General features: G+C 39.6%; 2 protein-coding genes across 2 annotated transcripts; one reads left to right on the top strand and one right to left on the bottom strand.

Moving 5' to 3' along the window:
• Nucleotides 1–38,648: 38,648 nt before the first annotated feature.
• On the top strand, nt 38,649–78,728 carry LOC114650881 (uncharacterized). Its single transcript, XM_028800788.2, has 5 exons — nt 38,649–38,738; nt 41,898–42,227; nt 59,626–59,740; nt 74,595–74,637; nt 77,851–78,728. Exons 1-5 carry the CDS (start codon nt 38,657–38,659, stop codon nt 77,944–77,946), a joined length of 666 nt encoding a protein of 221 aa, XP_028656621.1. The 5' UTR covers nt 38,649–38,656; the 3' UTR covers nt 77,947–78,728.
• Nucleotides 78,729–78,751: 23 nt separating this feature from the next.
• LOC114650880 (nectin-1-like) lies at nt 78,752–117,178 on the bottom strand. The gene is made up of 10 exons (XM_051926663.1): nt 117,124–117,178; nt 114,966–115,031; nt 107,132–107,179; nt 100,868–101,176; nt 88,170–88,469; nt 87,725–87,830; nt 84,128–84,264; nt 82,830–82,918; nt 82,489–82,592; nt 78,752–79,591 (listed from the first exon to the last, which is right to left on the bottom strand). The coding sequence occupies exons 1-10, from the start codon at nt 117,176–117,178 to the stop codon at nt 79,495–79,497; spliced, it is 1,311 nt and encodes a 436-aa protein (XP_051782623.1). The 3' UTR covers nt 78,752–79,494.
• Between the last annotated feature and the right edge of the window lie 27,001 nt (nt 117,179–144,179).

The raw sequence follows: 144,179 nt of genomic DNA, 5'->3' as shown, positions 1-144,179 counted from the left end.
ATGAACTTAGTGGTCAAGGATAAAGTGAGGATATGTGCTTTTTGGACAATCATACACATTAACACTCCTTTACTTCTAAAGATACTAGACACAAATAAAGGCAATTTGTGTGAAAATTGTGCCAACCTGCCTGAAGCGAGAGAATGGCCATTAAATGGACTATTTTGTTTTTTTACTTTTACTGCAGCTGATTTACCTGGAGATCTCATCCACTGGAGCACTGTAAGACAGAAAAAATGGACTTATAATTTTAAGAAATACATTTCCTGTGTCACTTTTTTATATTTATAAGAATTTGAGAAGGATAAGTGAAATAAAGAGGTATTTTATTTAAAAGGAATTCTTCACCCCTTGAATGTGTTTAAAATCAGTAAATGAATGTAAAGATGAACTCTGGCTGTACATTTAGAGTAATCTTAAATAATTTAGTTATAAAAAATCGGGACACCAGGGGCCTCTTGTATAAACGGTGCATACGCACAGAAATGTTGCGTACGAACGTTTCCACACTCAAATCGCGATGTATAAAACCTAAACTTGGAGTAAAGCCATGCACATTTCCATGGTAACTCATACCTTGGCGTACGCAATTTATCCGCCTGGTTTTGCAGACTGGCGCCACCCAGCGTCAAAGCAGTGCTACTGTTCCTGTGTGATCACCCTTTCTTTCTTAGATCCACATTCCTGGCGCGGCTTTATAAATACACTGAAATTAACTGCATATTGTTTATTAGTGTAATGCATCTGATTGCAATTAACCTGCAACAATATAATGGTCCAGGGAATAGCCATAGTATTCTAAATACCATAACTGCTTTAGCGTTGTAACTCTCACTGCATCTTCTTCTTCTTTCAGCTGCTCCCATTAAGGGTTGCCACAGCAGATCATCTTTTTCCATATTACTCTCACTGCACCACTCGGAGTATTTATATCACTGTATCTGAGTGGGGAATCACAGCCACAGCTGATCGGAAAGAGAATTATCGGTACACAGCATGAAGCAGACGCTGCCTGAGCCACAGCAAAACGCTTTAGAGACTTCCCAGTACGGACTTCGCGGTTTAGAAACAGTTTCATCCCAAGAACTATAAACGCACTAAATCAGTCCATCAAGTGCTCCTTGTAGAACTGTTTGTACTTATAAGTACAATCACCTCACTGTAAACTTGGGATACAGTTATAATATTGCACAACCTGCGCCACTTTATAAAGCGCGTATTTACATGTGATAACGGTATTCATTTTTAAGATGAAATGCAGCAAAATATGTTGATTATATTATACAGATAAAACTTTAACTTAATTTAATAATCTGTATTGTTAATAATTAAACATGTGAGGACACGGTGCCGCAGCATATAGCTAGTTCAGTAATTGTTCCTGCATTGCGTTGTATTCTTGCTGGTGCTGACGCGACACTGGAACGATAGACGGATATAATAATCAAACATGTACTATGAAGATATTTCAATGTTCCTTAAAAGTTTTGAAGAATCGGCGTTCTAATCTTACAGATGGCTTCACGTCTATTACATAGCTGATTGTGTGGCGATTGGGTTTTTGGAGAAGGACAGGAATTGGAGGTTAGTACCTTTGAAAGAGACAGTGCTGCTGTGATAAATTATTTCATTGAAGGTCGCACATGGCGCAGCAAGTCTCTTGCGTGAGATATGAACAATCACTGCGCCACCGTGTTCCCATATTTAATAACATGCTTTCATTCTTATCATCATGAAAAAGATATCACATATACATCTCAGTATTTTAATTATTCAGAGAGCTGTAATATCACGAATGTAATGGATTATGTGTCCTGTCGGAGAAAGAGAAAGAACGGAAGCACATAGTGATTCACACACACAGAGCAAGAAGATCAAACACAGAACAAAGCATTTAATGTGCTACTTGAGAAACTAGTAAAATAAACGATTTTAAGATGAAGTTTATGATGTTCTACTTTAATGGCAAAATAAACTACGTGATTAAAGTGGAAATTTCGAGATTAAAGTTGACATTTCGTGCTTTTTTCCCACTGTGTGCCTATTTTTTTGTCTGTACCTTAATAAGCTTTCATATGACACTCAGACGGTGGGCTACGACTTGCCTTTTCACAGCGACTTTGATATGTGATTTCTTTTTTATTTTGGGCACTGTGCAACTTTGTGAACTTGATCTTTCGAGTTTCTCTAACACTCTGTCACTCTATCAACTTTCTTCTGTGGATTATACCACTGTTTAAACCAACAAATAGTACGTTTTTCCTTTGCCTCCACTTGGTATTCGCTGAAATTCTTATATTTTCCCATTGTCTTTTCACACAAGGCTATTTATATTGATTTGCATATTCAAAGAAGCGTAATTCTGGGAGGAGTTGGGGCGGGACAGAAGGTGCGTGCACGTGCGTTACTTTTCACGCTGATCGGGATTTATGTAGTGGAAGAACGTGAAAGTTTGTGTGCGCACAGATTCCTGCATCTGGATTTTTCTGTGCGTATGCACAATCCCGCTTTTGTGCTTACGCCATGTTATAGTGTGAGTTCTACGTACGGCGTTATACATGAGGCCCCAGGACTTTCTTATATACTTAGATGGATATTTGAGGAGTAAACCACAAGACAAGGATTATATTTTTACTGTATATTATCTATATATATAATTCACTAAGGCAAGACAACCATGGAAAGCACGCCGGAAGGGGCGTGGATTTACTAAACCGCCGACAAGTAAGACGCCAATGGCGCACGCAGGAAGGAGCCACGCCCACCAACTCTTAGACCATTGGATACGACGAAAGAATCACAGAGCCACGCCCACCAACTCGGACGCGACGCCAAGGGAAACATGCCGTCATTTCTGTTTGTCTGTGCCACAGTACACTTGCAGCTCTGAGCCACGTTGACTTTTCATTAGTCAACCTCAGTGGAACCTTGGTTCACACAGAGGCAGCGCCAGAGAGAGACAGAGGCACACACAGGCAGCGCGATAGAGAGTGCCGCGCACACACAGGCAGCGCCAGAGAGACAGAGGGGCGCACACACACACACACAGAGAGAGGCAACGCCAGAGACAGACAGAGGCACACACAGGCAGCGCAAGAGAGAGCCTGTATGCGTGTGTGTGTCGCTCTCTCTCTCTCGCTCGCTGCACGTGTTCCTGCAGGCATACCAGTAAGTGAATGAAAAGATGGAACTCTGGAGAGAGCAACATACAACTGTCCGTGACTGAAAACTGGTTTTGGCAGATACATGCACATCTTTTTGAAAGTTTGGCCCTGTGCCTTATCAATTGTCATCGCAAAGGCAAATCTAACAGGAAATTGTCTTCGTGTTAAAGTAAAAGGCAAATTATCCGCGACAAACTGTTTTACACGCTGCATACCAACCCGCGGCGTAGTATACGCCGCATAATCACGCCGCTTTTTTAATGTTTTTTAAGCAGAGGGAAAAAATTAACATTTGCAAAATCCGTAACGCCGCTTTCAGTAAGTATAATGCACACGCGTTTAATTTGTCAGCCACTTTTTGCCAGCAGTCTTTTCTGGTTTGGGCTGCTTTTGCAGTGTTACCGCTTGTGCATATTAAATCTTGAAATCCTTTGAGTAACTAATTAACTAACTAACACCCACCCAGCTTGTGAGAAAAAAATGTGCCCGTTCTTTCATCATTTTGTTGCAGCCTATCAAAGACTTGCTGATCATGTTTTCTAGACTCAATATACAGTGGAACCTCGGTTCACAACCATAATTCGTTCTAAACCTCTGGTCGTAAACCGATTTGGTCGTGAACCGAAGCAATTTCCCCCATAGGATTGCATGTAAATACAATTAATCCATTCCAGACCATACGAACTGTATGTAAATATATATTTTTAAAAGATTTTTAAGCACAAATATAGTTAATTATTACACCATAGAATGCACAGTGTAATAGTAAAAACATTGAATAACACTGACATAAACACCCAGGCTCCCTGCTCAGCTGCATGGCATGTGCAGTGCATGCGCAGGCTCTCTCTCTCAGCAGCACGCGAGCCTCCCTCCCCCTCTCTCAGCAGCACGCGAGCCTCCCCAGCCCCCCCTCTCTCTCACTCTCTCTCTCAGCAGCACGCAAGCCTCCCCAGCCCCCCCCCTCTCTCTCTCAGCAGCAGGTGAGCCTCCCCAGCCCCTCCCCTCTCTCTCTCTCTCTGTCTCTCAGCAGCACTCGAGCCTCCCCAGCCCCCCCTCTCTCAGCAGCACGCGAGCCTCCCCAGCCCCCCCCTCTCCCTCTCTCTCTCAGCAGCCTGCGAGCCCCCTCCCCCTCTCTCAGCAGCACGGGAGCCTCCCCAGCCCCCCCCTCTCTCTCTCTCTCTCTCAGCAGCACACGAGCCTCCCCAGCCCCCCCTCTCTCTCTCAGCAGCACCTGAGCCTCCCCAGCCCCCCCCTCTCTCTCTCTCTCTGTCTCTCAGCAGCACACGAGCCTCCCCAGCCCCCCTCTCTCAGCAGCACGTGAGCCTCCCCAGCCCCCCCTCTCCCTCTCTCTCTCAGCAGCACACGAGCCTCCCCAGTCCCCCTCACTCACTCTCTCTCTCTCTCTCTCAGCAGCACACAAGCCTCCCCAGCACCCCCCCTCTCTCTCAGCAGCACGCGAGCCCCCTCCCCCTCTATCAGCTGCACGTGAGCCTCCCCAGCATCTCTCTCTCTCAATAGCACGTGAGCCCCCACCCCCTCTGTCTCTCTGCTTCGGGCATTTCTCCCCTGTGTAGTGTGTGAGCGAGTGAGGAGAGAGAGAGAGAGCAAGCCAGTACGTTACAGTGAGCGAGAGCAGGCTCGAAGGCAATGTGTTCCTGTGGTATAGCGGGTCCATAGCTCCCCTTCAAAAGGCCATTTTTAATCAGGCGACTGACAGTAGTGGAGTCAGGCACAGAGAAGGTCAGCTGCAGAGAGAGCGTCTCGACTGTTGCAGGGCCTGAAGCAGGTGAGACGCTAATGAAAAAGAGGCACAGGGCTTATTGGTTTTTAAAGACTGCTTCCTTCATTGTGTTTTAACTTCAGTTTTAAAGGATTGCGCGGCTCTCTCTTGCGCTGCCTGTGTGTGCCTCTGTCTGTCTCTGGCGTTGCCTCTCTGTGTGTGTGTGTGTGTGTGTGTGCGCCCCTCTGTCTCTCTGGCGCTGCCTGTGTGTGCGCGGCACTCTCTATCGCGCTGCCTGTGTGTGCCTCTGTCTCTCTCTGGCGCTGCCTCTGTGTGAACCAAGGTTCCACTGAGGTTGACTAATGAAAAGTCAACGTGGCTCAGAGCTGCAAGTGTACTGTGGCACAGACAAACAGAAATGACGGCATGTTTCCCTTGGCGTCGCGTCCGAGTTGGTGGGCGTGGCTCTGTGATTCTTTCGTCGTATCCAATGGTCTAAGAGTTGGTGGGCGTGGCTCCTTCCTGCGTGCGCCATTGCCGTCTTACTTGTCGGCGGTTTAGTGAATCCACGCCCCTTCCGGCGTGCTTTCCATGGTTGTCTTGCCTTAGTGAATTATATATATAGATTTTTGCACGGCAGGAGATGCCACTTCTCGCAGACGCGTTCTCGTCATCGCATGGTTGTAGAGGGATGATGTAGGACAGCTTAATTGGTCGTCACAAGGGCGACGAATATAAAAGGGAATCATAGCCCCTAGAGTTGGTTCTTTTCTGACTAGATCATCTTAAAGAAAGGTACTCGGTAGAACAGCTTTTGAGTTTACCAAGCATTACGGCTTGTGCCTTGCTTTTTGTAAATATTTCTTCTTGTATATATATATATTGTCACGCACGCGCACTTGGGGAGCCGCAGAACGACTCAGGGAGTAGCGGAAACCCGAAAGCCATAAGGGATTGGTGGGCAACTAACCATTCTCTCCTTATTTCCCTAGAAAGAAGGAAACGCCGACACCCTGAGCAAGCTCCCGTTCATCCACTTCCTCCTCCTCCTCCTCACTGATGACATCATGATTACTGGATCCACCTGCAACTCATTACCCACTCTCCCTCTGCTTATTCCGGCCCTCCCTATAAAGGTTCCCCCATCACACCAGCATGTGTTCAGTGATACTCGGTTGTAATACTCTGGACTGTTGTAACAATTTGCATACTGTACAGTATACGGGGCCTAGACTCCCCTGACGTGGTAAGACCGGAGCCGGCACGGCCTCCGCCTCCGCCTACTGTGCCGTTGTCGGAGGCGGACGATATTGAGTCTTATTTGGGCATATTTGAGAGGACTGCCTCTCGAAACCAGTGGCCGCGAGCGGAGTGGGCGGCCATCCTGGCGCCGTATCTGAAGGGAGCCGCGCAGCGGGCTTATTATGACCTCCCCGAGGAGGAGGCCGCGAGCTATGACAATTTAAAAACGGAGATCCTTAGTCGCTACGGCGTTACACCGGACCAGCAGGCGAGTGAGTGGCGGCTGTGGCGCTTTGATCCAAAAGCCCCAGCCCGAGCGCAAGCGTTCGAGTTTTGGGGCAAAATGGGCCGATGGCTACGGCCAGAAGGCCCCCATGCACGGAAAGTCGTGGAGCAGGTGGCCTGTGAAGGCCTCATAAACGCCATGCCGGAGTATCTCGCCCAGCAGGTCCGGCGGCACCCATATAAGGACATGAAGGGCCTCCTGGAGGTCTTGGAGCGTCAGCTCGCGGTTCACCGATCCGGGGGGTCAGAACAGCCGGCTCGCGGAGCCCGACAGGGACGCGCTAGCCACCCCGAGCCCTCCCGTCGCGCGGCAGAAGCACCAGCAAAGCCCCGAGAAAGGCCAGCCCAGCCGCGCTGTTTCAAGTGCGGTGAGCTCGGCCACATCCTACCAGCCTGTCCGCTGCACGTAGAGGCCATGGATTGTACCGTATCACTAGCTGAGAGGTATGGTGCTTTGTCAAATCCCTTGGCTGTTCCAAATGTGGGAGTGGTGTTGGTGAATGGGCACTCGGTGATGGCATTATTCGACTCCGGGAGTAACATATCCATTGTTGCTCACCGTTTTGTTTTACCGCGACAGTGGACAAGTCAGCGTAAAAGAGTCACATGTGTGCATGGAGAGACCAGGGCGTATAGGGCTGCCAATTGCTTTATTACATGGAAGGGAGACGTGATACAACTCTCGGTCGCTGTTCTTCCTGAGCCTCCCTTCCCAGTGATATTAGGGCATGACTGGTCAAACATAAAAAGCGGTAACACAAAAACCACTCCTTACCTTAACCTGAGTCCAGCCGTGAGTAAACAGGAGACACTTGCTGCGGCTCCCACACCGTGCCATGCGGCAAGCAATGATGACGTAAGTCGCCGGGGGGAAGATTCCCAGGCGCCGGACCCTGTCCCGGAACCACCTGGTGAGGGCCCGAGCCAGGGCGTCGACCCCTATACAGTAACGGACGATCCCTTAGGCCGGGTGGAATGCCAATACAGGGCTACCCCGGCCTCCTTTAAACGTGAACAGTCCCTGAAGTTTGCTAGGAATGCTGTTGTTGCAGTAAATGGCCATATGTCAAACGATCCCAGACCAGCAGAGCCCTACTTTGTACTTGATAACGATCTGTTGTACCGAGTCGCGACTCACGAAGGCGAGATACGGAAGTTGTTGTTAGTCCCACGGACCTACCGGCGGGAGGTCTGCGAGCTAGCGCATGCCCATCTCCTAGGCGCCCATCTCGGGGCCGAGAAAACGTTGGAGAGGATAAAGCTCCGGTTCTATTGGCCCGGTATTAACGAGGAGGTCCGGCGTTTCTGCCAGTCCTGTCCAGACTGTCAGATTCGCCAGATCCCCAGGAGGGCTTGAGCTCCTCTCGTGCCAATCCCGCTAGTCGATATTCCCTTCGAACGACTCGGAGTCGACATTGTGGGACCCCTAGAGCCTTCGAGCCGAGGCCACAAATATATAATGGTCACGGTAGATTACGCGACTCGATACCCGGAGGCGGTTCCGTTGCGCTCCGCTAACACCAAAACCATCGCACAGGAACTTGTAAACCTTTTTTCAAGAGTGGGAATACCCAAAGAACTCCTCACAGACCAGGGTACTCCTTTTACATCGGATACGTTCAGGGAGGTGGCCAAGTTACTCTGTATAAAGCATCTGAAGACGTCTGTCTATCATCCACAAACGGACGGGCTGGTCGAACGATTTAACCAGACGCTTAAACAGATGCTGCGCAAAGTAGTCAGCGCGGACGGTAGGAATTGGGATCAGCTACTGCCCCTAGTGCTTTTTGCATACTGGGAGGTACCCCAAGCTTCCACTGGATTTTCCCCTTTTGAATTATTATATGGGCGCCAGCCCCGGGGGCTTTTGGATATAGTCAAAGAAGGGTGGGAGGAGGAAGCCCTCCCCTCTACCAATGTCGTCGAGTATATCGCGCAACTGCAGGATAGACTGTCACACATCAGGCCCCTTCTCAAAGACCACCTGATGTGTGCTCAAGCAGCGCAGGCGCGGTGTTACAATAAAAACACCACCCTCAGGGAATTCCAGCCTGGGGACCGAGTGATGGTGTTGGTGCCCTCCTCTCACTCCAAATTACTGGCCCATTGGCTGGGGCCCTACAAGGTTATTGAGAGAAAGGGGCTGGTCGACTATTTGGTCCGACAACCGAATCGCCGTCCACGCGAAAGGGTGTACCATGTGAACTTGCTAAAGCCGTGGAGAGTTTGGGATGAAGCCCCGATCTCCGGTGCATCCCTCTCCCTTTTCTCAAACAAAATACAGCTTAACCTCAGTCCAGACTTGTCACCTTCCCAACGGCAGGAACTGGAACAAACCGTCCTAGCCGTCCCCGAGGTGGTGAGCGAGACACCTGGCCGCACCTCGCTGATTGAGCATGACATCAGCACGGACCCCGGGGTGGTAGTCAGGGAAAGAGCCTACCGCCTCCCGGAGGCAAAACGCGCGGAGGTTGAACTTGAGATCCAATGGATGTTGGACTTGGACGTTATCGAGGAAAGTCACAGCTCGTGGTCCAGTCCTATCGTCCTCGTTTCTAAGCCTGACGGCTCGTGGAGATTCTGCAATGACTTCCAACGTCTGAATCAGGTCTCCAAGTTTGATGCCTACCCTATGCCTAGGATAGACGACCTCATTGAACGGCTAGGGAAGGCCCACTATCTGACTACTCTTGACATGACCAAAGGGTACTGGCAAATTCCCTTAACAGAATCCGCAAAAGAGAAAACCGCCTTCAGTACCCCTAGTGGGCATTGGCACTATAAGGTCCTCCCATTTGGGCTGCACGGGGCACCAGCAACCTTCCAACATCTGGTAGATAGAGTGCTACGGCCCCACCAGTCCTATTGTGCCGCCTACCTGGATGACGTAGTCATCCATTCCGGCACCTGGGAGGAACATATTGTGCAGGTGTATGCTGTCCTGGCCACCCTGGCAAAGGTCAGCCTCCGTATTAACCCCCGTAAATGTTTTTTCGGGTTAAAAGAGGCCAAATATTTAGGCTACCTGGTCGGGCGGGGGCAGGTGAAGCCGCAATGCTCTAAGATTAAAGACATCCTGGAATGGCCCCGTCCGAGTACCAAGAGACAGGTGCAGGCTTTCTTGGGGTTGGCAGGGTACTACCGCCGGTTCGTACCTCGCTTCTCCGAAAGGGCAGCACCCTTGACAAACCTGACAAGGAAAGGCGCTCCGTTGTGCGTGGTGTGGGATCCTACTGCAGAACAGGCATTCGGTGACCTAAAGGTGGCCCTAACCTCGGCACCAATATTAAAAACACCTGACTTTTCTCTCCCATTTATTCTCCAGACCGACGCTTCGGACACAGGCCTGGGGGCAGTGCTGAGCCAAAGCGTCGACGGTGTCGAACACCCCATCTTTCACCTGAGCCGGAAACTGCTGGATTGGGAGACCAGGTATGCGGCAGTGGAGAGGGAAGCCTTGGCCATCAAGTGGGTGGTGACACACCTGAGGTACTACCTGCTGGGCCGGGAGTTCACCCTGGTGACAGATCATGCCGCCCTACAGTGGATGGCGTTGCACAGGGAATCGAACCCTCGGGTCACCAGGTGGTTTTTGGACCTTCAGCCGTACAAGTTTACCGTCACTTATCGCCGTGGTAACCTTCAGGCCAATGCCGACGCCCTCTCCTGGGTTCACGACCTCTCGGTCCGGTACGCCCGTCCCGGTGGGGCTGGGCTGAGGGGGGGGGCCATGTCACGCACGCGCGCTTGGGGAGCCGCAGAACGACTCAGGGAGTAGCGGAAACCCGAAAGCCATAAGGGATTGGCGGGCAACTAACCATTCTCTCCTTATTTCCCTAGAAAGAAGGAAACGCCGACACCCTGAGCAAGCTCCCGTTCATCAACTTCCTCCTCCTCCTCCTCTCTGATGACATCATGATTACTGGATCCACCTGCAACTCATTACCCACTCTCCCTCTGCTTATTCCAGCCCTCCCTATAAAGGTTCCCCCATCACACCAGCATGTGTTCAGTGATACTCGGTTGTAATACTCTGGACTGTTGTAACAATTTGCATACTGTACAGTATACGGGGCCGGAAAACCCCAAACCTTTCTGTGCTGTATTCTCTTTATTTTTACAATATATATATATATATATCTGGAGTAGTTTTGGTGGGTTGTGCTTATTGGTGCACTGTTTATTTTTGTATATACACTTTCTGTATTTTGAATATGTTTTGTTTTGGTGAATCCTGTATAAACTGAAGGAGCAGCTTCCTGACTTGGAGCACTGTGGAGGAAGACAGCTTCATTTTGGTTCGTGTATATATGGTTTTCACTAGTTTGTATGCAGTATTCTTTTTCATTTGGGACTTTCATTCAATACTATAAATACTGTATATAGTCACTATTTTTGGGCTTCATTTACTTACTGTTTTTTTGTGTCCTTTGTGGTATTGGACTGTGTATTAATATATAAATTCCGCAGGACATTATTTTTGTTTAAGTGCACCTAGAGAAAAGCCAAGCAAAATGACACCTTTTACTGGCTAACTAAAAAGATTACAATATGCAAGCTTTCGAGGCAACTCAGGCCCCTTCTTCGGGCAAGAATCTTTTTAGTTAGCCAATAAAAGGTGTCATTTTGCTTGGCTTTTCTCTACATTCATAATGGCTAACACGGTACAACACCCGAGTAGTTAAGTGCACCTGTAAATAAAACCTCACTTTATTTTTCAAAAACCCAACCCTTTTTGTGTCCATTTCTCCCTGTCTTACACTATCATCCTGGGGCCTCATGTATAACGTCGTGCGTAGAACTCATACTTTAACATGGCGTAAGCACAAAAGCGGGAATGTGCATACGCACAGAAAAATACAGATGTAGGAATCTGTGCGTATGCAAAATTTCACGTTCTTCCACTACATAAATCCAGATCAGCGTGAAAAGTAACACACGTGCACGCGCCTTCTGTCCCGCCCCAACTCCTCCCAGAATTATGCCTCTTTGAATATGCAAATCAATATAAATAGCCTTCTGTGAAAAGACAATGGGGAAAGCACGGGGGAAAATATAAGAATTTCAGTGAATACCAAGTGGAGGCAAAGGAAAAACGTTCTATTTGTTAGTTTAAATAGTGGTATCGAGTGACATAGTGTCGGAGAAACTCGAAAGCTCAAGTTCATAAAGTCGCACAGTGCTGAAATAAAAAAGAAGTTGTCACATATCAAAGTCGGCATGAAAAGGCGACTCGTAGCGGACCGTCTGAGTGTCATATGAAAGCTTATTAGGGTACAGAGAAAAAAAATAGGCACACAGTGGGGAAAAAAGCACGAAATGTCAACTTTAATCTCAAAATTTCCACTTTAATCACGTAGTTTATTTTGTCATTAAAGTAGAACATCATAAACTTCATCTTAAAATCGTTTATTTTACTAGTTTCTCAAGTAGCACGTTAAATGCTTTGTTCTGTGTTTGATCTTCTATGTGCTCTGTGTGTGTGAATCACTACGTGCTTCCGTTCTTTCTCTATCTCCGACAGAACACAGAATCCATTACATTCGTGATATTACAGCTCTCTGAATAATTAAAATACTGAGATGTATACGTGATCTTTTCATGATGATAGGAATGAAAGCATGTTATTAAACATGGGAACACGGTGGTGCAGTGATTGTTCATATCTCACGCAAGAGGCTTGCTGCGCTATGTGCGACCTTCGATGAAATAATTTATTACAGAAGTACTGTCTCTTTCAAACGTACTAACCTCCAATTCCTGTCCTTACTTTTCTTTCTCCAAATACCCAATCGCTACACAATCAGCTCTGTAATAGACGTTAAGCCATCTGTAAGCTTAGAACGCTGATTCTTCAAAACTTTTAAGGAACATTGAAATATCTTCGTAGTACATGTTTAATTATTCTATCTGTCTATTCTACCAGTGTCGCATCAGCACCAGCAATAATACAGCGCAAGGCAGGAGCTATCTGTAAACTAGCTAGTGCTGCAGTACCGTGTCCTCACATGTTTAATTATTAACAATAAAGATTATTTAAATGAAGTTAAAGTTTTATCTGTATACTATAAGCAACATATTTTGCTGCATTTCATCTTAAAAATGATATCGTCATCATATGCACTTTATAAAGTGGCGCAGGTTGTGCAATATTATAACTGTCGTGCAAGTTTACAGTGAGGTAATTGTACTTATAAGTACAAACAGTTCTACAAGGAGCACTTGATGGACTGATTGAGTGCATTTATAGTTCTTGGGATGAAACTGTTTCTGAAACGCGAGGTCCGTACAGGAAAAGCTTTGACGCGTTTTGCCGTGGCTGAGGTAGTGTGTGCTTGAAACTGTATAACGATAATTCTCTTTCCGATCAGCTGCTGCTGTGATTCCCGACTCAGATACAGTGATATAAATACTCCGAGCAGTGCAGTGAGAGTAATATGGAAAAAGGTGATCCTCTGTGGCAACCCTTACCGGGAGCAGCTGAAAGAAGAAGAAAATGCAGTGAGCGTAACAACGCTAAAGCAGTTATGGTATTTGGAATACTATGGCTATTCCCTGGACCATTATATTGCTACAGGTTAATTACAATCAGATGCATTACACTAATAAACAATATGCAGTTAATTTCAGTGTATTTATAAAGCCGCGTCAGGAATGTGGGTCTAAGAAAGAAAGGGTGACCACACAGGAACAGTAGCACTGCTTTGACACTGGGTGCCTCCAGTGTGCAAAACCGAGCGGAGAAATTGCGTACGCCAGGGTATGAGGTACCGTGGAAATGTGCGTGGCTTTACACCAAGTTTAGGTTTTATACATTGCGATTTGAGCGTGGAAACGTTTGTACGCAACATTTCTGTGCGTACGCACCATTTATACAAGAGGCCCCTGGTCACACTCGGTCCCACATACTAGACACCTAGAGTGTAGGCTGGTGTTCCTAATTCCCACTACACGGGGTGTCACATGGCCTGCCTCCATGCTGTCTCCACAGCTATTTCTGTCACAGCCCTCTCACCTACCCCGCAGGTAAGTGCTCTTTTTAATAACTCATTATTAAAGAAAAGAAGAGCTATAATTAGTTACTTTTATCTTACACAATGATTTCTGTGGTATGGCCTATCATAAGCAGGTGAGAAAAGTTACCAGCGGTGAATGGATGAAAATCAACACTGTGAAAAAATGAGTTGAGTGAGAGCAACAGTCCTGACACAGGTAAAACTTTGCAGCTAAAGGAAAGTACATCCATTTATGCCTGCTCTAACATATGTCAAAATTAGATGGCCCTTGACCAAATTAAAAAAATAAGTATAATCTACACTGCTAGTGAATCACACAGTCCATATTAGAAGCTGGTCAAAAACATTTGGTGACCACAGTTCATACGGCTGAAAAGGCAAATACGTTTACTATCCACATACAACAATCAAGTCAGTGGAAAAAGCACAAAATTCGAGTAAGGCAAAGTCAGCTGCCCACACCTGTCAAGCTTTACAAAGTGAGTGCAACTACATGTGTGAAGTTACACTACCATCTTTTTCATGATGTCATCATACTAAAACACTACCATCTTTTCACTTTTCCTTGTTGAGTCATTACGAGCAGCCAGTTTACATACAGATTAATAGCTCCAGTGTGTGCAGAGATAAACACAAGCAAACACTAGGTGTAAATGAATATTACATACAAATACCATCTACAATGCATCTGGAAAGTATTCACAGCGCATCACTTTTTCCACATTTTGTTATGTTACAGCCTTATTCCAAAGTGGATTAAATTCATTTTTTTCTTTCAGAATTCTACACACAACACCCCATAATGACAACGTGAAAAAAGTTTATTTGATGTTTTTGCAAATTTATTAAAAATAAAAAAACTGAGAAAGCACATATACATAAGTATTCACAGCCTTTGCTCAATACTTTGTCGATGCACCTTTGGCAGCAATTACAGCCACAAGTCTTTTTGAATATGATGCCACAAGCTTGCCACACCTATCCTTGGCCAGTTTCGCCCATTCCTCTTTGCAGCACCTCTCAAGCTCCATCAGGTTGGATGGGAAGCATCGGTGCACAGCCATTTTAAGATCTCTCCAGAGATGTTCAATCAGATTCAAGTCTGGGCTCTGGCTGGGCCACTCAAGGACATTCACAGAGTTGTCCTGAAGCCACTCCTTTGATATCTTGGCTGTGTGCTTAGGGTTGTTGTCCTGCTGAAAGATGAACTGTCGCCCCAGTCTGAGGTCAAGAGCGCTCTGGAGCAGGTTTTCATCCAGGATGTCTCTGTACATTGCTGCAGTCATCTTTCCCTTTATCCTGACTAGCCTTCCAGTCCCTGCCGCTGAAAAACATCCCCACAGCATGATGCTGCCACCACCAAGCTTCACTGTAGGGATGGTATTGGCCTGGTGATGAGCGGTGCCTGGTTTCCTCCAAACGTGACGCCTGGCATTCACACCAAAGAGTTCAATCTTTGTCTCATCAGACCAGAGAATTTTCTTTCTCGTGGTCTGAGAGTCCTTCAGGTGCCTTTTGGCAAACTCCAGGTGGGCTGCCATGTGCCTTTTACTAAGGAGTGGCTTCCGTCTGGCCACTTTACCATACAGGCCTGATTGGTGGATTGCTGCAGAGATGGTTGTCCTTCTGGAAGGTTCTCCTCTCTCCACAGAGGACCTCTGGAGCTCTGATAGAGTGACCATCGGGTTCTTGGCCACCTCCTTGACTAAGGCCCTTCTCCCCCGATTGCTCAGTTTAGATGACCGGCCAGCTCTAGGAAGAGTCCTGGTAGTTTCAAACTTCTTCAACTTACGGATGATGAAGGCCACTGTGCTCATTGGGACCTTCAAAGCAGCAGAAATTGTTCTGTAACTTTTCCCCAGATTTGTGCCTCGAGACAATCCTGTCTCGGAGGTCTACAGACAGTTCCTTTGACTTCATGCTTGGTTTGTGCTCTGACATGAACTGTCAATTGTGGGACCTTATATAGACAGGTGTGTGCCTTTCCAAATCATGTCCAACCAACTGAATTTACCACAGGTGGACTCCAATTAAGCTGCAGAAACATCTCCAGGATGATCAGGGGAAACAGGATGCACCTGAGCTCAACTTTGAGCTTCATGGCAAAGGCTGTGAATACTTATGTACATGTGCTTTCTCAATTTTTTTATTTTTAATAAATTTGCAAAAATCTCAAACTTTTTTCATGTTGTCAATATGGGGTGTTGTGTGTAGAATTCTGAGAAAAAAAATGAATTTAATCCATTTTGGAATAAGGCTGTAACATAACAAAATGTGGAAAAAGTGATGCGCTGTGAATACTTTCCAGATGCACTGTATATACTGTATGAAACACAGGTTTAAAGACGGTCATTGAGAAAAGCAGCGGTCATTGTGCGCTGTATGCAACACGTGTTAAATATTGAGGAAATTGGCTGAATTAAAAAGGTCCAAGGAGTACATCTGGCCCATGGACCTTGTGTTTGACACCTTTCATCTACAGTGTTCACAAAATTTTTACCACAGACACATGGATATTTTTCAAAAAATGTTGATAATATATTCTAGGGATATCAAAATATGTTTTTTTCTGCTAAAAATTGAAAGTCAATTTTGATGGAAACAATACATGTTTCAATATGGAGAAAATTAAAAAAATAGAGCTGAAGGTCAAACACTATATCTATTATATAATCAAGACCTTGGCATAACTTTCTAGCTACAGGGATGAAACAGGAGAAGGAGGTGTGTCTGTGATAACTAAATCATTTATTGAATTATTTTTTTGTAAGCAATAATTAAATAAAATGAGTGAAGGGTGGCTACAACACCTCACTGCTCACTTGAGATTCTGTCATAATATGTAATATGTAAGGGGTGTACTGTTGAAATCCTTTGAAGGAAGCCACCTGGGAGCAACTGAAGAGCCAAGGGCTCAGCAGCAGGCAGGAAACTTACCCATGATCCTATTGTGTCAGAGAGCATTATTCTAATGATGACAATGAATATATCCCCCCATTGCTAGAGCTGCATATACTGTATGTAGAGCATTAAACCAACATTGAGCAAATAGTCCAGTGCTGTTACTCTGTTATGTTTGAGAGTTGTGTTCTTAGCCATCTACTCGTATTTTAAAAGTGCATGCATCTGTGGACTTGTCATTGGGTATGAAATACAACAACCTGTTTTTTTTTCAGAAAATGAATGATCCCTGCAAAAATACTAGTTGATTGAAGGAATCAGAGACAATGTAATTTATTAATAGTCTTTACTTATGTTTTCTTCACACACAGATGCCATTTCTCAAGTCATTTTTTTCTCCAAGTGTATGCAGCTTTTTCTTGGTCATATATGCTCACTTTTTGTGTTTGCATGCAGCAAGGTAATGGCTCATAGTGTTTGGTTCCTGCCTTGTGTCCAGTGCTGCTGGAATAGTTCTTGGTCCTTGTAACCCCAAAACTGGTTTAAGAAGGTCCTGGATGGATGTATAGATGGAATGATTCTTTTAAGAGAAGCAATTCTTTTGGATGGGAGCAATACATGTTAGATTTACATTTTTAAAAACACAAGATAAAACACAATGAAACAGCAATGTGTTGACGTAATAATACCACAATGTAATATTTTCACTTAGACCACTAGGTAGCACTATTTTACTTGGAGAATTAAAAACAAAATCTTATTTTGATTATCCTTGTTTTACTGAATTTACCAAACATCAACTTACTTCTTTCATTGAATTATTAAAATATTATAATATAATTTCAAAGTGCCATTTCTTGCATTTATATTACCTTCTAACTTTATGGTTTAGTATTGATTTCCTGGGGTGACATGTTGTCATTGTAGCTAGTGCTGTCATTTCTTGGATTCAGCATCCTGGTTTCATATTCTGCACTTTGTCATTTTTGATGTGAAGTCTTAAAATTTTGTGTGTACTCTGACTTTTCTCTGGTTATGTTATAATATTTGCTGCATTTATATATTTAAAACATCATTCAAAGTTGAGTGGAATATCAGTGCTTTGACTGACTGATGAAACAAATTGGCTGGGTGGATATGTGTGTGTGTTTGGGGACTTGGGAGGATTTGGTGCCTGTAAAAAACTGTTTAAGACTCTTATCTGCCATGCCCCTGGCGCTGCTTGGTTAGAGTTTGTGCCCCTACAACTTTGAATTAGATCAGCAGTCTGCAAAGTAAGTTCTGGAGAGCCTAACCAATCCTTACCAATAACAGATCTTTCTTAATGTTACGGCATGTTAGTTTTTTTCATTCTGCCATGTTAGGTCATTCTTACACTGCAGACTTTTTATTTTCCTTTCCAAGGATGTCACCCAAATGAGGTGAAGCCTGAAGTGGATGAATAATTCCTAATCCTTGTTTTTTCTCTTCAGTTTCCTCCTACTGCAAATATTTTATTAAACAAGATAGTTCATGATGAATACACAGGTGCAAATGGAAGCACATTAGATGTAGAACTGCTGGTTCCTTCATTAGCATATTATTTCTAATGAGGAGCCATTAAAATCATGTGAATGCAGTTGTTTAAGGCTAAAATCAGCAATTTAGTGTGTGCAATTGTAACAAGTGAGACCACTAAAATGAAGCATAAATATGCTGTTTAATCATTAATTGTTTCAAAAGCAATAATTGACTTCTTGTTAATAAATTGGATTTGAACAAATACTTGCAGCCATAATGGTGCTCCAGGCTGAACTTTGCAGACCCCTGAAATAGATTTAACTCTAACAACGTCTTCAGGTTAAATTTGACCCTTTAAATTTGTCCTTAAAATCAATAAAAGCATTTTATCCCCTAATTAGCCAGAACTTTGTGCTACCTCCCTTAAAAAAGCTAAATTAACCCATTCTTTCCACTTAGGAATCTTGTGCTGCTACTTAATGTCACATAGGCTTACACCTGCCTATCTATAGTACTAGGTTGTTGTACCGTGTTAACCATTATGAATGTAGAGAAAAGCCAAGCAAAATGACACCTTTTATTGGCTAACTAAAAAGATTACAATATGCAAGCTTTCAAGGCTACTCAGGCCCCTTCTTCAGGCAAGATGTATGGTAAAAGGGCAACATGGTTCTAATTTGTATGATTTGGGAATATCTGCTGCCCTCTTTTGGCCAAAATGTAAACTTCTTTTATTGTAGAGAGTTAGGCACTCCACTGTTTGTTGTTCTTCTGAAGCATCTGGTACATACAGAGCATTTACAGTCATGGTCAAAAGTTTTGGTTTTCACAAAGTTTGCTGCTTCAGTGTTTTTAGATCTTATTGTCAAATGTTTCTATGGTATACTGAAGTATAATTACAAGCATGTAATAAGCTTCAAAGGCTTTTATTGACAATTGCACTGCATTTATGCAAAGATTCAGTATTTGCAGCATTAGCCCTTCTTTTTCAAGACCTCTGCAATTCACCCTGGCATGCTGTCAATCAACTCCTGGGCCAAATCCTGACTGATGGTAGCCCATTCTTGCATAATCAATGCTTGGAGTTTGTCAGAATGTGTGGGTTTTTGTTTGTCGACCCGCCTCTTGAGGATTGACCACGAGTTTTCAATGGGATTAAGGTCTGGGGAGTTTCCTGACCATGGGCCCAAAATTTCGATGTTTTGTTCCCGGAGCCACTTAATTATCACTTTTGCCTTATGGCACGGTGCTCCATCATGCTGGAAAAGGTATTGTTCGTCACCAAACTGTTCTTGGAAGGTTGGGAGAAGTTGATCTTGGAGGATGTGGGCCAGATGTTACGTGGGCATCCCCTTGGCTTGGTCCAGCCACTTGAATCCTCAACAATGAGTATCCTGCAAGCCAGCCACATGGCCGTAGTGCCGAAACTGATGCTCCATCAAAATGCAGGTAATATGCCACGTTCGGGTCTCCATGAGCAACCACTTATTCGACACAAAGTCAATCCAGCGGTAACCAAGGATTCGCCAAAGAGACCCAGTACCAAAGGAGTCCAGTCTTCATCTCAGGTCACTGGATAGCGTCCATGTCTCACAACCATATAGCAAAAGGGGAAGCACCAGGACTCTAAAGACTTGGAACTTCATCCTTTTGCATAGATATCGATAGAACCACACACCCCTTTCCAGCGACCTCATGACTCTTCATGCTCTCCCAATCCGTCTACTGACTTCATAGGAAGAGGCACCAGAGACCTGAATGTCACTACTGAAGTAAGTAAACCTCTCGACAAGGTCGACACGATCTCTGCAGACAGACACACTTCTGATGGCTGTGCCCAAGAGGTCATTAAAGGCCTGGATCTTGGTTTTTATACAGGACACTCACAAGACCAGACACTCAGGCTCAATCTCTGGAGAGCCCCGATCAGAACCTCCAGTGACTCCACGAAGATCATAGTATCATCAGCAAAGTCAAGATCAGTGAATTTTTCTTTGCCAACAGATGCCCCAAAGCTGCTGGACCCAATGACCTTGCCCAACACCCAGTTCAATGTAAGCATTGAACAGAGTAGGAGCAAGAATACACCCCTGATGAACCCCAGAATCAACTGGGAAAAACACAGAGGTTCTGCCTCCACTCTGTACAACACTCACAGTATCAGTGTACAGGCTGGCCATGATATCCAGCAACATTGAGGGTATCCCGTGAAGTATTAAAATGTCTCACAGGGCAGCTCGATCAACTGAGTCGAACGCTTTATGAAAATCAACAATGTTCCACAAAGAAACTCTGCTGATATTCGCATTTGCTCTCCATGACATGGTAGACTTCTTAGGCACAAAATCAGACTGCTCCGGTTGTTGGTAGGTGAGCAAGTGATCACGGATCCTATTGTGGACAACCTTACCCGGCACTGAGAGCAGTGTTATCCCTATGTAGTTGCCGCAATCCTGGCATTCACCCTTCACTTTCCAGATAGGAACAACAAGTCCTGTTTTCCAGTCAGTTGGAATGATGCCCATCTCCCAAAAGGAAGCAAAGATTGCTTGCAATGCCATGAAGACAGCCTTACCACCAGCCTGGAGAGGTTCACCCAAGATACTACAGATCCCTGCAGCCTTCCCCACCCTCAGCTGGTTCACCACCTGTGCAATTTCAGTAAGATTGGGTGGTTTACGTCTAATTGGAGGATCAGCCTCAAGAACTGCGGTCCCAGAGATATCCAACATCCTAGCTGGAGGATCAACTTTAAACGGCTGCTTAGAGTAGCCAGCCCAGTGAATCACAACTGCAGTGTCATCCGTAAGGACCGTTCCATCAACTGCCCTGACTGTGACTCTCCAAGGAACAGATTCGGATGGGCATAATGCTTCGATTCCTCTGTAATCAGGACAAGGATCACTAGATCATAGATGGTGTGTCACTTGGTCACTGATGCCTCTAACTAACGCCTCCTTATCTGCTCTCAGAGCCTGCGAAGCTATCCTTCTCAGTTCCCAGTAATTACTGGAGTTGCCATCAAGCCGTGCTCTGCGACTCCTCTTGATGATATCCAGAGTACCCTTTGAGATGAAACACCTCCTTCTGGGAACACTGGTAACACCAACACAACCCTCAGCAACCTTCAGGGACTTGTTATGGAAGGTCTCCCACATCACATTAGGATCGGCAGTCACACCCAAATCTGTAAGTTCCTCACAAAAACTGCATGCAAACTTGTCAGAAAGAGCCTGATCTTGGAGTCTGGCCAGGTCCAGCCTTATTTTTCTAGTAGTTGGTAGCCTACTGGACCTAAGCTGGATCTTCAGAGTAGAAACAAGTCTGTGCTCAGAATTCATGAACTGGGCACTTCTGTAGACCCTGCAGTTTTATAAGAGCCTTGAGTGTCTTCCCAGAAGGATGTGATTGATCTCCTTCCCCGCACAACCAGCACTGGAGTACCAAGTCCAACGATGCAGCTCTGGCCACTGGAATCAGGATCCAGCAATTTGCAGCCCCTGACCTTTTGCAAAGTCAAGGAACATGGAGCCACTTTCACCACAGTCACCAGACCCATGAAGATCGAGACAATCCTCATAGCCAACCCTGTCAGTGCCTGTGGTTGCATTGAAGTCAATCATGAACAGAGGAATGTCACCTCGTGGGCACCCATCAACCACCAAGCGAAACTGCGAATAAAATGTCTTCCTTACCGAGACAACAGACAAGGCACCCAGAGAGAGCCATAATCTGAATCTCATAATACGATCGTTGAAAGGAGTGACATCGGACACTATCGGAAGAAGCAGATCTGCTACAGAAACAGCTACACCCTGAGCCATCAGAGTGACCAGACCAATAAAAAATTTACCTGTCTACAGAGATCTGGCCAGTCCCAGGTCTGTGCACCTCAGAGAGTGATGCCACTGAAATGCAGAGTTTACACAGCTCCTCTGACAGCAGAGGAAGATGATCATCATGCCGGAGAGACAAGACATTCCACGCACCTACCCAAATGGACTGCCTCCAATTGGGACCCATGTGCTGCTGTCCAGCAGGTGATGCCTCTGCTCCACACCAGTTCTGATCCCCGACAGGCCTGACCCCATTGGCTCTAAAACGATTTTGACTCTTCTGGGGATGAGGCTCCCGAAGGCTTTCATCCATAATGCGAGCAGCCTTCCTATGGGTGGCTACAGCAGAGCTAGTCCCGCGGAGAGCAGAAAGGAGACTTATCTGTCATCTAAGAGTTGAGTTTTTTTTATGGTTGCTGGAGAGCCAGTCCTGCCACCAACCCCCATGATTTCCCAGCAAGTTGGAGGACCTCTTGCAGGGCCGGATGCAGTTTAACATCATACCCAGGACATATGACTGCCATAACTGCCATATTTAATTAAGTTATTTTAATTCAAAATACTTAATACCCATTATTTTAACTAGTAGAGGAGCTTGCTCACTTTCATGCTACCATTCCAACTCAGGTTTCCACACCATGTGTGAACATCTAGTAGAATGGAAAGAAGATTAACCTACATAGCAATGTGAGTCAACCCGGGATGATGATGATGATGATGATGATGGTAGCAAGACGTGACATGGGAGTAATCAGAGAAGAGATATGCAAAGCAGCATCCTACATACTGCATATTGACTTCTGTAAACTGACTTCCATTTCTGTTAATATTTCCTACATACTGTAGATTTGCTTAGCTCATGCATCTTTAATGTCCTACTTTATGCGTAAAAGTCAAGAGTCAATTTGCTTTCATAAAATGTATTGAGAAATGAAGGAAATTAAACACTAACTTGAAATGATGCCTTGGATTAAAACAGGTAAGTTACAATAGTACAATTTCACTTGAAGGTGTGGGATACACAGTAAAACTCTGACCAGTCTTACTTTATGGGGAGAGAAGGGCACAGTGTTTGGTCAGATAAGCTGATGTTCAGCAGTCTGACTTAATGATAATCATTAGCTATGCAGTAAATAACTGTAATCTTGTAGATGCCAGTCATTTAAATTCATGTGACATGTCATGTTTAACAAATCTTGGATTTGTTGACATTTGCTTATTTGGCTGACACCTTTATTGAAGGTGACTTACAACAGTCATAATACAAGTGGTCAAATTTCTTTTTGGTTTTCCAATTGGAGCACAGGCAGGTGATATGACTCGCTCTTGGTCATACAGTGGCAGTCATGTGGGATTTAAACCCACAACCTCAGGGTTTGAAGTTCAAAGCCATAACCATACACCACACTGCCTGCTAGCATTTAAATGAAAACATGAAAAGATCTGGTAATAATGCAAAATGAAAGAAGTGTTGTCGGTGCCTTGTGGGTCACTGGAGCTGTCCTGTAAGTTCGACACCCACGGGACACCACATTTCCCAATTTTTGAGTTGTCAAGAGTGCCATCATTGCACTGATCGATTAATATGCAATTCAAGATGGAAAGGGAAAATTAAAAGGAAAAGAAATGTACTGTGCTGGTTTGTTTCCTCCTGCTAGAGGTTTCTGACTCAGGAGAAGTGCTGTATCCTCAACGCAACCCGACCAGCATGTGTACCAAAAAAGAGATCTCTGATGGTCCAGGAGAGAGAAGGGAAATGCCCAAAAAAGAAATTAAGGCTATGTCCATACTAGTATGTTTTCATTTAAAAACTGTGATTTTAAACGAGGGCGGCACGGTGGCGCAGTGGGTATCGCTGCTGCCTCGCAGTTGGGAGACCTGGGGACCTGGGTTTGCTTCCTGGGTCCTCCCTGCATGGAGTTTGCATGTTCTCCCCGTGTCTGCGTGGGTTTCCTCCGGGCGCTCTGGTTTCCTCCCATAGTCCAAAGACATGCTGGTTAGGTGGATTGGCAATTCTAAATTGGCCTTAGTGTGTGCTTGGTGTGTGGGTGTGTTTGTGTGTGTCCTGCGGTGAGTTGGCACCCTGCCCGGGATTGGTTCCTGCCTTGTACCCTGTGTTGGCTGGGATTGGCTCCAGCAGACCCCCGTGACCCTGTGTTCAGATTCAGCGGGTTGGTAAATGGATGGATGGATGTTTTTAGAATAGTGTAATTTTAATTTTGCTAACAATTTGAATGTAGGCCCCTCTTGATCTTGAGGCCCTATCCTGAAGCCTAGTTAGCCTATAGGAAAATCCGGCCCTGAATGTGGCTGTCCAGCAACTGAATATGAGACCCCAAGTTAACTACTTATCTGTATGACACCCCGAGTTGGCTCGTTTTCCATCTAATTGTTTGGGTTAAAGAAAAAAAATAGAAATATTTAACTTCTCTGAACTATAAGCATCAAGTGAATTTAAATAAAAGCAGTAATGTGTGACTACTTAAAGAAGCAGCTGTAATGAGAACCTGCAACTTATGTCAGGATTTTGATATCCCTGAGACATCCAGTTTTATCAAAAGGTTAAATTACTCGATCATTTATGGCATTTAAGCTACTTTTGAAGGTAGGCGTGTACAAAGTAAACTCTTAAAAGGTTGCAAGAGTGGTTATTCAGGGCGATGCCATATATAGGGCAATCATTTCTGCTTCCCAAAACAGCCATCCGCATGAAGGTTCCAGAAAAAAAAAAAGCTTTTTTTTTTATATTTAGATCCGTAACAGGCTCCATACAGTGAATGACCATGAATAGATAATAACATATTTGAAATACCTGCAGTACGTCATGATTTTAAAGGGTCTTTTCCTGTCTAACTCCAGCATCACGGGCTAAATCCAGGTTTTCTTAATCTGGTACTGTCTTGCCATACATTCAAATCTTCAGTTTGTTTTTCTGTATATTAGGACGTTTTTCAAAGCTATAAGAACCAACTTCAGAGAACTCTTCATATGTATAAATGATGCTTTGTCAAGCTATGGAAATGCTATTAAAGAACCGTTATTTTAAAGAACGATACGTCCAGATTCCAGACCTGGTTACACTTGTTCACTAGCCTGTGCCCTTCCTAGGGCTAATAAATATTACTGTAGCTCTATATTCTTGTTCTATAAACTACAGCGCAGGGATAAATGGAAGACTTGTTAAATTTGCCAGAATCATTCCACCAAATTATTTAAATACTTTTAAAATCAGAAAAAAGAAAACAAAAGCAAATGTTGTATATCACATATGTACATATACATTTGACAACACCTTGACGCAAGGCGGCTTCCTTTAACGCTAGTCAGCTCTGCTCCTCTGTCGTTTGTTCGCCTGATTGCGCCTGCTGATTGTGCGCAGTGTGGGAGTGCCGGTGTCTTTATGAGTCACCTCCGCGACGGCCGAAATGAAAGCCGTCCTCATCTGCGATTTCCTAGAGTTGTGGTTACTTTGCACTCGACTGTAAGCTTTAAATAACATAAAACTCGTCATACTTACATATGTTTATCAGTGGACTGTGCCAGAATAAAGGATAGAGATGAGCATCCGCTGAAAAGTGAGCGCAATGTAAGTTCAAGTACTGTTACTTTTATTTAGGCTGTCTTCTCTGCAATCAACGGCTTTGCATGTACATTTTTGTAGAATGCTGTGTAAAATTATGGAAAATATTGAAAACAATCAGAAGTGTGTCGAACCATTGGACATAGGCTACTGAAAATAGACTGGAGACAAAAACAGAAAAAATCCTTTAAACAATGTTTAGGCTAAATTAACTGTGCGTAATAAAAAAAATACTGTAGAAAATAGTTCATTACTGCATTTTCATAGGCAAATTATGCACCTACTTCAATAATATATCATCCGAGATCATCGTCCACAGATCAGACCAGCGTGAGGAAAGATTAGGCGGACTTTCACATTTTAATCTATCTATCTATCTATCTATCTATCTATCTATCTATCTATCTATCTATCTATCTATCTATCTATCTATCTATCTATCTATCTATCTATCTATCTATCTATCTATCCTTTGTAAAAGAACCTAACTGCCCGAAATCTTTGAATTTTATCACGGTATATTTCTTAAATATATCTAAAATTTGTTATGAATAGGAGCAATATTATGTAGATAATGCCGATTCTTTGCTCTCTGCATACATAAGCAATCTGTTCTTCCAAAGTGTACCCGTATGGAAAATTTTATGTCATTTTTCACTTTACAATTCACTAACTGCTTGGTAATCCAATAAATTTTATAAACGACACACACAACACTAAAACTGGTATCGACAGAAAGAAATGAATGTTAAATGACGAAAAAAGAATCATACGATGTTGATAATAATCAATCTGGGCGATTGCATTTTAGCATCACGTTGTATGCAGAGATGCGATGTTGTTGCTTTAGCGGATGTTTAACTTAAACTTCTGTGTTGTATTTCTCGGGATGCACGGCAAAAAAAAAGTAATTTTAAGATTGTAAAGGACACATTTTTCCCCTGTGAAATTCCAAAACAGCCTATACCGCTGTTGTAAAAAATATTTGGTAGCATCACTTAACGAACATCCACTCGTTGTAATATTATACAATTCCAAATAAAATCTAGGATAGTATATACTACTAAATGCGAAAGGACAATTTCCCCTCGGGGATTAACAGTTCTAACTTATATATATATATATATATATATATATATATATATATATATATATATATATATATATATAAAAACTGTAGTGTCCAGGGGGTTCGACTTTTATACTGATTCCTGAGCGCGGTGTGCGGGTACGGATGTGTTTGATTAGACGGCCGCTTTACTGACAATTTACCTGCCAAGACTGCTCTCAGCTTTTTGATATCCTAGTAGTAAGGAAATTCAAAAGCGGTCACATTTCTTTTAAGAACAACAGTAATAACAAGGCTTCATCGAAATTATTGTTGTATTCTTTGATGCGCCTTATGTCGTGCTTTACGGTCAGAAGCGGCTCCCCCCAGAGCGTTATGGGTCCGCGCCCAGGGGTTAGTGAGGGCACTGTGCCCTTTCACCAATTAAAAACTACCCCAAAAGATTATAGAGACTTCAAAGTACAGAAACGACCAAATGCAGACCCCTCCGAGTGATGAAACAATCGACTGTCCGCGCGGAGGATGCGAGAGTCTGAAGTACCGCGCGGCATTAAACCAGCGGGTGCCCCTTAGCGCTAAATTTTTACAAATACACTGTATGATCAACTCTCTGTTAAGCAGCGAAGTTACGCAGGGGCGTGTTGGGGGTCTTAATGTGTACGCTAATATTTTTGAGTAGAGAACAGAGTGGAGACTTTATTTGCCATTTGCATAAGTAAAATAACACAAGCACACTTGAAAATTTTCGCGGTTCCCCCAGTCAACTAGACAATCATTTAATTTAAGGGAAAAAAAAAAACAACAACATTATTTGTTTAAACATGAATAGAGGTGATTAAATATTAAAGTAGTATGGTTGGATGTGATCAAAGAGAAACATGGACATATTTCTCGACAGCCTGATTAACTTTACCAACCATTCTTGTTGCTGCCTGGAGGAAGCCGTTAGAAGTGTCTAAAACTCAGTGACTCTCGGTGTAGGAGGTTATATCTGGTGTCAGAGGTTTTATTGATAATGGGGAGTAAGAGCATTTAAGGGGTACTTTAAATAGTAGTCCATAATGCCAAAATGGAGATCATGTAAATGAATATATTTGTCTGATCATTCACTTATTAGTGTTGTTTCTATAAGGTAGTGAATGAGCAACGTTTTAAATGTTGTTTTTATAGCGGGGTGGGACAGCAGCTCAGCAATTAGTGCTGTTACTTGACACATCAAGCATCCTACATGTGTTTGAACCCTGTGCCCAGTTACGGCCTTTCGTCAAACATGCATATATGTTTTGCTTAAAAGGTGCCAGTGTGAGTGTAAGATAAAGATAGTTGAGATTGTTATTATTAGAGAAGATTCTAGCAGAGATGCCAGGTCCCTAAAACATTTATAACCCAAGGATAGCTTAAAAATTGTGAATTTGATCCAAAAACAGCCCAAGGCCTGAAGTAGACACAATGACACACTGGAAAGCAGGGGACAGTTTTAGATATAGAGGGTTAGGTACATAACATCAAAGCCTGAGATTATCATAGATATTTCAGAGTTATAGATTAGGTATATAACACGACTCAACAGGGGGTTTGGTGTCGTCCTCGGATATTTTTCAATGGTAAAGAACATATGCAAGAAAGAACAGCAGGGGCCGGGGTACCAGATATGAAAAACATGATAAAAATGTGGTGGTGTTTTTGGTTAAAAATAGCCCACAATCATGTGTGTTTTTTTTTTTAGCTCAAATAGCTCAAAAAACACAACCCATGAAAGCCCATTTTTTCCCTTGGAAGATGATCAAAAATAGCCCAGTCACTCAAAAAAAAAACATGAACCTGGCAACATTGGATTCTAGGGACTCTGTGGGGCCCCAGACAGAGAACTCCACGAGAACCTCCAACTTACCCTTTCCTGAGCCTGTAGATAGTAAACTTTATTTCATTTAGTTTAGCACAATATCTAAATTACTAAGATCAACAGGAAGAATTTAACAAATGCAAATTGTTTATTTTAATTTTGTGATAAACAGATTATAAAAATAAAACAACACAATGAATATACTCTTGTAGAGAAAATAAAAAAAGAAAACAATAATTGAATGAAGTGCATTTTGAAAACCTAAATAAGTTATAAAGTAAATAAAATGCAAAATAAGTATAAGATGCACCTGGTAATAAAAATAAGTATAAATTACATATTGTAATATTTTAAATGATAAATAAAAAAATGGCACATAATAGAAGTGTTTTAAAAACTTACTCAAAAAGGTATTACTGTAACTTTTACAATCACTGCTTGTAGTTTTGGACTACAGCAAATGCAGCCATTGTGTCCTCCAGTTCCGAAGACCTTCAAAACTGAGCTGTATTGAAATTAAAGTTAGGGCTGAAGGCTTCTCCTGACACGTGGTAGACCTCTACTAAGGTTTAATGAATTTTAAACACGAAAAATGTCTTTCACTAGAGACGACAGTGATAGTATTGCACTGTGTCTCTTCCTGACTCCTTCTTCTTACAGACTTGGTTATTCTCAAAGTCTGATCAAATGTAAAGTAGAGTGAAACAAAGCATATAATCACTGTTTGACATTGACTGAAACACTGCATCTACTGTGAGAATACCTGAGACTGCTGTGACTGCAAGTCAATAGGACTCAGCCCCACTTCAAACACCCAGCTTTTGCTCTCCTCCTTTTTTCTTCCCATTAAGAAAAAATCCTTTCATCAATTTTTTTTCTCACTTAAGGGGTTTTGTAAGTTCCTAACAGGGTCCTCCTAAGCACATGTTTTACCAACCAGCTACAAGATAGCTGTACATTTTTGGCAGATATCTGTAGTGCCGGCCAGAAAATCTAAGTTGTATGTGTTGCAGGATACACGCCATATAAACAAGGCCTCTACAGGTTGAGAGTAAGTGGAATTCACGTCTAGATGTGCTCAGTTGCTTCTGTGCCTTTTGCTGGATTGTTAAACTCATGTTCAAGCTTTCACTGCAATCTGGATGAACCACATTGGCCATCAGTTTCTTTGTCTAGTCAGACGTTGGTTTTCATTCCAACTTTAATATTTGTTTTACTGATAGATTCAATACCTTTGTCACTTCAGATAAATGATCAGTTATTCCCCTTTGTTGTTGTTCATTTGTTTCAAATATTTTAGATGCTCCTGCATGGACATATTTAATTGAATCAACATTACAGATTCTCTACTACTTACCACTGTCCTGCTTCTTCTTTTCCTCCTGTTCTTGTTTTTTCTGCTTTTTGCTTCCAGACACAAATTCTCCTCAAGATTTATGAAAACTGGTTACACTTAACTTTACATCACAACTGGGAGTCTCCCTTATGGGGGTTTCTGACTGTGTCAATATCCTGCTTCTTTCCCACAGATTTGTCACAGTAATGAGCACCTATGTAAAAGGACGTTGGGGCCCAGACATGTTCCAGCTTTGCCAGTCCTGCAACAACATCTCTTGTTATATGTTGTTTTTTTTTTTAAAACTTGCTGTTATTGAGTAGTCAGTATTGTGCCTTTCAGATTTGTCATTAAAGGTCAGAACTTTATTCCTGCCTGTCCACCGCTATGGGTCAGTAAAATGTTCAGCCGTATAACCCCCAAAATGCCTTCATCTCGTGTTCCCACCACTGCTTGCCAGGTCTTAATTCTTTCCCTGCTCAGATTTTGTTTGTATCACCTCTTAGTGTTGCATTTCATCTTATACTGCACAATCCACCTGTAATAATTCTCTGCCTCTAACCCCCCAACCCTTGCTGACTCCAACCCAAATAAGCTGAATTTGATTTTTGTAACTAAAGCTTTAGAATTAATGTAGCGCTTGTCTGTGAGTTTTCCAGTTTTTAAGTCAGATTATAAAAATGGGCCACGAACTAACTTCATGTAATCTGCCATCCTGTATCAGAAATCGTCAGGTTTAGTCCTGGGGAGCCATAGTGGCTGCCGGTTTTTATTCACAATAATTAGGAGTCAGTTATTGCTGCTGAAACAATTAGTGTTCAAGCAACATTTTGAACTTCATTTCTGTTCACTTGCTCATTAGGATTTCCTCTAATGTGTTCCAAATGACTATAGAGCAAGCAAGAGCTCACCATCCTACGTATTGTCATTTACACTTGTGTGTGTTCAACATGAACTATCTGTGTTAATAAAGTATTTAGAAAAAAAATGGAAGAGGAAAGAGTTAAGTGCTGACAATTACTAATCTGGAATGATTGTCCTGACTCTTAAGAATTAACAAGTAACTTCACAAGAAATGCATCATGTAACATGTGAGCTATTTTTCCTTGAGTTTTCTAAATTCCTTCTTAATAGCCCACTTTACATGGCTGTACAATGTACTACTTTGTTAATCCTACCCCTGATATCACCTACAAAAAACATCTTAATTCAAATGAAAAACAATTGACTGACAATACTTTTATTATATGGTGTCATTTTTGGCCCCTTGATGGTATAAAATAAATTTGCGAAATGTAATTTGGAGTAAACAGGACATAATAATTTAATAACTCAACAACATAAAGCACATAAATAAGCACCGAATCAGACACGTATTGTATCTAAGATACACACAAAAGAAATGATAGACACATGGCATGAAAAAAATGACAGTTTTCTAAAGAAGAGCTTGTAACTCAGCATCATTGTTTACTAAAGCATGCAGGTGAGAAAAATTAAAGTAGGATTAGGCAGCCAAGAGGAAAAGTGCCTGCATATCACAACCTAACATTAATGCCTTTCAGACTCAAGTTTAGAGCAAGTTTAGAATCTGAAACCACGGTGGGCCTCCAGGACTGAACTTAAGCACCTGCCTGTCTTCTCTCGAGCCTCTTTTGAGGGCTCTTTGCGGCCTTTTTATTTCCCATGCAGTACTAGTTTCAGAGTAGAGTGTGTCATTATATTAAGGTACATTTTAAGTCATGATGATTAACATCTAAATCTATAAGACAAAAAATTAGAATGAATATACTGTATATCCCTTTAAAAACAGCATTCCTTCCAGTTATCCATTTTCTAGCAGTCCAGTTCTGGGCTTCAGGATCCAGTCTTAATCTGTCAGCACTGGTCAAAGGGCAGGAACCAACAATGTATAGAGCAGCAGTTCTTGATAAACACTGATGAAAGAAAAATAAAATATGTGTTATGCAAAGAAACAAACTATTCAGATTTTAGTTATACAGTAGGTATAGAAAAGAATCACCCCCTTCAAAATATTCCCATTTTATTTTGCCTTACAGCCTTAAATGAAAACACACAAACCAATATTTTTTTGCAGCTTATTGCAATTATTAACATCCAAGTGAAAGATATCACAGCTAAAGTTCAGAAGAATTTAAAAAAATAAAAAACAAGAAATACTGAGATTAATAAATGATCAACTCCCTCCTAAACAATATCTGTAAACTCAATCAGGTGTAAGTGACCACCATTTCCATTACAGACCATGGTTACTGGCGTCTTTCCAGCTGTGATCAATTGTAATCAGTGTGATTAGTGAAGCATTCATTCCCTTGCTTGGTAGTGCAACTGACAGCAAACAACTGACTATGGGTGGCAAGTCACTTTCAAAAGATCTCGGGGATAGAGTTGTGGACAGACATACGGTAGGAGATGAATACAAAAAAAATCTCAAAGTCTTTATCAATCCCAAGGAGCACAGTAAAGTCCATAATAAAGAAGTGGCAAGTGTTTGGTACTACTAGGACTCTTCCTGGATCTGGCTGTCCCTCCAAACTGGATGGAAGAGCAAGGAGGAAACTGGTAAGAGAGGCTACCAAGAGGCCAATGGCCACTTTGAAGGAGTTACAGTGTTTTATGGCAAAGAGTGGTCATTATGTGCATGTGACAACAATTTCACAAGCACTCCACAATTGTGGCTTGTTCGGGAGGATCACAAGGAAAATGCCACTTGTCAAATAAGGCCACATTAAGGCTCATTTGAGCTTTGCCAGAATGCACCTTGAAGATTCTGATGCCAAGTGGAAAAAGGTCTTATGGTCAGATGAGACCAAAATCGAACTCTTTGGCCTCAATACCAAACAATACACCAATACAATAATCCAATACAGCTCACCATCCACAACACACCATACCTACAGTAAAGCTTGGAGGTGGCAGCATCCTGTGGATGGAGGAGGTGTTTCTCTGCTGCAGGACCTGGGGCTCTCGTTAGGGGTAGACAGAAAAGTGGATGGGGCAAAATACCATCAAATTCTTGAGGAAAACCTGCTACCCTCTGCCAGAAAGTTGAAGATGGGCAGAATGTTCACCTTTCAATACAACAACGACCCGAAGCACACAGCAAAATTGACCACACAGTGGGTGAAGGAGAAAAAAGTGAATGTCCTCGTGTAGCCTAGTCAGAGCCCAGACCTAAATCCCACTGAAAATCTGTGGAAAGATTTGAAGTTAGCAGTCCACCAACACTCACCATCCAATTTGACTGAACTTGAACAGTTCTGTAAAGAAGAGTGGGCAAATATTGCTCAATCTAGATGTGCAAAGTTGATAAAGAAGTACCACAGACTCAATGCTGTCATTAAAGCAAAAGGTGGTTCAACAAAATATTAACATTGGGGGTGATCCTTTATTAATCTCAGTATGTCTTGTTTTTGATTTTGGGGTTATTCTTTTCTATACCCACTCATACATAGCAGGGACACACTGAAATTGGAGAACATGACTAACAAATATTCTGTGACCAATGTGCAATATGAAACTGATAATCTGGGATTCCATAGGAATATCATAATAGCTGGAATTTATGGACTGTTGCTCATTCTCACACTTTTTTTGATATTTTTCAACTTCTATAAAACTAACATGCATGCATTTATCAAGTGTTGAGTTTATTTAATTTAGTCCCAGCTAGCAGGTGCCATAGCCTACTATGGAAGAATCAAGTAGAAAGCTAGAACCAATTCTGGATTAGGTGTCTGCTAAAGATAAAACTAAAGATGATAATTTTGTTGAAAATATCCAGCAATAATTGACAATGAGCAATGTTTTGAGTATACAAATACAGAAACAAAACATGATAGGGTTACCCCACTTAATCCAAGTCAGGGTCTCTGGGGACTGAAGCAACTTGGGCTTTTATTAAAGGTTAAAGGTGGACTTTGATATATTTAACAATATATGTGATTATAAAGTTAAAACTAACAAGATACAGTATACTGATCAGTGTTTAATACATATAGTGCTATAAAAAGGGCATTATAATCCAAACCAGCATTCTCAGACCCATTTTATCAGACCCCTACTTTCACAGTCATACAGGGTAATTTGTAACCACCATCTAACCTACAATACAGTACAGTACATCTCTTTAGAGATGTAGGATGAGTTTGTCATGCTGATCACTGCACACGCATGCCACCTTCACATTGCATCTAGTAGAATATATTTAATTCATAAATCATGCTTAGATAAGAACATGACCTCTGACTCATGACCTTGTCACCATTATTTCTGCTATATAGATAGATAGATAGATAGATAGATAGATAGATAGATAGATAGATAGATAGATAGATAGATAGATAGATATTGACAGCTCATCAGTTAATGTTTTTCCTCAGTTAAATGTTAAACCAAGTTGTAAACATCTGAACTGTAATAATTTTAGGGTGTCCAGAGCTATATGTGTGGCGGACTGCTGGGGCAGTTACCTGGCCAGAACTCCTCTACAATGGAAGGGATGGGGGAGAGAGCTTGTCCAGGACATTATATTCTCAGAATGATGGAGGGCAGCCCCCCGGAAGTGCTGCCAGAAGAAGGTCGTTTAACAACTGGAGTCCTTCCGGGTGTCCTATAAAAGGGGCCAGCCACCACTATTCAGAGGCTAGAGTCAGGAGGAAGAAGGATGAAACTAGTGAGGAGGAGTGGAGCCGGAACTGGCAAAAGGCAGGAAAGAAAGGGACTGTGAATTGTATTTTGGTGCATTGTACTGTGCTGTGTTCTGGGGAGCGAGGAAAAGTGTTTTCCAGATCAAAAATAAAGAGTGTTGTGTATTGCACCTGCGTCTCTGCCTGTCTATGTCAGGGTTAGGGGTCAATGTGCATATTGGTAAAAATTAATAATACTTTTGCTTCACATATTCCCCCTTCGTTCACTTCCCTATTTACCACATCTCTCATTCTAATAATTAACTTTCTAATTCATGATTAAACAAATTTCCACAGCTGAACAATAAGCCAAGGCACAATCAGGTAACCTCTACTGTATAATATCAAGAGCCTATTCCTGTACATAATTCTGTATTACCCACATAGTTTTCTTTACGACATTTTTTTGTAGCGTATTCTACAGATATCACTCCTTTCTCAATGCCTGAAGCCTCTTGTTGTGTAGTCCAGAATTATTCACAGAAAGTTCAAAAAGCACTAGCCTCTCTTCTTTTTAAAGTTTGTATTCCCACACTAACTGCTTTGCAAACATAGAGCATTTTTAACTTAGATTGGATCATGTCAAGACATTTTCTAACCCACTTAATCCAGACCAGGGTCATGAGGGTTATGGGAATTATCCCAGCTAGCATAAGGCTCAGGCGGAAAGAAACCCTGGACATGGCAAACAAACACATACTGTACACTGTACAGTGGGAGGAAACCCAAAATGTAAACCCAGGTCTCCTTACTTGTCATCCCAGAATGAATCATGTTATCATTACATTATTGTTATAAAAAACATTGCATTCTGTTCAAACCCTAATACAGAGCAAATAAAAATAATAACCTTTTATATTTATCCTCTATATAGTTCATGTGAGCCCTTCAAACTGATTTTTTACCCAACCTGAACTGTTTAACCACTGATACAGCAGACAGTGGCTGTCTATTTAAATAAAATGCACAATTATCTATATTGTTTGTCTATGTAAAAGACTTGCGTATGGAATACATTTTACCCCACTTTAAAAATTATCCTTTCACAGCTGATAATGCCCTTAGTATAGCCAATACTGAACAATTATTTTTAAGACCCTTTTTCCATAATGCCAAATCATTAGCATACAATGACATTCCAAATCCATTGCAGTCTGCTCAAAAATATAATCACCAGGTTAATTATAATGAGGCTAAGAATCCTGCTTTCAAGGGTCCCTTTACAGTATCTACAAAAAAAGTTCTATGCTGTGTGGAAATACTAAGAGAAAGAAAAAAAGAAGCTCCACAAAAATGAAGTTTTGGGGACCGTCCCCGTATATTGTCCAACAGACAAAAATAAAGCAAAGAAAAGGGTTGCAGTTATCAAAAGTACTTGTAATTCGTAACAATTGACAGTTTACATGAAACAAAATGGCGTTTATATACAGTATCAAAATGGAGGACAGGAAATGGTTGATAGGAGATGACGTCGAAAACAGGAGACGGAAGTGATGTCATAAGTGGTGCCGGAAGTGACATCTTGGTGGCCATTTTGGAATACAGATTTGAAGTGTCTACTTTTCTTCGGTTTTCCTGTTGAGAGATTAAGAGATTTGGGTAAGTACCACATGACAACCACCTGTCTCGTGATGTTTCACTCACCTTTGGGCTTTTTGACTGCCTCCTAAACGCACGTGTGTGACAGCTGTAATGTGACACTTATCCTTAAATGCAGTGGCAACCATAACACAACACCTATATATATCAATGGTGCACAGCATCCAATCAGCAAAATGTAAATAAATTTAAAAAAAAGCTAATTTCAAAATAAATATTAAGTTCAAACTCAAAATAATACAATTAAAATAATGATAATTAAGAGGCTGTGTGCTATGCAAATGGAAAAAATTCAGAAAAGTCTCTTAGCAAGTACAGGCAGCCATTTAATATAAAGAAGCAGGTGATTTTTGCAGTTTTAATTGGCAGTCATTGACTTAAGTCAACTGCCAAATGTGAAGATTACAGGGCAAAACACACTGACGGGGTTAAGAGAGTAAAACAATAGCATTAAGAAGTGTTAAATGCACTTTGTGATGTGCCTGGGTCATATATGACCAAAATATTTATTTTATTTCAAAAGGAAAACAAATGTTATTACTAATACTGTGTGCAATTTTCTTTTCATACACTTTGAAATGTGCCTAGGTCAGATATGACCAAAATGTTTATTTTTTTATTTCAAAAGTGGAAAAAAGGTATTGGTACTTCCTCAGATTTTGCTCAGTTATAGCTTTTTAATTAGAACATTAGAATATTCTAGACGATAACAGGCCATTCAGTCCAACAAAGCTTGCCAGTTACTGTCTACCACACTATTTAGTCACTTATTCCAAGTGTCTATCGTTCTTTGTGTAAAGAAAAACTTCCTAATATTTGTACAAAATTTACCCTTAACAAGTTTCCAACTGTATCCATGTGTTCTTGATGAACTAATTTTAAAATGATAGTCTCGATCCACTGTACTAATTCCCTTCATAATTTTAAACACTTCAATCATGTCGCTTCTTAATCTTCTTTTGCTTAAACTGTAAAGGCTCAGCTCTTTTAATCTTTCCTCATAATTCAACCCCTGTAGCCCTGGAATCGGCTTAGTTGCTCTTCACTGGACCTTTTCTAGTGCTGTTATGTCCTTTTTGTAGCCTGGAGACCAAAACTGCACACAGAACTCCGGACGAGGCCTCACCAGTGCATTATAAAGGTTGAGCAGAACCTCCTTGGACTTGTACTCCACACATCAGGGTGCTATATAACCTAACATTCTGTATGCCTTCTTAATGGCATCTGAACACAATTGTTTGTTTTGCACTTTTTTATGTGAATCTGTCAGATGTGACCAAAGTTAAAAGGGAAACAATGAATAAACATTACTTGTTTTTGAATACATCCATTTGTGTTGTTTTAAAATTTGTTATTAGTTGCTGCTTACTGGCCGCTGAAAATGTCTGGCCCAGCTACATTTCTTGGTTTGAAAATCTGGCCCAGCTGAAATTGTATTTCAATAGCCCTGACCTAGATTGTCCAAAATTACACCAAGTCAAGATCTGAAGGTCCCTAAAGTCCTACCCTTCACCTGACTACTTGGTAATTTATTCTGTTTGCCTATGGTTCTTGTGAATGAAGAAAAACTTTCTAACATCTGTGTGAAATCTGTCCCTGAGTTTCCAACCACATCCTTGTGTTCTTGTTTTGCAGAGTTTATTTTAAAATAACAACTGGGATCTACTGTGCTAATTCCTTTCATAATTTTAAACACTTTGATCATGTCACATCTTAATCTCTGTTTGCTTAAAATTAAAAGGTTGAACTCCTTCACTCTTTCCTCATAGCTCGTACCTCTTAGGCATAGAATCAGCCTAGTTGCTCACCACTGGACTTTCTCATGTATTGATATTTCTTTTTCATAATATGGAAACCAAAACTGTGAGACCTGACTAGTGTATTATATAACTTAAGCATTGCTCTTGACTTGACTTGTACTCCACACGTCATAATATATAACCTGATATCCATATAACATTCTTGATTGCTTCTGTCTGGATGTAAACAGTGGTAAATTCACCGTGACTCCCAGGTTATGCTTATAAAGGGTACTTTCAAGCTTCAGACCTCCCAATGTGTATTTAAATCTAACATTCTTACTTCCTACTGGTATTACTATACTTTAAATATCATCTGACACAAATCTGACCGAGTCCTACATAACAATTTACATTATCTATCCTTCCCTCTAGTCTGTTGAACAGAACCCAGTAAGCATTGTAACAACTGAATGCAAACATTTGAGGTTGTTTTTATAATTAAAATTCCACTTTTCCAATTTTTTAAATTTAGGTATGTTTTATGTTTTAACATAACTTAAGATTCTTAAATCCACTTTAGCCAATTTAGGGTTATGGTGGGTCAAAGCTTGTCCCAGAAGTAAGGGGCACTAGTCAGAAAACAGCTAGTTGTAGGGTCCACTATTGCATATATCCACAAGGCAAATTTTCATTAGTAGCGAAGAATAATTTGGGATGTGGGAGCGAACCTGGTGGAGGAAGAGGGAGAACTTCAGACTTCAGACTTTTTTTCTTTATAAGCAACTTTTGCAAAGGTTATCTAAAGGAAATGACACAACATCACAACTTAAAAAATTATGGGACTGTTACATTAGAGTTCAGATTTGACAATATTTCTTTGACATATGTGAAGCTGCAGACTTTAAATCAATTTGTGAGGTATACAAGGTTATATGGATAAATTATTATATTGAATCTGAATGTCACAGGATAAAGGGATCTATGGGCAAAAAGGCAAGTGAAATATAACTGGTGTGTCTCTCATGGAGAATCCAGCAGTCTGCATAATTTCTCTTTTTATTTTTGAATCAGTGCCTGATTCTCAGAAAGGGACATAGAAAGAAGCCACGTGATGGAGGAAAATTCACTACTACATAATCCTTTGAGAAAATCTCTACTCGTCTTGGTCCTTTCCTTCTGTTGCACATATGCAGGTAAAAATATAAAGGAAAACAAGAAAACCTAAGGCATTTTAACTGACCTAGAAAATCATGTTCATTTTGTTATCATTAAAGTGATGCTCTTAATAAAAATAAGTATTTACAGTGAATGTTGATTGGGAGCTTTATGTTTAATATCAGTCCTTACCATAACATAATATTCTCAAACCCATTTCAGCACTAGATGTGAGGTGGAAAGCAGGAAGTAGTCCTGGACAGTCCAGTACCACTTAGGAGTTACTAGTAAACCTAATGATCACACCTTCAGAGAGGAAGACTGGTGCAGACACAGTGAGAACATGCAAACCGCACAGAGACAATGACCAGACACGAGATTTTACACAGGGATTTTGGATTTATGAGACAGTAGCAGTAACCACTACATCACCATGGTGTCCTAGCTTAGTCATTAACATATAATAATATATATACAGTATAGGCTTATAAAAAAACTTTTTAAAAACCACGCTTATGTATAGTTAAAAAGTGTACTAAAAAGTAAAAAATAAATCTCTCATACATCACTCGTAAAAAAAATAAATAAAAATCAATCAACATTCAAAAAGCGCCCCCGCTTTTATTTTACGAATGATATATGAGAGACTTATTTTTTACTTTTTAGTACACTTTTTAACTTAATATAAGCATGGTTTTTAAAAAGTATTTTTTATATATATATTATTTTCAACTTTTTAGCCTTGGGTTTGTTTTAGTATAATTTTGTAATCAATATTTTAACACTTCTTTTAATATTTCTATTCATTACTAGCACCATTTATTGGTGAAATCTTGAACTATTCTTCATATAAAAATTTAATTTCTTAATTAACATGGATTAATTGATCAATTAGTGAAACTGATTATTGATTCATGTATTGTCATTGGAAGTAAGTGTGCAAAATTTCAAATCATTTGGACAATAGGAAGTGGGTTAAATATCAATTACAAGATTTGTACCAGACAACAAACAGGTGAAGTTAATATAAGCATGGTAAGTAATAATAATAATAATAATAATAATAATAAAATAGATGAGATTTTTGAAAATATTAAAAGGTGTTCCGGATAAACAATGCTTAATTCTTTCCTCTCACAGCTCTGGTAATTGGACAAAAGTCCTGTACGTACATAAGGTAAGCAATATAGTGAAGTAGCAAAAAGAACGAAGTAAAACTTTCAGAAAATTAAAAGAAAATAAAGCTTGAAAAATTGTTAATCTTATTATTACTTTTGTAAAGCCATTTTATAAATTGGTGGAGCAGGAACCAATCAGGGAAGGGCTACATAAAAAGCATGAACAAATCAGAGGGTGACTGGAGTCTGCGTTTTCACCCTTCCACACTGCAAAACTGAGCTGGCATTTTCAGAAGTATACATCTCTGGAGAGCGTTTTCAAAAGTTTCTGTTTTCTGGAGTTGAAAATGCTGGGGTATTGTGGATGAAAGGTAGAAACAGAAACTAATTTTTGCATTTTTAAATGAACATGTAGTATTGTGGACCTAGCCTTATAGACTGTGGAACAAGAGTTAGAATCTTAAAGTAAACATTTTATCACATGATCAAATCATCACAATGTCAGTGTATATTTGGTAGCAAACCATATATCAGGCAGTGACGTCATAAATATACTGTACATAACCTGTCCACTTTCACATTTTTCACAGTTCTCACAAATGTTTGAAGCATTTTACACTAACGTGATATGGCTACTGTTCTAATCTTTACATGGAATACGAATCTTCTCAGGAGATTGCATTGATATGTTTGATAAAAGCCAAAGTGTCTGCTTCAGCTAGTTGGCTTGGCTTCAAACCATTGTGCTAATTAAAGTTGGTTCACAATTTATAAAGTGTCTCCTTACATGGCGTACATGTGTCAGATTTGTTATTTAAGACATAATAATGAGCAGTACAGGTTGAGTATTCCTAATCCAAAATACCGGGGACCAAAAGTATTTTGGATTATGGAATATTTGCATATACTTAATGAGATATCCTGGGGACACCTTAGATCAAGTAGGGAAATGCAGCCAAACCATCTAACTGACGACTTATCACCAAGCTGTTATTATAATGTGAGTTAATGTGACAATCATATTAAAACTCAAAAGTGTTGAGTATGATGTGCAGACTGTATTTTGGTCGTCTTTAAAGAGGGCTAATTCTGTGTATTTGCACTGAAACACTTTTTTGATTTTTCATCTGTTTATATCGGTTACCTGTTGTCACTTGTAAGGCATCTGGCTGAATATCTCAGCCAAGCATCAATTCGTCATTCCCGCTGTGCTGGAAGCCATTAACCAATCGGCAAGATGCTACATTCAGTTACTAATTGCTGTGGGTGGACATACATAAAACATAACATGTTTTTGCCCTTATAAAAAGGAAATTTGCAGCAGTGTCCGGTTTTCCTAAAATAATCAGAGAAATGTACTATATTCATATTGCAATAAGGGCACCTAGTGAGAATGAAATTGCTTTTGTTAGCCATAAGCAGTGACATTCCATTAATGCATAGCACAAGTGTTATCGTTTCTCACCCTAAGCACCCACACAACATATTGAAACTGACATGCAGCATCTATCTAGCATTACGATGTTTCACTGGGAACTCCTCACTTCCAGTTTCCGATAGCTGATCATCATGGTGCTTCACAGGGAACCCCAGCCCCGATTGTCAGTTGTGTGTGATAGCTTTATGGCTCTTCATAGAGGACCACCTGTCCCTCCTGGCTCAGAATGAATAAATTCATGTGGACTCTGCACATATGTTGTTCACCTCCACTCAGCTGTAAAATAAAATCAGTGGAAAAATGGTCGGCATCATGATGGTGATGGCTCGTATTTTCGAATTTCAGATTAGGGATACTGACCTTTACTTATTTATGTGAGCTTTCAAAGGAATTTGGAAACTGCATGAAACCCACTAACACTAGATACAGTAAAAGTAGTAGCAATAGTATTGCCTCATGCACAGTGAAATTCTTATTCGCATGTTCAATAGACATGGTTGACCACTCTTCAGTTCTTTCAGTCTTCAGTTTTTCACCCTTTCAGTTTTTTTTACATTTTATAAAGTATGATTCTATATTAGGCAATAGAACTACCGCTAGAGTGTAATATCCACCAGTAAGTCTTAGTTGTTTTTCCTCAGATCTCTGCTCACTCCATACCTGTGTCATCGCAGATGTGGGAAGCGACGCTACCCTGCCCTGTGGGAATCTGACAGGACAAGACACTTCTCAAGTGAACTGGTATAAAAACAGTCCAGACACACTGAAATTGCTTTTGACTTACAGTGTAACTGAACAACAGCTCTTTCAATTAAATGAAACAAAGCCCAGAATAAAACTGCTGCATAGTCCAAATGAAGATTTTGGTCTCCAGATTCTTCAGGTGCAGCAACTGGATGCAGGAAACTATACATGTAAAGCAACAATGAACACTGGGGTGAAAAGCACACAATGGGAGCTCATTACACACGGTATGCAACTTTTTTTTCCACTCAATGTATAATATATCGCAAATGTTTTGCTTGCAGAAGGTTATCAATACTGGCATCTAGTCCAGGTCTAGGCTTTGATTTCCTGAAGAATAAAGAGCTCATTATGAAGAAAACAGACAGATAAACTGAAGTTTATAAATTCATTTTGACACATTTTTATGTAATGAAATTCCCATTTACATCCAGACAGTGCAGTAAACATACACAACCTCACAATATCTAGCTCTCTTTCTCCTTCTCCCTTAGTAAGCATTAGCATTTACTTCTTAGCATGTCCTCCTAACAAACTGAGCCATTGCCCCTGTATCACTGCAGGTTTTAAATAAAACACCATGTTGTGTCACTTAGAGAAACTCTCAGATGATTCTACACTTATGGAGTGTGTTGATAAAGGAGATGAGACAGTGTGTAGGAGTTAGGTGGAGAAATTCTAGATGCAGAAATAGTTGTCAGCAACTTAACATCAAAAATACAAAGGAAATGGTTTTTGACTCTGTGATGGCCTGGTGTCCTGTCCAGTGTTAGTTTCTGCTTTGCACCCAATGCTAGCCGAGATAAGCTCCAACCCCCCACTGCGACCCTGGTCTGGATTAAGCACATTAGAAAATGACATGACATGGTTATTGACTTTTTGGTGCTAAGAGAATTATCTGCACCTTAACATAGCAAAACCAAGGAACATGGTGTTGACTTTTGTTGAACCAAAGACCCTCTATGTCCTGTCAGGGAGTGGATGTAGAGGTGATGTATTCCTCCAAGCACTTGGGGGTCCACATCAATGACAGATTAGACTTATAACACAGAGGAGCTATATAAGAAGGGCAGAGCATACTCTTTTTTTTCTTAGTAAACTGTTTCCCTTTAATGTGGGAAATGACATCCTTCACACTTTCAACTAGTATGTGATGGCCAGCGGATTTTTCTACGCTGTGGTGTGCTGGGCCATTGACATCACTTCAAGTGAGGCCTACCAAATCAACAAACTAATTTAAAGGGCAGACTTGGTGATGGGATGAACTCTTAACCCTCTACAGACAGTAGAAGAGGTTAAAATTAAAATAAAACTGAGTGCCATTATGAACATCTCACTGACACACTAGCATTAAGTAGTTTTAAACAACAAGGTATTTAGTAGAAATAAGTCAGGAAATGCTGCTGGGTATCCTTTATACCAACAGCAATACACCTGCATAGTGCCTCACTGTGTATTTCTATCTATCTATCTATCTAGATGCTGTTTCACAAACATTAAAAAGGATATGACAGATGATGTAAGTGACTTTGATTGTGGTGTGATTGTTTGTGCCATGCATAGCGTTCTAGCAACTTTGGACTCTAGACTTTATAGAGAATGGTGTGATAAAGAAAACATTCATATTGTGCAGCCATTCTGTATAAGATATAACTTTGAAGCAGAAAGGCTACCACGGCAGAAGAGCACAATTGTCAACTAAGAACAGGAAGATGAGGCCTCAGTGAGCATGTGATGATCAAAATTGGATGATTGATAATTGGAAATGTGTCATCTGTTCTCACAAATGTTCATTTCTGTTCTGACATGTACAGTAGAAAGTAGGAACCGAATTTAGTGTAAACAGCATAAATCCACAGTGTCTTGTGTAAAAGATACAGACTGGTGAAAGTAGCAAAATTGCATGAGGAGTGTTTTTTTAACATGGATTATGCTCCTTAACACCAAGTGAGTGCCATTTGAATGTCACAGCAAGTACTGTTGTTGATCATATGTATCCCTTTATGGCCACAGTCTACCCTTTTTCAAATTGAAGCTTTTGTTAGGGTAATGCACCATGTCACAAAGGAGATATGTTGCCAAGCTGGTTTCAATAACATGACAGTGGCTCCAGATTACTCCAATGGCCTGCTCCGTCCCCAGATCTCAGTCTTACAGAGTGCATTTGGAAAACGTTGAAGCAGGAGGTTCATAATGGTAATGTGTTAAAATGAAGGAAGTGAGTGATACTGTTAAGTCTAAAGAATGTTTTTAGCACCTTGTTGAATCAACATTTTTAAAATACAGGCTATTATGGTGGCAAAATGAGGTCCTGTCTATTATTGGATAGGTGAGCCTAATAAAGTGGCCACTAAGTGTTGGGAAAGCACAAACTTATATTCAATAAAATGTCATGCACTATACATAAATAAATACACACATTCAATACATGCTATTACAAGGCCAGGAGAGCTACCCTGATCAGTGACAGTGATGCTGTGTTTGGCTGAAGAACATTTATTATAGCTTGAGAATGAAAATGTCTGACCACAATGACTGCCAGAATATTTAAAGCACACCACCACTAGAAGCTCTAATTGGAATGGACTATGGTAAAAACAAGCCTTGATTTAAATTAAGATATTACTTATTGCTTCTGGCTTAACATTCTTATTATTGATTATACAGAAAGCAAGGGGCTACTAGATAGGGAAGTGTGGCACAAAACAGTGACAAGGCCGAGTACGAACATGTATTGGCAGTAGCAATGTTACTTGTCATACCAAGGAAAAACAAAACACACAATCTGTTTTATAATATATACAATGTTGTAGATGCAGTATGCGGTTTTGCATTGTCTTTCAGAATGGGTACATATGTTGCTCTAAAACCCATATATACCTTTCAGCATTGATGGTGCCTTTCCAGATATGAAAGCTGCCATTCCATTTGCACTTTTCAACAGTGCACTGACTTCAAACCCTGAGGCTGTGGGTTCAAATTCCACTACTGACACTGTGTGACCATGAGCAAGTCACTTGACCTGCCTGTGCTCCAACTGGAAAACAAAAAGAAGTGTAACCAGTTGTATTATAAATGTTGTAAGGTGTCAACCAGATATGTACGATAAAATTTCTCACTTTCAACATTTGACATATTTTGAAATATTTTCTATGTTCTATTGTGAGTAAAATATGGGTTTATGAGATTTTCAAATCCTTGCATTCTGTTTGAATTTAGAATGCGTCCCAACTTTTTTGGAATTGGGGTTGTACGTTACATAACAAGTGATTAAATCTAATGTTTTTATGACATACTGTCCTGAAAAAATTCAGACATGAGCGTCCTTAGGCTCAACTATTCAAAAACATTTTTTGCCACTCTGATGCTGATCTTTCTGATCATAAAATAGGTCACTATGATAGAAATTGACGAGAAGAATTCATAATTAATTTCTCTCTTTCTCTTGCACAATTTGGCTCAAAAACTAATCAGCACATCGTCATCTCATAACAGGCTTAAGTTCTGAGTTTTCTGTTCAGCTATCCAGCCAAATCGCATTATGTGATATTATCTGCTGTTGAATTCTACCCTGTACTTGTAATATTTCTATTGCACATTAGATAGTATTGAGGATTACTTGGGTTCTATTCTGTATATTGTATTGTATTAACCCCCTTTTTTGACACCCGCTTCATGCTCAAATTACCTGGAAAGGGTTCTCTCTTTGAACTGCCTTTCTTAAGGTTTCTTCCATTTTTTCCCTAAAAGGGTTTTTTTTTAAGTTTTTCTTTGTTTTCTTAGATAGTCAAGGCATGTTGGAGGATATAGGCTGTCAAAAGGCAGCGTCTGTTGAAACCCATTGCAGCACTTCTTGTTTGATTTTGGGCTATATAAAAATAAATTGGGGGTTGTATTGTATTTAGTTCTAGACCATCCTCAAGAAACTATGACACACAGACACATAGACATACAGACATACACCCTTCATCAAGATATTGTTGTTTTTAGTATCAGGGGACGCTAAAATGTTTAGATCCATCAAAAATCGGAGATCGAAATTTTTGACAAATCCCCCTAGACGATAGGTTGTGGTGGGGGAGGGTGCACAGTAAAAATGTACTGTATATGAACTTAAGGTTATATTATAAAGTATTAGGCGTTAGTTTTAAGATCAAGGTTCCAGCTCTAGCAGTATGTGAATTCCAGCAGGTTGTCACACCACATGTGTTTGATGTGGAGTGATCATTCTTCTTCCTCTCACGTGACTGCCTTCTGCAATTTGTTTCGTGATCAGCAGATGTCGTTGCTCTTCTATTTCTTTCTGCCATGTCACCCTCTGGATCAGTTTCTCTATGTAGTTTGTTGTAGGAAAGACAAAAACCTCACTAATTTTGCAGAGTTATTGCTAGCTACATTTTTTGCTTCACCAGCATATATCATGTCATAAGCTTTCAATTAAGACCAACCCAATATTTAATAGAAGTGTTTACTACATACTTAATAGATGCTAAGTTTCAGATCTCATTTATAGCTACTGCATTAATACTGTTTTGTCTTGGTAGAGTAATATATTGCTCTTCTTTCCCATTTTGTATTATTAATATGTAGCCTTTGTCAGAATGCCTCAAATCTCTGAGACTTACCACTGTTTATAAGGTACTGTACCATATAACTTCTCCCCACCTTCCCTTCTACATGTATAACCTCAGGCAATCAGGTATAGTAAAAGACAAGCAGAAGTTAAGTTACAATTTAAACAATGTATTATTGATAATATTCATAAATAATAACAATATGCAAAGTACATTTGAATATGGGCAACCATACAACCTGATAAATAGTGATGTGTAGTTTCAGGCGGCACACAGACTTGTTAGTTACTTAAAATGTCTCTAGTTAAGGCATCATTGGTGCTCAGCTTTCTTCAGAACAGGCCACATGTCTGTCTCAATATGGCTGCCGAGCTGTGCTCTTCATTGTGTTGTCCTTTTCAGTTTATGGTGTGAGATGATCTTTCATCAGTTTGGTAAGAGAGAGAGAGTGAGGTAAGCAAGCAAATTTATAGATTCTCTGTCCAACACCTAGAGCCAATAGGGCGTTGTGGTACCTAAAGGCTTCTGATACATGCCAGTTCCAAACAGCCATACTTCAGTCCAATGGAGAGACAGAATACCCTCACACCTGCCCACAAAACCATATGTTAAGGTAAAGCTTGGCAGTTAGGCAGCTTGGCTTTCCTTTGAGGGTTGAGAGAGAGACTTTAGCAGAGAAACATTAGCCAAACTGGTTTGAGGCACTTCCCTCTGTAACACTAATATTAAATTGCTTTGTCTAAGTTACAAATAAAGACATACAAAATATTTATCAACTTGTACAACAAATACATACCTAAATTTAAGTGTTACTGAAATCAATATGGCAAAACAGTGCTAACAAATTGTGAGAACCTATTGAATAATGACTTTGATGTGCAATTAATGCTGATACAAGGCCTTAAATAGGAAATCAGATGAAGTGCCACAGCATTGCATTGTGCTCTTTACACCAGTATTCTTTTGAAGACACTCACTGAAATAGAGCATATACTGATAATGTAACACACCCCCTTCTCAACACCCTCTAAATCTTCTTCTTGTAAACGTCTTAGCTGCTCAGAAACTACTCTTGGCCACTTGTTCATTCACAGATCCTCTAATGAATATAACTCTGGTCTTATATTTCACAGGGTTCCTTGTTTAGCTGTCACTCTAGTGATCACATGAAAAAGTACAATGCTACAGTCATTGTGAAGAAACGCATAATTAATAAAACTTTCTAGTTATTATGAAATACAATGTTAAAACTTTGTTTAAGTAACATAGTTATTTTACATATAATTATTGCAAGATTTATTTCAAAATGAAGATAAATTATAGTGTCAGAAAAATTTTAAATCGTTATAATTTTTAGGCAATTTAGTTGTGAGATTGATTTTAGTGTAGTGTAAATCTTAAATGAACATTTATTCACTCTGTGCATGACATGTCACCAAGCCATTCTTAGGGAGCTTGTTTCCTCTTTAATTCATTTCTACACAAATTTAATTGCTTATTTTTTCACTTTTGCACTCACAAGTATTATGTCACCTACCCACTGTGATTTCAAGGGCTTTGTTTTTAATAAAATCTTTGCATAAAGAGTAAGTGCACAATGTCCTAGAGGCATTTTGTTGAGAATTAGTGGATGCGGGTGGCATGGTGGCGCAGTGGTAGCGCTGCTGCCTCGCAGTTAGGAGACCTGGGTTTGCCTCCCGGGTCCTCCCTGTGTGGAGTTTGCATGTTCTCCCCGTGTCTGCGTGGGTTTCCTCCGTGCGCTCCGGTTTCTTCCCACAGTCCAAAGACATGCAGGTTAGGTGGATTGGCGATTCTAAATTGGCCCTAGTGTGTGCTTGGTGTGTGGGTGTGTTTGTGTGTGTCCTGTGGTGGGTTGGCACCCTGCCTGGGATTGGTTCCTGCCTTGTGCCCTGTGTTGGCTGGGATTGGCTCCAGCAGACCCCCGTGACCCTGTGTTCGGACTCAGCAGGTTGAAAAATGGATGGATGGATTAGTGGATGCAAGATAAGCACCAAATTTATTAAAATAGAAATAAAAATCAACTCAAATTAAGATTGTAATTGTGTAATATCAGCTGGCCAGTTCTCTCCATCAAGGTTGATTTGGATTTCCTTCTTCATAATTCCTTTCTTAATCTGTAGTGAGAAGTCAAGCAAAATGACACCTTTTATTGGCTAACTAAAGAGAGTACAATATGCAAGCTTCAGGCAAGATGTAATCCTGATGTGATTAAGGATCAAAGATGTGATTACATCTTGCCTGAAGAAGGGCCCTGAGTTGCCTGCATACTGTAATCTTTTTAGTTATCCAATCAATGGTGTCACTTTGCTTGACTTCTCACTACATTCATAATGGCTAACACGGTACAACACCCTAGTACTTCTGTAAACAATCATATGTATTTTTTACCGATTAATTTGTTTATCACTATACTGCATGTTACCTTAAAATGAAAGCAACAACAATTTACAGTACAGTGCCATATTTAAACATTTTATTTTAAAATTGCACTGGTCTATGCATTTCAACCCTGGAGTCTCTGCAGTTCGTTTTATTGTAGATGTGTTTAGGAGGTAAATTTCTAAAACTCTCAAAGCATCATAAAAAAGTTAGTAAATAAAGGAACTGTATTTGCTGCTACGCTGAATTGTTTGGCATTATTTTGATTTTTATTTACTATTCCACTAACAACCTTTGTTTTTAAAGATAAATAATTTTACTTTGGCACCCTGCCCGGGATTGGTTCCTGCCTTGTGCCCTGTGTTGGCTGGGATTGGCTCCAGCAGACCCCCGTGACCCTGTGTTCGGATTCAGCGGGTTGGAAAATGGATGTATGGATAATTTTACTTTTTTCTATCACAAATTCAGTGAAGAAGGTAGATACAGAAAATATAAATGAGGTCAGGTGAGAATCAGACCTGCTGATGTGACATATTAAAATAATATGCAGGAAAAAGGAAGTTGCTGAATGTCCCAGTTTAACTGGCACCAGCATGCAAAGAGCAACCCAGTGTGCAAAGACGTGGCTCACCTTACCTAATCCAAGGCAAAATACCTGAGTAGATTTGAAACTTGTCACTGTGCTTTTGTTGGGTTTTTCTTGAAAACAATTTCAAGCCCTCAGTGTTCATCAGTGTAACATTTTGTTTTTAAATGGCATTTAGTTTTCTCAGTATGGCACCAAGCTGTCTTGTATGTTGGCTGCTTCCTACAGATCATTTAAAACTTCAGACTTGCAGCTGCCAACTACTTCATTTCAGTTTGCCAGCTATGAAAATTGAATCATAAATGGTCAATTACTTCTTGATATTATATAATAACATCAGTCATTTTACAAAACAATTTGTAATACTGCACTTCAAAACAAAAATCAATAAAGTAGAACTGGCGACTCACTATTCCTGCATTGAACTACAGAAATACAACATATAGTAAAATTCTCAAAACTGCTTTTTTCATTTGGCGGGCAATGGGGGCTGAAGTCTGTCTCATGACAGGAACCAACTCTAGACAGAGTGCCAGTGCCACTTTATTTTCGATAATTACACCCACACTTACTCACTCTGGGACAATTAAGAGAACCTGAACTAGCAGCATGAAAAGAAAGAGGAATTCCCCAGAGAAACGTTCACACTGAGCATAAAAAAAAAATAAAATAAAATGAATTTTCAGTGCATTCTGGAGCTCTTTCATTTACAGGTGCTGAGTACTGCACTCATTTAACCACACAGCTCAAAGCCAGTAAGGCAAAGCCAATCCTAATAGAATCAGATAATATTTTCAGATAGTACAGTAGATACTATGATAGAAGGTAACAAAGAGCTCTACACAAGGTGCCAGTCTGCCAAAGCGACCAATCCAACACACACCCACTGGACCAGCAACAAATAACACAATGTGCACATCTTGGGTTAACTTGGAGGAAATCCACATAGACTTGGAGAAAATCTGTAAACTCCACACAGACAACAACCCACGGCCAAATTCAAACCCAGGAGACCAGATCTATGAGGCACTACTGGGAATCCATGCCTCCCTTTCTAACAAATATGCTACATCCATCCATCCTTTCAGGGTCATGAAAAAGCTGGAGGTTATTCCAGCAATCATTGGGTGTAAGGCAGGAACAATCTCTGGACACAGCGTCAACTCATTGAAGGGTTAATACACACATCAGAGACCAAATTAGCATCACCAATGCACCTAACCTGTATGTCTATGGATTATGGGAGAAAAGTAGACCACCTGGAGAAACCTCGTACATACTTGGGGAGAACATGCAAACTCCACGCAGACTGCACCTGGGACTTCAACATCAGTGTCTTGTTGTAAGGCATCAGTACTACCACTGCGCCAAAATATGGTATATTAAACAAGCAATAACATACAATAATACTCAAGAAATGTATTACAAATATTCACATGAAGAAAATGAAAAGTGGATAAAAAAAATAATTTATATTAAATGCTTCTATAAATGTTTTAAATATTGCAGCAGTTTTTACTATTTTTAAAGCATGATCTTGCAAGGGAGAAATTTTTAAACTGCGAAAAAGCTTACTTTACTAAAATGCTCCCAGTGAACATGAAACAAATGCAAAATGCAAATCAAAAAGAAAGTACAGATGCACTGAAATAGAGTAAACTACTATAAGAGGCAATTTTAAAGGTGTTGGTCACGTGGCTGCATCCTGTCTCCTGTAAAATCGTGAATGAAATGATTCATTACAAATACTAGTGCTACTGTATACAGAACAATGAAAAAATAAAAATAAAAAAGACAAGTTCTATGTAAGATTAAATAGAAAGAAAGAGACAGCATATGTCTGGAACGAGTCCCTGTATGGGGACCCACACACAGCACAGGCATGAAGACGGCTGTCTAAAGAATGTGCGTTTCTGAAGTCGAGTATAAACGGAGTAGCAAACCATGTCCATTTTAATGATGAAAGCTGTTAAAGTGGTTGACATATGGGGATAATTGCCTAGGCTGATGAAAGAACTGCAGCTGTTTCTGTAAACTGATAACCACAAAATAACAATTGGTAAAATAATAAGATATATAAAAATGATAGAATAAGCAATACATAAGCCTTCTTTCTCTTTCTCAGGCACTATTATCTGTTATAAATAGTGGGGTTTTTTTTGCATTGTTGGCAATGATCCAGATGTTCTTTGAGATCTGATCTTCATAAGGACCTTTTGGGGCCTAACCTTACTGAAGAAACAGCTGTAGATGGTAAAACACTGGATGGTGCAGCCGCCATATCAGAAAAGGCAGCGGCAGCAGTGTGGGAAAGCACAACGGTAAATCAAAACGATAAGCACAAAATTAAAACAAGAGTAAAACATAATTGGCAGGTGCAATGTATATCAGTACTTGATCCAATGTAGGCACAAGCAGTGCATACGGTATATTACTTGCAAAAATCAAAGTACACACAAGGTTATGCAGTGCTGGGTGAGGTGTACTTAAAAGTAGGACCTGTGAATTCTGTATTGCTATTATGTTCTTCTTCATAAATATGCCGCAGACAATTCTCACTTAGGTTTTCCTGTTCTCTTACATACACACAAAAAATTCTATCAGCTAAATGAATAACTGTAAAATTGCATTTAAATTTTCTAAAATAACTTGTTTAGCTTCTCACCAAATTAATTATTTATTTTTGGCGCAGTACATTTTATGGTAAACAAAAAATAAAACTTAAAATCATCTGAAAATACATCATTTTCTCACCAGTCTTCTTATCATACCCTCCCCCTGTTATAATGTTCTAATTATTAAAACATGTTAACTTACTTTTTAAACTATAAATTAAAAACTCTTAAAAAATGATCTACTTCTTAGTTGAGAGAAAAATATTTTCACAAGCAAAAAAATAATACTGAGGTGCTAACCACAAACTTGGTAGTGCTGTAGATCTGCAGATAAAAGTTGCCACCAAATGTTTCAATTTCAAAGGCAGTGCCATTAGACACAAACCTAAAATGCATAGGTCGTATTCAGATGATTTCTTTCTTTTTGTGAGCATTCTGTTAATCTGTTTATTTTGTATTTTAGAATAAATAACCTCCTTGTACGTGTCCCTCAATCAGACAATTGTTGTATTTATTAAAAATATTCAATTATTAAGAGTATAATTGCAATTGCAAAATGCTGACTAAAATTTCACAGCATGTTATTCTAAGGAAAAAGTCCAGTTTCTATCTTTGACTTCTTGTATTGCCTAGTCAGTAATACGTTGTCTAAGCACTTGTAGATCAGATTCCTCAACCCCGGGGTTGTCATCGAAAAATGGGTCATGTCTGACTGTTTTGTTTGACACTATTGTCACTCTGTGTTTCAGTTAACTATTTAAGCCAGTGAATAATTGTAGCTTTGATGGGCAACAATGGACTCCTTAGGTGTAGCAATCAGTTTTTCAGACAGAAAAAACAAAACTTAAATTATTAAATTATATTTGTAGAGCATTATCCTCAAGGACCAAACTGGGATGTGAACATATATCAGTTTCAAATGAGAAGGACATGGCAATAAGAAAGCAACTGTTTCCATACACAGCATTAATTACAAATGAAATCCAAAATTTCTTTCAGTCTGATCCCCATCAACAACATCTATCCATCCATTTTCTTTACAATAGTCAGGGTCATAATGGGTTGGATTCTGTATAGGCCACAACACATAACAACAGTGTGATTTATCTGGAAGCATTTTGCACACAAATCAATATCCAGCCCAGGCTGGCAGCAAGTTGCTGGTAAGCTGAAAATTTGCACACCAGAGGACATTGAAATCTTCAGACTGGCCTCTTGAGTATGGTGAAAACACTGAAAACTTCACAAAGAACTGTTACGATTTAAGGATGCTATAGTCCCTTTTAGGCTATCTTGCCAAAATCCAATTATTTCCCTTTAAACTTTGAAGAAAGGCTCTCAATTTGTGGTGCCTGATTTTTAGTTATGCAAAAAAAGATAATTCAGTCTCAAGAAAGAACTATTGTTAATAACTCAACATTAGAACAATCTAGATGAGAACAGCCCATTCAGCCAAACAAAGCTTGCTGGTCCTATCCACTTAATTCTTCTAAAATAATATCAAGTCTAGTTTTGAAAGTCCCTAAAGTCCTACTGTCTATCACACTACTTGGTAACTTATTCCACGTGCTTTTGGTTTTCTGTGTAAAGATAAACATCCTAATTTTGGTGCAAAGTTTACACTTAACAAGTTTATAATTGTGTCCCTGTGTTCTTTTGAATTAATTTTATAATAACAGTCTCAAACCAAAGTGCATGTCTCCTCTTAATCTTCTTTTGCTTAAATTGAAAAGGGTCAGCTCTTTAAATCTTCCCTTGTAATTCATCCTCTGTAGCACTTGAATCAGCCTTTTGTCATCTGTGGACTTTTTCCAGCACTGTTCTTTTTTGTATCCTGGAGAACAAAAGTGCACACAGTACTCCAGTGTAGTCCTCATCAGTGAATTATAAATCTTGAGCATAACCTCCTTGGACCTGTACTCTACACATCGTGCTATACAGCCTAACATTCTGATTGATTCCTTAATGCTATCTGGCTTCTGAATGGCTTAATGGCTTCTGAACATTGGAAGTTGATAGCATTGAGTCCACTATGACACCTAAATCCTTCTCATAAGGTGTACTTTTGATTTTCAGACCTCCCATTGTGTATTCAAATATAACATTTTAACTTTACATTTATTTACATTAAATTTGATCTGTCAGAAATCCGCCCAAGCCTGTATGCTCTCCAAGTCCCTCTGCAATGATTCAATAAATTCAAGATTATTTGCCAATCCACCTAGCTTGGTATCATCTTCAAACAATACAATACAATTTATCTTTGTATAGCCGAAAATCACACAAGGAGTGCTGCAATGGGCTTTAAAAAGCCCTGTTTTTTGGCAGCCCTCCAGCCTTGACTCTCAAAGAAGACAAGAAAAAACTCCAAAAACACCTTGCAGCAAAAAACAGAACAAATCTTGGGAAAGACAATTCAGAGAGAGACCCCTTTCCAAGTAGTTTGGGCATGCAGTAAGTGTCAAAAATGGGGTAAATACAATACCATATACAGAACAGAACACGAGTAATCCTCAATACAATATAATAGTACAACAGTAATAGTACAAGTACAGAGCAAAAGTAGATTATATCACATAAAAGAATTCTGATTTGTTCAGAGTCTTGGAGACCTCGGCCATCAAGCTGCCTGCCCCCTACTGGCCATTCCACATCTGAGTCAATGTTGGGACAGCCAATATGATTAAAGGATCCTTCTACCCGATGATTTCAGTGGTCATCCATCACAGACGACTTTTCCTAAGACAGGCACACAACTTGGCAGTACAGCAGTGGCACCAAGTGCCACATTTGAGCACCGAGAAGAGAAACAGAGCAATTGAGGGTTAATAACAAATTAAAACTAATATATTATGTATGTTTTAGTGCTGATTACTAACAACAAAGGTACAGTATGCACAGTTGATCAGCAACTCTAGTCAGGGTATGCTAAACTGAAGTAATGAGTCTTCAGCCTGGATTTAAAAGCTGAAACTGAAGGGGCGTCTCTTATAGTAGCCGACAGACCATTCTACAATTTAGAAGCCCTGTAACTAAAAGTTCGATCTCCCACTGTTATTTTGGTAATCATTGGAATCATAAGCAGACCAGCATCTTGAGATCTTAATGTGTGCTCTAGCTTGTAAGTAATGATAAGTTCAGATACTGTAAGTAAGCCGGACCGTGGCCATTTAAGGCTTTATATATTAAAAGTAGGATTCTGAAATCTGCCCTAAACTTAACTGGGAGTCAGTGTAAGGATTTAAGAACTGGAGTTATATGTTCATATTTTCTTGTTCTTGTAATAATTCTTGCTGCAGCATTTTGGATTAGTTGGAAGCTGTATAAAGAACAGTTTGAACATCCAGTGAACACAGCATTGCAGTTAGCAATCCTAGAAATAAATGCATGAAGTAATTTCTTAGTGTCCCTCATATTTAGAAAACGACTTCCCAACTGATGGCTCTACAGAAATTGCATCTCAACATGGACCAGAATCATAAACAAATGTTTTCAACATCTTGTGGAATCCATGCCATGAAGAATTGAGGTTGCTGTGACAGCATAAGGAGTTTCTACCCAGAAGTAGTGTAGTGTTCATAAAAATTTTTTAAATGAGTGTTATGTTCTCTTCACTTTGTACACCTCAGACTATAAATATAACACCAGGCCATGTCACTCCCAGAAACTGTCACATGATCCTGCACTTATGACTGTATTGATAAGGGGGATGAGGCCGGAACATAAGAGTCAGGTGGAGAACTATGTTTCTTGGTGCAAAGAAAATTGTCAGCATCTTAACATCAGCAAAAACATGGAACTGGTTATTGACTTTTGCCATAACAAAGAGCTTTCATGTCCGGTCACTAGTCAAGGAGTGGATGTAGAGGTAGTGCACTCCTATAAGTACTTTGGGGTCCACATCAATGACAGATTGAACTGGTCTAAGAACACTGAGGAACTGTATAAGAAAAGACAGAGCAGGCTCTTTTTTCGTAGACTGCATTCCTTTAATGTGGGAAATGACATCCTTTACATCTTGTACAAGTTTATGATGCCTAGTACAATTTGCTATGCTGTGGTGTGCTGGGCTGGTAACATCATTTCAAGAGAGGCCCATTGAATCAATAAATTAATTTAAAGGGAAGGCTCAGTTATGGGTCCCCTGGAGGTAGTAACAAAGGAAAGAATTAAAACAAATCTGATTGTCATTATGAACAATGCTGCACATCCCTTCTCTGACACACTAACTCTGATAACTTTCATGTAATGAATAATTCAGAAGAAGTGTGTCAAGAAACACTACTGGGGCTCCTTTATACCAACAGCAATACATCTCTAATAATGCCTCACTATGACTGTGACTGTCAAGTCAGAAGATATCTTCCTTTTTAAAATTTCTTTTTAGTCATTCCAGTGTTTGCTCAGGCCATAGTATAGTTTTGAGGTTTCTGAACTTTTTTAGGACCCCCCCAACAGGACGGCATGCCGAAGTGCACCTGGCGTGTCTGTGGAGGACTGCATGTCAAGATCGCACTGTAAGCACCTATAGACCAATGGGTGATGCAAGGGACAATATAAAGGCAGGGAACAGTATAACTTGACCCCTGACCTGGTCCTGACTATGCCCCGTTTGCTGTGTCTGTGCATAGGAGAGTAGTAGCTCCTGCAGCAATAAATAACTTTGGTGATCCTGTTTCAAGTTAAATAAAACTGGTTTTGCTGAAGTACTGAGTCTCAGCCTTGTGTTTTGGGGTGCAAGATAGTGACTCACGTGTCTATGTATGTATATATATATATATATATATATATATATATATATATATATATATATATATATAGTTATTTATTTAATGAGCTTCTGTAAAAATCTAGATTTTACCCTGGGGACAAATAGAGTACTATCTATCTATTGTGCGGGATGAACCACCATCCCAGCCAGCGTGGACCCCACTCCCATACTGGGCCAGGTGACCTTGAAAATGGAAGGTCAAGGATGGAATGACAATATCTCCTTTCCGTGCCAGGTCCTGGATGTAGACCCAGAAGTGCTTTCTGGAGGCAAACGATTAAGCACCAGGTTGAACCCAGGAAAGTTCTTATGTAGTTGTGTCTGGGGTTTGGGGTGCTGGTACGCCCCGTAGTGGACAATCTATCTATCTATCTATCTATCTATCTATCTATCTATCTATCTATCTATCTATCTATCTATCTATCTATCTATCTATCTATCTATCTATCTATCTATCTATCTATCTATCTATCTGTGATACAACACTTCAATAGGGCAAAATCAAAAGGTAAAAACTATAACACAGGTTTTCTTACTTAGACACCTTCATGCTTTACTTTACTTATCAAGTGTTGTGCATTGAGCTGTGAAAACCACAACTGTTTGGTGCTAAATGCAGGTTTGTTCCAGCTTCCTGTCCTGAAGGCCATTTACTGCTATTTGATAGCACATATGTGACAGACATGTAAACATGCAGCAGATGATGCACTGTACTAAATGCTAGCTTGTGTTGCACTTCTAAAAGTAACTGAAGAGCAAGCAGTCTTGCTGTTTGTGACTATGAGGTACTACAAAGCTTATAAACGCAAGTAAAGTTTAGAAGAACTTTGATACAGCCAGAATATCAAAGACCCGAGGTTCCACCCACTATAGTAATCAATGTGAGCGTCTCTATGCCAAAATCTTGGCACTTTGGAGTGGCACTCCTGTTCTTTGCACTTAGGGCATTACATGGTTACTGCCAGTAGTCAGAGTAATTGTTAGTATCTAATTTACTACAGCAGGCATTCGCCTAGTTAAGAATTCTGCAGGTACTTATAATTTTATAATTTTCTTAGTCTTTTGTGTAAACTGAAATAATTCCATCCATCTATGTTCAAACCATTTAATTCAATTTAGGGTCATGCCCAAGAGAAGAGAAAGCAAACATCATATTCATTTATTTATCTATGGCTTTGTACTAAATGGTGAGTTTTGGCATCGCAGAATAAAAAAGTGGATTGTTATTTATTATTGTGATGGAGGATTCAGTGTACTTTCAGATATTTTGTCTTTTGATCAGTTTTGGTCACCACACACACATTCATTCTTGCCATATTTACATCATGCTAAAGATTTTCTTTTCTCTCATCACTTAAGCAAATTGGGTTTTTGCTGGGCAGTGCTTCATGGATCCAAAGTCCTGGGTTGGAATTCTACACATGCTTACTGTCTGTTGGAGCTTGTGTATTTTCTATATATCTGTGTGATGTTTTGTCCCCTTTTTGTCAAGTTTTCCTCACACATTCTCAAGCCTTACATCTAGTTTTGTTGATGATTCTAAATTAGCCCCATTAGGGTGTGTGTGTGTATTCCTAAATGAGTCTCACCATGGACTGATGATCCATATAGTGTTGGCTTATGCTTTGTGTCTGATGTTGCCAAGATAGGCTGCATTTCACCTGAATTAGATAAAGCCGATTTAGACCTGACAATGGACTATGACAAAGACAATGGTATTTCAGAAAAATCCAGTCCTTCAACTCTACACATCACATGATGTTTTACTTAATTTGTATAACACAATTGGGAATCCACCTTAAGATTAGCATCTAGTGTTTTCATCTCTAACAGTGATGGTTTATCAAAGACATCTTAAAATGTGACAGGCACATCTAATACGTTTGTTTCTGAATTAGCTAAGTGATGCCAACATACCTTAAAGCAGTACCTTGAAGACCAACATATCTTAGCTCTATAATGATTTGGAACTGTTAAATCAGAAGATAACCGCAGGAATTTTTGATCCTAATGAGCTGTTTTCATCAAAACTCTTCTGTTCCTTTTTAAAATGCCTCTATCATAAGATGATAAGTTCCAGGTCATGTTTCTATGAGTATTCTGTTTGGATGCTTAAGGACATCATTTCTATTATTATGATTCATCAATGCTTTACTTAAATTTGACCTCTAGCAGCATCTTTAGTGATTTGCTGCAGTTAAATGAGAAACCGAGACAGTGGCTATAACTCTGAGGACATGACTTATGTCCATGAACTGTAGGTAATGATTAAAAGAATTAAATCATGGGGAAAAGTGTTTCTTTGAAAGGTTACTAGACTTACCTGTATCCCGGGAAAGTTAGTTACTTTGGTCATCTGTCTATAGACAGAGAGAGATCCACCTTGACCAGAATGCAATGTAGATTCAGATAATGGTGACGAGTGTATATCTCTCAGCTTGCTTACCAGTGGCTGGGCTTCCCTAGGATCCATTTTCTGAAATGTCTGTTTTTTGCTTAAACAAACCTAAACAGAACAAATAGTGTAGTAAATGGAAGGATATATATGTATATTTTATTAAATTAAAATTATACAGATGCAAATAGTGTGAGTTCTGCATATTTTGTCTTTTGTGACAATGTGTGATGATCTATTTCTAAACTGCACTATTTGTTTTTAATTTCTCCTGCTTTTTTCAGATTCCAAACCTGTCACGATCAGATTATACCACATTATTGTGTGTGTGGTAGTAACAACTATTGTCATTTTGATCATCTCTGGAGTCATTGTTTGCAGGAATAACATTTGTAAACTGTAAGTCTTCATAACTTATCTTGACTTTTGTACACTTCATAGTAAATCTGTTAATCTGTTAACTCACTGTCTGCTGCATTACTGTGTAGCATCTTTGTTTCCATCCATCCATCCATCCATCTATAGACATTTATAAAATTGAAATGAGACTAGATTATTTGCTTCTTTTACTTTACTTTTTTGTTAGATATTTGAGTGTTTGAACTTGAAAGTTGTTTGAAAATAAAAATATATTTGACCCTCAAATGCTATGAGTATTTTGCATCCTCAGAATGGCAGACTATGCTTATGTAACACCAGAATGTCATGCTTAAGTTGGTATGTTTGCACTGCACAGTACTGAATCATTTTCAAAGCTACTAACTTAAATTCTATATTTCCTGAGTACTTGTCAGTGCTTCTTAATTCTGTATCAACCTGTTGTTCTACTTTTCCATTTGCAAAAAAAAAAACTGGAAGAAGCAGGCTGGTTCCATTAGTGCTTCCACATTTTTTATGATTAGATGTCAAAAGTTGTGTCCAAAAAGAGTGGGTAGGTAAGTTAGCATGACAAACATCTCTGTATCAATCCAATACTCTATACTGTACATCAGTTATGGTCTCTACAGGGTGCTTCTGAGCCAGGCAAAAATAAGTAAAATGAAAAATCTACTCACAAAAGAGTTTTACAGGGTCAGTAAGTATGTATACTTGTATTAGTACTGCAAAAGTAGTGAAAAAGCACATTTTTAAAATGATATGGTAGCAGCATTTCTTTCATTTCACTACCAGGAGTAAATGGTAGTTTTCAAGCACCTTCCACTCAATCATTTATTTATGCATTCAGAACACCAAGTGGAAATTGTTCTTCAACTGCAAAATCAAATATATACTTTACATCTAGCTAGCTTGAATCATCAAGGGGAACCCCATGGTGTTCAAACATGCATATTTATATGAACACCAGTGACTGCAAGGGGCTAGCTGCGCTTGTGTTAGAGATTTGCAGAAATGAGCATAGTAAGAAAGCATGTGACTGATGGAGCAAGGAGGCATGCATATATGGGGGCTGAGAGAATGAAGCAGCAGAGTAAACGGCGAGGGGGGTGTATCTATTATTTGCTTTGGAATAGTTTTGGTACTGTTACTTATGTCCAAAAGATGCTATCGATACCAAAGTCAAAATTTTAGTACATATCCTACACTAATATCTGGTATCTCCACATCAGTCAGATACTACATTTAGTCTATGTGCTAGCTCACTACTGCTTGGTGTTCATTATTCATATTGCAACTTGCATCATGCCTCAATGTATGCACTCATATAATGCAAACTCTGTACAAGCAAATGCATCATACACATGCTTACACTCAAGTGAATATCAGCATGGAAAAATTCATTTGTATTAAGGCAACTTGGATACTAATACAACTTGGATACTGCCCAGGATGTGCTGAGCTCCCACCAGTCAGTCAGTAGTCAGAAGTAATCACACCACAACAATAAATTCTGGAAGAAATACTTTACCACCTCCACTGTTTTGGATATTTATCCCCTGTCCTGGTTAATTCTTTGGAATTATCTGATGTCTCGCAATATATCTAGAATCAACATGCTCAGTACATGCTAGGAGCTTGATATTTACATATAAAAACAAATCCAAGATCTTAAAAATTTCTAAAAAGAAAAAAAAAACTAAATTTAAAAATACTGCAAAGTGTCTAAATCAAAAAATACATAAAAAAGTAAGAAAGCAAAATCTAGAGGAACCATAATGCTGAAAAAGCAAAGAAGCAAGGTAATCAATATAAAGTCCAAGTTGCAAAGCCACAATACCACTGAACAAGAGCAGTATCAAAAACCAAAAGATCAAAACTTAAACAATCAAAAGACCAATGAACATTCAAAGAATTAAAACACAAGGGAGCGAGAAATACTTACTGAAGGTAAGCAAAGACATCAGTAATAAAGTTAAAACAGCAGGCATCCAAATAGTCCCTTTGGGACTCTTATAATACCTCTATGTAGTAATCCACTTTTCTGTCTTGCAAGCTTTTCTTTTTCATCTCTCAGAATGCTTTCTTCGCTCTTCAGTTCCTTGTTATGCACGTCCTCCTATAAATCTCTTCATGTTATATTCAATTCAGCTCAGTTTAAATTCAGTTTATTTTTGTAGAGCACTGTAACAAGTTCTCAAAAATAATGATAATACAATCTTTACAAATTACTAATTACATAACGAACACACATAAAGACACAGATTTGTTGTAGAGAGGCAGGAAAACAAAGTAGTCTGAAACTGATTAACATACATTAAATGGAACCCAGCATGATTTGTCCATTAAATAATTATTGAGCTATGGCCAGTGAACAAAGGAAGAAATGAAATCAAAAACTCCAGTCACCAGAATCCCTGGAACTAAACCTTTGTGAAAGTTCACAAAGAAAGTCAAAGACAGAGTCAGACACAGTCAGAGCATTGAAGACTTCAGTCAACTGGCCTCCCACTCCTTCCTGGGCATTCAGTAATGGGGTCTGTGCTGAATCATCTAATCTGATGAGGGAACCTCTCCATTCAAAGATCCAAAGGCTCCCAGTACCTGAGATAACTTTTGCATGAGCAAGGGAACAGCTTGGTGTTAAAGCAGTGGCGTCAAATGCCACAGCAGGATACCGTCAAGAGAAACAGTACAAAGAAGGGTTAGTAAAGGTTCATTATTATTGAAATGCTTATTTTTTTGGTACAAATTGCTAACAAAAAGAGATGTAGTAGGCACAGCGACCCAGTAGCTCTAGTCAGGGTATGCTACACTATAAAGTAGTGAATCTTCAGGAAAGACTTAAAAGCTGGGACTGATAGGGAATCTTCTACATTGGCAGGCAAATTATTCCACAGATTTGATGCACTGGGGGGATTTGGTCTTGTCTGTTTTGGGAGATGTACATCTGAGATGGAACTCCATTAGCAGTGGTATTTTATTTTTTTTACTGAACCCAAGGGGCTTTAAATAAAATGAATACAAGTACAGTGGTACCTCTGGTCACAACTGCAATTCGTTCCAAAACTCTGGATGCAATCCAATTTGGTCGTGACCCGAACGTAATTTCCCAATAAGATTGTATGTAAATACAATTAATCTGTTCCAGATTGTATGAACTGTATGTAAATATATATATTTTTTTAAGCACAAAAATAGTTAATTATACCATAGTATGCACAGTGTAATAGTAAACTAAATGTAAAAACATTGAATAACACTGAGAAAACCTTGAACAACAGAGAAAACTAACATTGTAAGAGTTTGCGCTAGACCCTTTTAGGGGTAAACATCACAAATAAACATAAAGCTCATGCGTAGATGGTCTACCATTCATCTCATTTTAGCAGGGAGAATTAACACTGTCAAGAAGATCATCCTTCTTAAGATTCTTTTTCCACTTCAAAGCATCTTCATATACATTAACAAATCACTTTTTAAGAAATTAGATTCAATCATAACCTAATTTTTTTGGAATTCAAAACATCCACGCATCCAAAGGGCAACTCTACAGTGACCTAAATCAGAAGGTGGCATGGCTCTACCTAACTTTCTTGGGAAGAAAATTTACAAACCTGGACATTGACACAAATAGATGAACACACACAAGCTTGGTTTGCAATAGAAATAAAATCATGCAGTATTTCTTTATATTCCTTGCTTTGTGCCCCAGTAAATACAAGTTATGTCAATATACTAATAACCCAATTGTCCTTCATTCACTTAAAATATGGAACCAATTTGGGGTGGAGTGGTGGAGTGGTGGCTCTGAGGCTAAGGATCTGCACTGGTATCCAGAAGGTTGCCGGTTTGAATCCCCAACACTGCCAAAAGAGATCCTACTCTGCTGGGCCCTTGAGCAAGACCCTTAACCTGTAATTGCTCCAGGGGTGCTGTACAATGGCTGACCCTGCACTCTGACCCCAAGAGGTATACACAAACAAACAAATTCCTAATACAAGAAATTGTATAAGGCGAAATCAAAAACAAAAAAATGTAGGAAGCACTACAAGATAGAGAAGCTTTTATCTGTAGCACCTCTACATGATAACCACCTTTTCCCACTCTCTCACGTTTACACTGTTTTTAATGTTTGGAAAACGTATGTGATTAAATCACTTAGAGATTTCTACATAGATAATGTCTTTGCATCCTATGAACAATTACAATCCAAATTTAGGTTCCCATGAGTACAATTTTTCCAATATTTCCAAATTAGAAACTTTGCTAAACACAATCTGCCCAATTTTCCTCATGTCTGATCTATTTCTATTCCAGAAGAAATATTTATCAATCTTGAGGACTCAGACAGCATTTCTCTAATATATAAACCATTTTAAAATCTCTTCCTTTCAAAGGTCACAGAGTACACTGGGAAAAGGATCTCTTACTCAGTATTTCAGAAAAGGAGTGGAAGGCAGCCATGCGCAAAATTCACTCTAGCTCCGTATGCACAAAGCATACAGTATTATTACAATTATTCAATTTAAAATCTTTTATCGAGCACATCTATCTCATTTAAAATTATCCAAAATGTTTTCAGGGCAAGATCCAACCTGCACATGTTGCAATCGAGCTCCAGCCTCATTTGGCTATATTTTGGGTGTGAACAAAATTAACATCATTCTGGACCAAAATATTTAAATGCCTCTCAGACAGCCTTGGTGTCACAATCCCTCCTAATCCACTAACAGCTGTGTTTGGTGTACTTCCAGATGGGCTTAAAGTGGAGAAGGACAAACAAACTGTAAATGCCTTTACTTCACTATTACCACGTAGATTTATCTCACTCAACTAGCACACCTCAATCCTAGCACACCTCTTTTATGTCAGTGGGTAACTGATGTTATATACTCTTTGAACGTGGAAGAAATAAAATTCTCACTTAGAGGATCTGTTTAAAACTTTTTTTGAAACCTGGAAGGATCTAATTAATAACATTTTGGAATAAGCATTTATATTGAGAAAAAGGATTCTACTGTTAAAGTTTTACTCTGGCTGTTGGCCTTCCTCTGTTTCTCTTGGATGGGGATTGAATTGAATTTAGTTTTGTTAAGTTTGACTTGTTTGTATTGAATGTTATTTGCTTTTAATAAATTCAATAAAAAAAAATAATTTAAAAAAGCTTTGAGGCTCTGTATCTACAAGTTCAACCTCCCACTGATATTTTATTAATTCTTGGAATCCTTAGCGGACTAGCGTCTTGCGATCTTATTTCATGCTTTTATCTGTAGGAAATAATGTTTAGATTGGTAAGCAGGGCCTTTGTTATTTAAGTCTTTATATGTAAGAAGGAGGATTTTGAAATCAGCGCTAATCTTAAATGGAAGTCTGTGTATGGCCTTCAGAAAAAGAGTTATGCATTCGTACTTTTAGTTCTTATAATGATTCTTGCAGCAGCGTTTTGAAGTACATGAAAGCTATAAATAGAAGTTATTTGACCAGCCAGTGAATAACACATTGCAGTTGTCAATCCTACTAGAAATACATGCATTAATTAATTGTTTATTATCCCTTATATTTGGAAACTATCTTAATATTCCAATATTTCTAAAATTGAAAAAAAACCAACAGGTTTTAGATAATTTTGTAATGTGTGTTTTAAATGACATACTGGTGTTAAAGATAACCCCTAAATTGTATAATACTAATGTCAGTGTCCCAGACTCAGCCTATCTTCACCTCTTTGCTGGGATGCTAACATTCAAAAATCATAATCTTCATCTTATTGAGTTAAATATGTGCACTGACTTTATCTTACCCCATGTAAATTATCCATGATAGGACTTTGCCTTTATCCTCTTAGCTGTTTTCACTCACCACCAACCCCCCATTTTCAGTACATTTAAGTACATGCTAGTTTTGTAGAATTGTTCTTCTGGATTGATGGGTTTTCTCATTTCTCATTTCATTAACTTTATCTGCAACTTTATCTCTCCTTTTACCTGAAGTTTGTGCACTAGTATAAATTAATCTGGTTATACACAGCAACTGCTAATGTAGTCCTTGCTTAACTGAAGGAAAATTCCTGAATTAATTACTTTGTGGAACTTTATGTCCACTTTCTATAATCTGAGTCACCTAAAAAAACTTGTACAGTGGATTATCAAAGCATCCAGTGAATCCATGTAAAATTGGGAATTGCATCCTTCTTGGGTTAGACCAAAGGTGTCAAACTCAAAATAAATATGTTTCATAAGCAGTTGTAATTGCCTATTAATGATGAAAGTCGTTGAAATGCAAAACAGCAAACACTGCAGCCATCCGGGATATGACTTTGACACCCCTGGGTTAGAAATGGCATCTTTATTTTGTGGTGGTGGTGCGGTGGGCTGCTGTCATTATTTTTACTGGGGGTTGGCGCAGGACTGTATATGTTGCTGCTATATGTTGCTTACTGCTCAATCATATAAAAAAAATCACAAAAAATCCACAGCTCAGGGGTAGTGTAGTTTCATGTTTTCAGAATTGGTGAAACATGTAACCATAGCTCATTTCAGGCTTATATTCACTCATACGTTACTACCTCAGTCCCTTATTATTGATTCATTTGTGTTGAGTATTAGATTATTGTAGCATTTTATGTGATGAGCTGACAATTGTATAATTTGTAAGCAATTCATATTTAGCAGATTCCTTGTAATCTCACTAGGTCTTGATCTTAGAAATTTGTGGAATACTGACTCTAGCAGGGGCGGCACGGTGGCACAGTGGTAGTGCTGCTGCCTCGCAGTAAGGAGACCTGGGTTTGCTTCCCGGTTTGCATGTTCTCCCTGTGTCTGTGTGGGTTTCCTCCGGGTGCTCTGGTTTCCTCCCACAGTCCAAAGACATGCAGGTTAGGTGCATTGGCAATCCTAAATTGTCCCTAGTGTGTGCTTGGTTTGTGGGTGTGTGTGCCCTGCGGTGGGCTGGCGCCGTGCCCGGGGTTTGTTTCCTGCCTTGCATCCTGTGCTGGCTGGGATTGGCTCCAGCAGACCCCCGTGACTGTGTTAGAATATAGCAAGTTAGACAATGACTGACTGACTGACTGACTCTAGCACTGTTCATATCATACCCCAGCCTCAAGATTTGCTTGTCAAACCGGCGAACCTTGGGGGAACGGTGTATCTTCTCTCCCACCGCTCCCCTGTCCTCCGGGGACAACTTCGCCACACGTGGCCCGGTTGCCGACAGTTGTAGCACCGCCGACGTCCTCCTGGTGGCCTCTCTTCCCGAGACCTGAAACATCTCGGGAATTCGGTCAGCTCCACCTTCTCCTTCGCCAAGGAGGGGTTAACGGCCGCCTTGCTGCTCTCTGCCCTTTTCTTTAATATGTCAAGAGACCCACGTGTTAATTCAGGGATCTCCTGCTTTCTCTGGGGCTTGTGCACAGCGTGAGGCTCTCTATGGAAAAGAGAGAGCCTCTTTGCTGTTTGCACACCTGTTGTCCTGTGTAAAGTCGGAGGCGGCGTCATTAGTACCGTATCGCTCCGGGTACCAGCACTATTCAGCTGTACCGGGGAGATTGGCACTTCCCCCGCCCCTCCAGTAACGAGCGACAACCCCCTTAATTTATCAGTCGGGGTCTGGAGTGGCGATTCGCTCCGGCAGGCCACGTCACACGCATGCCTCCGAACGATCGCTTCCTCCCCCGGCCAATCAGTCATGGTGCCACACTCCAGTGTCGGGTTCACAGTGCTTTGGCAGCCGCTACTTTTTAAACGCGGTGCCGGATCACACTGTGTCCCCTTATTATATATGATACGGGCAGGACTCACCTGTATTCCCGCATCGATCACTGGAGGAGCTTCTCGCCCCAGTCGCCGTAGGAATCCCTGCAGTCCCTTTAGTGGCGCCTCGGCCGTAGCTCCCAGCTCCTCCACACGCTTCCTTAACTCTTGTAGTCCCTGGAAGAAAATATTTAGGGGCTCGAGATATTCGTCGAGCTCCGCTAAATTTATAAAGTTATTTGTCTCGGTCGGCAGTAAGGCTACTTCCTTATTATGATCACCTGCCGACCGGGAACCAATGAGCACGTCCGCTCCTGGCACGTGCTTTGCTGGGCTTCGCGAAGGCTCCTGGGGATTTGAGTCCCGCATTTTAGACGGCCTGGGTGCTGCTACCGGCCGAGAGCCAATGTGCACGTCCGTTGTCGGCACGTGCTCTGCGGGGCTTCATGGAGGCTTCTGGGAAATGGAGTCTTTAGAGGAACGGGTAGCCTCCCGCGGCTGGCTGCAGTCTGCCTTTTTAGCTTTGTCTGCAGACACTACAGTCACTTCCCGCCCCTCTTTACCTTGATGTGAAGTTGGCGCTGCTTTGCTCGCCGCCCCCTTCCCCTTCAGGGAGCGCAGACGCGTTGGGGAATTATTGACCTCACCGACGGCTCCGAACTGACCTTCTTCCTGGTTGCCGTCGCGCGAGGTCACGTGGACATCGTCCTCGAATGGGCTTGTAGATGGACGACTCCTAGCCTGGCCTGCCTTCTGGGTAACGCGGCCATCTTGCCACGGTACGAGGCAGGCATCCGATTCACCGGTTACTTTCCGGAGGCAGGCCTCTGAAAAATAGGAATGATACATCCCCTGCCCTTCGGGCGTTGCCCCGGCACATACCTCCCGATTTGTCCGTGGTGTCCCTAGTCCAATTAGGGCTTTCGGTGCGGCTGATTGCTGACAGCGTTCTTGCTGTTGTGCCCTTCGGGCTTGTTCAGCCTTTATCGGCTCCCGGTCCACCTCACACCCAGTCAGGTAAGCCCAGGTCAGCTCGGCGTCGGTTGCGGTCTTCATCCAGTCGGTGTGTACCTTCTTTTTTCCAGATTTTTTTCCCATCTCGACCAGATACGAGGCGAGATTCATCAGCGCAGCCCACAGAGTATGGTGAACTTTTCTGTGCGTCCTGATGCTGTCTTCTCAGGGTTCTATCCACAGTAAAATTTATTTAAATTCAGGTCCTCTGCCAAATCTGACGGCCAGAGAATCCTGCCGACTACGCCAATTGTGACAGATTAGAGGTCTCCGTGACCCCTTGAACCCTCAGACTAGACGTCAGACACCAGGTAAAAGTCCAAATAATGATTTATTAATATAAATAAGTGCACCAAGCACCCTCCTCTCCACAATACTCAATAATAATAACAATAATCAATAAACAATAATCCTCCACACTCCCAGACACTTTGCCACCCTTCCTCCCAGCTCAGCTCAGTGTACTGGGCTTCCCAGAGTCCTTTTATACACCCTGACCCGGAGGTGTTCCCATTCAACAGTCCACAGTTCCTTTTCCCTTGCGGGTCAGGGTAAACAGTCCTTTTCTTCAACCCGGGAGCACATCGTTTTTTCCTGTCACGTGACCGTGACGTACTCCCGGGTTATAGGGCACATGCGAGCCTACGAGCCCCCCTACAGCGACGCCTGGTGGCCCCCAAGGTATCCAGCAGGGCTGTGTATAAAAACTACATAGTCCATGAGGCCCTGCTGGAACTTGGGGCATGTCCACGCTGCTGGGAGAGCTCCTCCTGGCGGCCTGGGGGTGAGGGCCGGAGAAAGAAGCCGGCAATCCACCACAGAGGTTATAATTGAATGTAATTTCTTAAAAAAATGCTTTGTTAATGTGTATGGGGATGCTTTGAAATAGAAAAAGAAGCTTAGGAAAGATATTCATCTTGATAGTATTAATTCTCCCTGTTAAAGTGAGATGGAGGGTAGCTTACGTTTTTCCATGCAGACAGCAAAATTTTGTTGAAAAGAACTAGGTATTTAAACTGATCTGCGATGATAAAAGGGAAGGTGTCCAATCCAATATTGTGTGCTAGAGAATTCACTGGAAAGAGCACACTTTTATTTAAATTGATTTTGAGTCCAGATATGTTTAGAAGTTCTGCTAGTGCTGTAAGGATTGCAGGCACTGTATTTGTGGATCTGATTGTGAATTTCCCCTTAATTAATAAAGTATCTATCTATCTATCTATCTATCTATCTATCTATCTATCTATCTATCTATCTATCTATCTATCTATCTATCTATCTATCGTATCATATCATCTGTATACAGTGGTATTTTCAGTCGAAGTCCTTCTCTGATAATCCCCTTTATCTCAGAAGCAAGTGAACTGCCACTGATTCAGTGGCGATTGCAAATAGCAGTGGTGAGAGGGGGTATCCTTGTCTAGTACTACATTCTAGTTTGAAGTAGTCTGAAACAAAGTTGTTAATACAAACTGAAGCCTTCTGGACTGGTATACAGTAGTTTGATCCATGCACATATGTTCAGGCAAAACCCAAATTTGTGCAATGTAATGAAAAGCTAATCCCATTCCCACTATATCAAATGCTTCTTCTGCGTCCAACGATAATAGCAACTCTGGGGTGTTAGAGTTTGTGGGTGAATATATTACATTAAGCTGCTGTCGAAGATTGGAAGATAAGTGTCTGCCTTAAATAAACCCAGTTAAATAAATCCAATAAATGTTGCTAATAAAAGGGAAGAAAACTTAATTGAAAATTTTTTTAAAACTTCGGCAGGGTAGCCATCAGAGCCTGTTGCTTTCCCACTCTGAAGTGAGTTCATAGCGTCTAGTACTTCTGATAGTGTCAGAGGTTTATCCATTTCCTCTGCACTGAGAGAATCTAGCTGTCGTATCTGTGATTCATCGAAAAATGCATTCGATTTTGTCTTGTCTTCTTTAAACTGAGTAGAATATAAGGACTTATAGTTGTCTCTAAATGTGTGCATTATATTTTTATGGTCAATGATTTTGTCTCCGTCTGTGTTGGTAATTACTGCTATTGCATTGTGGATTTGTTGAGCTAAGACCTTATTAGCCCTCTCTCCATGTTCCTAGCAATGATGAAACGAATTAAAAATGATTTTTTTCTGAGTCCATTTCTTTTATTGTCAAGAGGTTAAGTTCTGAATGCAAAGCCTGTCTTTTCCTATAAAGTGCTTCACTTAGGAATCTGGCGTGTTCTTGATCTATTCTGGTAATTTCACTGATTAACTCTGATGCTTTCTTGGTTTCTAATTCAATTTAATGGGAGAGATATAAAATAATCTGTCCTATTAAAAATGCCTTCAGAGTTTCCCAGAGTATTCTTGCAGAGACCTCTGAGAATGTATTTGTTTCTAAAAAAAATTTATTTGATTGGGCATAAAGATTTGAGCTCCATGATCAAAGGGGCGTGGTTAGCGATAACAATAGCATTGCATTAGCAAGATTTGATCATGGGCAAAAAATTGTTATCTATAAGGAAATAAATAACAGTGATGCACTGGTGAGAAGAAGGAATTTGCTCTTGAGTTTGGATTTAGAAATCTCCAAGGGTCTGATAAGTTGTGATCATTTACAAACTGTGTATTTGTTTTTGCAGTGTTAGATGTTATTGCCCCTGTGGCAGAAGACCTATCCAGGGGGGTATTTTCCGTACGTCGCTTAAATCATCCGAGGTCAGATGCCTCATCTTGGATGAGTTAATGCCAGTGAAACTCATCCGGGATAAGTTGGTTTTTCAAATGCAGCCGTATGGTAGATTAGTTTAGCTGGATCTAATCATCCGAGATGAATGCGCGCGCCGGCGCTGATTGAAAAGCCCATATATATTGAGTCTAGAAAAAATGATCAGCAAGTCTTTGATAGGCTGTAACAAAATGACGAAAGAATGGGCACATTTTTTTTTCACACAAGCGGAGCAAGACCTTTCATTCGAAGGACATGAAGAATTTCAAGATTTAATATGCACAAGGGGTAACACTGCAAAAGCAGCCCAAACCAGAACAGACGGCTGGCAAAAAGTGGCCGACAAATTAAATGCGTGTTCATTGTACTTACTGAAAGCAGCATTTCATTTCCAATGTGTCAGATTAATTATTATTTAATATGTCATAATTCCAGATGAAACATGAGCACAAGGAGAACACGGGAACAGGTTAAAGTGAAGTACAAGAATATACTTCAAACGTAAATATTGGTATATAACTATTTAAAGAATTGATGACATAAAGAATCATAGATAATGTAAAGAACATTAATTTTAAAGCTAATAAGAAGGCAGACAAGCAAAAAACAGGTGGAGGTCCACGCGGTTCAGACCTAACCCCTGCAGAAGAGTTGGCTTTCCAGCAAAATGCCCATCACCCTGTTTCTGAGGGCATTCCAGGGGGGAAGCTCCTCCTCAGAACCAGTGGCAGGATGCAGTGGTCACTTCATTTCAGGTAAAGGATGGTCATTGCATATATTTGTCCTCAATGTGTGCCATAGGTATGTTCCATATAGCCCTCTTTTTTGTTGGGTCAGTTGCAGGGAATGTCATATCCCTAGAACCTGTGTCTGACCAACGAGATATTGATGAAGGTCAAATATTTGATGAAGACACTGTGTCTGATTATTCATCAGGAGGAGAGGTACATTTTCCAAATAATGTTTGATCAAACTCTACTGTGATCAGTCCCATGTGCCCCAGTCACATTTGGAAATCCTGGGTAATGAGAATGTTAGGCTGATTGTGAGATTCTTTATGGAACTGTGGGTGTTTTTGCCTGTGTGTTTCCTACCTGCAATGGCATGATATGCCTATTTTATTGTCTGCACATGCAGGTGTCCAGGAAACACAATGAAAACCCGAAGGAAATCTTTCAGAGCCAAACAGACTTTACGAATTGCCTGGCAAACTGCACTTTTAGATAGATTTTCCACATCACCTACAGTATATAAAAAAAGTGCCGCTTGCAAAAAACCTCAAAGCAATGCATACAGTCTGTGTGGTTGTGAGAGCCCGACTTCACTGAGTTTGACTTTGAATATAAGGTCCTAATAAATTTTTGAGGTATGATATTCCCCCTCGGCTAAAGTGGTATCTTTCGAAAAGAATTTCCTCCGGGAGCAATGAAGGATCTTGCCGATCGCACAAACCCTCTCTATATGAAATTCTCTTCGTATAATTTGCGTACCGATATCAATTGGTTGCTCATTCATGAACAGTGAAGCCATGACTGAATGAATTCCATGCACGGACACTGGTTAAGTGTGTGAGCTAATCCTTGTTTACATCGAACAAACCTACTCGGAACAGGTTTGAGGATTAGGATGTGTTGCTATGACAACACTTCCAGCAAGAGTTTCGAAAAACCGACAGATCCACGATCAGGCCACATCATCAACAATTACATCCGGCTAAACGAGTAATCCACATATGAAAAATAACCCCCAGGTCTGTATTTAAAATACAATTAAACTCTCCAGCCATTATAATTTTATGAGTGTTTACATTTTATTGTCAGCATTTTAATTTGCTTTGTGGAAAATATCTATGGTATCGTTGGGCCTTAGCCAAAGAGAGGGGATTTATCTCATACATTAATTGACAACAAGTCATCCACCATGTGGAGAGCATCATCAAATTGGGTGAATTGGTACTACACAGTACCTGTGCAAAGTTAACATTATACTTACAAAGGGCATGAACAGTGAAGTTTTGTCATGTAAATTCTAATGGGACCATATCAGAATTCTCATTTATTGTGTGCAGACTCCTCTAACATTGACATTAACTCATCTAACTAATAATACCTGTTCTACTTTTTCTATTAACTAGTGAAACATGCAGGTTCACACACCTCTCATGTTACAGAAAATGAAAGAATGGGATTCTGTTGCCTGGTCCTTCTCGTATCATGTGACATCCATCTTCATCATCTGAGAGAAGACAACCATTTATATTTAAATGCTAAGTAAAGTGACATCCTTGCAATCGCTCAGTGCTCAGAAAAATATATTACCCATGAATTGCCTAAATGAACATGTTAAATTTAGAACCAAAAGACTTTGACATGAAAAAAGTCAAGAAACATAGGATGAACATGCAGACTACACTACACACCAAAGAGCCTGTACTGCACACTGTATGCCCAGTAGCAGTGCTTAATACCCTGTGGTCAGGTGTTTGCTGGTCAGTGTCAGACTAGCAAAATAATAATAAAAATTATTTCTACAAACATACCTGTTCTTTCCACACCAGGAAACAGAACCATCATAATGTTGGCTTCTTTTCATGCACACAGTGGAAAGAACACACAAAGACTTCTATGATGGCTTTTTAAAGTTTAGCTTCACTCTTCAGTGGTGGGTGTAAATTATGATGCAGCATAATGTCTTGTGAATGATGCATTAGCCATATTGATTTCCTTCTAATTACCATGGTTACCTTTAAGAGAGCAAATTGTATTGGACTTTTCATACCTCTTCACTGATGTGTGCTGCATGGTTTTAGTTAGAAAGAAAAGATTAATCTGGAAAAGCAAATGTGTGAATAAAGAAAACAACAACAACAACGGCAGAGAGTCCTCATTTTAATATGGGCAATGAGCTCCAGTAAACTGGAAAGCTCAAGTAGCATACTCAGAACCAGCCTGGTATCTTACACAAGATATGACAGGGTACTCTTACATAGGCAACTACTCAGAGAAAATTTTGATTTGCCAATCACACTTTTGTAAATATTTTTCTGAATACAAGAAGAAACCGAAGTCCTGGACGAAAACCTACTGTGTGTGAACACAGAGAGCGTGAGAAAACATCACACAGGCAGAGACTGAGACATGAACCAGCATTACTAAGCACTGCACCCCATTCTTCTCTTAGAGTTCTCCATACATTTATGTTTAATTAAATATTAAATCTGAAAAATTTATATAAGGGCAAGTGGAAATTTGCGATTAGGCAATAATTGTAACATTTTATTTAAATGTACACTAAAGCTTACAAGTAGAAAAACTGTTTTTTAAAAATATTTTAACTATTTTAGGAATAAAAATGTACAGGTATATGTCTCATTATAAATGCTGTTTTTCTTTTTTTTTTTTCTAGGTGTTGGAAAACAACTGATAGCAACACTTACATATCACAACAGGTATTTTTCAGTCCACTTCTGTACATTCCTGCATGTTCTAAGTATGCTCACCTTGGCTAGGAGTGTAGGTGATCAATATTATTTAGTCCAAAGATTTTAATTTCACAAAATGTTAATACTGTAGAAAAAAACATACTTGGTGACAAAAGGAATGACCAGTTTGAAATAGTATGTTTTAAAAACTGCAAGTGTTTTATAAGAAATTCTGAAACGTGCATTTATTCAGTTTGTAATATTCTTGTATGTATCAATGATTTGAGCCACTTTTCAAACAAAAGGTTTTGAATTTTTGTTAAGTTTACTGTTCATTCCGGTCCCGCTGCTGGGTTGATGCCCTCCGGTTCTCCTCATGTAATGGCCCATCCCCTGGTATCTCCTCCATGCTCTTGAGACTGTGCTGGGAGACACCACAAACCTTCTTATGATGGCACGTATGGATGTGCCATCCTGGAGGAGCTGGACTACCTGTGCAACCTGAATCAGCTGCATATATATATATATATATATATATATATATATATATATATATATATATATATATATATATATATATATATGTGAATATTAATCATATTGTACATTTTTATACAAGAAGGAAAGGAAATATAACTATATAATGTAACTAACACACAATTTGATTTTTGAAGTCTTTACCTACAAGCGATGTCATTTGCATTAGGATTGCCTTACCCACTTCGCATTTCTACCAATGTGTGCATCATTTATGAAATGGCCCATATAATTTTTTATAAATATACAAGTATTATGATGCTTTTTAACATTTATTGTAAAATTCTATATTGCAAATACTGATAGTAATCATTACATAAGAAATTATTTTCATCACATGTCGAAGTTATAGGAAACCCACCTTTAGTATTCAGCACCAGTACGCGTACATTATGGGAACCGGTGTTGTCAAATGTTTTGCAAACTTGAAATTGAAGTGGCATTGAATTACAATACAAAATACTGCAGTAGCATTGGCAACAATGTACTGTAACTTTAGAAAGAATTATCGTTATTATTATGTAATTTGTATACAATACAAAAAAGAGAAATGATCCACAAAGAACTGTATTGCAAACTAAAGGTGGATTTCACTAATAACAAAAAAAAAAAAAATAACAAAATAAGTAATTTTAATATATATTACTCTTTTAAGATTTTAATTTGGCAAAATCTTGTGTTATTTTTTTTTATTTTACTTTCAACCATTTAATTTGAACACAAGTGTACATACATAACAAGTGATTAAAAAAATACCTCACACATGGCCATGGAAGAGAAAGATAGAAAATATTGTATGTCTGGATTTAATTCAGACAACAATCAAATCTGTCTTAACCTTCTGTCACCTAATGACATTTCAATCGTATGACTCAAAATATTTTAGATTTAGGGCGGCTATGGAATAAAATTTCATGTCTTATCTAGTACTGCATGTTCTGGTACTACATTGACATTTATTTTGCTATCACATTAACAACTGATTAATACTTATAAATTTCAGATTACATCTATTATTTATAATTTTGATGTTAGAAGTTTTGATGACATATAAATAAATTTTTGATCTAAGCAAACACATGAGTTCTTTTTTCACAGCCACCCTAAATCTGAAATTTTTTGGATCATACAATAATTACAAATAAACAAACACAATTTTTTATGGCCACGCTTGAGGTATTTTTTATGAATCAGTCCTTACTTTTCAGTTACCTTTATTTATACATTTGCGGAATGCCATACTCATAACTTATGTGCAAATTTGTATCTATGGTTTCAAACACGTTATAAAAGTTATTCTTACTACTTTTGACTAGAAGAGTAATTAATTCAAATCAATCTCACATTGTAACAGACTATCACAGATTACCTGACCAGTTTATTTTTGAAATGTCACTACTGTCACGCGCATTTGTGCAATTGTTGACTGAAATGACTGATGGCGAAACCGCAGAAAAATACTTTTGGAAACATTACTAGCAAATTCGTGCTGACAGCGTTCGATTTAACACTAATTATGTTTTTTTTTGAAACATGCAGAACAAGTCCATATCAATCTTTTTTTCTTTACATTTATTATTGTTAATCTGGAGATTTTTTTTTAATTTCCATGTGACGCCAGGTTCCCCCGAACGCTGGGACCCATTTGATGTCACACCCTACACACATGGTAGTTATGCCTCTGGGCTGTTGCCTCTCCAGTGCAGCTGTTGTCACTTTCATTTACACCAAAGCAGATGAAGTTAATTCACAATCGCTTATGCTTCCTAACTGGACAGATTGATGTCCCTGAAGCTTAATGTACCTGGTGTAAGACTGTGATGAATGAGTTCTCTTAATTTTTGAGCAGTATATTTTAACATATATTAATATAGGTAGTAATATATTTTTAAATATATTTTGTATATATTTCATTTTTGTAAGAGAAGGATTCTGTTAAGCAAGAAAATCAAACAAAAAGCAAAACAAGGAAAATTTTGTCATCAATCTTGAATACCAGGAATTGTGTCAAGCTGACCTTTATCCCCTTGACCCCTAATGACACATGCAGCAAGACCCATGACATCTCCAATAGAAACACCATAGCAACTGCTACCACAGAACTGCATGAAATAATGTCATATATGAAAAAAAAAACAAAAAAACAAAATGGCACCACAGGAAGACTTAAAATATTTTTAGAACCTTAAAACAGAATTCTGAAAAAATTGATAGTAGTAATTAACTTAGCATGTAATAAAATCCTTAGTAGAAAAAAGTAAGATTGAAAAAATATGACATTAAATCCAGAAAAAATGAAGTACATAAAAAGATCACATGATGCCATCAGGGTCCACTCACACAACAGGTCAATTCAGATTCACCAATTCACTTGACCAACACATGTTGTAGAATATTGGAGGAGATTCTATACAGACACAAGGACAAGGATTTAGTATGGGATTTGAGCCCAAAAGTTTGGATCTGTGAAGAAGCGTCATAACCCACTGGTTTATCAAGCCACCTTTGTTGTGCAGTAATAATATCAATAATGCCATAAAGAACTCAAGGATGCTATCATAGCCTTCACAAACAATCAATTTATTGACTATGTTTCCATTAAAAGTATTAGTTTTTTAAGATTAAAGGAATTTGTATTTGTTACATAATTTTTTCATATGTTTTTATTTTCTCACCATAATTCTCTCAATCTGCTTTCTCCAGGGACAGACACGATCCAAAGAAGGTAATGAAATCTATATGAACTGCCCCTCACTCCGTGATGCTTCTCACAGTAATAAGAGTTACCATTACTCATGATGACCTGCAAGCCTCAAATTGTTTTCTTTTTGAAAATTTACCAAAACTATGCAACTGGGAAAATGAAGAGCTCTGGGACATAGTTTATTATCTTGTATTGAATTTATTTTAGAAATTTTGTAAAACAAAAATTAATGTCACCTTGTGTAGAAATGCATGCTATACTATTGGAGACTTTTGGTAATCGGAACCAACTTACATTTTATTGTTTCAGATGTTTGAAATCCACTTTTTATAAATACAAATATGTACAGAGTTAATATAATTCAATACACATAGTTTCATGGTATTCTTTTGGAGTTTGTTGTTAATTTTATTAAGGACTAAGCGAACTATGATTCTTAGCACAATGAGAGAAGTTGCAAAATCAACCGGAATGTTCAAGCAAATTCTAGAAAATAACCCAATCTAAATCCCTTAAGTAGTTCTCTCTTGAAAAGCAAACAGACGTTGGATTTTATATATACACAGATTTTTCCTAACTGAAGGTAGTACTTCAGCAGTCATTGGTACAAGATGGGCTGTGCTCAGAAAATGTTAATGACATAGCAAATGATGAAGAGCTTAAGAGTACAATACAAGAGAAAGTAGGAGTGATCTTTGTTCAAGAAAAGTAAGTTTTGTGCTACAAGTTTAGGCTGCAATGGAGGGTTATAATCATTTTGTTAAAAATGGTATAGCACATAGTGTTTTGAAGTTTGGTTTAAATGCCAGTCACCTGCCATTGTAATATGGAAAATGAGTGCACTGTGGATTAAACTGTGGTTTTAACGCAATTTCCTAATTACTTGGTTATTAAAGATTTTGGAGGTAGAAGGGAGGATGGTGTTTTACCAAACAAAAGATGGCATTTTTTCAGAGGGAGAAGGATGTCCTAAAATGAACACTGTGGACAAAACCAAGTTGTTCTATATTTTGATAAATATAAGATAATAGTGTGGACTCGTAAATGAGTGAGTGCCGACTTTGGGCTGCTATTTACATCTTCAGGTCTTAACTTTTTATTTGGAAAAGATTATCAGATTAGTTTTCAATTTTTATTTCTATATGCACTGCCACAATTATTGTTTGCCTTAACGAGGCAGTTGTTTTTTCTGATTAGTTTACAGTTTTTACAAGATGATGCACTTTAGTGATTTCTCTCCAAAAACTGGATTTTACAGTACATAACCAGGACAATTTCAGAAGCACAACCCTTGAATTAATTTTCTTAACAGTGAGGGAGGTGGATGAGTTGTGCGATAGCAGAAGACCTGGGACATCAGATGTGCTCCCCTCAGTTATAAAGCCACAATGAAGACTTGTCAGTGATTTCCGTTCCCTGAATGTTTACCTGTGTTGTTCTTCCCTGCTGGACTATGGCTGTTAGGGATTGACAGAGGTCAGTAAATTTAGTTCAGTTCAAAGTCCATGTCAGTTCAAGATCAGTACTGGCCTCTAATTCAAGGAACAGAAGTAATAAAAGTCAGCTTTTTGAGTTCTGTAAATATGCTTGACTGTAGTAATCTTCAGAAAACGTGGACCAATGGGCTGCAGTTTGGGTGAACTTTAAATGTACATATTTCCACGGTCACATCGGAAATGACATTCTCCTGTGATCTGTCTATCATCAAGATTAGATTTTCCTGCATTGTGTACCTGCAAACTTAATAAATTTAAATTCAGAGATCATTTTTATTATACTATCAATGTCATATGCACTTGTGACTTCTGCAGAAATAATGAATATAAATCACAGCAAGACACTGCATTAACAAAAGAACTCAGTAAAACAACCAACTCCCTGTATAAAATTATGCTTAAACTCCAAAGCTGGATCTATATGTTTTCGCTTTATATAGTACCTTTCATATATGCACTTTGCCATAAGTTTTCATGATGTTGCATATGTTAATACAGTATGCTTAATTCATATTTTGAAAGCCCTCATCATTTATAGCATGCAGACAAACTGAAATATTGAAAGGAATCACTTACTCCAGTTTTGCTTAGTATAGCTTACTCTGTGTGATAAACAGCAGAATTCATCAACTGACTAAAAGACTTGCCAAGTTGTAACGGCCGACCCCTTTTACCCAGCCGGCAGCTACACCTCCAAGACCAGTGGCCTGGATAATTTACTGAGAAATGATCTAACTATCAAGCCGTACTTCTTACCAATTAAACTTTTCCCCCCCACAATCGATGGTGAAAAATATGAGCATAAAAACAGGATGTAAAATTAAACAGATTATATGTATTAAGTGAAATGAAATAGAAAAATAGAAACATACAGTGGTGTGAAAAACTATTTGCCCCCTTCCTGATTTCTTATTCTTTTGCATGTTTGTCACACAAAATGTTTCTGATCATCAAACACATTTAACCATTAGTCAAATATAACACAAGTAAACACAAAATGCAGTTTTTAAATGATGGTTTTTATTATTTAGGGAGAAAAAAAATCCAAACCTACATGGCCCTGTGTGAAAAAGTAATTGCCCCCTTGTTAAAAAATAACCTAACTGTGGTGTATCACACCTGAGTTCAATTTCCGTAGCCACCCCCAGGCCTGATTACTGCCACACCTGTTTCAATCAAGAAATCACTTAAATAGGAGCTGCCTGACACAGAGAAGTAGACCAAAAGCACCTCAAAAGCTAGACATCATGCCAAGATCTAAAAAATTCAGGAACAAATGAGAACAGAAGTAATTGAGATCTATCAGTCTGGTAAAGGTTATAAAGCCATTTCTAAAGCTTTGGGACTCAAGCGAACCACAGTGAGAGCCATTATCCACAAATGGCAAAAACATGGAACAGTGGTGAACCTTCCCAGGAGTGGCCGGCCGACCAAAATTACCCCAAGAGCGCAGAGACGACTCATCCGAGAGGTCACAAAAGACCCCAGGACAACGTCTAAAGAACTGCAGGCCTCACTTGCCTCAATTAAGGTCAGTGTTCACGACTCCACCATAAGAAAGAGACTGGGCAAAAACGGCCTGCATGGCAGATTTCCAAGACGCAAGCCACTGTTAAGCAAAAAGAACATTAGGGCTCGTCTCAATTTTGCTAAGAAACATCTCAATGATTGCCAAGACTTTTGGGAAAATACCTTGTGGACTGATGTGTCAAAAGTTGAACTTTTTGGAAGGCAAATGTCCCGTTACATCTGGCGTAAAAGGAACACATCATTTCAGAAAAAGAACATCATACCAACAGTAAAATATGGTGGTGGTAGTGTGATGGTCTGGGGTTGTTTTGCTGCTTCAGGACCGGAAGGCTTGCTGTGATAGATGGAACCATGAATTCTACTGTCTACCAAAAAATCCTGAAGGAGAATGTCCGGCCATCTGTTCGTCAACTCAAGCTGAAGCGATCTTGGGTGCTGCAACAGGTCAATGACCCAAAACACACCAGCAAATCCACCTCTGAATGGCTGAAGAAAAACAAAATGAAGACTTTGGAGTGGCCTAGTCAAAGTCCTGACCTGAATCCAATTGAGATGCTATGGCATGACCTTAAAAAGGCGGTTCATGCTAGAAAACACTCAAATAAAGCTGAATTACAACAATTTTGCAAAGATGAGTGGGCCAAAATTCCTCCAGAGCGCTGTAAAAGACTCATTGCAAGTTATCGCAAACGCTTGATTGCAGTTATTGCTGCTAAGGGTGGCCCAACCAGTTATTAGGTTCAGGGGGCAATTACTTTTTCACACAGGGCCATGTAGGTTTGGATTTTTTTTTCTCCCTAAATAATAAAAACCACCATTTACAAACTGCATTTTGTGTTTACTTGTGTTATATTTGACTAATGGTTAAATGTGTTTGATGATCAGAAACATTTTGTGTGACAAACATGCAAAAGAATAAGAAATCAGGAAGGGGGCAAATAGTTTTTCACACCACTGTATATAAATATAAATATCCCTCCACCCCAGCAATAACAAGACACCACCAAATATATATATATATATATACAACAAAAACCCTCCCTTGTCCCTGTAACAAATAAACACACAACACGAATAACAATGAATGATAAACTGAAAATGAATGAAAACGTGAGTCCGGTAATAAAGAAACTGTCCTGAAAGCGGATGACTGAATTATTGAAATTGCGATGTTTGATTCTCCCCGGAAAAAATGGAACAGCCTCACCGTGAATCCTCGTGTGTGTGGTGGATGATTAAGTCCTACCCCGGGGTCTTTCGTGGTGAGGTCCTTGAAATAAATCCGGCAGATGGAAAAACAAACTGGATGGATATGCGCGATGTGGACAGTGACTGGAACAGTGTGGTCGTGAATGGTGAAACAAAATCTCCTTCTCTCCTCTCTCTTCCTTCTCCTCCTGCTGGCTTATATAGTCCTGTGACGGCTGGGATTGATTGATTGTAACAGGTGTTTTCCAGGTTTGCGGCTGTGGTCTTCTTCCATCATCCGTCCCCGAAAAAGGCATTAACTGATGCACATAAACAGTAAATGGGACAATGCAACAAGACACACTCAGAACTGACATTTAAACACTATGTGGCCCCGCTACAAAGTAAGGGGAACTGAATTACCCAATTTTGACTTCGTCAGAATCTCTAGCTTGCTTGGTGTCATTGGGTTTCTGACGCACTGCAGTTTTAGTGCTGAATGCTGCTTCATCCCCAAAGCACAGAACCTGTATGTACATAAGACACCATCATTGCAATGGACTTTCAATTGGCAAAGACATTGTTGTGCTTTACTTTTCGTTTTTTCTCCTTTTAATGAAAGAATGATTTTTGTATCCCTATCCAATGACTTTATTTAATAAAAAGGTGAATGCCAAACATGGATAGTTGAACAGAACCTTGAATACATTTTACCTAGATGGTAATGCATGTGGCATAATTCAAAGATGAACTAAAACACTTACCTTAATGGTGAAGGTTAGCACTGTCAGTGTAAGAATTACCACTGGGATGAACACAACTATCATTCTTGTCTTGTCTGTGAATGTCTCTTCTATTAAAATAAATAATATGTAAATTATGATTAGTGCCAGAAATACTTAAAGATTTTTCTTTGTTGTATAATGATGAATGTTAACCCTTTGAATCCAAAGGAGACTTAGGCGAGTCATGCATGTAGGAAGTGTATCTGTTTACACTACAGACAATTATAAAGCTTGCATTCAATATACAGTATGTGAGTCCAGTCATCCATGTATCCATTTTCAAACACAAATTAATTCAATTTAGGGTTTTGAAGGGCTGGCATTGGGTGTAAATTTGGAACCAACTCTGAACAAATCGATACTTTGTTGTAGGGCATATAACAAAACAAGTAAAAATGAAATTTTCAGAAAGTGAAAGCAGGTAAAGAGTTTTTAATTCTACTACCTCAGAAATCTAAGGTTCTGGGCCCAGACATCATACCAGGATATTGTGGAGTTTGTAGCTTTCTTATTGTCAGCATGGGATTTCCTGTGAGTACTATGCTTTTCTGCCCACATGGCCTAAGATGTGCAGGAAAAGTTAACTGAAAACTTCAGATTGTCTCAGCCAGAGTGGGGTTGTGTGTGTATGCTGTTGGTTTACACTAAATTCTAAAAAAATAAATAAATTTGACTTGATGTTTTCACAGTCTTCAGTGGTTCAGTTTTGATGATTATGTACCAAGTGCAGCCTTGGAACATGGCATGGTCTTCTGATGCTCTAACACCTCTCTTCTGTCCTTTATCAAAAACTATTATTTGAGTATTTCTGGTGTATCTTTTATTAACAACATGTTTCTGCCAACAGAACTGTAATTCACTGGATTTTCTTGGTTTATCACTCCATTCTCTGTAAAACTTTACAGATTATGGTGTATAAAAATCACAGGAAGGCACCTGTTTCTGTGATGATAGAACCACAACTCCTCTTACCATGTATCCAGTATACATATAGACATGGTTCAGTTCTGAGAATTTTACTTTGCTTACAGTACTGCCTTAAAGCTTCAATGGTGACAAAAATAACCACAACAAGGACAAAATCTGATCATGAAAATAATAAAAATAATAGGTAGAAATAAAAAAAATATTGTATGAAACAACTATATTCCAAGTAGACTACTGTCATGAGTTCAAAGCTTGTTAAAAACACACATCACAATGACACACAGAAAATTATTGATCTTCACTACTGCCTACTGCTATACAAAGTAAACGGATAAGTAAACAGGACTTACCAACAAGGAGGAATAAATTGCCATTCCCTGTCCCATGCTGATTGGATGCTTCACAGGAATAGAGTCCTGTATGATGAGGTGCGAGTTTTGTTAAGAAAATTTTATTGGTAGACATATTTTGTAGCATTTTGTGTTCCCTAAAAATGGAAAACATTGCATTAAGGACAGCATGACACCATAGTGTTTTGCATTCCTGACTTGCACTTCCAAGAATCCCTGCTTGGTCACTGTGTGAAATTTCCATGTTCTTCTTGTTTTATTCTCTAGATACTCAGGTTTTCTTTACAAATTTCAAAGATTAGGTTAACTGGTGAATCTAAACTGTCCTGGTGTTAGCAATCTGTTTTTTTAGTAAAGCCTGTGTCTTTTGTTAGCATAAATAAGGTGTTTTTGCACTTGTTACAGGGTTTTTCTAGAAATTAGGGTTAGGCTTAGGGATAGGGTTAGGAATCTGATACTGGAATATTTTTTTTGAAATGATTCATACCTTAATAGTCATGATATTGTTTAGGCTGATTCTGCCTCCATTTTGGTTGTTCGTGGGTTCCATACTTTTGTGTTGTTAGGGGTATGTCCTCAGAGGTTGTGACCTCCCAGTAATGACACAATGGGTTAAAAGGTTATCATTCAAAATATTTCCTCATCCAAATCTGCAGATAACAAAATCCTTTTCCAAACTTGCTTTTGTCATTTTCAAATCTTTTTCAGTGGCAGTTCCTGGATTTGACTTGCTGTTAGTTATTTGACCATGATTTTGTCTCTTATTTTGTCTTCTGTTGCAATGTAATTGACCTCCCAGTTAGGTAGACTTTTATTTTGGCTTCTGAATACATGCTTTTTCAACTCTCCATCACTAAATACTCTTTGCTAGCATGTCTAGCACAACACTTGGAACTACCAACCTCCACTCCACAACCAATCCTTCCTTGTTTTGTGCTTTACACCCAGTACTACCAGGGTGGGTCTGTTTCTGAGTGACTGTAACAATGAATTATGTTAATTGGATAAATATTGAAAAAAAATATTCTGAAAAGATACGGATGCATCAGATTAGCAGACATCATATTATAGAACATTGGTGAGGTTTAATCTAAACTCGTTGGAACACTTGTAATAATGGTTATTTTGGAGCAACTTTATAAATATACCCTGGATAAGCTCTAACACACATTTAACATGGACCTTTTTATGCTGAACCAAAAAAGGTATTTAAATCTCACTTAAAAACGTCCCGTTCAGTAGTACAAACAAACATGTATTTATCTAACTGTAATCTTTCAAATATATAGGACTATTGTCATTGTTCCATTTTCTAATCCTACCCAGTTCAGATTTATGAATAAGAGCTGCTGAAGCCTGTCTCAGCAGCATTAATAGCAAGGTAGAACAACATAAGTGCGCCAGTTCTTCATTGAGAAAGTTTGCACACTTGGACCCACATTCTCTTACCTCATCCTGAGGAAGTTTAGAGTCACAAAGTATCCTAAACATATGTCTTTGTTAAAGTCTTCTGCTAAATAAGAAATAAGAATAATCCATCCCTCCATCCATCCATCCTCTTCCGCTTATCCGAGGTCGGGTCGCGGGGGCATCAGCTTGAGCAGAGATGCCCAGACTTCCCTCTCCCCGGCCACTTCTTCTAGCTCTTCCGGGAGAATCCCGAGGCGTTCCCAGGCCAGCCGGGAGACATTGTCCCACCAGCGTGTCCTGGGTCTTCCCCGGGGCCTCCTCCCAGTTGGACGTGCCCGGAACACTTCACCAGGGAGGCGTCCAGGAGGCATCCTGATCAGATGCCCGAGCCACCTCATCTGACTCCTCTCGATGCGGAGGAGCAGCGGCTCTACTCTGAGCCCCTCCCGGATGACTGAGCTTCTCACCCTATCTTTAAGGGAGAGCCCAGACACCCTGCGGAGAAAACTCATGTCAGCCACTTGTATTCGCGATCTTGTTCTTTCGGTCACTGCCCATAGCTCATGACCATAGGTGAGGGTAGGAACATAGATCGACTGGTAAATTGAGAGCTTTGCCTTACGGCTCAGCTCCTTTTTCACCACGACAGATCCCCCTGTCGATCTCACACTCCATTCTTCCCTCACTCGTGAACAAGACCCCGAGATACTTGAACTCCTCCACTTGGGGCAGGATCTCGCTCCCAACCCTGAGAGGGCACTCCACCCTTTTCCGGCTGAGGACCATGGTCTCGGATTTGGAGGTGCTGATTCCCATCCCAGCTGCTTCACACTCAGCTGCGAATTGATCCAGAGAGAGCTGAAGATCACGGCCTGATGAAGCAAACAGGACAACATCATCTGCAAAAAGCAGTGACCCAATCCTGAGTCCACCAAGCCGGTGGTCGGGCATACATCCATGGGGCTCGGCCGGGCACAGCCCGAAGAGGCAACGTGGGTCCCCCTTCCTATGGGCTCACCACCTATGGGAGGGGCCAAGGAGGTCGGGAGCAGTGTGAGTTGGGTGGTGGCCGAAGGCGGGGACCTTGGCGGTCCGATCCTCAGCTACAGAAGCTGGCTCTTGGGACGTGGAATAAGAATAATGCGGGAAGAAAACTTGAGGATTTCTGTAGTTATGGAAGAACACATCATCTCTACATAGAGAGCGACTGGGTCAGGAAGTAAATCCACAGTTTAGGGACAATGAGGTACAAATACTAACAGCAATAGGACACTCAAACGCAAATGACATTTATATAAATATTGTAGTTTTAGACGCTTGCTGACACCCTCTAAAAGGGCTTATTGTCACTGAATACATTGCAATAAATAGCATCAGAACAAAGTTAATCTTGAATTTTTCTAAGAAGAATGGATGATATTTCCTGTGTAAAACCCTATATAAAATTTGGGCTGAGTGACTGATTGGAAGGTGTTGTGATTCTATCTATCTATCTATCTATCTATCTATCTATCTATCTATCTATCTATCTATCTATCTATCTATCTATCTATCTATCTATCTATCTATCTATCTATCTATCTATCTATCTATCTATCTATCTAATAATATTGCACTGCTCCAAGTACTTGGATTCATTTAGTAGTCACTGCTAAATTTGATTTCCTTCCACACATAAAAGGCATGGATGTTAGTTTAATTGGTAACTCTAATTTTGAAGGAAGGAAAGAAGCCTTTATTGTCATTGAACCAGTACAATGAAATTGTAAACATTCGTAAACATAGAAGATTGTAGCCATCTATAATTTGTGGACTATGGATTTGGCGTTTTAAAGGAATCAATGTGACATACGCTGTGTGGCCAAACATATGTGGACATCCCTTCAAATGACTGAGTTCAGGTGTTTCATTGTTAAAAGGTGCATATAATTCTCTGTGCATGAGTGAGTGTGATTTGTATGAGTGTGCTCAGTGATGTGCTGGTTTCTCATGAAAGATGCTTCTGGGACAGATTATGACTGAAAAAGCCTAATTTTAAAATAATATTACAACTACTTTTTGGTTCATTAAACAAATATTACATTCATAGAAGAATTCTGAATATTTACAGGTTTATCTCATTTCTGAAATTTGCTTATAAATTGATTTACTGGGCAGAGAGATGCTCCAAGAATAAGCCTCACTTACTTAATCCATACAAATTTTGTCGGGGCCGGGTTTGCATCTGCCTCACAGTAGAGGGTTAGCTGGTCTGGTTCATCCACAAAAGTCTTTAAAACAACTGAAGGGGGATCTAAACCAACAAAAATGTGGTCTGGGTTAATGTAATTGCACATCAGCCAAGTTTCCACAGTGGGCATTCATATTTGAAAATTTGGTAAGCAGCAGGTGGACACTAATTTGAAGATTGAGTGGGCTGCACATAAAATGCCCAAAAGCAGTAAAATACAACAAAAACTGATTTCAACAGGCATCAAAGAACAAAAACACATTATATTTAAGGTATAGATTTCTAAAATGCCTGAATGGATGAAGGGTATCGTAAAGGGAGAATAGGAATAGGCACTTTACATTTCAGACAATATTTTAATTACATAACATTAGTCTTCTTACTGTATTTTACAATACTTACAGGATATGTTCAATTTATAAGGGAGAATTTCTGGTTGCTGAAATGTTGGATGAGTTACAACACAGTGCAGCTCCTGCTGGTTCATCTCCTTGGTAGGGAATGTTAGCAGTTGACTACGAATTGTTACTGTGCAGTTTTCAGCAAAGAATTCATCCACGACATGAGATTCCTTTTCCAAGTGAGTTTCCCAGCTCACCTTAGCTGCTGGCTTGCCATGTGCAGCTATGCAGGTTGCCACTGTGGCTTCACCCTTTCCAGCCAATAAGATATTTTCTGAGGAAACTGTGATGCTTGGTATAACTGCAGCGAAAAAATCAAATCAGTTACTAATCAAAAGTTAAAAAAAAAAAAAAAAAATCATTAGTGCATCTTAATCTGAATGGGTAATGGAGCGTGTGTGGAAGTTTAGTATTTGTTACAGTAAGTGCATTTATTGGCATATTCTTATTATTTCACTACTGTTACTCTGAGAGGCAACTGATCGTAGCAGGCTACAGTTATTACTGTTTTTTAGTTTTATCCATTGAGCCTCCACATCATATTTAAGCAGAAGAATTAAAAAGACCTTTTATCACTAAAAAGCAAAAGAAAAAGCAGCAATTTACAGGTCATTTTTCCATTACTTCACTAAAAGTAACATCTGAGATTTGAGGTTTGCTCAGTTGCAATGTTCAGAGCTATTACTAGTATTTTTCAGACGTATCTACAGTATGTGAAGAAATTTTTCTAATATTCATGTGGGAGTTTCCCATAAAGGAATATTCAAAGTTTCTGATTAAACAGATTTATTTGTGACCAACAGCAATCAATATAAAAACATCGTTATTTGTATCACAAACACCAGGATTTTTATTTAAATTGTGTTAAGTAAGCCACTTCTCATGAGTAAAAATAAAATACGCTCAAATCTGCCAAAGCATTTAAATTAAAGACTCACCTGGCCCCTCATTTATGGGTCAGGAGTGCCACATAGGAGCAATTTCATTCATTGACTATCATTTCATTTCACGAGATATCAAGATTGCAAAGTACCCTGAGACATGTGTGCAATAAAAGATTAAAGTTAAAGAAAAGCAAGTAAAAGCATTATCAGGAATAGATTATGCCTTATACTAGTGGGATAGTTAGTATTCCATTTTCTGGTTGGAAGGCCAGAGTGAGTGAAAGACAATGGGAGACTCCTCATGAGCTCAGGTCACTTCCCCATACACTACAGTGGTGAGACCTCATTTGGAGACCCATTGGGTAGCATGGCAGTTGTGGTTTCCTAGGGCTTCCATATTTTGTTCCACAGGTGTTGCCAACAGCACCTATTGGAAGGCGATTTCCCTGTCTTGGGGTGGTTATGCCTGACCAAGAAGTGCTAAGATTGGGTAAAAAAGGAAGTAGGCCACACAGCCCAGACAGTTGGAGTTGAGAGGAGATGGACAAAAAATAGCCTGGGTAGAGTGGAGTAGGAAAGCAAACCAGTGAAAGATGTTTTTCTTTTAATAAAAACATGTTTGAACCTGAATGGAAGTCCCTGGGGTTTGGGGGTCTGTGACACCACTTCGTGGCCACAATATTTTTTCATAAGTTATTGCTGTACATAGTTTCTTGGGCTCAGGGTGTATATCTCGGGAAACTATCTATCTATCTATCTATCTATCTATCTATCTATCTATCTATCTATCTATCTATCTATCTATCTATCTATCTATCTATCTATCTATCTATCTATCTATCTATCTATCTATCTATCTATCTTTGCTAGGATGTAGTCATCCAGGAGCTCTATACAAGACAGAAAATGCATAATTTTTCAATGAGTATTGTAATTTTAACACATGAAAATAAATTTAGATTTTCCACAGATGCACAAACTAATCCAACCTACGGGTAAATAGGGAGAGAAGTTTACAACAGTGTCACACATCTATCATTTCCACTATTTCTTACCTGATCAGATCTCTCAAAAATCTCCATAGGCTCATGTCTGATGCTATCTAGCTATCTATCTACAGTAGCTTATCTGCCTTACTTATCTATGACTTCATAATGCCTTAACAAGTACACAGCTGCTCTTCTTCTTTTCTTCTTGATCTGACCCCCATTTCTGTACCACTGAACATTTGCCACATCTCTCCTTCTGCCTGTAGACATGCACTCTCTTTGGTCTCTGGGCAGCCTTATATACTGTCCTACATTCTCTTCTTACTGTACCTCCAAATCACATCTTTGCTGTGCCCATCCTTTTTTGCTGTAGGAAGATAACACTAGATATCCCCATAGTGGGTCATTCTGTCACTTGACCCTATAAAGGTTCATGTTGCCCTTAAACTTCTGTGCTGCCTGACTTAAATTGACAACATGTCTTATGTCTCACAGTCAAGGAGTGTCAGCTGTACACTAATGGGCTGGAATCACACTACTGGCACATTGAAAATCTTCCACAGCCTTATCCTTAAATGGATAAAGTGGTCCCGGCTTTACATATATATACATTCTTTTTCTCTGAAAACTCCACTTTACATCTAGGGGACTGGACCCTGTAGAGATGCAAACCCATTACCAGATACGTCAGGCCCTTCCATCTCCCTGTGATAACTGGTGCCCAACTCTCTCATTGTTTCACATATATTGTAAACTGAGCAACCTTCAGTGAGACACACATACATAAATAAATATGGCCAATATTACTCTACTACTTCTGCCATTTGTCTTAAAATTTTGTATTTTGTATTCATGTTTATTTGAAAATTACTATGCAATACGTAAACCAATTTGGTCTAGCATCATTTTTAAAACAGTATTAGAGGTTGCCACACTAATGCAGAGCAATGTGCAATAGGAACAAAGAGAAATGTTAACATTTACTAATAATAAACATAACTAACCTTTTGTTTTAATTTTCATTTATGCTAGTCAAGAAAATAGACATATTCCTTCTAGCAGAGTCACTAATGTTTAGTTCCATGTGTCCTTACTTGAAACAAACCAAACAATTTTTAATTACTAGCAGGGATGCCTGGCTGTCGCTTGGGTTGGAAAAAGGTGAATCAGCTTTAATTTCTTATTTGGCAATTAATTTATTATTCGAAGTACTGTACTGTTCAAAGTCAAACTGCCATTATTAATGAATAGCGGATTATAGTTTCTACAAATCATTTAGAGTGCCTTATGATACACAACATTTTTCGTTTCAAGAATGTATAAAATTAAAGAACGTATAAATTCTTTCCTGATCCTACTCTGGAACAGGCGAAGTATAGCTGGCTGTGTGAACAGCATGATTCTTTGAGGTAAAGTCCAGTATCTTTAAGTGATTGTCCTTGCACTTTATTTATGAAGATCGCAAATGCAACACGTACTGGAAATTGAAGTCGTTTGAATTTGAAAGGGAGTTCATCGGAAATCAGTTATACATGAAATGAAAACGTCCTCTCCCTTTCCGATTCCAGTTAGAATAGTAGCCTTGATTACATGGGGATGACATGACAGTGTTTCCACATTTCTCACAACCTTGATATATATTTTTTTTCCAAATGCAATTAGAATTTAATGTTTTATGTTTTCATTTTTTAATTTTTCAATTCATGTTCAGTTTTATTAATCACCAAAACTGTAGCTTTTTGATATTTACAATTACATTGTGACAAACATCGGGACAGACAAACTTTCTTGCTTATTTATTAGATAAAATAAATATATCTAACCTTTTCCTTTCCTCTCTTTTTTATCACCTGAAATCATTAGTAATTTATGACTTGTTTTATCTCTTTCCTTTGATCTGAATTCATATGTAACTGTATCATTTTTGTTAATTAAATGTGTGGAGTTTTGAACTTTCTAAGCTTTGTTTCATTTTAAACCATACCACTGTTCCTAAATTAAAAAATAATTAAGAATAAAACAAATTAAACACACACATAACTATATATAATACCTTGTTAAAATCCGCAAATGCAATAGGGGGGTGGGGGGTGTTAAGAAAAATCACCTTTAGATTTGAATAATAATAGTTCATTACTTAACAATTTAAGATGGAAAAAGTGGTGTTTTGAAACTTTTCAGTTCCTATAGGTGGTACAAGTGGTACAACTGGAAAAAAGGTTGAGAACACCAGTTCTAGACTGATCATGACAGAAAGACAATGCTGGTGCTAGAATGTGATTACCTACTTTTATGGGAGAAGAGATGAACTTTTTGATTTGTGAACTTTATTCATAAATCCAGAAAGGATACCACTGACTACCTTTTCTTTTTCTGTAGATTTGGGTAGCTTCCTGGATAGTAGTAAAATATAACCCTAATTATTTTTACTTTAATAAGAAAAATGCCATTTATTTATGTCACAAGGATTTTTTAAAATGAATTTATGCATGTTGCAGCGGAGCGGTAATATGAATGCAGGACAGAAAAGGAACTGGGCAACTAAACCCCTTTCAATTCAGTCAAAACAGAAAAGAACAAAAAGTTAAGCACTTCACTGTGCAGATATTTAATGAATTGACAGATGTCATGTTTGGACTGTTAGGAAGATAAATGGGCCTCTATTAATGCAAGCCAAGGCAACATCAAAATGCAACGCCATTCTCTGTGGCTGCTCTGCTTTTATATGCTGTGGACAAGAAGCAGAGCCTCATTTGATTTGCTGCCCTCAGGGAGAGGATTCTCCAGGCTGTGAGGGAAGAAGGTCACAAGTCTGTTAGTGGTAATGTCCCCTCTTGTCACGAGGTAGTATTATTTACTTCAGGTAAGCCCGGAAGGTGACCCTTTGGCGTGCATGTGTGACAATGTATATTCTGACACAAGAAACTACAATGCATAACATAACTCCAAGGTGACCCAGTTCTTTCTCTTTTTCTTCTAGAGAATTACATTTCCCCTTCTAACCCTTGTCAGAATCTTCTGATGAATACTCTTCACTTTGGTTACGCTTTTAAATGGTTTTGCAGAATTTCTGGTCAGAAATAGAAAAGTATTTACCTTGCTAATACATTTTTTACTGTTTGCACAATGGTATACTTGAGAGTGTGTGTATGATGGAACAGACAATCTGAAGTCGCTGTGCAATGTTGGAACCAGTAGCTGCAAATTTAATGAAAGGAATTTTAGCTATACTGATCTTAACTTTGAGGAAAAAGTAATGTCTACCCTGTCTACACGGTTACAAGCATTATTAGCCTTAGAACCATATGTATAAAACAATAATGATGCAATGTCGAGTTATTGTTGTGCCAAAGGCTAGGGGTGATGCTTTATCTACTGTAAAGTCTTCAGGTTACTGAGATTTATTGTGGACAAGTAGAAGGAGAACATTTTTTGCCTTTCATTGTTTAGGTCTCTCGGTTTTTATTGCAGCTTGCAGTGTCAGTCTGTTTTGCAGTTACTGTTTTTTAAAGGTTTCACATGCTGATCCTCTCCTAATAGCTTAAAATAAGTCTGACACTTGTTAGCGACTCATTAAATCCTTGGCTTCAGTGAGACAAATGTGCTGCTTTGCATGTTGTCTTTCTTGATTGTGCACCTTACTTTCCTTTACCAAACCTGAAATCTAAGCAGCACCATGCCATATTCCATTACAGCCTGTCTTTGGCTACTGAGGTCCAGCACTAGGATTCCTCTTGAAGTAGAGGCGTTTTCAGGCATTTCACTGAGGGTTACATCCTAAGCATAAGGGAATCTGTCAAAGAGAGCAGAATCCAAGCCAGGTGGATCTAATGCAGAGAGTCAAAAGGTAGCTTTTACAATTGATTATCAAGAAAGAAGAAGACATTGCCCCTTGTGCCATTTTGGATGATACTTATTGGACAGATTTTCCCACTAAGCTTTTCAAAAGTTAATTCTGGTCGCTTTCATTGCTGATCAGGCTAAGACCAAGCACCTGAGAGTCTATCATGTGTTATTTGACTATGGCTGATCCTGCCTAATTAGATGGCAAAATCCAGATGTTATTGGCTGCTTTACATATTGACAGAGCTCACCCCACCCTTCCAGAAAGATTTTTAACTGCTTAAAGGATTCCACTTTGGCCGAGATGTTTGGTTGGTGTTTAACGTGCATTTATAGATTTCAGCTGAGTGCTAAAAGGAAAGCCTCTCTTGCTCTGCCAAGAATTATTCCTTAGAGCAAAATTCTTATGCATTCTTCATTGTTCTTTTGTACTGCTAAGAGCTTTCTTCTTAGATGCTTTGTGAAGATAGAAGTGCTTGATTAAACAGACAGGGTGATGACGTGAGCTCTTTAGGCTTTTCTTTGAAATGCCCCAACTCATATTTCCAAAAAGATTATTTGTTTTTGTTCAATACAATAAAAGATACATTCGAAATTAAGTTTTAAAAGGCAGATATTGGTGTGGTAGGATTTGATTCAAGATCACTTTTATCATTTGATTTTAGATCATTTGTATGACTACAACACTTACCTGCATGAGAACCAAATGGCCACTTGTGGTTATGTTTTATGCAATACATCTATTCATTTTCTTAGCTCATTTTTTCAAATACTAAATTGTGGAGCCTTTCTAGGAGTATTGAATGAACAAATGGTTGAGACAGGGAATATTCAACAATCTCACATTACTAGAGGAGGTTAGCTCCTTAGATACACACATTCAAGAACTTGCCTTCCATCCTAACTAAGGAATTTTATGCTCATTGTTGTGTGCTGCTTTTACCATGTATTAAACGTCTGCATTATGTAGAGTATTTGTGACAATACCTTTATATGCATCCTAAATAATAATAATTTATTTACAGTGTATTACATATTTCATTCAATGAGAAGTCAGGCAAAATGACACCTTTTATTGGCTAACTAAAAAGATTACAATATGCAAGCTTTCGAGGCAACTCAGGCTCCTTCTTCAGGCAAGATGTTGCCTCGAAACCTTGCATATTGTAATCTTTTTAGTTAGCCAATAAAAGGTGTCATTTTCCTAGCACGGTACAACGCCCTAGTACTATATTTCATTCAATAAATGTAGCTCAAAATTGCTTTACAAAACTCTGATTACAACAATACCACAGTAAGCATTACATGTCTTTAATTCCTTATAAGGAACTTAGTCTTTGGAGGTTGATGAACTATAGACGGAATAAAGATACAGCCTGTATTGCAATAACCCATTGGGAATGAGGGCTATGGTGTTGTTTCTTTCGTGGCTGAAACTGCAGTCCCATCTTCTACGATTCCTTCCATGTGACTGCACATGCTCTAGTCTACCTGCATTTTCACACCACTGGCTCCATGTAGTGTAGCGGGTCCATGGCGCATGTCAAAAAGGCCACTTTTAAAATGAATAATCGTCTCCTCATGGCTTAGCAAGGGGGCGTGGTATGTGTGGCCGAGCGGTTCCTGGGGAATTCGTGATGCAGGCAATTCTCACTTAAGTGCACAGGGAAAGAGTCGTCCGCATCCATAATTGTTCCCGGGACCTGTGGATTGCCACAGCTGATCCATGTTCCTGTGATAAATAGAACCGCGAGGCGGCTAGCAGGGGAGGATGAAAAAAGAAAGATGAGAAGACGGACGGAGGTTAAGGTGGAAGAAGAAGAAGAAGTAGAAGAAGAAGAAGAAGAAGGAGGAGGCAGGGAGAGAATGGCCGGTGCGAGAAAGAGAGAGTGAGAGAGCGAGCGAGCACAGGCTCGCAGGCAACTGGACAGTGAGTCCTAGCGGGGTGTTTGGCCGACACCTAGGGCAGTCGATTGTGGTCGCTCCCGCTGAGCATTTTGTGAGGAGCAGGAGTGACCGGAAGAAGGATGGCTCATCGCGGAAGACAGCGGGAGTCGGGAGGCTTGGGAAGTGGATTCCCCAGCGTGAGCGTCCTGGCCATTGGGGGAAACCCAAGTCTCGGTATGGAGAGTGCTGGACCGAAGCCAGGGATCGGGAAGTCTCCAGATCAGAAGGTAGAATGAAGGTCAGCTGCAGGAAGGGTGGCTCTCCTAGTGCATAGCCTGGACTGGAGAAGCAGGGGAGTCACCAGTAGAAAGGCACCGGGCTGATTTTAAAAGGACAGCTTCCAGCAGTTGTTTCAACCTCGTTTTTAAAGGATTTATTTATTGTTTTTATTTTAACCTCCACTTCACAACTGTTTTATTGGATTATTTATTTAAAGATCTGTGAAGCACTGCACTATTTATTTGGACACTTTGTTTTTGATTGCTGGTTTTTAAATAAAAGCACTTTGCACTTTTTCACCATCCCCTTGATTCATTGTTGTGCCTCACTGTCAAGCTCATTGGTGTCATTACCGATGGTGTCGGGTTCAAGGGCTCCCAGAAGGAAGATGGGAGCGTGGAGCAGAACCCACATCATCACACTCCACCTCACACCACTCACTTGGGGGTTAGAGATAGTACTGTCTGACTTGTTTTGCTAAGCTCCATGAACAGATCCAATCCAGAATCCTTGAGATACAATGTTGGTCATGCATACAGGCCAATCAATTTTAGCAGAGGAGATGCACCTCCTGCTTACAGGTAAGAGCTCTCATATGCTGTACAATCCATCTTCCAATATCTGCACTGGCTGCTTTTAGGGTTCAGTAGTTCTGTTATGTGGTGTTTCTTTTCTTCAACTTCTATCCTCTTTCCTGTATACATTTTAATTTCGAAAGATGTTGCATTATGTTTTCATAACACACTGTACAAATGATAATTATTACTTTAAAAAACATTAAAATAACTATAGCATATTTGAAACAGCTATAATTCACATATAAAAAGTCTGTGTTGTATAGTATGAAAGATGCAACAACCTGCTACTACTATTCAATGTAGGGTGGTTGCATAATGACTTCTGAAGAGCTCTAGCGTACAAGTACTTGAAATTACATATGTGCCTTAGTCCTAGAGGATCATTAAAAGTTAAGGCTTGACAATTCTGTAAAATTTGCTTGGTTGTTTGAATCAATTTAAGGAAGACAGAAGGCTTTCAGATACTGTAACTAGGCAAAAGTTTTAAAGTAAAGGAGACAGGTGTAGCATAGTAATAATTACTGATCATGGCACCAGAGAATAATGACTTATTGTCTGTAGATCAGCACATGCAAGTAAGAATTTCACTGTACTCTGTACAAGTCACCATATTAAGCCTATGAACCTATGAACCCAGGTATTAATTATTGTATAAAGATAACAGAAGTTAGTAAAAATTGCTACTTAAATCTAATATAAAAATAATAAAAACAAAACACATCAGTAAATTTAGAAATTATATGGAGAAACCGAAAAGATGGTATTGCTCTTTGGGAAACCTTAATAATTATGAACTGCTGAGTCAGGGAAGTTGAATCTAGTGCTGGCATTCAGTCAGAGGCAAGTAGATAGGAGAAATCTTTCTTGGTTAACCTATTTATTTTTATCATCCTTTAACACTTAGTTGGAACTGGCAGTAATGAATCCTTTTCGTTTTATACACATGTAAAAATACAATAGATGTGTGGTTTTCTGAAAGACAAGGAAATGAACTTTCATAAATCATCACAAGTAACAGCTGAAATAATACTAAATTGATATCATTTCATTTTCATTAGATGGCAGCAATATAGACTGCCTTACTGAAATTGACCATAAGGAAGGGCACCTCTTTAATCTAGAATTGTACTATGTGACTCCAGTGAAGCTTAACAATTGGCTTTAATACAGCTAAGTGTACAACCACTAATAACAACCACTTAATGGTAGTCATAACACTAATAAAGGTTATATATTGCAAGTAAAGAAATAACATTTCCTTGTTGCTCTTAAGCCCAAACAGTATCCAATATGCCATCTTTACAGAATCAAACACACATACAGACACTCAAATGGAACGGGTCTTCACTACAACAGAATTATATTCTTCAATGATTATCCTAACATCAGAATCATTCTAGAACATTGCATTCCCTAATAACTTCAAGTAAAATTGCTTACTTTGTATACACTTTAAAAAGGAGAAAACTTCAAGCACATTAGTTTCCTGCTTACTACTGTATATCCTAAACCAGCATCCTTTTAGGTGGAAATAATTTCCCAGCAGTGACTTCTGGAAGAGGCAGAGATGTTGCGGCTTATTTCAGAATGAGTTAGAGGGCCAGACGTATTTACAGTAGCATGCAACTTTGGTGATGTGGTAAATAAATTAATCAACAAAGAAAAACTCACATAGAATTAGTGAATTTATGCAGAAGCCGCACAGACATTGACCAAGTGTGCTATTCCCACTTAGAATGCTGGGTAAATTTTATACTTTTGATAAGTGCTGAGTTCAGTTTAGACATACTATAACCAATAATTCATATCAGTTCATCACAAGTCATGGTTACACACACTCCAACACTTATTTATATTTCCAGCCAACTGACCCTACATATCATTGAGATGTATTACCATACCAATGTGAACATACTGAGTGTGTACACAGTCCACAGAGACCACAGGAGGACTGAAAACTGAAACCGTAGTCCATACAAACAAGAACATAAGAAATTTGATAAACAAGGAGACCATTCAGTCCATGAAGTTTGTTTGTTTAGCTAATAGCGAAGCTGCATCAATATACCATCCAGATAGTTCTTAAAGGTTGTCATGGTCTCTTCTTCAATAACAAGTTTGGGGAATTTCTTCCAGATAGCCACAGCTCTTTGCAGAAAGAAGTGCTTCCTGGGGTTCATGGAGCTATGAAGTAGCATAAAAAACCATTCTGTCAGCATTCTGTTCCATGTAGTATGATGATAATTGCAAAAGTAATAATGATATGAATAGGCAGTTCAATAAGGACATAAATAACAAATTAATTTAATGTAAATCTACCTCCATTTATTTACTTCTCAACTTTATTACCATCCCAATTTATGCATGTTGCCACAGTTTTAGAAATATGAACATCCTGTTGCAATAGAACTCTGCAGCCAAGCCTCAACAGCGTTGCATGGCCACCTCATTACTCTGTTAATGTCTGCAAAAGAAAACAACAGTGCCATCTAAAGATGCTGAGTCCTTTTAATGAGAACCTTACCATTATGACAATGTTTTACAGATCTTGTACTGAGTCTGTCTTTACCTATATTCTACTGGTCTGGTCTGGAAGTCTTAATGTCAGCAACAAAAATGGAGTAAATCACTTTGCAATTTGTTCAATTGTCAAATCTAACAGAGCTGTTTAATAAGCAGGTATTATGGAAAGCATTCTCTCAGACAGGACTCACCCTCTACAATCACAGTTCCATTTGTTGACATCAAGTCATGCATTCAAGGTTCCCAGCTGCTATTAATCTTCAAAAATAAGTTACATTTTAATAACAATCCCATGGCTTAAATTATCCCTTGAACAGTTATCATTTGGATTTATGCTGGTTTAATGTTTATGCGTAACATGTATAATCTAATGTTATACCTTTAAATTTATGTTCAATGCTATAGTGCATTTATTTTTACATAGTTTTTTTTTTTTTTTGATGGCCATGTTCTTTGTTGATTTGTTTTAAATGTTACATTCTCCCTGTAAAACCTACTGACAAATGAAATTTCTTTCTTAGGATGTTTACCTTGAATTGAACTGAACTGGAATGATAAGGTCAATATTTTTTATCTTTTGTTGCAGTTTGTGAATGACCATTATAGGACCTATCAGCAATATCTGTTTATTAATGGTTATAATACTTTATGTATTTTTGACACTGCCGATGTATATTTGGGCCACTCCATATGTTAACTGAAGTAATTTGTGCATGTTAGCTGAGGGATTTCTTCATTTGCAAGAAATGTAATCTTGGCACATTCTCAGAAAGGTTATTTTTGGTCATTTAGCTTCACTAAACTATTTACACTTAACTGAGTCAGGTGACACCATTTTTTCTTTCAGCTATGAGACAATGGATGGAAGTTGTTTGATCAGGTTCAAGAACACAAAGCAGAGCAACAGTTTCACAATGCAAATGCTCAGTCACCCCAGGTCATTTTCTGGCTATTAGTGTTTAAGTGCAATTACTGTGATAGTTATGGCAGCTAAATTGGAGATGAATGATTATTTCAGGTATAAAAGCAAACACAAAAAGAAGTCACTCATAAAGACCAAAAATAGAATTGAAAACAGAAGGAAGCAATTTGCAAAAGTTTGAGTTGCTTTTCAAGCCAGAGGGTTTAAGCATAACTGATAAGTTTACCAGAGTCAAAACACTAAGACACAGGGACAAAACAGCCAGAGTATCGAAATCAAGACAACCTTGCTGCACTTGTTTGCCAATCAAATGTGTTTCTCCTAAAAATGGGCTCCTCATCAGCACTTACGTATATTTATTAGAAAGTCTGAGGGTGATATGAGGAAGTTTTGGCTCCTAACAACCACACAAAAATCACCTAGCAATCCATTCTCTGCCCAAAGCAAATATAAACAAAAAACAAAATTTAAAATCTTCCACAAACCAAAAAGCAAAATTCAAACTCATTAACAAAAATAAAGCTAAAAAAGCTAAAAAAATGCAGCCTCCAAAATATAAAAATCCAGTAAAATAAAAAAAAAATCTAAAGTGCAAACATTTTTCTAACCTGGCAAAACAGGTTTTCTCATTTTTAACAGAAGTATCAGTTACAATACAATTCACTTCAACACCCACAGGTATTTCTTGGCAGTTATGTTCATTACAATGCAATCTGTATATGTTATACAAAAGTATCACCTCATCTGAATGTTATGCGATGTCGGTAGAATTATTGATTTTCTATATAGCTTACCTTGAACAAACAGCTTAATAAAGTGATCATGTGAGCCAGTGGGAAAGGTGGTGAAGATGCAGTTATATTTCCCTTCATCAGACAGACTGACATTTTTAATGATAATTGAGCCATCCCAGGCTCCTTTGCCAACAAATGTGACTCTTCTTGCAAATGGGACCAGTGGGTGAGGCCCTATTTTCGGATGATAGATTAGAAAGTTTTCTATCTTTTCATTTATCCATCTCTGCCAGGTGATTTGTGAGAGTATCTCTGTGACCCCATTCAGGACACACTTAAGTGTGACATCTCCTCCAAGAATAGCAGTGACTAGAAGCAAACAGATTAAGACATTTCATTTACATGATGAAACTAAATGCTTATGGTTTGAAAGACAAATACACACTCCAATTACCCAAAGCATCACTAGACTAGCAAGAGTTTTAAGGATGAGGAAACACAATCATTTAGAAGGCTGACTAAATATTATACCTGCAAGTTTTCTTAGTTGCTTTGGAATTTCAGAGAACCCATCTTATAGTTTTCTGCTTTTCTTCTTCTTTATTATGTATGATTACTGTTTCTCCCGCAAGGAAATGTTTGCTTTCATTTCATTTGTATCTCTGAATCAGTGTTCACTTAATATTTCAGGAGGTGATCAGAACAGGCCTATGGTGTTAGATGGTAACCTCCACTTTATAGCACCAACAAAAACTGGAACCTAATTTTCACTGACATTATTTAATGATTCTTACTAATGAGCTGCCAAACATTTAAATCAGCAGAGGCCCATTACTCATATCCAAGGCACTTTATTTCTAATTATAGGATAGTTGGCAAAATAGCGGGTTTAATTTCTAAAAATGGTTGGTGAATTTCTTGGCATTTATGACCTTAAACATTACTAACATATAAGCCATTAAGCAGAGAAATACCGCTGAAAATTTCCTTTTTATGTAAGTTTGTCATTTGTAATTAACATGGAACCTAGTTTTGCAAACCCACTGTAACCCACTCAAGCCAAATATAGGGGACTTCCCTTTAATCTTCTATAGAATATTTTATTTTTATATTTTCAGATTGTCAGAAATCAATAACCAGGCCAGTCTCTCTTATTGTACTGTTCAAGTAATAAGGTTCCTCACATTACAGGAAGCAGAGGGTGATGGTGCAAGGAACCTCATCAGAATTGGCCAATGTTAAGAGTGGTGTTCCACAGGGGTCAGTGCTAGGGCTGCTACTATTTTTAATATATATAAATGATTTAGACAGGAATATAAGTAATAAGCTGGTTAAGTTTGTAGATGATACCAAGATAGGTGGATTAGCAGATAATTGTCAATCCGTTATATCATTATGGAAGGACTTGGATATCATAGAGGCTTGGGCAGATTTGTGGTAGATGAAATTTAATGTCAGTAAATGTAAAGTATGACACATAGGAAGTAAAAATGTTAGGTTTGAATACACAATGGGCGATCAGAAAATCAAGAGTACACCTTATGAGAAGGATTTAGGAGTCATAGTGGACTCTAAGCTATCGACTTCCAGACAGTGTTCAGAAGCCATTAAGAAGGCAAATAGAATGTTAGGCTATAATCCAAGGAGGTTCTGCTCATCCTTTATAATGCACTAGTGAGGCCTCATCTGGAGTACTGTGCGCAGTTTTGGTCTCCAGGCACCATAAAGGACATAGCAGCGCTAGAAGAAGTCCAAAGAAGAGCAACTAGGCTGAATCCTAGAGCTATAGAGGTTGAATTATGAGGAAAGATTAAAGGAGCTGAGCCTATACAGTTTAGGCAAAAGAAGATTAAGAGGTGACATGATTGAAGTGTTTAAAATTATGAAGGGAATTAGTCCAGTGGATCAAGACTGTTATTTTAAAATGAGTTCAAGAGCACGTGGACACAGTTGGAAACTTGTTAAGGGTAAATTTCACACAAACATTAGGACGTTTTTCTTTACACAAAGAACAATAGACTCTTGGAATAAGATACCAAGTAGTATGGTAGACAGTAAGACTTTAGGGACTTTCAAATCTTGACTTTTGGAAGAAATAAGTGAATAGGACTGGTGAGCTATGTTTGACTGAATGGCCTGTTCTTGTCTAGATTGTTCTAATGTTCTAATTTCAAAACCAAGAATGTCAGGCTATCTGGCCTGTTTGATCTACCCACCACACAGTTCTGTACTTGATTATCTCAAATTGACACTGGCTTCCTGTGACTGGTTAAATCTTTGGTGGAATAAAAATGTGAAAGGGGGTTGTGAAGCTGCTAAACTTGCTGATAAACCTGACTATAACAGTATATCTCAGATATCATGCTTTCACCTAGAAAGTGAAACTTAATTTAAAAAAACAAGTTTGTTGTGTAAATTATGGGAAACTGCTGTCAAAAGTTCAAACTGAGCAAGCCTTATCAGATATTCGTTATTTTATATGTTTATTGTTTTCAATTCTTTCAGGATTTCATCCAAAGGTCGTTATAATAATAATAATGTTTAAGAAAGCTAAAAGTCATACAATGAATCATCCATCCATCTTAATTCAAATTCAGGTTCACAGACAGCTGGATGCCACTCTGACAGTGTCAGCTACATGGCAGAAGCCAGCCTTGAGCCAAGTGCAAGTCCGTTGTAAAGAGATGCTGATCCAAACACTCACATAATAAAGTACATGTAGAGACATTAATCACCCTAAAATGTACTGCACAGTATGTGGCTGGAATGTTGTGTAATGTAGCTTATCCTAATGGAAATATAAAACTTTTGGTATATACATGTGAAAAAGTACTTGTGCCCTTTTGGATTTTTTATTGTTTTGAATTCCTTTCACATTGAACACTTCATGACATCTAATGCTAAATAGGTAACAAATAACTCTATAATGTCTACTCAGCTAGAAGACAAACCTGGCCAACATGGGGACGTTCCCATGTCGAGTGCTAGTGATGCTTGCTTTGCTTCTTCGTGGAGAAGCTTATTTAAAAGAGTTTTAATTAGTCAAAGTGACAATTGTGGCTTCTGTTAGCAAGGTATGTTATAGTTTGCACACTTTGCAGTAGAATCACATAATCTTTGTTACTCTATGCTTCTCTCCTCAGCAGCCAACTAGTGTTATCCAGATGAAGAAGCGTTAACAAATATAGTGGGCTAAATCAAATCTAGTATTTCACTACACTGCACACAACTCCTTCAAGTATAATGCAAATTTAAGGTTTGCTTTGTTTCCCAAAAGAGTGAAAAAATAAGCTCCTTAACCAAATAAGTTAATTCTCATCATTCTGACTGACCATTTAAGCCTTTTGGCTAACAAGGGTAACATAAATTACACTTTCATCCCCTGTCACATTTTCTAATGGAATTACCTGAGCCATAGCCCAAATGTATTTAGTATTATTTAAATTTATTTCAAATATACAATCGTTCAATGCACTAATGTGACTATAAATGACCAGTGCATTAAGTGAAAATCTGCACTGTATTAACAGTAGCCAATTTTTCCCATAATTTTAGATGAGCTTCTTACAGGAGAAATTCTGGCCCATTTCTCCTTAGAATACTGCTTTAATCCCAGTACCATTTACTCATTTTACTGTTCAGATCTTGCCATAACATTTTAATGTGATTTGAATTACTCATTCTTAAATACTGATTATTTTTCTTGCTTTTGTTTACTATTGTAGTGGAGAAAAGTAAACTACCATTAATTTATAGAAGTCCCGGTTACAAACACTTCCTTCATTTATGGCAAATCATTCAGTTACTCCTATAACAAAAATTCTGTTGATTTTTAAGTATGCTGCTCTTGACATTTTTCTTGATTACCATATTTCCAAACATCTCAGGGATCATCCTGGTGCTTGTTGGCAAATGTAAGATATGCATCAATGTTATAAGTGAGAATAGTTTTCTCCTTGCTATTAGTACTTAAATTTATCGTTTCCCTTGTGCAAACACTGACTTTAGCTGAAATACCTAAGGACTGAAGATCTCAGAATATTGTTCTGAGGTTCTTTAGTCTTACTGCATGATTACATTATTTGAGCTAGATTTCCCCACTCTACTCTACTAATGACTCAGGATCATGTCATCTTGGCCTTTATGAGTAGTTTTTTTCATTCCAATCACAGTTATCTTCTAATCAGGACTTGAGGTGCTACTAGAATCTGTGACAATGAGAACTTTGCCCTGATGAGAACAAGACTTTTTACTTAACCATACACACAGCTAGCTCTTGGCTGTGTTGGAGTGATTGTCGGAGGCACAATGGTTAGTGCTGATTTCATGTGTTCTCCCTTAATGACAAAATGTCTAACCAAAAAAGATAACAAGGTGCAGGACCAGGAGATGAAAGCACAATCATAAGTAAAAACAGGAAAGAGTCAAAAAGATACAGAATCAAAGAAAACTGATCACCAAAACCTGATATGTAACCCAAAAATAAGTCTAAAAAAAGTCCTAACTCTCTGAAATGATTTAAACTCTAATAGTTTGTTTAGAATACAGTATAAAATATACACTAAACAGTTCTTCCCATGGTGACAAAGTGAACTTCTCTCTAATGAATCATTAGAATTTTCTCCTACTTCGTCTCAATCTCTAACTCTTAGAGTTTTGATATAAACATTTCTCAGGTTTTATTTTTCCAATCTTACACATATATCACATCATATTCATACAAGTCACAGGCCACACCTATTGGTGACCTCCATGACTGTTGTACTTGCCACCTGAATACACAGCACTCAGTCACCTTCTCCGAGAAATTTCTGAGGTTTAGTTAGCAAAACTTTCTCATTTATTGCTTGACCATTTTATTGTAACACAACGGTCATTTGAGTCACTTTTAAGAAAAAAGGCTAAATCTGTCAGATAAATAGTTGAGAAAGGCTTTTCTGAAATACAGAGGGAAGACATCCATCCATCCATTTTCCAACCCGCTGAATCCGAACACAGGGTCACGGGGGTCTGCTGGAGCCAATCCCAGCCAACACAAGGCACAAGGCAGGAACCAATCCCGGGCAGGGTGCCAACCCACCGCAGCAGAGGGAAGACAATTAGATGAAAACATAATTCAACATTTCCTTTCTTTTCTTTATACTGTCATTTTTTAAGTCATTCATTTACTAAGTCCATCCATCCACCCATATATCCATCCATCCATCCATGTTTCCACTCATGGGGACCTAGAGCTTATATTAGCTGTACGGGATTCAGTGTTTAAATTAAATCTTAATGAAATGCCAGTCTGTTGAAGGTTTTGCTCACTCACAAAGGAAAATTTAGAGTTGCCAATTAGCCTGTCCAGTGTATATTTTGGAATGTGGAAGGTAAACCAATTGGAAAAAATTTCTACCTCTAAAAAACCTCTGCCTCGGCATGTCCTCTCCCAAATTTTTATTTATACTGTTTACATCTTCAATCCATACGGTACTTCATAAACAGTTTTAAACAGTTTGCTTGTATTCTATTCTAAACTAATGATGTCTTTAAAAAAAATAAGCATGCATAGTGACAAATAGGAAACCGAAACTGGAACCACAGCCTACTCAAAAGCTAAGTGGACTTTGTATTTAATCTTTTTTTTCATTTTACTATGTCCTCCTGATCTTCCATTTCCCAAAAATGTGTGTTACCTTATTTGAAGACTCAAAAGTGACCCTGTCTAAATGAATATAGGTAGATGTTTCAGTGAATGAATCCTGCATTATATTTGTTGCCCATCCAATATCAATTCCTGTCCTACAGTTGATATTGTTCTAAAAGGCTTCAGCACCTCATAGTGCACAACTTGGATGAGGCGAATCCATTAAATATAACAATGCAAATACAGAAACAGGGTACTTCATGGCCCTGTACTTATCAACAATCATGCTTGTACTTTGTTTAAATGCCAGTGTTCTTCTAACCAACCAAAAAGCTTCACAACCAATGTGACCGCCAGAGGACAAAACCATTTGTCTATTAAGTATAATACTGTTGATTTTACCCTTATCCCTAGTTAATTGGGCAGCCCTGAGCAAGCAACTTAATCTACAAGGGTGCCAGGCGCAATAGAGTATCAGTTGAATAATTTTGCACAGTAGTATTATATTATGTTTTTATTTTGCTAAACTTGCATCTACATTTTTTGAAAAGTGTAGCCATATGTATCAAGTCACTGTTTCAAGCAGTTACACAGCACTCTAATCATCCCTTCATCATCCTTCCCTCACTAAAGAAATTAAATAATATTGTTATTTCTTAAAAGGGTTGGTAGATACATTAAACAAGAAAAGTTACCTTTGTCATTTTCTTCTTCAGGTTTATCATTCCATTCAAATCTTCTATCTGAAATTCAACATATACTTTGTGAGGAAAAATAGTTTTAAAACTACTAATAAAATATAATATGAATCATTATCATTGACACTATCCACTGACAAAAAGGCATTGCTGTAAATTTGGTTTAGTGAAGAAAATGTAACATTTCACAATATAATACATTTCTAATCTTAATACCAAAGTATGTATGAACTATACATATTATGATGGACAGCCAGCAGCTCAGCTCGTCTGGGATGCCCAAAGAATAAAAGGATGGGGGAAGGCAGCTTCTTGTGGACACTGCCTCCCACAAAGCACTTGATGGCAGCTTCCCTGGACTGCAGCAGTGCCCCGAATTTCCACTGTACACTATGGGACATGGAGTTCGACAATGCAGCCCTGCTGGGTACCGTGGGTGCCGTCAGGGGACGCTGCAAGTGGACTGGAGGAGTCATGCCTCATCCATACCCCGGAAGTACTCCCAAGTCATGAGGACAGAAGCTCCAAAGTACTTCCGGGCTAAAGAAAAATGCAAGTTCTTCATCTGACCCGGAAGTACTAGCAAATCACATGGACAGAAGGACAGAAGCACTTCCAGGTCAAGGGCTATATAAAGGACTGCTCTGAACCCAGCAAGCGCGCCAGAGTCGGGAGGAGTAGGACAGAGCTTGTTGGGAGGTGTGGAGATATATATATAGAGAATTGTGTTGATTATTGTGTTTAGTTGCCCGTTTATTGTGGCTGTGGTGCTTTGGGCAGTGTTTTCAAGAAGACAAAGTATTAAAATACTTCTTGGTGCTTTTAACCTGTGTCCTGTGTGCCTGTCTGTTGGGTTAAAAGGGGCAACAGTGCCACCTAGTGTTCACAATATTTACATATAAAATAAGAAAAATGCTACAAATACAAAAAGGTCATAAATACTATACAGTAATCCCTCCTCCATCGCGGGGGTTGCGTTCCAGAGCCACCCGTGAAATAAGAAAGTAGAAACCATATGTTTATATGGTTATTTTTATATTGTCATGCTTGGGTCACAGATTTGCGCAGAAACACAGGAGGTTGTAGAGAGACAGGAACGTTATTCAAACACTGCAAACAAACATTTGTCTCTTTTTCAAAAGTTTAAACTGTGCTCCATGACAAGACAGAGATGACAGTTCTGTCTCACAATTAAAAGAATGCAAACATATCTTCCTCTTCAACGGAGTGCGCGTCAGAGAGAGAAAAGCAAACAAATCAATAGGGCTGTTTTAAGTATGCGAAGCACCGCCGGTACAAAGCTGTTGAAGGCGGCAGCTCACACCCCCTCTGTCAGGAGCAGGGAGAGAGAGAGAGAGCCAGAGAAAAACAAAGTCATGTATGCGAAGCACCGTGCAGCATGTCGCTTCAGGAAGCAGCTGCACACAGAAGGTAGCAACGTGAAGATAATCTTTCAGCATTTTTAGACGAGCGTCCCTATCGTCTAGGTGTGCGAACAGCCCCCCTGCTCACACTCCCCTACGTCAGCGCAAGAGAGAGAGAGAGAAAGTAAGTTGGGTAGCTTCTCAGCCATCTGCCAATAGCGTCCCTTGTATGAAATCAACTGGGCAAACCAACTGAGGAAGCATGTACCAGAAATTAAAAGACCCATTGTCCTCAGAAATCCGCGAACCTGCAAAAAATCCGCGATATATATTTAAATATGCTTACATATAAAATCCGCGATAGAGTGAAGCCGCGAAAGGCGAAGCGCGATATAGCGAGGGATCACTGTAAACAACATGCATGCAATAGTTTTAAGTATGCTACAAATAGTTATATTTGAATGGAAAAAAAAATATATTAGTTTAATGCTCTCCCCTGCATTTTGCAGTTTTCAGACTATCCAGGATCCTAGTCTTGATTTTTTTCTGTATTTAACAAAATTAAGCCAGAGCTTTTACCTAGAAAACTTCTCAATATGAACTTGGATTATGCCACATGTTCCTGAATCCCTGACTTTCTGAGTAACAATTGCCAAACTGAAACGCTGGATGAATATCAATCAGAGCCCATGACTAGGATATGTTCTGTATCCTCTATTTTTCTTACTGTACAAAATGAAAGAAGTGCCAGATTTGTGAGGCTGCTGAATTTTGTCAATGACACACAAAATGGTTGGATCAAAGACAGAGACAAAGACTCATAATGTATGTAAATGGAACAGTCTCAACCTGAATATTCTGAAAATAATTCTGGATTTTGGGAGACACCCCTTGCCTCTTACACACACTCATGTATAAATGGTGCGTATGCACAAAAAAGTTGCATATGCCCGTTATCATGCTTACATTACAATGTATAAAAACTATACTTCGCATTAAGCCACGCACATTCTCACGGCAGCACCCCCCCCCCCCCAACCCCCCATTCCATACACATGTTTCTGCTCGGTTGTGCAGACTGCCGGCCCCAGTGTCAAAGCAGTGCTACTGTTTCTTTGTAGTCTCCTTTTTTTCAGATTTGATCAGTGACGTGGGATTTATCAAAAATGTTGAAATTAACTGAATATCGTTTGCAAATTTAATTCAGTTGATTCTAATCATTCTGTTAAAATATAATGGTGCACAGAATGAACAAACTATTCCAAATACCATAGCTGCTTTAGCATTGTTGCTCTCAGACCACCACTCAGAGTATTTTAACACATTGTATCTGTGTGTGGAATCATAGCTGCACAGCAGCTGATCGGAAAGCTTTACGGTGGATTGTGTCGAGAGTGCAGAATATTATCGGGATACAGCTTCCAGTCCTGGAGGACATTTATAGCACATGCTACCTAAAGAAAGTCACCAGCATCTACATGGATTCCACTCAGCCATTCCGCAATTTATTTGAACTTCTCCTTACCTGGTCTATTTGAACTTCTTCCTGCCTCACACTAAAAGCTTGCTGGGACTAACGTTACCCTGGATGGATGGAATAATCAAACATGTATAACGAAGATTTTTCAATGTTCCATAAATGTTTTGAAGATTCGGAAATCTAAGCTTACAGCTGGCTTTACATTTATTACGGAGGTCATTGTGTGGTGATTGGCTATGTGGAGAAAGAAAACAGAAAGACAGGAATTTGACAGAGAGAGTACTGTTGCAATAAATTATTCCATTCAGGGTCAAGTGTATCCCAGCAAGCATCTTGCGGGAGGCAGGAACAATCCCTTGACATGTTTAATACATGCTTTAATGCATTTCATCATGAAAATAATATCAAGTATATATCTTACTATTCTAAAATGTTCAGAGAGCTGTAATATCATGAATGTAATGTAATCTGTGGAGATCAGCGCCTGCACACTCCTGTCTATGAAAGAGAAAGTCCATTTAAGAAGCAAGTAGTGATTAATGACTGGATCAGGATACATACGTTACCTTAGTTATGATGGGATTTGAGAAACTCTAGTAAATTAAACATTGATCTCAAGATGAAGTTTACGGTATTCTGTTTTAATGACAAATTAAACTATGCGATTAAAGTGGAAATTTTGAGATTAAAGTCTACATTTCAACCTTTTTTTTCTTCACTGTGTCCTTAAATTTTTTTTCTTTTGTCTGTGCCCTGATACACTTCTGTAGGACACTCTGACGGTGGGCAACGACTCGCCTTTTCACTTCGACTTTGACATCTGACCACTTCTTTTTTATTTTTTGCTCTGTGCGGCTTTCTGAACTTGAACTTTTGAGTGTCTCCACCATGATGTATCACTCCATCACTTTCCTTTTGTTGATTATACCACTGTTTAAGCCAACAAATAGTACGCTTTTCTTTGCCTCCACTTTGCATACACTGGTGTTTTTTTTCTTCTCCCCATGCTTTTGCAATTACTGAACGTAATGGGCTATTTATATTGATTTGCATATTCAAAGGGACATAATTCTAGAAGAAGTAGGGGTGGGGAGGCAGGCACATGCACGTGTGTTACTTTTCACAGTGACTGGGATTTATGGAGCAGAAGTGCATGGAAGCTGGCTTATACACGGTTTTGTGCATCTGAATTTTTTTTGTGTATACGCACATTTACACTTTTTTCCGTACGCTTGTTTTAGTGTGAATTCTGCGCATGGTGTTATAAATGAGGTCAATCGTCATAAGTGGTTTGACTATAAACAGAGTGCAATCATCTAAATCTCTTGGCACCACTGTTACCTGAATTGGGATGAAAATATAATATATCAAAAACAAGCTCAACAGCACCTTCTTTTCTCCTACAGCTTAAAACGTTAAACCTGCCTCAATCGGTTTTGGTTCAGTTTTACAGAGCAGTCATTAAGAGTATACTCACTTTCAAAATAACTGTTTGATAGGGCAGTTCATCTTCTCATTCAAAACATAAATTGCAATGCTCTTCTTGTGTCTATGTGTGTTTTCCTCTGGATACTGTACTCCAGTTTGCCATATACACCTTCAAAGATCTGCATGTTGTGTTATTTGGTGATTTCAATTTGGCCAGTGAGTGAGTGACAGTGTGAGAAAGTACATGGGGGAATTGGACTATGTGGATTTGAAAATGTATTATGCAATATTTGTTTTCCTTGTTTTTCATAGATGTCCAGACTGAAGCAAATTTAATAACTGAGTGCCAGTGGTTTTTGGGATGTTAGAAAATGGAAGTCAGGCATTGCCACAGTGTTGAAAAACTGAAAGTCAACAGATTGTTTATCATATTTTAAGACAGTTCAATATAGTTGCTAACTGGTGCAATTGGAAGTTTTGTCGTCCATAATTTCAATTTTTATACATTCTGTACATTTATACATTGTTTTTGCATTGTACCTCAATATATGTTATTCTCATGACATTCAGGTCACTCAGCACAATGCCAAAAGACTTCATTGGTAGTCATATAATCAAATGTGGCCATTAAGCATGTGTTCATCATATACTACCTAATTAAGATTTCCAAGGAAATCATCCAAATAATTTGAAGCCTAAAACAGATCATTTTCAGTGGGTCACATTTTTCGCTTAAGTGTTTTATTAAACCAAATAGTGCTTGATGAATCCACACAGGCATAAATGGAAACAAGTTAGATGGTGAACTGCTGACTCCTTTGTCATTTGCATCTTATTGCTAATAAGGAGCCATTAAAAACACTAAAAGCAGCTGTTTAAGACTGAAATAAGCAATTAAGGGTGGATAATCTTAACAAGCGAGACCACTAAAATGAAGCAGAAACATTACTTGAGGAATAAGTGATTCATTAGCAGTAATTGACTTTTCATTAAGAAACTGGGTTGGAACAAATACCTGCAACCACTACACACCTCCAGGACTGACGTTGCCTACCCCTGCATTATAGGAACCTTAAAAAAGTCTTTAGTGCTAGGATCTATCCCTGTTTTATTAATTATGAGTCTGGTTCATGTTTCCAGACAATCAGCTCATATTCTCCTGTCTCTTAATATAACTCTACTGCCAGACTCCTTGACTGTAATTCTTGTCTGCCCTGTTTGGTGTCACCTCCCAATCGCAATGGCTCTTCAGATCTCCATGAGATTATAACTCAGAACAAACCAGAATCATAACCAGAAATGTCTGAACCAAATACATCCTGATAAAATGTAGGTTTTCTAATTCATTCCTTTTATTTTACCACAATATTCTGTTATGTATTTTTAATTCAATTTATAGTATTTAGTTATTATTGTATCTGCTATATACATACTATTTTCAAATTTTTACATTGCCAGTTTGAATTTGCTTCATGTCCTTCTACTTCATAATGTTTTTTGCCTAGGTAAAGCCATATTGTTTTCCATTGTGATGGCTTTTGTTGATCATGTGACCCTGCCTTAAAATGATGGCAGCACAGCATGGCCTACATCCTGCTATCGTGTTAAACTTAAAACCATTATGATTTTGTGGTTGATTTTTTTTTTTACCTTTTCTGGCTTCATGAACCTCAGCTTTGAACCTTTTGACTTTGATTTTTTTTTTCATCTCACTTTGTTTTGCTACTTTTGATCTTTGATCATTAATTTGTTTAATTTTTTATCTAATGACCAGTGACTTTTCAAATTGTCCTTTTAAGGACAATCCTTACTTTCATTAACACCAGACATAATATTCAGACACTTTATTGTACAAGGCCAGTATTTATAAGATAGATAGATAGATAGATAGATAGATAGATAGATAGATAGATAGATAGATAGATAGATAGATAGATAGATAGATAGATAGATAGATAGATAGATAGATAGACACTTTATTAATCCCAATGGGAAATTCACAATATTATAACACAGCTTTCATGATGTTTCCTGTCATTTGATATGTGTATTACATGCCTAGCATCCACATAGCGTTATGTTGACTGACACATAAGTGACGGTGTCCATGAAAACTATAAACACAAAATACTGGTACCCATACAAACAAATATACAAAATGGTGATGAAATGGTATCACTAGTTAACAATAAAATATCAGTAAAATAATAACTAATTAAAATAAAATGGAACATTCTTTGGGCAATCTTCACACAACTAAGTTTCAGGATCCAAAAGGACCACATCATTGTGGCTATACTGTATGATGCAAGCATGGCCCAGAAGCATGATGAGATCATTAGCTCCCTTAAACATTTTGGATTTGTAATTTACATAATATGCTGATATTCTGTCATCAGTTCTAAAACGTAGGCTCATCACTACTAAATGTTAAGACAGTCAATCCATATTTGCAGACATTTACACATTTTTTTATTTAAACCCCATGTTTTCCTTTTACCTCTACACTACATACATTTTTTGTCTTTAAAAGCTAGTTAACTTTAGGCAGATCTCATGTTGACCATGTGGAATCAGTTGACCAAAGTAAGGTTGTGGCACAGCTGTAACTCCTCCATTTGTAGCTTCTTTTCCTCAGTCAAGTGCCTGCATCTGATGAGAATTTTAACACCATGCACAGTTTGATTCTATACCCTTTCTGTAGGTACAAAAATCCAAGTGACTCAGGCACATATATTTGTAACTCCTTAATTTGTATTCTCATCTTATCTTGCCAAATAAAACATAACAACAATACATCACCAAGCTTGTCTCTCACTAATAATATCTTTCCATTCTCACAGGGGCATTGACGTGCTTTGCAGAATAGGATCTATTCATCTTGCTTTCAATGTCCCTCCCAACATTTTCAAAATTCATCTTTTTCTATCAAGACTTTGATTATTAAGACTTTATCATATTAGAATAGATTCAGCTTGGGGATACATTAATCCATTGAGAATCATTTTCTAGGCTGCCTTGAAATCCATGGGGTTCATGATCATGGGCAAAAGTTTAGGTTTTTTTATTTGCTCTTATTATTTGATCTTAGTGATCCACTCCGACATTACAAGTATGTTTGTCTATTATGCATTTTGCACTTGTCCATGATCCGAATCATTCTAAAACACAACGTATGATATCTCAAAGGTGATTTACTTTAGGATACCACAACTAAATGTTCTGTACCCTCCACATCTTTTTCTCATTTATTATCATGAACCACTTAAGTGACAGCACACACCTCACTACACTTTCAAAGAGACAGTTTAATGTCATTAGTGAAGGTTACTGTTTTTGTTTTTATACAATATGTTGTACTGCATCTTATACTTATTTTAAATATATATGTAGAGACAGGAAACCAAAAATGGATTTAACTATGCATATTTTTAATAGCTGGAATTGGGAGAAAAAGAATTATTGAAGTTAAACTGTTTTCTAAAGATTTTTTAGAATTAAAATTTTTGGGCAAAACGACAAAGTGAAAAAGATCAGATAGAAGATAAAGGCAACTTACCTTGTAATTTACAGCTTTCTTGGTTTGAATCTGAAATTTGGAAAATAGTAAAAATATAGTGTGAATCTAAAGAAGAAGAAAGGGATATCTACAGTATGACCCTGTTTGAAACATTCATCCTTAAAAGAAAATTAATGTGTCACATCCATCCATTTTCTCAAACTGCAAACTGATTAGCCAGAGTCTACATACTGTATACTGTATATATAAAATGTTTCTCTAAACGCTATTTGCTGCTGTTATGCATGTGCTGGTGCAATAGGCAAAATGTGTTGGTGGCTCAATAACAGCAACTATACCTTTCTATTTTAGCTCAGAGTCAGTGTCAAGTCTTTTGTTCAGTTTCTCTTTCCTTGTCTTTCCATAGTCATTTTATGTAGTTGTCGAATGCATGGGAAGAACAAGTAGAAATGGGATACTGTGGTCCTAAATGTTTAAAGTACACGAACTGTAGGAAATTGGGTGGTGGATTATGAGGAATAAACCCTTTGACTTGACCTACAAAGGATGATGATTAAGTTCTTCCCAGAGAGTCCCCAGTGCACACAGTTAAACACAATTAAATACCGCACTGGCCCAAAGTGGGGACAGTTACAATGAGTACTTTAGCAACGTTCCCCTAGAGGCCTGAAATAGGATAATTGCCGTTAGTACAAGTTCAGTGAATCCCTCATTGGCCCAGTGATGGTCGCGTAATTACTACCCCATTGGTTTCCTACTTTTTAATGTTATCACAGAGTAAGTAACACAGTGAATTAATACTTTTTGTAGGTTTTAGATTTTGATTATATAAATATAAATAACATTTTAAATTACATCAAAAGTATTGTTTTATATAGGCTGAAATTGTACATTTTTTATATATTATTAGCAAAGTTTTTGAGTTCAGAGTTGTAATGCTTTTCTTATTAATTATAATTAAAACATAATTTAATAGATAAATAAAAACAACTGAATGCAAAAAAAAAAAAAAAGATTTTAAGGAAAGGACGAGTAAGGGGACATGCAGTGGTAAAACTGCTGCCTCAAAGTAAGGAGACCAGAGTTCATATTCTGGGTCCTATCTCTTTGGAGTTTGTATGCTTCTCCTGTGACCATGTTGGTTTCATCCAGGTGCTCTAGTGTCCTTCCACATTCCAAAATCATGCATGTTAAGTGGACTGCTGATGCTAAATTGGCCCTACGGTCTATGTTTGAGTGTGTTCACCCTCTTATTCATCACTCTAGAGAACATGTTTACACTGCTCCAGAGTCCAATGGTGGCATGCTTTACACCACTCCAACCAATACATTGCATTGCACATAGCTCTCTTAGGCTTGTGTGCAGCTACTTGGCCATAGAAATCTATTTTAAGAAGCTCCCAATGCACAGTTCTTGTGCTGATTTTGCTTCCAGAGGCATTTTTAAACTCTGTTGTGAGTTATGCAAGAAAGGATAGGTGTGTGCTATGCCCTGTAGGTTTTGGTGCGAGTTTGTGTGGTCTACCACTTCATGGATGAGCTTTTGGTGCTCCTTGGTGCTTCCACTTCACAATTATTGCACCTACAGTTGACAAGGGCAGATCCAACAGAGGAGAAATTTACTAACTTAGTAAATGTACTAACTTTAGTAAATGTACTAACTTGTGCAAAGATGGCATCTTATGACAGTGACACATATCAAGTCTTCGATCTCCATACACACAAACATATATTATAATTATAAATAGTATATACACATTCAATACATGCTTCACGACTGAACACAGTTTATCCTCAGAGCAATTAACTAAATAAAAAATAAATAACATTTGTAACATTACAATATTTTACACTAAGACACTTTCTGGAAACAAAAGGTAGTGAATGTAAATATACTTGTGTATACTCTTGTATGTGGTAAAAAGTTGTTACCTAGATGCGTACACTTTACAGCTCACAAAATGACAAAACTTTCTCATTTCAACAGAAGGAGAGTTTGGGGTATATGAGTGATACTTACAGGTAGAAATGAATCAGGAGAAGATCATTTTCAATGCCTGAAAATGAAGTGAGAGAGAAAGAGAGAGAGAGAGAGGGGGGTTGGGAGAGAACAAAGATAAACAGACACATTAGAGAGTAGATCAGGAGAGAGGCCCAGAGAAAATAGTTTTGGGGGATAAGAAAAACTAACAATTACTGTATTTTGAGTTGAGTGAATTGGTAAATAGGGTTTCTGGAACAAAATTCGTCATTCATGAAAATATATTGCCAGGAGAGAGTGGAGGACAGTGGAGCAAGATTGTAGGAACAATGTGAGATTAAAGTTTATTATTTGTAGGTTAGTATATAGAGTGCACTGGTCCACTATTGGGGCAAAAAGAAGCAAAATGTACATGGTTGTTGTAGTGGTTGGAAAAGCCTGGAATGAAAAGTTTACTTTTGAGAGGAAGGGGCCCATAGAGATTGCTTATGAATAGTGCCCAGAGTTCCCTGAAAACAGAGGAAAAAGGTGGTGCATGGAAACAGGATTATATAAAGAACTGAAACATGCCCTAAGCACTTATCAGAGGTTCAAGAAAAAGAAAAAGGATGAACTAGTATTCCAAAGCACTATCATCAATCATATTTTCTTATAAATGTAAAAAATTAAATATAAGACATCCATTAACTATGAGATAGTCCACTGACTCTCGCTTTACTCTTATGCTTTCAATTTCTCTCTACCTTCAGTTCTTAATTCAAGTGAATATAAAACAACAGTTTTACCCAGCAACAAATTAACACACACATCTGCCACTTATGGGGAGTCAGTTCAGTACAGAGTGCTTCATGTCTTCATTTTTTTCCATTGCTAATGTCTTGGTGCCAAATATCACAGGACACCTTCACAGGTCTTGTGGAGTCCATGCTGATTTGGGGGCACAAAGAGGAGGTGGTTTTAAAGCTGGGGCTGACTGATGTATAAGTTCAAATGATAAACAGGACTTAAAAAGTAGCAGTGAATGCAGCATACTTACATGATAAGTTTATATAAGCAGCAAGAACTGCAAGTGTGATCCAAATATTGTTGCTGTCCATTAAGATCCATGTGCTTCATAAAAGATGAGATTGGTCACTTAATTTGTTTCATTCTGCAAAGAAAAAAACTACCACATTAGGTCTTATACAGTTAGGTCCATAAATATTTGGACAGTGACACAATTTTCATAATTTTGGTTCTTTACGCCACCATAATAGATTTGAAGTTAAGCAGTCATATGATTAGAGTGTAGACCTTTAGCGTTGATTTGATAATATTGTATGAGCCATTTAGGAATGACAACCATTATTCTGCAAAACTCCCTCATTTCCAGGGTCCTCAAAAGTATTTGGACAAACTAATATAACTATAATTATCATTTTCAATATTTGGTTGAAAATTCTTTACAGTCAATGACTGCCTAAAGTTTGGAACCCATGGCCATCTCCAAATGGTTCTATTCAATAAGGGCGTGCACAAAAAGGCGACCTTCAAAAGGGCGACCTCAATTGGGCACGGAGAATAAAAGCACACATAAATAAAAGCGATCTTCAAAAGGGTGACCTCAATTGAGCGGCGAATAAAGGAGCGCGTAAATAAAGGCGAGCTTCAAAAGGACGACCTCAATTGAGCGCCGAATAAATGCGCGCGCAAATAAAGGAGCGCTTCAAAAGGATGACCTTCGAAGCAAATTAAATTAATTGTCCTTGATTATGCTAATAGACCGCATCTCGAATATCTACGTGGCATTGCACATAATCTATAGCTTCAAGTGTAACTTGCTTTCACCTTTTTATACATTCAGTCATACCCTTTAACCGCCAACTCCCTAAATATTCCCCATGCCAGGAGAAATCTGAACAATTTTCGTTTTTTTACTTTACATTTATTCAAGCAGTATTTACCTGCTGAAATACCTGCTGAAATGTTTCAAATAAATGGTCAATCAAAGGACGTAGCTTGAACAAGCGGTCACGGTTTGGATCTTTCTTATCTTACTTATCTGGCTCAGATAACGGGCAGCAGTCCAGTTGAGATGCTGGGGATACACCCACTCATCACCATCATCCGATGCGTCGTCATTCACAGTATCATGCAGCGCACGTCGCCTGCAAAACCTCACTTGTCAGTTTACGTTTCGCCATATTCACAGCTTTCACTTTCGAATCACATCACGTGAGCGGCCAATACAACCGCAGAGTTGTCAAAATACAATGTAGTAATAATACCCATGCCAAATTGTCAGTTATACTACGCGCCAGGCATTCACATAAACAACGAAATATGTTCAGTCATTGCCTTAATCGAATTTTCTGTAATTTTGAAAACAACGAAATATAGAGAGCTTTAGAAATAGTTCGTTAGAAGTAGTTCGTTAGAAGTTCATGCATTAATTAATTGGATGTTTTAATATTCTTGCTTTCACCTTTTTATACGTTCAATCATTGCCTTTATCTAATAAATTTTCTGTAATTTTGTAGCGTTTGCCTTTATTCGCTGCGCCCAATTGACGTCACCCTTTTGAAGCACTCCTTTATTTATGTGCGCAGTTATTCGGCGCTCAATTGAGGTCGTCCTTTTGAAGCTCGCTTTTATTTATGTGCGCTTTTATTCGCCGCGCCCAATTGAGGTCGTCCTTTTGAAGCTCGCCTTTATTTGCGCGCGCCTTTATTCGCCGCTCAATTGAGGTCGCCCTTTTGAAGCTCGCTTTTACTTATGTGCGCTTTTATTCGCCGCACCCAATTGAGGTCGTCCTTTTGAAGCTCACCTTTATTTGCGCGCGCCTTTATTCGGCGCTCAATTGAGGTCGCCCTTTTGAAGCTCGCTTTTATTTATGTGCGCTTTTATTCGCCGCGCCCAATTGAGGTCGCCCTTTTGAAGGTCGCCTTTATGTGCGCACCCTTATTGACGGATACCCAAATGGTTGATTTGATCACTCCTCATGTTTCTCCTATCTCTCTAAAGGGTTTGTTTTGTTTTCTCAGCCTAATGATGGAGTTTTTATTTTCATGGACTGCTTTTTTGTCCTCATATTAAGAGTTCACAGTGACAGCTTCCAAATGTAAATTCCACACCTTTTACCTGCTTAATAATTAATAAAATAATGAAGGAGCTGCTCACACCTAGCTATGGAACAGCTTGTCAGTCAAATGTTCACAAACTTTCTATACAGAAAAATGTCTGTCATTCCTAAACGGCTCATATAATATTTTTGGTAAACCCCTTAAATTAAAGCTGAAAGTCTACACTTTAATCACATAATGATTGCTTTATTTCAAATCCATTGTGGTGGCGTACAGAGCCAAAATTATGAAAATTGTGTCACTGTCTAAATACTTATGGATCTAACTGTATGTGAACACTAAATAATACAAATACCATCCATCCATCCATCCATTTTCCAACCCACTGAATCCGAACATAGGGTCACGGGGGTCTGCTGGAGCCAATCCCAGCCAACACAGGGCACAAGGCAGGAGCCAATCCCAGGCAGGGTGCCAACCCACCGCAGGACACACACAAACACACCCACATACCAAGCACAAACTAGGGCCAATTTAGAATCGCCAATCCACCTAACCTGCATGTGTTTGGACTGTGGGAGGAAACCGGAGTGCCCGGAGGAAACCCACGCAGACACGGGGAGAACATGCAAACTCCATGCAGGGAGGACCCGGGAAGCGAACCCAGGTCCCCAGATCTCCCAACTGCGAGGCAGCAGCGCTACCCACTGCGCCACCGTGCCGCCCAATACAAATACCTTTTTAATAAAAAAAAAAAGTTATCCTCAGAAGCATGTATCCAACTTGCATGAAAATTGTTGTCTTAAATGATTAGTTTTGCATTTTCTGTTAAGTTCACAGGGCCCTCTGTGGGGGGTTTGGTTAAATGCGACTAACTAGAAAGGGTTGGATCATGGGGACACTAGCACTTCAATTATAGTAGATCAACAGCAAATCAGAGAAGCATTAATTAGTCACACAAGAAGCTAAGTGAGCGGATAGTAACAAAATTGCTGATGTTTGTGATTCCAAATGGTCAGCTCAAAGTGCAGTGGCTCTGGTGAATTGTGCAACAGGCTCTTCTACTGACTACATCAGTGCTTCCCATCATCTTCCCACAACTAAACACTTAGAAAACTCTCAGAAAAGTCAATATGACCTTAACATTATCTGAAGCCATTCCGGGATGCCATTCATGGTCTGATACACATACTCTGCTGACGTTTGCCTCATTGGGACAATATTTGCATAGAAATGCATTTGTTTGTCTATTCCACAAGGCACTTGCATATAGTGCTCCTGTCCTCTGGTTTTGTAATAATTTTTTACTCCCCTGTCATTTGGTCTGCATGTCAAGTTACCATAAATTAATAACACGTCTTATTGATACAGAGTAGCAATACTCTGTATCAGTAAAATAAAGAAAAACAGATGGAGCTGAACTGTACTTTACTTTGACCATTTTATACCTGGTTTTATCTTTCAGATGAGGGGGAAATAGAAATACATAAGATAACAACATAACATCATTTAATGTAATTGCGTAACATTAAATCATTTTATTTTTGCATGTACAGTATTTTGTTCCTGGTTATAGTAAAAGTTAAAATGGAAAGGTAAAACCTACTTATGCATTAATGGGTGATAATCATGACCCAATCTTGGATAGGGCACGCACACATATAAATACACTTGGCCAGTCTACAATTGCCATTCAACCTGATAACATGATAAACCCACATAGACATATGGAGAATATGCTGAATCTCAACTGGGAATCCAGAATATTAGCATTGTGTTTACTTGGCATGTGAATTATCTTCAGATATTTTGATTTCCTTCCATAATCCAAAGTACATTAATTTTATCTACATTCAATAAGTTGTAACTGTCATAAAATATATTTCAAATGCTGGTGTATATATATTGGTGTGGTGGTTGGGGGACTGTCCACATTTGTTATGTAAAAAAAAATGAATAAAAGCAACATTATTCACATTCTGCATTTTTCCCCTTAGGTCTCTGTAAACAATATTTCATTTTTTTCCTAACAGGAATTTGGTTGGCTCAACAGCTGCTATATGCACAAGTAATGAGGAACAGCACATTGCCATGACGTGTCCACTCTGCTCTGCTTCTTGTAGTACTGGATCACTATAGCCCATTTTTTTCTTTCTCCAAGTTCTGTCAGTTTTCTTACCCTTTTTAACAAAGATCTCTTCTGACTATAGAACCTCAGATGGCTGGAAGCTCTTTGTGTGCTGGCCAAAGATATCATTCTGCCTGGTGGCAATTCATCATTTTATCACCCCTCTGCCAGTATCTCTACCAGTGTAATGTAATGCACCTCCTTTATTGTAAAAAAATAATAATAATGTATTCAAATCCATAAACCAAACAATTGTGATGAGAACAAACAGAATGCCAAAAACAAAGGCAGTTGCTGTCTGATTTTTGTCCAGCCAGTCATCCCTCAGGGCAGCTGATTGTTTATTCTGCAGATGAGCCATACTGTATGCTGTACTGTAGATAGCGGCGAGTTTGTCTTAACCCTGGTCCAACTGCTAAAGTGGCCATGACTCTGACTATAACATTTGCTGTTTCTGACCCCGATAAGTCCTTGACAAAAGGAAGCTTTGCTTTTACTTCTAGATTTATTATTGACTTTTTCAGTGAAATTCTACTTAATTTATACAGTAAATTATGTGTGCTTTGTCTTAAACCATGATTTTATATAACGCCTAGATTCTTAACCTTATCGCATATTAGACATCATAAATAAGCCGAAAACAGGTGCACAACATAAAGCTCCATTCGTTGCTTGCTTTATTACTCGTTTTTTACCTGCCATTCCCCTCTCCCTCGCCTCATCTCTAGCCCATAATTATCTTAAAGGAACCAATTTCCAACTCTAACACCATAGACCTGAGCTGCTTCAAAGTTTAATATATGATCTAAATTAGGAAAAAAAGTATATATTCCCATCCAACTGAATCGTAACCTAAACAACCTCCCATGAGCACTGAATGAAATCCTCCACTTTTTCACCAGCTGCATGGCTAGCAGGGCGCAACACCCTAGTACTAAAGATATTCTGTAATATTTGTGCAGAAAGGCTTTGCAAAATTAGACTTAAAATCTTCTACTTGTACTTCTGGTGTTTTTAAAAGACAAAACACAAACGTTTACTTAAATACTGAAAAACAATCTGGATTCCTTTGTTTGGATTAGTTTACTGGACGTCTTTCACAACGCGTTTATTTGTGATTAAATCTTTTAATTAAACAGCAGCTCTAACACGCACACACACACACACAAACACAAACACAAACACCCGTGTGCGTGAGTGTGTGTGTGAGATGTACTGTATGTGCTCACGTGCTGTGAATTGATAAAATTCTCGTTAAGTAATTTATGTGGCATGGCGGTGCAGATGTCCTATAGTCCTGACGCAGATGCTAGTATTATATTTTTAAAATAATGTAGAGTTGAGATCCGAATGTGTCCATGATACTTTATTGCAACATTTACTTGTTTGTTGGCATGGTACGATAGAAAGATTTTATTTAAAATAAAATGTGTTTTTAAAAATTGGTTGTACCATAAAAGTCAGAATCAACTAAAACTGTGACTTTGGAATATGATTTCTTAAGTGAAGGAATTTATCTTTTTGTCATAATCTTATAAAATAACAGGTTAGGAAACAAACTGAAATACGTATAAAAAAAACTGGTTTATTTGGTTCTGCGTTAAAACGTCTCTATTATTAATTTTAACATACAATTTTGAAATACTGAAAGGGAAAATATTAATCAAACTCCCAAAACAATACCACTCTTCTCCCCCCACCAAGCCCGACACAAAAAAAAATCCCAACCTAAACACCCAGACACTAATTAGAAAGTATTTTTACCTTATGTTTCATATATTGAACCTTCTTTCCTGCACGGACCAAAAGAAAATGTCTCAAACAAAATAATCCTGACACCTGCTTCTCCTGCAGCCTTTATCTTCGCGCCATCTGTCTTTTGTTTTACCGGTATGCTCTATGATTGACGGTTAACAGTAAACTTTGTTAAAATGGTATCGAGAAATGCCACTTGTTAGTTGCATTTTCAGTCGTTTTGAAGTGCTTACTATATGTTGTGATGTTATGAAAAATTTAATAGACGTTAGCAGATTTGATTGTTCTATATTGAAAGTCGAAATTGAAAGTGAACATTTAAAACAAATTATAGCATTATGTCCATTAAGCCCCTCAAGCGATGTTCTGACATTTATGCAAAATCATTAGTTATAAAAGAGTCCGTTGCTCAGGAAGGGTATAAAACAAATAAGGGCTCCAAGTATTCAACTAATATACAGTATTTTTGTTTCTCTTACCTGTTAGGAAAAAGGTGTAATTCTATCTGTGCTTTGAAAACAATGGTGTTGTAATTATGTAAACATTTATGACATTAAATGTTGTTTGCATTTCATCATCTTATTTAATTTTTACTGCGGTGGGTTGGCACCCTGCCCAGGATTGTTTCCTGCCTTGTGCCCTGTGTTGGCTGGGATTGGCTCCAGCAGACCCCCGTGACCCTGTGTTCGGATTCAGCGGGTTGGAAAATGGATGGATGGATGGATTTAATTTTTATTTGTTGTGCTTTTCTGTGTGAGATTGCAAACATGTAAGTATGGCATTGATCCATTATTTCGATTATGTGGTATTACTAGGACCTCTATCATTTGAGTCCCAGCCAGCATGTCCATGTGGGGCCTATATTGGTCCCCTATGGGCTTGAAAGAGGGACACATCTGGGCAGCTAAACTGGGCCCCACCAACTTTTGTCTGCAGGTTCCAGATGGGCCCCACATTTGGATATTGATGAATATCAGGAGGGTAACAAGAGAGGACCTTATGTTTAAACACAGTTGCCCCACATAGGATTTATGTGGGGTATATTATAATTTCAGTATAGGGTTCATATAGGTTCATGCAGGGGTTATAAGTGGACATTTCAAGGGTGTCTTGTGGACTGCATGGGCTACTTCATTATACAGTAACCATTTCTAAACAAAAAATAAAAAAATAAAGAACCCAATCAAAGAAAACAATTAATATTGTTTATTATATAAATTAATAACAAAAAAAATTATTAATAACAATGAACAGAAATTGAAAAAACAATAAAATGTTTGTTTTTATTTCTATATTTTATTATTACAAAATGCAATAGAAATATTGAAGAATGTAAAATGGAGGTGGGGCTCGATGGCGAGCGCCTGGTGGCCGGGCCTGCACCCATGGGGCTCGGCCGGGCACAGCCCGAAGAGGCAACGTGGGTCCCCCTTCCCATGGGCTCACCACCTATGGGAGGGGCCAAGGAGGTCGGGTGCAGTGTGAGTTGGGTGGTGGCCGAAGGCGGGGACCTTGGCGGTCCGATCCTCGGCTACAGAAACTGGCTCTTGGGACGTGGAATGTCACCTCTCTGAAGGGGAAGGAGCCTGAGCTAGTGCGCGAAGTTGAGAGGTTCCGGCTAGATATAGTCGGGCTCACCTCGACGCACAGCTTGGACTCTGGAACCAATCTCCTTGAGAGGGGTTGGACTCTCTACCACTCTGGAGTTGCCCCCGGTGAGAGGCGCCGAGCAGGTGTGGGTATACTTATTGCCCCCCAACTTGGAGCCTGTACATTGGGGTTTACCCCGGTGGACGAGAGGGTAGCCTCCCTTCGCCTTCGGGTGGGGGGACGGGTCCTAACTGTTGTTTGTGCGTATGCACCGAACAGCAGTTCGGAGTACCCACCCTTTTTGGAGTCCCTGGAGGGGGTGCTAGAGGACATACCTTCTGGGGACTCCCTCGTTCTGCTGGGAGACTTCAATGCTCACGTGGGCAATGACAGTGAGACCTGGAAGGCCGTGATTGGGAGGAATGGCCCCCCTGATCTGAACCCGAGCGGTGTTTTGTTATTGGACTTCTGTGCTCGTCACGGATTGTCCATAACGAACACCATGTTCAAGCATAGGGGTGTTCATATGTGCACTTGGCACCAGGACACCCTAGGCCTCAGTTCGATGATCGACTTTGTGGTCGTGTCGTCGGACTTGCAGCCACATGTCTTGGACACTCGGGTGAAGAGAGGGGCGGAGCTGTCAACTGATCACCACCTGGTGGTGAGTTGGCTTCGATGGTGGGGGAGGATGCCGGTCAGGCGTGGTAGGCCCAAACGTGTTGTGAGGGTCTGCTGGGAATGTCTGGCAGAACCCCCTGTCAGAAGTAGCTTCAACTCCCACCTCCGGCAGAACTTCGACCACATCCCGAGGGAGGTGGGGGACATTGACTCCGAATGGGCCATGTTCCGTGCCTCTATTGTTGAGGCAGCTGACCGGAGCTGTGGCCGTAAGGTGGTCGGTGCCTGTCGTGGCGGCAATCCCCGAATCCTCTGGTGGACACCGGCGGTGAAGGATGCCGTCAAGCTGAAGAAGGAGTCCTACAGGACCCTTTTGTCCTGTGGGACCCCGGAGGCAGCTGATAGGTACCGGCAGGCCAAGCGGAATGCGGCTTTGGTGGTTGCTGAGGCAAAAACTCGGGCGTGGGAGGAGTTTGGGGAGGCCATGGAGAATGACTTTCGGACGGCTTCGAGGAGATTCTGGTCCACCATCCGGCGTCTCAGGAAGGGGAAGCAGTGCAGTGTCAACACTGTATATGGTGGGGATGGTGCGCTGCTGACCTCGACTCGGGACGTTGTGGGTCGGTGGGGGGAATACTTTGAAGACCTCCTCAATCCCATTAACATGCCTTCCAATGAGGAAGCAGAGCCTGGGGACTCAGAGGTGGGCTCCCCCATCTCTGGGACTGAGGTCACCGAGGTGGTCAAAAAACTCCTTGGTGGCAGGGCCCCGGGGGTGGATGAGATACGCCCGGAGTTCCTCAAGGCTCTGGATGTTGTAGGACTTGGCTGACACGCCTCTGCAACATCGCATGGACATCAGGGACAGTGCCTCTGGATTGGCAGACCGGGGTGGTGGTCCCCCTCTTTAAGAAGGGGGATCGGAGGGTGTGTTCCAACTACAGAGGGATCACACTCCTCAGCCTCCCTGGAAAAGTCTATTCAGGGGTCCTGGAGAGGAGGGTCCGTCAGATAGTCGAGCCTCGGATTCAGGAGGAACAGTGTGGTTTTCGTCCTGGTCGCGGAACAGTGGACCAGCTCTATACCCTTAGCAGGGTCCTGGAGGGTGCATGGGAGTTTGCCCAACCAGTCTACATGTGTTTTGTGGACTTAGAAAAGGCATTCGACCGTGTCCCTCGGGGAATCCTGTGGGGGGTACTCCGAGAGTATGGGGTACCGGCCCCCCTGATAAGGGCTGTTCAGTCCCTGTACGATCAGTGCCAGAGCTTGGTCCGCATTGCCGGCAGTAAGTCGAACCCGTTTCCAGTGAGAGTTGGACTCCGCCAGGGCTGCCCTTTGTCACCGATTCTGTTCATAACTTTTATGGACAGAATTTCTAGGCGCAGCCAGGGTGTTGAGGGGGTCCGGTTTGGTGGGCTCAGGATTGGGTCACTGCTTTTTGCAGATGATGTTGTCCTGTTTGCTTCATCAGGCCGTGATCTTCAGCTCTCTCTGGATCGGTTCGCAGCCGAGTGTGAAGCGGCTGGGATGAGAATCAGCACCTCCAAATCCGAGACCATGGTCCTCAACCGGAAAAGGGTGGAGTGCCCCTCTCAGGGTTGGTAGCGAGATCCTGCCCCAAGTGGAGGAGTTCAAGTATCTCGGGGTCTTGTTCACGAGTGAGGGAAGAATGGAGCGTGAGATCGACAGGCGGATCGGTGCGGCATCCGCAGTAATGCGGGCGTTGCATCGGTCTGTCGTGGTGAAAAAGGAGCTGAGCCGCAAGGCGAAGCTCTCAATTTACCAGTCGATCTATGTTCCTACCCTCACCTATGGTCATGAGCTATGGGTAGTGACCGAAAGAACGAGATCGCGAATACAAGCGGCTGAAATGAGTTTCCTCCGCAGGGTGTCTGGGCTTTCCCTTAAAGATAGGGTGAGAAGCTCAGTCATCCGGGAGGGGCTCAGAGTAGAGCCGCTGCTCCTCCGCATCGAGAGGAGTCAGATGAGGTGGCTCGGGCATCTGATCAGGATGCCTCCTGGACGCCTCCCTGGTGAGGTGTTCCAGGCACGTCCAACCGGGAGGAGGCCCCGGGGAAGACCCAGGACACGCTGGAGGGACTATGTCTCTCGACTGGCCTGGGAACGCCTTGGGATTCTCCCGGAAGAGCTAGAAGAAGTGGCCGGGGAGAGGGAAGTCTGGGCATCTCTGCTCAAGCTGCTGTCCCCGCGACCCGACCTCGGATAAGCGGGAGACAATGGATGGATGGATGGATGGATGGATGGATGGATGGTAAAACAAATTCTATTAACAAATACAGTAATACATATACTTGAGTATTATTTACATAATGTACGTATTAATGAAATCTTTGAATAACAATAGTTATCACAAATTTAGTTAAATGCATTATTTGTTTATAATAAAGTTTAATAACAAGATAATAATAAACAATACAGGAAACAGTTTGGAAAAAAGTGTAAGGGAAAAAATGCATAAAAAAATAAGAAAATTTCTGCAAAAAACAACAGGGAAACACAGTTATGTTGTTTGAACATATAAAAACAATACGGTTCCAGAAACTTAGACCCCTAATTATGTCTGCAATAAAGACAAAAATTGTACATCATCCAGTTGTCAATCCTCTATATTTTTGCCAAGCACTTCAGAATGTCTAAAGGAGACAGAAAAAAAACTTCAGTGATATACAGTAAATGTGCCCTTAGTAAAAACACAAACATTAATATATAATGATCTTCTCTTTCTTCCAATTTAGTAATGCAAATAGCCAAAAAGCAAATTGCATGGTAGGAAATTGATCAAGAGGTTTGACTGTTATCATACCATGAGGGGCCAAACTTTGTTGTTGGACTTCCAATGCAAGTCCTGCCATGTGCAAAAGTTTGCCGATGACACTGCTATCGTGGGCTGCAACAGGAGCGGGCAAGAGGAGGAGTAGAGGAACCTAACCAAGGACTTTGTTAAAATGGTGCGACTCAAACCACCTGCAACTGAACACCAGCAAAACCAAAGAGCTGGTGGTGCATTTTAGGAGGCCCAGACGCCTCATGGACCCCGTGATCATCAGAGGTGACTGTGTGCAGAGGGTGCAGACCTACAAATACCTGGGAGTGCAGCTGGGTGATAAATTGGACTGGACTGCCAAAACTGATGCTCTGTGCAAGAGAGGACAGAGCTGACTATACTTCCTTAGAAGGCTGGTGTCCTTCAACATCTGCAATAAGATGCTGCAGATGTTCTATCAGACGGATGTGGCGAGCACCCTCTTCTACGCGGTGGTGTGCTGGGGAGGCAGCATAAAGAAGAGGGACGCCTCACACCTGGACAAACTGGTGAGGAAGGCAGGCTCTATTGTAAGCACAGAGCTGGACAGTTTGATATCCGTGGCAGAGCAACGGGCGCTGAGCAGGCTCCTGTCAATCATAAAGAATCCACTGCATCCACTAAACAGTATCATCTCCAGACAGAGAAGCAGCTTCAGCGACAGACTGCTGTCACTGTCCTGCTCCACTGACAGACTGAGGAGATCGTTCCTCCCCCACACCATGTGACTCTTCAGTTCCACCTGGGGGGTAAACGTTAACATTATACAAAGTTATTGTCTGTTATACCTGCATTTTTATCACTCTTTAATTTAATATTGTTTTTTATCAGTATGCTGCTGCTGGAGTATGCGAATTTCCCCTTGGGATTAATAAAGTATCTATCTAACATGCCATAAATCATATATTTTTGTGCATAATCTATTTGTTTACATGTGAGCACTATTGGGTTATGAATGTTTACTATTGGTTTACGTGCATATGCACAAGCCAGTGTGTTTCTTCGTGCCAGCCCCAAGTCCACATAAATGGGGAAGATTTCATGAGGAAGGGCATCTGGTGTAAAATTTTGCCAAATTAATATGCGGACAACAATACAAATTTCCATACTGGATCGGTCGAGCCCCGGGTTAACAACAACCGCCACCAGTACTGTTAGCCAACAGGGTTCTGGCGGAAATTGGGCTACTGTTGGCCGAAGAAGGAGAAGAAAAGGGGGGAGACGTGTCCGGAGGCAGGAGGAGTGGAGGAAGGTAAAGAGAGTGGAACTGAGGGTAGGAACTTTGAATGTTGGCAGTATGACTGGTAAGGGGAGAGGGTTAGCAGATATGATGGAGAGAAGGAAGGTTGATATATTGTGCATGCAAGAGACTAAATGGAAGAGGAGTAAGGCCAGGTGGATCGGAGGTGGTTTCAAATTGTTCTATCATGGTGTGGATGGGAGGAGAAATGGGGTAGGAGTTATTCTGAAGGAACAGTATGTCAAGAGTGTTTTGGAGGTGAAAAGAGTAACAGACAGAGTAATGATTATGAAGCTGGAAATTGGAGGTGTGATGATGAATGTTGTTAGTGCATATGCCCCACAAGTTGGGTGCGCAATGGATGAGAAAGGAGATTTTTGGAGTGAGCTGGATGAAGTGATGAACAGTGTACCCAAGGGACAGAAAGTGGTGATTGGAGAGGATTTCAATGGGCATGTTGGTGAAGGGAACAGAGGAGACGAGGATGTGATGGGTAGGTATTGTGTTAAGGAGAGAAATAAAGAAAGTCAGAGGATAGTGGATTTTGCCAAAAGGATGGACATGGCTGTGGTGAATACGTATTTTAAGAAGAGGGAGGAACACATGGTGACGTACAAGAGTGGAGGAAGATGCACACAGGTGGATTACATCCTATGCAGAAGAGTTGATCTGAAGGAGATTGAAGATTGCGAAGTGGTGGCAGGGGAAAGTGTAGTTAAGCAGCATAGGATGGTAGTCTGTAGGATGATGTTGGAGATCAAGAAGAGGAAGAGAGTGAGGTCAGAGCCAAGGATCAAATGGTAAAAAGAAGACTGCAAGGTTGAGTTTGGGGAGAAGGTGAGACAGGCACTGGGTGGCAGTTAAAAGTTACCAGACAGTTGGGCAACTACAGCAGATGTAGTAAGGGTGTCAGCAAGAAGGGTGCTTGGTGTGACATCTGGACAGAGGAAGGAGGAAAAGGAAACTTGGTGGTGGAATGGGGAAGTACAGGAGAGTATACAGAGGAAGAGGATGGCGAAGGAGAAGTGGAATAGTCAGAAAGATGTGGAAAGTAGACAAGAGTACAAGGAGATAAGGTGCAAGGTGAAGAGAGGTTAGTGAAGGCTAAAGAAAAAGTGTATGATGAGTTGTATGAGAGGTTGGACACTAAGGAGGGAGAAAAGGACCTGTACCGATTGGCTAGACAGAGGGACCGAGCTGGGAAAGATGTGCAGCAAGTTAGGGTGATAAAGGATAAAGATGGAAATGTACACACAAGCGAGGAGAGTGTGTTGAGCAGATGGAAAGAGTACTTTGAGAGGTTGATGAATGAAGAGAATGAGAGAGAGAGAAGGTTGGATGATGTGGAGATAGTGAATCAGGAAGTGCAACAGATTAGCAAAGAGGATGTAAGGACAGCTATGAAGAGGACGAAAAATTGAAAGGCCGTTGGTCCAGATTAGGGAATCCATTCCCGGGCTCCTGATTACTGGGAGCCCGGGATTCCCAGACATTGTTCATTCCCGCATTCCTGGGAATGAAACTGATGTAATTCCCAGGAAAACGGGAATGGCCAAGCTCGCATATATAGCATGTAAAAGTGTAAAATTTGATCAAGAAATAACAGAGTTATAGTTGAAAAGAATTAAGTGGCACAGTTTTTTGGCCCACGGTGTAGTGTGTTGCTCATTAATTCATTCAACAACAGACCAGCAGCAGTCAGTCTCCTGGCTCCCACTAATACTGAGCACAGTGGACTGGGAGGTGTCTGCACTCTGCCGGGACGGGGCAGAGTTCATTGACGTCTGTGCTGTTGACAGCTTTGAGCAGCAACTTGAAATTGCAATGCATCAGTCTGTCAAATACCAAAAAGTACACGGACCCGATTGCATCCACATTATTTGTGCCAAGAAACTTGCCATCACAGAATGATGACAAGAAACTGGATGCATAAGTAAAAGCTGAAATGGCGGCGTTTCAGAGCAACGGCAAGCACAGGCATTGTTTAGAATAAATGTATCAGTATCTGATGACTGTGCGGCCTACTTCAGTGGAGGCAGAGCATGCTTTCTCAGCGGCTGGCATACTCTGCACGAAAGTGCGCTCTCGGCTGGATGACTGCATGCTGGACACATTGTGCTTTCTACGCTCTTATTGCAGCAACTAACTAGATACATGTTCTTATATGACAGCATGAACTGCTTGTAGATAAGGTTAGTCTTTTATTGGTGTCAACATATTACAGTAGTTTTATTAAAAATAAGTGTCGGTCATTCTAAAACCATTCACATGTGAGATTTCCGTGCACAGTGTCATCCATGGGAGCCCGGGATTCCTGGATACGACATGCGGGATTCCTGAATTCCTGGGAATGGATAAACCCCTCCGGGAATGGATTCCCTAGTCCAGATGACATACCTGTGGAAGCATGGAGGTGTTTAGGAAAGATGGCAGTGGAGTTTTTAACCAGATTGTTTAATGGAATCTTGGAAAATGAGAGGATGCTTGAGGAGTGTAGAAGAAGTGTACTGGTACCGATATTTAAGAATAAGGGTGATGTGCAGGACTGTAGTAACTATAGGAGATAAAATTGATGAGCCACACCATGAAGTTATGGGAAAGAGTAGTGGAAGCTAGATTAAGAAGTGAGGTGATGATTAGTGAGCAGCAGTATGGTTTCATGCCAAGAAAGAGCACCACAGATGCAATGTTTGCTCTGAGGATGTTGATGGAGAAGTATAGAGAAGGCCAGAAGGAGTTGTGTTGCATCTTTGTGGACCTGGAGAAAGCATATGACAGGGTGCCTCGAGAGGAGCTGTGGTATTGTATGAGGAAGTCAGGAGTGGCAGAGAAGTATGTAAGAATTGTACAGGATATGTACGAGGGAAGTGTGACAGTGGTTAGGTCTGTGGTAGGAGTGATGGATGCATTCAAGGTGGAGGTGGGATTACATCAGAGATCGGCTCTGAGCCCTTTCTTATTTGCAATGGTAATGGGCAGGTTGACAGACGAGATTAGACAGGAGTCCCCGTGGACTATGATGTTTGCTGATGACATTGTGCTCTGTAGCGATAGTAGGGAGCAGGTTGAGGAGACCCTGGAGAGGTGGAAATATGCTCTACAGAGGAAAGGAATGAAGGTCAGTAGGAACAAGACAGAATACATGTGTGTAAATGAGAGGGAGGTCAGTGGAATGGTGAGGATACAGGGAGTAAAGTTGGCGAAGGTGGATGAGTTTAAATACTTGGGATCAACAGTACAGAGTAATGGGGATTGTGAAAGAGAGGTGAAAAAGAGAGTGCAGGCAGGGGGGAAAGGGTGGAGAAGAGTGTCAGTAGTTATTTGTGACAGATGGGTATCAGCAAGAGTGAAAGGGAAGGTCTACAGGATGGTAGTGAGACCAGCTATGTTATATGGGTTGGAGACGGTGGCACTGACCAGAAAGCAGGAGACAGAGCTGGAGGTAGCAGAGTTAAAGATGCTAAGATTTGCACTGGGTGTAACGAGGATGGATAGGATTAGAAATGAGTATATTAGAGGGTCAGCTCAAGTTGGACGTTTGGGAGACAAAGTCAGAGAGGCGAGATTGCATTGATTTGGACATGTGCAGAGGAGAGATGCTGGGTATATTGGGAGAAGGATGTTAAGGATAGAGCTGCTAGGTAAGAGGTAAAGAAGAAGGCCTAAGAGGAGGTTTTATGGATGTGGTGAGAGAGGACATGCAGGTGATGGGTGTTAAAGAACAAGATGTTGAGGACAGAAAGATATGTAAAAGGATGATCCGCTGTGGTAACCCCTAACAGGAGCAGCCGAAAGAATTAGAAGGTTTGCGTTCATACTTAATTGGTTTGCATGTGTACAATACTGGTTGCATTTGTATGAACTATATTGGTTTGTGTCTGTATGTTATCAGTTTGTGTGAGAACTCCATTTGTATATGCATACCACTGGTTTAGATATGATCTATATTGATTTGCGTGGGTGTATCACTGTCCAGTACGTTTGTTACTGGTTTGTGAGTGCATTGGTTTAAGCTAATATGTTATCGGTTTGCGTATAGACTATATTGGCTTGTGATCTATGCCGGTCTAACAATTGTTTTGAGTATGTATTATATTGGTTTCATGCCCGTCTTAACTTTGTGTACGTTCTGCGTGCAAACTATATTGGTTGTACACGTGATCTTAATAGGAACTCAAAGGCTGGCAGAGTCATGGATATGAGTTAAAACAGAGCAATATTTTTTCCCCGCATAATACGTTTGCTAAAGGACCTGGTGGTAATTGGTACTATTTAACAGAATCTACTCTCGAGTCTGAACACAAGGCTGAAGTCAGGTAAGTATTTGGCCGTCTTCTTATTCGCTCTCAGCTACATGCTTACTTGCAACCCACAACTGTACTTTTTCACACGGATTTTGCAAACCAGTTACTTATTCTAAAGGCAAAATATTCTACATTTATGACTGATGCCTTTATCCAACATACAACATTTAGATACTACTGGTTACATTTCTTATGCCCGGTTACCCCGCACCATCACACAGTATCAGCATCAGGACTTGAACTCACAAACGCAGGATTGAAAGTGCAAAGCCCTCACCACAATGCCTCAATGCTTGCACGTCTACAATGTGTACATTATTTGTCATAATATAAACGTCTCCATTCTTTGAAAAGCTAAATATTCCACATTTAGGACCTGCTTGGGTGAGTTACATCATATTGGGCCATCTTACCTTTCAGAGTTTTGTGACAAGGCAGATGCGTTTATTAAGATGCAGCCGAGTTTTGCCCTACCCAGTGCAAGTACTGGGGTGAACCCACTCCATTATTTGATAAGTGGAATTTACTGTGACATTTAATGGGCACAGTAAAGAGTTAAATCACATTGGACCACCTTCATTTTCACAGTTTTGTCACAAGACAGATTACTTTGTTAAATTAAAGCTGAGTTTAACATTTTTGACTCGTGCAGGGTCAAAATGTTGAATATTTACAAACCAATCCATTATTTGAAAAAATGATACTGATTAGTGTACACACTGTAGAATATTTTGCCGTGCTGTTATAATTGAATAAGAAGGTGGTTTGCAAAACCTGTGTGACTAAATAGCTGACTGCAAGCATAAACTGGATGTAGCTAGGAGTGACTAAAAAGCCAGCCGAATACGTACCTAACTTCAGCCACATGATCATTTCAGAATTAAGGGAAAATACTGTTAAAAATAATTACCACCAAGGCTTTTCACAAACATACAGTGACGTGCAAAAGTATTCAGTCTCTTCAAAAGTCATCCAAATTTTCTGCCTGACAAAAGATTTGTCCACATATTTATCCAGACAAGAGTCTTTTGTGAACTCTTCTGCTGTAACAATACATTTCCAAAGCCCAAATAAACCCTTTTCAGTAGATATTTAACTGAAGAAGAAAAACTCCAAAGCATTAAGTATTCAAGCCCAACACATTTGTACTTTGTCGTAACAGTATACAGTAAGTATGCCCCAGTTCTGCACATTGTTCAGGAGTGATTCTTCCCCATTCTTCTTGGCTTGATTTCTTTGTTGGTGGGATGGCATCTCTGAACAGCAGTTTTCAAATAGTGCCACAGATTCTGAGCAGGGTTAACATCAGGGCTTTGGCTGTTCCAAAACATTAATCTTTCTGGTTTTGGATAAATGCGTCAGACGTAAATGTAGAATATTTTGGCTTTAGAATAAGTAAATGGTTTCAAAAGTTGTGTGAAAAAGTACAGTGGCTGGTTGCGAGCAAACATGGATCTGGAAGCGAATAAGAAGATGGCCAGATATGTACCTAATTTCAGCCTTGTGTTCATTACAGACTCAAGGGTAGATTCTGTTAAATAGTAATAATTACCACCAAGTCCTTTTGCAAATGTGTGAAAAAGAAAATACTGTATTGTTTTAATGCAGATTGGTTACCTGTCCGCTTCTCTTCACACTCCACTACATGACTCTACCAGCACTTGAGTTCCTGTTTCTTTTCCCTCCGATTGCTGCCAAAGATCACGTGAATAACCAATATTGTTCGCACACAGAATAGTTCATACACAAAGTTGCGATAGAGTGCGTACACATAACCAGTATGTTTCGTATGCGAAAGCGACACAATACATACTTGAAACCAATAGAGTTCAAGTGTAAAACCGACATGTTACCCACATGAAACCAGTATAAGATGTGCACGAAACCAGTATAGTGCATATACAAATCCATTGTTAGACCGGCACAGAATGCAAGCCAATAAAGTTCATACGCAAACCGATAACATGTGAGCGTAAACCAATGCAGTTCACTCACAAACCAATAAGAAACATACTGGAACCAGTAATATACAGGTACACACACAAATCAATATAGATCATATGCAAACAAGTGGTATGTATATATTTTTTTTTTTTTTTTGTTCTTTATTTCGTCTTATATGATTTCTTGTATTAGAAATTGGTTCGTTTTCGCATACCCCTTGGGGTTAGAGCGCAGGGTCAGCCATTGTACAGCGCCCCTGGAGCAATTACAGGTTAAGGGTCTTGCTCAAGGGCCCAGCAGAGTAGGATCTCTTTTGGCAGTAACGGGGATTTGAACCGGCAACCTTCAGGATACCAGCACAGATCCTTAGCCTCAGAGCCACCACTCCGCCCCAGTACAGTACAAACAGATATAGTTCACACACAAACCAATAATATATGGACATAAACCAATATAGTTCATATGAATAAAACCAGCATTGTACACACACACAAACCATTTAAGTATACACGCAAACTGATAGTAAATATTCATGAACCAATAGCGTTCATATGTAAACCAATAGATTATGCACAAAAATATATGATTTAAATCCTGTTTGCCCCCTAATTCTCGGGGGGTTGGCTTAGTTCTAACCTTCAAATAGCACTTGTGGCTCCTCCTAAAATATCGGTCTAAATAGCATGTTATAGGCAGGCCAAGGGTGGGATAGGAGGGTTGGAATAAATTCTTGCATCTCTTTGGCACTCTACGATGAGGTTGCCTACCCCTGATGTTTGATGGAAACAATAAAGAGCAAAAAATATTATTTTCTTAATTTCCTCCCTGGAAATTGGGCTTACTGAGTTTATTGTCTTAAATGCCATTTGACAACTGGGAAATTTTAATCCTGAGCTACTATCCTTGATGAAGCAGGATGAAGTCAATAAACAGCCAAGTATATCACATCTTCATTGTAATAAGAAGTCTATTAGAATAAAACTTTGAGTTAGCCTGCATCATTTAAAAGTGCAATAAAATGGATTTTACAATTTGCTATGAAATATTCATAAGTATTTTAAATAAGCGAAGTGTCAGGGAAATTTTAGAGGTCAAGGTGGGACTAATCCGATTAGTGAAATTTTAAAAAAGAAGCTATTGAACAATGATGTGCTCCTCAGAGCGGTGTTCTAATTAATGATGACCACTTTCTTTTTTAATGTAGAAGAGGTGGAGCGAGAGACAGGTAGAAATGATTTTATTAGTTTTCTGACGTGTTATCTATCTATCTAGCTATATGGTAGGATTGCATCAACAGAATTTTTTTATTTCAGACTGAGTAAGAGAAGTTAATACTCACTTTTTTGGGACTTCCCAAAAGAATTTTTTTATAAAAAATGCAGTTATGCATAAGAGAGAAGCAGATGACTCTGAAGAAGTTTATTCCTCTTAGCATCATGTCGCAGACGTCAGAGTGACAGTCTGTTCAGTTCAAGGTCACTGTGTTGCTATTGCATCCAAAGGGCTTTGAATCACATACCTCACAGCTATAACAGATGCCTCAACAAGCTGAATTTGCTCTGTAACTCTGGGAGAAAATTTCCTCTGTTTTGTGGACTCTAAGCTATCGACTTCCCGACAGTGTTCAGAAGCCATTAAGAAGGCAAACAGAATGTTAGGTTACATAGCACGATGTGTGGAGTACAAGTCCAAGGAGGTTCTGCTCAACCTTTATAATGCACTGGTGAGGCCTCGTCCAGAGTTCTGTGTGCAGTTTTGGTCTCCAGTCTACAAAAAGGACATAACAGCACTAGAAAATGTCCAGAGAAGAGCAACTAGGCTGATTCCAGGGCTACAGGGGTTGAATTATGAGGAGAGGTTAAAAGAACTGAGCCTTTACAGTTTAAGCAAAAGAAGATTAAGAGGTGACATGATTGAAGTGTTTAAAATTATGAAGGGAATTAGTACCGTGGATCGAGACTGTCATATTAAAATTAGTTCATCAAGAACACAGGGACACAGTTAGAAACTTGTTAAGGGTAAAATTTTGCACAAACATTAGGAAGTTTTTCTTTACACAAAGAACAATAGACACTTAGAATAAGCTACCAAGTAGTGTAGTAGATAGTAAGACTTTAGGGACTTTCAAAACTCGACTGGCGAGCTTTGTTGGGCTGAATGGCCTGTTCTCATCTAGATTGTTCTAATGTCTGGGAGCAATCACTCCATTTTTTTTTTTTTTGAACACACAAACTTTACTTTAGAATATGAACAATGAAGCATGCATGCCAGAGAATCAATGCAACCTCTGTAAAGCATTTACATATTCTGAAAAATCATCTAAAATATTCAGAAACACATTAAATACTGAAAATTCAATCTAATTAAAAGCATTTTAGACAAGTTGTGACACCATAATGCCAACAACTTTTTTAATATCATGTGCTTATGCACTGTGAAATATTTGGTCCTAATTTAATGATTAAATAATTGGCAGCTGAGCTGGCAATCGTTTCACCATCAAAAAATGGTCAGGAGCATAGACCAGTATATGGTTTGCCTTAGTAAAACTAATGCAGTCAACAATTATAAATCTGATATGATTAAAATTTAATTAAACTGTTTCATCCTGCTTCTGATTTACATCTAACTAAAGTATACCTACAATGCACTGTTTATTTACCAATATGAGACTAACAACAAAGTCTAACTATAATAAAAATATGAAAAATGTAAACAAACAGTTTTTATTTTGGTTATTGGACATGATTCAGTAGTTACAAAATTAAAATGCATGTCCAGTGGTGAAGGAAACTTTGCTTTTCTGATATGGGGTGTGCTACAGTTTAGTAACTGCATATATCAGTTTCCATAACCACAAACATATTCAGAACATGGTGAACAATGATTTTGATAACTATCATTACATTTTTCTTTTTCACAGTGCACAAGTGTGGGGGACATAAAGAAGCTTTTGAAGCTTTGCTGAAAATGAGGTGTTTCCTTATGCAAATATATTAACTTTTTGCAAATTTACCATTATAAGTATATGGCAATACAACAATTATTCATAAAATAATCTTGCCCATTGAGTCAATTAATTGATATCGACTGCTAAACACTTTTCAAGTGTAAATTGTATTGTATTTATCTATTTTACATAATTTTAACTCTTTACTGTATTACTGTAGCTCTCTGTTTGCTCTTTACTTTTTTTCATATATCTTGTCACCTGTGGTTGACAGACAGCTTCAGGGTTTGTCAAATGGTAATTCCATCCCGAGTCAAGGGTCCTTGCTGCCACCTAATGCCCGTATTTCTCTTTTGTCTGTAGACCTGAAGATTGATGGCACAAAGAAGCATGGCATCACTTCTGGCATCCTGTCATTGAAACCTACCCTTTCCACCAACCCTGCCATATAACCACCTCTACCACCATATTATCCTCAGTCATTATTTGGACTCAGTGACTGAAAAGATGTTATAGCGATGGACTGTCAAAGTCCATTTTTTGCTTGTATCACAAGTCTTCAATTATATGGGAATCACCACCTGGTGCCCTAACCCTTTATGATCTCTTTGTGTTTTTATTACCATCTGTAAATATTGCATCATATTAATAATCTCAATTTTTGGCTGATTTCGTTATGATTACTTGCTTGTAATCATAAAAGGGGGGACATCTGTCCCCGGGCGCAGCATCCAGGGGGCGCCAAATTGATGTTACGAAATTTTCTTTCCCTTCCCCATTGCATTTTGGCAAAAAGGAGGGGGCGCGAAATCTTCAGTTGTCCCCGGGCGCTGTAAACCATAGCTACGCCTCTGGTCAGAAGAAGTAGCTGACAGGTGAAAAAGACAACAAATGCACGTAGTGAAAACACAATATCGATGTTATGCGCATGTGTAGTAAAACTGTCAACGGTATCAGTGCGAGCACGACTCTTACAGCGTGTTCACAGTACAGACATCGTAAATCCATCCATCCATTTTCCAACCCGCTGAATCCGAACACAGGGTCACAGGGGTCTGCTGGTCCCAATGTCAGCCAACACAGGGCGTAAGGCAGGAACCAATCCCAGGCAGGTTGCCAGCCCACCGCAGGACACACACACACACACACCAAGCACACACTAGGGTCAATTTAGAATGTGAATGGCAATTCGCTGCGTCTCCTTTAAGAATTTTTGTCTTTTTCCCAACCTATCCAATAATATCACAACACTATCCATAACGCGCTATCAGAATCCTGCTTGCGCTGATGCTGTTGAAAGCTGTATAGTTGCGCACAAAGCACAGGAAATCTGATCTACACGGGGCTCTGATTTTTGGGGATCTGATTTTTTTCAGTACGCCGTAATTTGGCTTCACCATTTTAATCTTAACAAAACGGAATTGCATTTTATGTTGATCTGCAGTGGGTTGGCACCCTACCCGGGATTGGATCCTGTCTTGTGCCCTGTGTTGGCTGGGATTGGCTCCACCAGATCCCCGCGACCCAATGTTCGGATTCAGCGAGTTGAAAACACGTTGGTTACCAAGTGTTTGTGTGTGTTTTTGTTACCTCCGTATCAAGTAGTAATGTGTCGTTCGCGAATGAGCCGGCTCTAAGAGCCGATGCTTTGAAGCGAACGAGAGGAGCCGATGCCCGTCGAGCAGAGCCGAAGCTTCAGCCGCTCCTGTTCAGCTCTGCTGAAAATCCATTTGGCAGGGGCGGGACTTTATTTATATGGGCACACAGAACTTTGGCTCATAATGCCGGCTCGTTCACGAACAACACATCGGACTAGGATCGTACCATTATGTGAAAGAAGGAAAGGGGGCAGACTCTCCGAAGACAGCGAGTGTTGGCACAGGGGTATCCGTCAATAAGGGCGCGCACATAAAGGCGACCTTCAAAAGGGCGACCTCAATTGGGCGCGGCGAATAAAAGCGCACTTAAATAAAAGCGATCTTCAAAAGGGCGACCTCAATTGAGCGCCGAATAAATGCGCGCGCAAATAAAGGAGTGCTTCAAAAGGGTGACGTCAATTGCGCGCAGCGAATAAAGGCAAACGCAACAAAATTATTACAGAAAATGTATTACATAAAGGCAATGACTGAATGTATAAAAAGGTGAAAGCAAGTTACACTTGAAGCTGTAGATTATGTGCAATGCCACGTAGATATTCGAGATGCGGTCTATTAGCATAATCAAGGTGTGACACCCCGTGTAGTGAGAATCAAATCACCAGTCTACACTCTGGATGTCTAGTAAATGGGACCGAGCGTGACCAGGATGATAATGGATGACAGGGAGACACGGACACAAAAAGGGTTGGGTTTTTAAAAAATAAAGTGAATTTTTATTTACAGGTGCACTTAACAAAAATAATGTCCTGCGGAATTTATATATTAAAACACAGTTCAATACCGCAAAAGACACACAAAAACAGTAAATAAATGATGTTCAAAAATAGTGACTATATACAAAAATAAACAGTGCACCAAAACCCATAACCCAAATAAATACCTCCACCAAAAAGTATTCCAGAGATATTTTTACAAAAACAAATATTTACAAAAACAATGCACAAGCCGTCATGTCTGGTAAATCCGAATTGTCCTACCGAGTAAGTACCTTTCTCTTAGAGGGTCTAATCAAAAAAGCACCATGCTCTGGGGCAATGCGTTCCTTTTATAATCGGTGCCCTTGTACCGACCAATTAAACTGTCCATTGTCATCCCTCTACAACCGCGCGATGACGAGAACTCATCGGCGAGAAGTGGCGTCTCTTGCCCTGCAAAAATGCTATATTAAATCGAGCAGCCGGCGCGCGCGCGCATAGCTGTGCCGGCTTTTGAGACGCAACTGCGCTTCTGCCTTAAGTTACAGTAAGCACTTTTAACTTTTTACGTCCTTCCCCTGAGCTACTGCCCAGACAACTTCACACATGGTATCCCTTTTCTAAACTAATAAAACTAAACTAATATTATGATGCTTCACCCTTTCTTTTACACTTTTAGCGTTATGGGGTCGCAGGAGGCACACGCAAGAGTGGAAAACCGTTAATGCCATCCCGGCCGGTTAATGGCAAGGCTGTCTCTCCACACTGCACGAGACCTACCGCGACACTCTCCAAAAGGCGCTAATAAGGTCAGTGAAGATGTCCATCTGCATTCTATACAAAAGGAAAAGGCAAGTTTCCTTTCTTTATACTTTGATTTTTTCCCCAAACAAATGCCTCTCAACACTGCAGAGGACACTTGACAAATTTTATTTACTTATAGGTAATGCCAGTAAGGCACATTACCACACAAGGACAATTAATTTAATTCGCTCCGAAGGTAATCCTTTTGAAGCGCTCCTTTATTTGCGCGCGCATTTATTCGGCGCTCAATTGAGGTCGTCCTTTTGAAGATAGCTTTTATTTATGTGCGCTTTTATTCTCCGCGCCCAATTGAGGTCGCCCTTTTGAAGGTCGCCTTTTTGTGCGCGCCCTTATTGAATAGCCCCGGTACAGGTCAGGTACACAAAACGACACTGTCGCTCTGTGTACCTGTCGCTGCGACAGACGAGGAGCCAGATTTAAATGCAAGCGCATCGTGAAGAAAAAAAGAAGAGTGAAGAAATGAGTGAAAGCCGAAAAAGAAGCAGCATCTGGCTGCATTTCAGTGATATTGGAGACTGCAAAGCTAAGTGCAGAATTTGTAATATGAAAATATCCGTTAGAGCAGGGTCAACAACAAACCTGCACAGACATATAAGAACCACCCACCCATCCGTGCAACTGGAGGAGAGCGTGCCCTCTCTCCTGCCATCCACTACCCTGGAAAAGAGCCAAGTACTTCTGCTGCAGCATCCACTGTCTTACCGAAAACTGCAGGTATAACACGGTCATCAGTTCAAACGAAAATAAGCACATTTATTCCAAAACAAATGACGCCAGACAAACAAATAAGTGTCGATGAGGAGCTGGCTAAAATGATAGCTAGCGACTTTCAACCATTTTCCATTGTGGAGGACAGAGGATTTACAACTTTTGTACAGGCCTTAAACCCCATGTATGTTCTCCCTAGCAGAAAAACTTTGTCCCAAACAATTATTCCATAACTATATATCTGAGGATGGAGTACAACACTCTGCTTTCAGAAACTACTGCTCTGGACCCCCGGTTTAAGAAGGTAGCATTTAATGACAACAGAGGTGTGGATGAGGCATTTCAAAGAATAAGTGCAACAGCAGCAAGATGCAACCCCAGCAGCCTGTCTGCTCCTCCATCAGAGGGCCAAGAGGAAGAAATTGGAGCAGGGGCGTGTTCACAGGAACAACAAGCTTCTGCTGTGTGGAGGCTCTTTGACGAAAGAGCAACAGGAGACACTGCAAGGAGAAATCCCACAGCTGATGCTATGCTGGAGTTGAGGTCCTATCTTGAGGAGCCCCTCATCCAAAGAGCTGAAGACCCACTGAGCTGGTGGGAGGCCAAGGCTGCAGTCTACCCACGCCTGGTTAAGGTAATGGTAGGAAGACTTTGCATTGTCGCTACATCGGTCCCCTCAGAAAGAGTCTTCTCAAAAACAGGACAAATAATCACGGAGAGGAGAAATCGCATCAGCCCATCTAAGCTGAGGCATCTGGCATTTCTGAATGCCAACCTGGCCTAAAAACTTTTATTCAAAGAGTCATAGTGTTGTGTTGTTGTTGAGTTTGGCCTTTATTTAATTTGTTTGCTGTGGTTTTGTGTTAAGTTGTGCATTTAAAGCTTTTATTAAAATGTTAAACAATAGTAACTGTGTATTTTTTGTAATGAAAAAATGCATAAAAATACGTAATGTCTGAAAACAATGA

Source organism: Erpetoichthys calabaricus, chromosome 4 (genome assembly GCF_900747795.2).
Source record: "Erpetoichthys calabaricus chromosome 4, fErpCal1.3, whole genome shotgun sequence".
Classification (NCBI taxonomy): Eukaryota; Metazoa; Chordata; class Cladistia; order Polypteriformes; family Polypteridae; genus Erpetoichthys; species Erpetoichthys calabaricus.
The sequence above is the reverse complement of the archived record's forward strand: the minus strand, read 5'-3'. Positions and strand labels throughout refer to the sequence as shown.

Coding starts and splice junctions, on each gene's coding strand:
- LOC114650881 (XM_028800788.2), top strand. CDS start 38,657: ATGGAGGAAAATTCACTACTACATAATCCTTTGAGAAAATCTCTACTC. Junction 42,228..59,625: donor ATGGGAGCTCATTACACACG/GTATGCAACTTT, acceptor TGCTTTTTTCAG/ATTCCAAACCTGTCACGATC. Junction 74,638..77,850: donor ACACTTACATATCACAACAG/GTATTTTTCAGT, acceptor TGCTTTCTCCAG/GGACAGACACGATCCAAAGA.
- LOC114650880 (XM_051926663.1), bottom strand. CDS start 117,178: ATGACGAATTTTGTTCCAGAAACCCTATTTACCAATTCACTCAACTCA. Junction 87,831..88,169: donor TTATAAATTGAACATATCCT/GTAAGTATTGTA, acceptor TTGTTGGTTTAG/ATCCCCCTTCAGTTGTTTTA. Junction 84,265..87,724: donor ACAAAATTTGTATGGATTAA/GTAAGTGAGGCT, acceptor TTCCATTTTTAG/GGAACACAAAATGCTACAAA.